This window comes from Euleptes europaea, chromosome 10 (genome assembly GCF_029931775.1).
Source record: "Euleptes europaea isolate rEulEur1 chromosome 10, rEulEur1.hap1, whole genome shotgun sequence".
Taxonomy (NCBI): Eukaryota; Metazoa; Chordata; class Lepidosauria; order Squamata; family Sphaerodactylidae; genus Euleptes; species Euleptes europaea.
The window spans coordinates 52,146,646-52,275,516 of record NC_079321.1 but is presented as its reverse complement, the minus strand read 5'-3'; the positions used below and the strand labels follow the sequence as shown (position 1 = coordinate 52,275,516).

The window sequence follows — 128,871 nt, the reverse complement described above, 5'->3', positions numbered from 1 at the left end:
ATGAAAACAAGCCCATCACAGTGGGTGTGGGCAACTCCCAAGTGGTGATGAAGCAAGAATCCCTTGGTAGTATTATACATCTCTAACATAAACAATTTCGGAATGAACTAGCCACTCTACCCCTATTGAGCCAAACCATTTATTTATTGGATTGCACATTGTTGTCATCTGAGCATTATTGAAACATGCTAGGGATATGCAGTCAGTAAGGTTGTGAGCTGCCTGGAAGGGGGTGGGGGGACAGCCCATTTCCCTTTACTAGTGGATGAATGGGATGTTATTCATTAAGTGATGCTATTTACCTCCATGTCATGAAAAGCTTCAGCTGCTCATTTCCATACATTCATTCTCTGCTAAAGGGACAGCTGATTTTTCTCCAGGTCTGTTAGCAACTCTACTGCAAAAGCTTACGCCACAATCACTGTGATAGTTCTTAAAGTGCTTAAGGGCTGCTTGTCCCATGAAGTAACTTCTACAACTGGCTTTCATACTTTTGAGGTTAAGGCTCATAGTTTCCAAAGGAAAGTTTGTGACTTTGAAGTAGCCGTCCTAAATAACTCTCATGTTAAGCACTAAGCACTGGTTGTGTGGCATAGCTGTGAAAGCACTGAGTCCTTCCCTATGGATTCATGGGCATATATATTCAGGGTCAGCCCTGGCATAAGCAAATGCTATATTTCATAGCAGGGTCGTTTGGGTTTTTTTTTTTTTTTTTTTACTCCCACCTCTCCCCTTTGAATCTCCCAACAGAACTGGGCTTAAAATAGCTGCAGCATCTCAATCGAACCACTTCAACAATAACCTGTTACGCCACCGCTTGAATGCTCCTGTGCTTTCCCGGAGACAGGACATTCTGGTTTTGTGGGCAGATGTCAAAGTCACAACTGAGACATTAAGTAACAAGTAGGACAAAGCTACATATGTCTCTGTATGTGGGAATTATATAGACTATTCATTTCTTAATCCCACATGTTTCTGTTTAATATGCCATCCCATCACAATTAACATTTTCTTCTTTGTTGTGTTTCACAATCCCTTTCCTGATAATTGAAAAATAGGCAGATTCTTGGGGGAAAGAATGATAATACATCCCCAGTGAGGATGAGTGTCTCAATTGCTGTTATTTACAGGAATGATGACATAATGATGGAAGATGCTGGAATGGAACCTCAGCATAGATGATATCCTCCTCCCCATCAAGTCACAGCTGATTTATTGCGACCTTGTAGGGTTTTCAAGTCAAGAGGTGGTTTGGAGGTGGTTTGCTATTGCCTGCCTCAACATCATGACCCTGGTATTCCTTGGAGGTATCCCATCCAAATATTAGCCAGGATCAGGGCTGAGAGTGTATGACTGGCCCAAGGTCACCCAACTAGCTTCCATGGTGTGAGTGGGTATTTGAACCTGGGTTTCCCAGGTCCTAGTCCTTAATCACTACACCACACTGGCTCTCAGTGGGCACTATAAAAGTAGTGGTTGAAGTATAGGACTAGGACTGGGGAGATCACTAGGTGATCATGGGCCAGTCACTCTCTTCCTAACCTACCTGACAGGGTTGTTGTATGAATAAAATGGAGGAAGGAAGGGCTATGTGTATCAACTCAAGCTCCTAGGGTTTTAGACAAAATAATATAATCACAATTGAAATACATGAGAAAAAGGAACATTAGGGAATAGTAAATATTGAATACATATTTTAAAATAGCGAATTAAAATTACAATTAAAATAGCCACAGAATCAGTAGATATTTAACTAGGCACTGAATTAATGGCAGAAGCTCAGTTTTTTAGTGCAGCCAAGATATATTTGGCAACTGCCAGAGAGAAGTGATTTTCATTTCCCGACAGAAAATGAAGTACCGTAAGTGAAAGTAATCCAAACAGCTGGGAAAAGTTACAAGAAGGGGCATTATTAGAGAACCTCTTAAAATGCCATAGAATTTGAATGTGAAGAAAAAGGGTGTCAGGGTATCAGGCTCCTTGAGATCATGATAACAAATCCTTGACCATGTGGCATGTTAGAAAATCTTAAAAAAAAAAAAAAAAGTTCAGCAATAGCCAATGTATTGAAATGGGCTGGGGAGAAGAGATGGCAATAAGAGGGAACCATAAGAGAATATGGATATTTATTGCCAACAAACCGTCTGGAAGGAGTAAAACCCAGGGATGATGGAGAGCAAATTCATTTGGCAGATAGATAGATAGATAATTTATTTGCGGCACTTAGCCAGTCAAAACATGATAAAACGAAAAGCATGGACTAATAGATTCTTACAATCAAAGAATTACAGTCCGAGTCATAAAACATTTTAAAAACATTTAAAAAAGGAATTACAGCTGGGACACATCTGTCAATTGCGCTGTTCTAAGGCGCCGAATTTTCATTGCTGCTAAACAAAATTTCGCTACCTGAAGAGTGGTTGAAGGATTACCCCCTTGTAGGAGCATCTCAAACCTTTCACCTGCCCTGTCAGGTCTCAATCTCGATAAGAGGGGCTCAATAAACTTTGAACGGGGTAATGTATAGAAATTGCAGTTCAGGAGGGCATGCTCAACAGTTTCTAAGTCCCCTGATTTGCAGGGGCAGAATCTCTCTTCCCAGGGTGTCTTCTTATATTTCCCCTCAAGCAAAGCAGATGGTAAGGCTGCACATCTGGCCAGGGTAAAGGCCCTTCTATAATTATTTATCTCTAAATAGTGGAGAGAGCCTGCTGGTGCTAGGATGTATTTAGTATGGAGGGGTGCAGTGAATAGAGGCGCCCTTGCTAGATCTGTTTGTCTCTCGATGTCTTTGATCCTTTGGGATATAATTAACTTAGCTTGTTCCCACTCTAACTGAAGTAAAGCTAGGGGTGTAAAACCCAAGTTGTTTAATTTGACATCTATGGCTGTCACCCATCTGGATCTAAAGGAGTCACATAGGATCAGTGGGAGAAGACCATTAGGGTTGAAGTTAATTTTCAGCCAGAGAGAGATCGAGGACAGGACAATCCTTGCCTCCACCTTCATCATGCCAGTTTCTAAACGTATCAGAGCATTTGGAACACATCTTGGTAATTGCAGGGCAGCTCTAAGGAACTTAGATTGCACAAGTTCAATGGGAGTAAGACTAGAGGGTGAAGAGTCGAGTTGTGTTCCATATAGCATTTGGGTTTTCGCCTGATAAAGTTTGAGAGCTGCTGGAATGTAATGTGCCCCTTTGGTCCGGAGGAAATTGATTATCAAACCGGCTGACCTTTCCCCCAAATTGGCTACATGAGTATTATGGGCCAACTTGGATCCAGATGCCTGGATTGTCGTTCCGAGATATTTATATTGGGTGACCTGTTCCAGCCTGTGGCCATTAATGCCCCACCTCCTATATTTAGGACGTCTACCAAAGGCCATGACTTTTGTTTTATCGTAGTTGATCATCAGGCGTTCTTTCTCGCAAAACGTTGCCACTCTCATAAGCGCCCTCCTGAGACCCACTGGGGTTCTTGAAAGAATTACCGCATCATCGGCGTAGAGCAGTATATGAATATGCCTGTCCGCCAGTTTAGGAGGATGCAAATCTGGTGCTTTCAATATGTTAACTAGATTATTTATATAGTAGGCAAAAAGCTGGGGGGCGAGAAGACAGCCCTGCCTAACATTTCTATAGGTGTTTATGGGGGCAGTAACATGTCCTCCTCTATTACACCTGACTCTCAGTGCTGTATGTTTGTGCCAGGCTCTCAGCAACATCAGGAGCCTTTTGTCTATGTTTGTGACTTTAAGCTTTGTCCCAAAGTAAAGGTCTGGAGATCGAATTGAATGCTGCCCTGAAATCAATGAATGCCGCATATAAGAAGGAATTTCCCTTATTAGAGTATTTCTCTGCAAGATGTTGAAGGACAAGGCAGTGCTCTACTGTAGCTCTCCCTTCCCTAAAGCCTACCTGTTCTGTTGCCAAAATATCCTCTTGGGTGAGCCAGAGAGTTAATTTGTCCAGCAAGTGTCTTGAATATAATTTGCTAACAACGCTCAGGAGACTAATAGGCCTATAGTTGGATGGGTCCTCCCTACTACCTTTTTTATAGAATGGGATAACTATTGCCAGCCCCCAATCTTTAGGGACTCTTCCAGTAGAGTCTATAAATGTAAACAGGGCTGCTAGAAAGGGGGCCCACCAATCTATATTCTCCTTAAGCAGCTCAGGGGGGATACCATCATATTCAGGGGCTTTGCCCTGTTTTAGTTGGCATTTGGCATCTGATAAAGGATGACTCCAGCCTAATAGTTCAAGCTGATTTTTTAATCAGAGTACAAGCTCTATCCAAGCCTAGCTCTGACAAGCCAGAGGGGGGAAACCCTAGTCCTGCAATTTTAAAATCCAGAAATGGGCACCATGGACGTACAAAGGAATCAGAGTGTGACCGAAGCAAGACGGGAGGGCAGGATTGAGAAAATTGTAAGAATAGTCTGAACTTTACGGCAGCAAACCAAGCAGAGTTGGCAAGCTGTTTCATGCCAGCTTCAAAGGCTCAGAGGTTTTGAAACCACGGAGTGCCAAACAGTGCACGAAGGAAAGATGATTGGATGGTTTCCGTGCTGGAACCAAAAGCTTGGATCCATATAGGGACCCCATATAGGAGTTGGGCTGTGATTTTTGTGTGAAACACCTGTCAAGCTGAAGGGATATGTTGGCCACCACTGGTAAAGAAGAATTTTTGGATAGCTGCCGTATTGGCATTTGTACTTCCTAAGGTATGATGGGAATGGGGAGTCCATCAGGAGAGGCATGAAGTAATAAGCCTCAATAATTAATCAAATAAACCTGCTCAAGATGATGTTCATCTAAGGAATGATTTATGTTGTCTAGATTAGGAAAAGGCCATTATTTTGGATTTATGGTAATTAATGTGGAGAAATTCAGCTGCACAGTAAAGTGAAAAGATTTTCAGGGCTTGCTGCATGCCCACTGCTGAGAAGGAAAGTAAAACAGCATCATCAGCATAAAGAAGAATAAGGACTGGATGACCTGCCAGTTTAGGAACATGTATGTCATTTGCATTAAGTTTCCGGGGAAGGTCATACAAATTGAGATTAAAAATTTGCAGAGCCAACACACTGTCCTGACTAGGGCTGTTGAATTAAAAAAAATTCGGTATAGTTCGGATTCGGCTGAATTCGGCCCGTTTAGATTCGGCATATGCCGAAGTCCAAACTCCCCCGCTTCGGGTCCGTGCAATTCGGCGGGAATTCAAAGTTCGGGAAAAAAATTCGGCCGAATAAAGCCATTAAAAACACAACCGCACCTTTCAGCGGCTCTGGGGGGGCATTTTTTGGGGTAGAGGTCCCAAACTTTGAGCGGAGCTTCAAAGGACGCTTCTTGAAAGACCCCCCAAGTTTTGTAAAGATTGGGTCAGGGGGGGCTGAGATATGGGCCCCGAAAGAGGTCCCCCCCACCCTTACTGTTCATGTCTGAGCAGAGCTTTCCGCCCACGCACAAAGCTCCCAGCCCCGACAAACAGCTGATACATTTGCAAAGCATTGCAACACAACTGCAAGCAACATGACAGCAAAAGCAACACAACCTTGTAAGCAACACCTTTGCAACTGTGCAAAGCAACACCTGACACCTGGGAGTTTGCAAACCATGGAAAGAGACAGAGGCAGCTAGCTATGCATAATGAGCAGGGGTGGAATTTCCCCTTTTGCATCGGACTCCAAATGCATTCATTAAGTCACCATTTGAAAACAAGTTTTGAGCAAGCATCCAAATAGACCTAACCGCTCTTATGAATGAGGGAAAACCTGAAGACACACAACTGAAACCCCCCCTCAAACCAGGGAGAGAGAGACTCGAGGGGGAACACATCCCCAGGCAGAACCGGCAAAAGCCCCCTTTGGCTTCCCACCCACCCACAGAAACTGCTCCCTCCCCACACACACACAGACTCTGCTTCCCCCCCCCCACACACACACAGGAGAAAAATTATAGATTAAAGCCCCCAAAGGGGTCTTACTGTGGCTGTCTTCTGTTCCATCAGGAGGGGCTGGGGAGGACTTGTAATCCAAGACGATTCCAATTAGGCACGGGACGTTTTGCTCTGGAGATGCACAGGATCAGCTGATCCATTCATCCCAATAGGGAAAAGGGGAAAGGGGAAAGCCCATATCTCGGGACCCCCTGACCCAGTGTTTACAAAACTTGGGTGGTTTCTTAAGAAGCCTTGTCTGAAGCTCCTCTCAAAGTTTGGGATCTGCACCCCCAAAAATGCGCCCCCTGCAGCCACGGAAAGAGAAAAGGGGGGAGCCGATATTTCTGCCCCCACTGAACCCATCTTTACAAAACTTGGGTGGTATCTTAAGAAGGATTGTCTGAAGTTATGCTGAAAGCTTGGGGCTGTATCCCCAAAAAAGCGCCCCCTGCAGCCACGGAAATGGAAAAGGGGGGAGGGAAAAGGGGTGGAGCCCATATCTCGAGACCCCCTGACCCAATGTTTACAAAACTTGGGGGGTATCTTAAAAAGGCTCATCTGAAGCTCCACTGAAAGTTTGGGGTCTGTACCCCCAAAAATGCGCCCCCTGCAGCCATGGAAAGAAAAAAGGGGGGAGCCCATATCTCGGGACCCCCTGACCCAATGTTTACAAAACTTGGGTGGTCTCTTAAGAAGGCTTGTCTGAATCTCTGCTGAAAGTTTTGTGTCTGTACCCCAAAAAATACGCCCCCTGCAACCACAGAAAGGAGTGAATGTGCACAAGCACCCCCCCCACACACACACAAGGATTTCCCTCTCTCTCTCTCTCCCCGGCTGGGCCGCACATCAGCTGATTCCTCCAGTACTCAATCCTGACTGATTGGCCAGAAGAAGACCCAGCTTGGCCACCGGTTGGCCGGGGGAGGAGAATGCTGCTTACTGACAGTTATGTTGCTTACTGACGGCCGAATTTGCCGGATTTATTCGTGAACTCCTGAACTCGCTGAATTCGGGGGCCCTCCCGGTTGCCCTCCATTTTTGAGTTCGGTTCGTCCCGAACTAAAAACCACCGAATCAGGGGAAATTCGGCTGTTTTTCAGTTCTGGCTGAACCGAATCGACAGCCCTAGTCCTGATGTACTCCTCAGGTAGTTTCAACTGGACTGGTTAAATAACCCTGGTGGTTATATTGCACTCATGATCATTTTAACTCATATGTGAAGTGGTCTTTGAAGTAGGGAACACTGTAAACTTAAGAAGAACACCAAATTGTAGTGATTTCCTAGTTCAGGAGGCTTCTGGAACATGTATATATGTTATATGATGAGAATTCACAGGGTTCAGTGAATTGTTCAGGTATAACACATTCTTTAAAGTTCTCTGGTAATGTGAAAATCTGGGAAGAACTTCAAAACAAAGAAATCTGGGAAGAACTTCAGAACAAAGAATGTGAAGAATTTTGTAGTATAGACCTTAATCTTAATATATTCTTTTCTGAGGTGTGGATACCATGTACAGTACCTTTGTTCACAAAGGTAGAAATTTATGTTCATATCCATTCTAGCTAATGTGTTGATGCCTCCATAAGCATCTCATAAAGGTGGAGGGAGACGCTACATTTTTGGAACCTCCTGTAGATAAAAGGACTTACTATGACACAAAGAGATTCAGGGAGAGAAGAAAATAAGTTTTCACAGCACAAAGGTCTAGTAATGCCATTCCTTCTGCATTTTTTCACTGTGTTGTTTTATCAATTTATCTAGAAAATGTACCGTTTCGTCATCCAACTTCTTAAAAAAAAAGTAGAATCTGCTGACCAATACATATGCAATTATTAAGATACGGACTAAACATACATAAATGCACATTTATGTATTTTTTTTATTTAAATTTTTATATTTTCAAACATACAAAAAAATATTACAAACAAAAATATGACAATATAGAAAGCCAGATAATAAGAATGTTCTACATAAAAAGTAAAAAAAACTCTGAAATACATTTGTTACATTCTTATTACATTTATTCTACCCATTTTTTCCCACCACTCTCCACCAGTGTGCCCTTGATCCCTCCCACCACCGTGTTGAACTTCCGGAGAAGTGTCTAAACAGTTTATTCAGTACATTATTTTAACAATAATCTAAGTTATCAAAAAATTGAATCTACAACTCGTTGACTATATTTGTAAAATTCATTTTTGCCAGCTTGTCCCAGTATGCAAAGGCTTTTGACCACATAGTTTTAAATTCTTCCACATCCTTCCCATGAAGGGAGTCTGTTAATTTAGCCATCCGCATATATAACCATAATTTTTCTCTCCAGTCCTTAATTAGAGGTCTATTTGCTAGCTTCCAGGATTTTGCAATAATAATCCTTGCTGCTGCAAAACTATATTGACATATAACTCTATCATTCCTATTCATATTATCTTTAGGATTTCGTAATAAACAAAAAACTGGGTTCATATTTATTTTGATATTAATTAAATTATTTGTCTCCCTTACTACCTTTCTCGAAAACTTTTTGATTTTTTTACAAACCCACCAGGCATGCATAAAAGTTCCTTTTTCCATTCCACATTTCCAATATAAATCAGAGTTCCTCCCTTTAAATTTACTAACCATCACTGGTGTAATATACCATCTATAAAACATCTTATATAAATTTTCTCTTATTTCATTAGTAATTGTAAATTTAAATTCTGTTTTCCATAATCTTTCCCAAACCACAAGATTAATATTATACCCCAAATCTCTCATCCATCTTAATAATCGCATATGTATTAGTCAGGCTCTTGCATGGCAGATTCCACATTTTGTTTGAAGAAGTTGGATGACGAAACGGTACATTTTCTAGAAGGCCATCGGATTGAGATTGCCTTGCAAAGTGGCAAGTGTGACCTAAGACACATTAAGGGTGGAACCCTCGAGTTGTTTTGGACTTTGAATTGTTCCAATATATGGGATATTGTGGGATCACTTGTCAATTGATTTTGTTGTTCATGTAGATATTTGTAGCGTAGACATTGTTGATAACATAGATCATTTTATATGTGATTTTTGGCTTCCTATGCTGATTTTGGTGACTGTGTTAATTTAGCATAGAGGCATTCTTTTTTGCATTAATGGCATACACGGATGGCATGTTGAGGACCTCTGCTTTATTAGAAAGTCGCACTACCTGCACCCCTGTGATTCCTCAGCCAAGACAGTGACATTCCTCCTGTGGATCTAATACTAGTGGCGGTGCTTGTGTGTGTATGCATGCACAGTCTAGGCTCCGATCCCAGCGCTACCACTGCTGCCGCCAGGACCATCATCTCAGTAAATCTCCCATATAGCAAGGCACCATAGGCATTAGTGTTGGGAGTAGGGTTGCCAGGTCCCTCGTCGCCACCAGTGGGAGGTTTTTGGGGTGGAGCCTGAGGAGGGTGGGGTTTGGGGAGGGACTTCAATGTCATAAAGTCCAGTTGTCAAAGTGGCCATTTTCTTCAGGTGAACTGATCTGTATCGGCTGGAAATCAGGTGTAATAGCAGGAGATTACCAGCCACCACCTGGAGGTTGGCAACCCTAGTTGGGAGCGTCAGAGAACTTTCGCTGTTCCCCAGGCTTCCTCAGTGTTCCAGTTCTGCTTTTGCACAGTCTGTTTTTAATCACATTTGTATCCCACCTTTCATTTGAGTAACTCCAATCGGCATATATGGTTCTCCTCATATAGGCCATATATGCAAGGGCATTTACTTCACATATGTGGACTGCTTCGAGGCTTCTTTTGCATTATTCATGATTTTACCGACATTCAGACGTGTCTTCGCTCTGGCCTCATTCTTCCCCTCGCAGTTCTAGGATCCTGTTTTAGGATGAATTTAAATAATGCTTCGAGGCAAGAGCAACGCAAATCCCCCCTATTTCCATGCATAGCTCTTAACTTCGGGTTTCTCCCCCCACGCTCATTCTGGCTTCTCCCACCCACGTGTCTGTCCCTCCCATCCAACCCCTTCCATCAAAGTAAAGCACGAAAGAGGGAGTTAAACCTTCATGAAATGTGCAGGAAGACACTGAAGAAGGCTGCAAAGATTGGAAGGCAGCTCCCAGAAGACTGCCAAAGAAAGGTGGGGAGGAATACCCAGCAAAAGCACACAGTCCCTTTAAGAGCTGACCCACCGCCTCCAAGTAAAGTGCAACAAGGCTCCGTTTTCAGGGGGAGGGTCTCAGTAGCTCCGTGATTCACTGGGGATGCCTAATTAATCACAAGGTACTCCTGGAATTGGGGGGGGGGGAGGGAGAATCCCTCATGCATATGATGCTTAAGAATTTGGAGCAGAAAACTGCAGCAAACCAAACACAAATTTTCCCTGCCTAAATGACCATACTGTTTTATCATCATAAGATCCCTGTAAGGTAGACTGAGCTAAACAATAGTAATTAGCTGTTTCTCAAACTTGTAAAACAAGCCATATAGCTGTCCAGCACAGCCCATACTTTTTTCAGAGTTGAAATGCAGTCTCTTATAAACCATATTCTTTGTTTTGATCATTCAGATCTGTACAAGAAAGCCATTAAGATATAGTCATATAAATGAATTAAGCCAAAATGAATTAAGCCAATTTGATAAATTTGTTAAATTGTATAACATTTAGAAAAATAATTCTTTGTTAAAAATTAGCAACATTATCACCTCTTTTGTAATAGCTGTTACCAGGACCACTTTGCATACTGTACAAAGGCAGGCAAATAATTATCCTCTTTAGTTTAAGACTGCAACCCTAAACAGATTTTCTAGGGATTAACAGTGCCAGCCTAAAAGCACTTCGTTTAGGATTGTATTATAAATACATTAAAGAATATTTACTTTGCAACAAATTGTTGCAGCAAAAAGGTCAAACACTATTCAAGCTTACTTTTAGGCATCTCACAAAAATAGAAAAGATGTGTTGATAACACATGGGATAAATTGTGCAGGATTCTCTTTGTATAATTTAATGCTGCTCTCTGCTGGTACAGAGCTTCAACTTCAGCTTTTCCTGATGGTTTCATAACTGTCATTTCGCCTGTTTTATTTTTAGGCAACAAATTTCTTGATAAAGTCCTAGCATGTATTCATTTACTTAAAATTTCAGGGGAAACAATGGAAAGAGGATATATTTTTTAAAACACAGTAATCTTCAGAGTAACTGATGCAGTAAAAACATCACACCACACAAACAGGGATAGATGCCGATAGATATTTCTGCCTGTGTATACGTGCATGCAACACAACCAGGCTTTAGGAGGAATGGTAAACCTATGCACAGAGCATGAATACCATGCAAGGCATGAAGAGGGAGGCTTGAGAATGATCTGGAAGGAGTACGCAGTTCTCCAACCCTCTGACATTCCAACTACTCCTACATGCGCATGCGCCCATCTGCACCTGCCAGCCAGGAAAGAAGAAAAAATTCCCCATCCACAACACAAATGCATATGCACGTTACATCCCACTTGTCCCAAAGGAATAGGAAGATACACCACAAACCATAATTAGTTTGTTTTCATGAGGCCAGTGCTTTTTGTTGTTGTCGTTGTTGTTAAAAAGAAAAAAGCCTCCAAGACACACATATAAGGTTGTACAAATTTCCACCATTTCTCCCCTCCCACTGCAGATCCCAACTAGGCTGTTCCTGAGGGTCCTCTCTCTCTTTCTCTGGCTAAATGGAACAGGCCAGCATGCAAGGATCAGGACATGGGAGAGACCCCCCCCCCCAAACAAGAGATGCCAATAGTCAGTACTAGTGAGTACACTGTCACAAAAAAGCCCTGCATGAGACATTTGTGAGAGAATCGTAAGACAAACCAGCCATGCATAACCAACCCGTGATAGATGACAACATAAGTGTTTTGTTGAAGCTGTAGTTGAGAAGCTGGATTCCTAACTCCATATTAAGTTGTTGGTTAATGAGCTAGAGTGCTACACGTTGTCATTTTTCCTGTTGTGGTAAACACCTTAATCATTAAACCAGCATGCTGTTCAATGCAAAGATACCATTTGGAGAAAAAGACAGTACTACCGAATAAGTCACTTACTCCTTTCTCTTTGCTGCAGATTCTTTCGGGGCAATCAGCAGAGCCTCTTCCCCCTCGAACTGCAAACAACTCCATTTATAGGCAAGAGAATACTGTAAGCTGTTAACATTAGCCAGACATAATTTTTGGATTTGGGCCCTACAGTAACAGCACGGTACAGTTACTGGAATCTACCTTGTTAGTTAACTAGTTATGTACTAATTTAAAATATGTCTCCCACCTTTCCAAAATGCCCAAGGTGGCTACAAACTATAGCTTGATCATACAGTTTTATATGGAAGTCCAGTTCAGTTTCCCTCCATTTAGAACAGTGATGCTCAGGGGCTCAGGGGCTACATGTAGCTCTTCAACATGCCACCTGTGTCTTCTGAGCAATGTTCTCTGGTGTGGCACCTGTCCCATGTTCCAGGAAAGTGAGCAAGGCCATAACCCAGTAGGTGTTGTTCTCAGGTGGTTCCCACCTTGAAATAGCCATGACCGCAGGAACAGGAGGATTGGTAAGCTGTGGGGACATGGAGAAAGGCCATGTAGAGAGGAGACCATGTAGAGAGGAGAGACAACAACACCATACCGTGGCCAGTTTGGTCTCCTCCTGAACTCTCATCCTGGCAGCTGTCAGGAGGAGACCAAACTGGCCACAGTGTGGTGGTGGTGTCTCTGCTCTCTATATGGTCTCTCCTTTATCCATGTCCCCACTTATTCTTCAACAGGCACTTTGGCAATCTTATTGCTTCCACTGGAATGAAGGGGTTGTACAACCTAGTTCTATGACTACTCAGAAGCACTTCTTGCTAAATTCAATGGGAATACTATGGATGATGGAAGGTCGCAGTAGAAATAAAAAGCATGATCCAAAGTGAAGCATGTTTAAGAAATGTGATTCTGCTTGGCTGGATTGTGTCCTTAGAGAGGCTGTCAAAACAGGCTTAAGATTGTGGGAATATTCCAAATCCATTCCTTGAATCTTACAACAGATAGACAGAGAAGTCTTAGACTCTACTACTTACAGGGGTGTTAAAAAAGGACCACAATAGCACCACTCTCTCTTCCATGGAGGACCATGGAAAGGAGTGCAGCCCTTGAAGGGCTGTGACCTGGATTCCGATGTTGGTGAGGCAGTGGTCCAAAAGATCATAATCAACTGTGTTGAAGGCTGCTGAAAGGTCCAGTAAAATCAAAATCTTGACCCGCCTCGATCCAGCTGTTGGTGAAGATCGTCTGTGAGGGTGACCAGAACTGTCTCTGTCCCATGACCAGCCAGAATGGACACTGGTCCAGGAGACATGTGGTAAGCCTCACAGCCCTCAGGATCCTGTCAACATCAGCCTGGGAGAGCCGACTGAAGTGGTCCAGAGTTGGACCTGAAGACATGCAAGGGGCTTCTAGTTCATTAACCGTATCAATTTTAGCAGGGAGGTCATGGCGGAGTGACAAGATTTTATCCGCAAAATAGCTCACAAAAGCCTCACAGCTGATAACCGAATTGGAATTTGGCAATCCCTCCGATAGGAACGTCAATGACCTAATTATTCTAAACAATTGTGTCAGGTGAGAGCTAATGGAGCAATGGAGGCTGCATAACAGTTTTGCTTCGTAGCCTTCATTGCCACCTCATAGGCTTTCATAAGTGTCCTATAGGATGTTCTTGCAGCTTCATCACGAGTTCATGGCCAAACCTGCTCTAGCTACAACTATATCTTGTTTTGACTACTGGAGTTTGACTCAGCTTGAAGGTGGACAACAAGGAAATTAAAATTGTTCAAGACTTTCTATTCCTTGGCTCCATCATCAACCAAAAGGGAGGCTGCAACCAAGAAATCAGAAGGAGATTGAGACTGGGAAGGGCAGCCATGAAGGATCTAGAAAAGATTCTTAAGTGTAAGGATGTGTCACTGGCAACCAAGATCAAGTTAATTCATGCATAGTATTTCCTATTATTATGTATGGGTGTGAAAGCTGGACAGTGAATAAAACTAACAGGAAGAAAGTTGATTCCTTTGAAGTATGGTGTTGGAAGAGAGTGTTACAGATACCGTGGACCGCCAAAAAACAAACAAATAAGAGGTTCTAGCTGAAATCAAGCCTGAACTGTCCTTAGAAGCTAAAATGACTAAACTGAGGCTATTGTACTTTGGTCACATTATAAGAAGTCAAGAGTCACTGGAAAAGACAATAATACTAGAGAAAGTTGAAGGCAGCAGGAAAAAAGAAAGACCCAACATGAGATGGATTGACTCTATAAAGGAAGCCACGGCCCTCAGTTTGCAAGACCTGAGCAAGGCTGTTAACGATAGCATGTTTTGAAGGACATTAATTCATAGGGTGTCATGGCCCAGGCTTCAACAGGCGAAACATCATCAGAGGAAGAGCCTGAGCAGGGAGAAATAACGGGCATTGCACCTCAGACAGCTGAGAATGCAGGGCAGGGCGAAGGACAACAGGTAGGAGTAAAAACCAGCCCTGCTGAGGAGTTGGAAGTAAACACAGAATCACCTCCTTCGGCACAACCAGATGCAGCTATAACTCCACAGAAGCAGGACCCACCCAGCTCACCTGAAGCCATTCAACAACAGCACAGGCAAAAAGGAAGAATGGAGTTGCAAAGTAAAAGGAGAAGTGCGCGCCTACAGGCACTAAGGAGACGGATCCAAGACTGTGAGTTGTCTGAGGATGAGAACGAAGGCAAACAGAAACAGCTTAAAACCAGGCTTGGAACAGACAGACGTTGCGAAAGCAATTGTTGCAAAAGGATCTCTGACTTTTGTTGCTGACGCTCCTAGACTTTGATAAACGGACTTCTGACCCTTGGACCGGACTTTTGACTTCCCCTCTGCACGCCGACTTTATTCTGGTTTGCAGCTCCTGGCGGGACTCCCCCGGATTCCTGCATTCCTGAGATAACAGCCTGCTCTCAAGACCAGTAGCCGGCAGTAACCCGAGACGACCTGGCCTAGCACATAGGGTTGCCATGAGTCGGAAGCGCCTTCATAGCACTTAGCGCGCGCGCGCACACACACACACACACACACACACAAATGTATCTTGTTTTTAATATTTTCAAAGCAAAATGTTTGGTTGCTATGAAATCAGAGAGGGTTTACCCCTCCCTAAACATTCAACCATAGCAGCACTACACTTTCACAAACTGAATTTGTTAGATTCGAACTCTTTATTCCACATTTTTACTCAAATGTGGCAATCTGCCTGTTTTTTTGGAAATAGACTGAATGGTTGTTAAGCATGTAAGCACTTTTGTGTCCACAAGATGGTGATATATATCCTCTTACTGAACAAATGGGTTTTTTTGTGCATGCATACATGCATGCTTGCGTGTGCGTCAGGCAGAAAAATATTATTCCTCCTCTCTTATTCATTGCTGCCACTGAAATTTATTAATTTTCCTTTGTTTGGATTGTGGCTTTTAATGTCGACAAGGGAAAACCTGTGAAGTCATTGGAAGCTAATTAATCTCCATTCAATTAGCAAATGAATAAGCTGCTTGAGGACACAGGTTTTACAGTTTTCCTTCAACCAATCATTTGTTTTTTACAGCTGCGGGGTTTTGTTTGTTTGCTTTGCAGTTGATTCATACAAGTGTTGCAGAACTTGAGTCTCATGATTTGCAAGCAGCTAAGAGCTTAATAATCAACAGTGTTGTCAGTAAGTGGCTGATAGTATTGATAAGCTAACAAATAAAGATTGCACCATCAAATATCAGGGAGGAAGACATAAGCAAAGCCAAAAATACGGGTGATAAAAAATTTCCTAAGGCATTCCCAGTTTTGTACAATGTGTGTTATAAACCCCCCCAACACAGGTTGAAAACTTCTCTGCTGTTTTAGATAGAGAATGTACATGTGTTTGATCTTGAAAATTCCTGGGGGGAAGTTTGTGTGTGTGTTTTTTTAATTTGGTGGGGGGTTTACAGCTTACTTGGGGGAGAGGACATTTCATAGTAAATTTTTAGTGTACCTTTTTGGACTTCATGTCAGCTTCTTTGGTGCTAATGAGCTAGATGTCTTTTGTGTGACTTTCATCTAAGGCAAACATCATTATTGGGGGAACACTGTATTATCTTCTGGAGTGTGGAGAGTCGGGTGATCTTACCTACCTCACTCTAGATCGGATGTGCCCTAAAATATATTGAAATGTTGAGAAAAACACAGCATTCTTACTATCCTTATTGTGTAACAGTTAACCAGTATTGAATGGTATGGAGTTCTGATAAGAAGGTGATTAAAGTGTTACCTCCCATCTACAGTTTCAAGCTCCCCCCATCTGTAAAAAATTTAAATTACATTCAATCCAATCCAACATTATTTCAGTTGATATTGCCTTAATATTACTGATAAATAATGTTTCATCATTGTTTGTGCGTATTATGTACCATCAAGTCACTTCCAAGTTGTTGACTCAATGAATTAGTGGCCTCCAAAATGTCCTATTGTTAACAGCCTTGCTCAGATTTTGCAAACGGAAGGCTGTGGCTTCTGTATTGAGTCAATGCATCTTACCGTTTTAGCATTAGATAATATCAATTTTATTTTGTTTGATTTAAGAAGAGTACACAATTGGAAAAGGGACAGAAAGATTCGGCATCATTTGGCGCAGCAACACTAACTTCTTAAAGCAACAAATCAAAGGCAAGCACAAATATGCAATTGTCAGGAGTTTCACATTCAAAATGTTCCTTCTGGTGTACCTTCATAAAAATCCTTAGCCTTTAGTGCACTCATACCAGTAGGGGGAACTCCTGGGCCTACAGAAGAGTGATGAGATTCATGCTGCAACCTGACCTGCCTTATCTGGGAACATGCAACACATGATATATATCTGGATTATGAGTCAGCAGATGATAAAGTCAGATATTTATGATACCTCCATTTACCACCCTCGACAGATCAGTGCTAAATATCATATCACTTGATTGAAAAGTCAATTGCAGTAGATTAGTTTGAGCAAGTTACCTCTCGGTGTAACATTTAGGTTGTGAGCGTAGCTTGCGTAAATGAATGATTTACAGTAGGATTAAGGAATTGTGCTTCCTTCACATTGTCTCCAGCGTCAAAAGCATCTTCACATGTCTAACTGAGCCTGTGACTGCTGCAGTTTTTAGTTGATTTTTGACTATGCTGCTCACAGGGCTGAGCCATTTGCGGGAAAGCTGTGCACCACATGCGGAGTCCAGTGCAGATGGCTTTTTTCAAGAAGTCACAGCTACAGTATTTGGAGAGTCTGTTAATGTATGTAAAACACTGATTCAAGCTCATCTCGATGGACAGAGTGGCAAATGGTGTTTTGTTTTTGTATAACAATGCAACTGTGCCAGCATGGATGGAAGCCAGCATGAAGGGGCTACAAGGCAAAACTCTGATGGGATCAAATGCCATAAACCAGCCCTTACACTCTCAACTATGTTTCAGAATGGACTAACTATCATGCTAAGTAAACTGTAGACTAGAGAGTACAGTGTTTTTGATATGTGGCTATTCACAAACCACATGGTTATGCAGCAAACGGTGTGGTACAAGCACATTTTAACCACATGGAAGGCTGAGGTCTTGGAGGTCTTGAGCACACGGTGCCCCCCACTTTAGATAGGTCCAGCTGACACTCTGATTCAGTGAAGAGAGTAGGAGGTATACTGACCCATCATTACTCCTGGAGAAACAAGCCAATGCTATCAGCTTCACCTAGCCTAGTAGTTACACCCCTTACCTTGACCTGGCTGATCTGGCCATGTGGATCCATGCAATGATTACTTCAAGGCTAGACTACTGTGATGCACTCTACATTGGTCTTCCCTTGAAGTCAACTCAGAAACTCCAATTGGTACAGAATGTGGCAGTCCAGTTATTAGCAGCTGCCTGGCAGAACTTGCACATCACACCCATCCTGCAGTCACTCCACTGGACTCAATTCCAGTTACTGGTTATCATCTCATGGCCTATGACCCACATACCTGCTGGACAACCTCTCCTACTATGGATCCAAGAAACAAATGATGGGGTCAAAAACAACGTAATATGTATTTGGTCATTTTAAAATGATGTTAAACTGTAGGCTTGGATCCTGACTAGCGTTTCCTCAGGTGCAAGGACTTGGGCTCCCAGGAGTACCATTTTCCTTCTTTGGCCATCCAAAATGTTCCCCAAAATTAATTTTGTTTATTTACTTCGTTTATATCCCACTATCCTCCCTAATAAGGACCCAGTGTCGCTTACATCATTCTCCTCTCTTCCATTTTATATTTACAATAACCTTGTGGTGTGGGTTAGGCTAAGAATATGTGGCTGACCCAAGGTCATCAAGCAAGCTTCCATGATTGAGTGGGGATCTGAACCAGAATCATAGAATCATAGAGTTGGAAGGGACCACCAGGATCATCAAGTCCAACCCCCTGCACAATGCAGGAAATTCACAACTACCTCCCCCACACACCCCCAGTGACCAGAAGATGGCCTAGGTGCCCTCCCTGTCATCATCTGCCTAAGGTCACATAATCAGCATTGCTGACAGATGGCCATCTAACCTCTTCTTAAAAACCTCCATGGAAGGAGGACTTACCACCTCCCAAGGAAGCCTGTCCCACTGAGGAACCGCTCTAAATGTTAGAAAATTCTTCCTAATGTCTAGAGGGAAACTCTTTGGATTTAATTTCAACCCATTCGTTCTGGTCCGACCTTCTTGGGTAACAGAAAACAACTCGGCACCATCCTCTATATCACAGCCCCTCAAGTACTTGAACATGGCTATCATATCCCCTCTCAGTCTTCTCCTCTTCAGGCTAAACATTCTGAGCTCCTTCAACCTTTCCTCATAGGACTTGGTCTCCAGACCCCTCACCATCTTTGATTCTCTTAGAGAATCAACACTCTAATCACTACACCACACTCTTCCTGGGGTGGTCCCTGAGGGGACTTCTCAGGCTGCTGTAGAAGGGAGGAAGGCAAGAAAATTGCACTCCCATGAGTACCTTGCACCTGCAGAAATGCTAGTCAGGATCCAACCTCTTTTCCGTACACAAACAGGTTAGCACTTTTGATTGGTATACAAGTATGAGTCAGAGCAATATAGAAAAATAGAAGCAAGTAGTGACCTTTGGGTCAAATAATACAAAAGTATTTGCCTTTCATATAGCTTCAAATTTTATTGCCATTTCCCAAAAGGTTTAAACAAACAATCCAGTTTAACAATATTTTCCTCAATAATCCTACCCCCCCTTTATCTGAGCAAGTTTTGATTCCATATACTTTACAAATACTTGAAGATATTTCATTTTGTTCTTGTAAGAAATGCAATTAAGTAATATTCATTCTGCAAATCCATAATTTGTTTATTAAAATATTTTCTCCACAAAAGACCCTCAAAGCAACCAACAGTCATAACATCAACACAATAAGCAGCAATTAAATAACAAAACATCAACAATTCAACAACCCAACAAGAAGCATCAGTATCACAGAAACATTATTGACATATGTATATTATGCCAATAAAGGTTTTTTAATTTGAATTTGGACATATGTAAGTGTTGCCAAGTTGCAACTTAGTTACAGTGACCCCATCAAAGGGCTCTCAAGACCACTGAGAAGCAAAGGCCCTTTTTGCCATCCTCTCCAGAGCCTTACTTGGTGGTCTCCCATACAAGTACCAACCCACTTAGCTTCTGAGATCTGACAAGATCGGGCGATACCATGCCACCTTCCCTTCTGATAAGAACATTAGCAGCAAAAATCACAAAAACACACAGTATAAGAACATAAGAAAGGCCCTGCTGGATCAGACCAAGGCCTATCAAGTCCAGCAGTCTGTTCACACAGTGGCCAACCAGGTGCCTCTAGGAAGCCCACAAACAAGACAACTGCAGCAGCACCATCCTGCCTGTGTTCCACAGCACCTAAGTTAATAGGCATGCTCCTCTGATAGTAGAGAGAATAGGTATGCAGCATGACTAGTATCCATTCTAACTAATAGCCATGCCCCTTTCCTTCATGAATATGTCCTCTCCCCTGTTAAAGCCCTCCAAGCTGGCAGCCATCACCCCATCCTCGGGCAGGGAGTTCCACAATTTAACTATGTGTTGTGTGAAAAAAATACTTCCTTTTATCTGTTTTGAATCTCTCACCCCCCTGCTTCAGCAGATGACCCTGCGTTCTAGTATTATGGGAGAGGGAGAAAAAGTATGTATTTTAATCAACTTTAACTGACATACTGGGTACTGGTAGATAGAGATTTGGCCTGCCACTGTCATCCAAACTTTGGTGATTTTCAAAATAGATCACTGCAGTGCTCTCTACCTGGCCTTGAAGGAGGCCCAGAAACTTTAGTTAATATAAAATGTCAGTTCTGATTACTTAACAGGTTCAAGCCAGCATACTTATACTTCACCAGTGTATTTATGGGTTCAATTCAAGGTGCTAGTTTAAATCTCTAAGTAGCCTCAGTCTTAAGTGGCTCCGCAAGTGTTTCCTTCTATACAAATCTTCCCAATGGAGAGCCAGCATGGTGTAGTGGTTAAGAGTGGTGGTTTGGAGTGGTGGACTCTAATCTGGAGAACCGGGTTTGATTCCCCACTCCTCTATATGGTGAACCAGGTTGGTTTCCCCACTCCTACACGTGAAGCCAGCTGGGTGACCTTGGGCTAGTCACAGCTCTCTTAGAGCTGTCTCAGCCCAACCTACCTCTCAGGGGAGGGGAAGGGAAGGGAAGGTGATTGTAACCCAGTTTGATTCTTTCTGGGCAGCCCATTCCCAAGCCTTTGGCGGCTGGGGATGGCATGGCCAAGGCGCTGCCGTGGCACCTCCAAAGCTGTTCCCTGGCTGCCAAAATGATTTAAAAAGCCTTTCGGAGGCTTTTTTAATTTTTTAAATAGGGCATTTTGCCCCATTGAGAACAGTGAGGCTGCGCCAGCAAAAAGCTGGCGCAGCAACACTGTTCTTCCCATTGGCTACCTGGGGCAAAAGGGGATAGGAAGCTGTCTAGTGGCAGCTCCACCCTCCTGCACTCCCCAGGAACACCCCCTGGGTGTCAGCGAGGGCATGCAATTGAACCCTGGATAGCGAGGTGACTTTCTTTTCACCTCTCCTTCCCGTGAGAAGGAAGGAAGGGGCAACGGCCAAAGGCTCGAGAAATCTCCATTTCAAAGTGACTTCCTGACTGTAATCCTGCTCTGATCTTAAGGTGTGAATTCTCTCTCTTGGTGTTGGGGAACCTCTAATGTTTTGCATTTCAAAGCTTTTGTAAACATTTCTAGCTTGTGTACTCTATAAGAATGCCCTCCAAATGATTTTGCGCCATTGTAACGTTGTGTTTCATAGATTACTGTACCCTTCCTTTCAAATAAATTCTACTTTAACTCTCTGCTAACGTCTGGAGTAAAGTTGATGATTCCTGAGAGGCAACGGAGTCCTAGAATCTGACACTGGGACACCAGCGTGGGGCTTTACATCAGTGGGACACTGGCGGAAGGCCCAGCCACTTTCCCTGGGTGGCGCTGCCACAGCAGCACCAGGAGACCGGCGGCTGGGTCCCCACTCTGGCAACCGTGCCAACCTAGATGGCATAAGTGGCACGGCCATTGCTGGCCATGCCACTTATGCTGGCGCAGCCCTTTCCTGGCCTCCAAAAGACTTTTGTCCTTTCCAGTCAGGAATAGTATGTAAGTAGTAGAGAAAGTTAGCATATACAAACCAACTCTTCTTCAGATTTACCAAGAAGAGTTGGTAAATATTTTGTGTTCCATATTTCATGGAGCAAGACTGACTTCCCTAAGAAGTAGGGTCTTTTCTGTAGTGCTCCTGGAGTTATATAATACCTTTCCCCTTGGGAAATAAATGTTGTTTCTTTGGTTATCCTCCTGAAGGCCGCTAAAAATGTTCTTTTTCGATCTGTGTTGGTGATTAGAATTTCCAAACGTCGTTGCTGTGCCTTCTGCTGATTCATTTGTTGCTTTCTGATGTTTTAAAGGTGTTGGTCTTGTTTTGATGAAAGATGAAGTGGTTTCAGAAGCAAAATGGCCATGAAACTTTTTTTTAGCTCATGGGGAAGAATTTTAAATGTGGAGAAAAAATTGGATGATTCCTGCAGTTCCTGTTTGTGCATTCAATGGTTTCTAATTTTATGGGAGCTCCTTCATTCTTATAATTATTTCGGGGGGGGGGGGACCAGATCCCTAATAGCACAGCAATCAACTTGATTGGGGGAGCTCTGTGAATACATTATAGCAGGGATGTCAAACATAAGGCCCGAGGGCCGGATCCGGCCCCTTGAGAGCTCTTAACCGGCCCACGAACCAGCTGAGGCAGCCACCCACCCCCAACTCTTGATCTGGGCTGGCAAGGCATGGCCTGGCCCAACCAAGTGACTTTTATGTCATATCCGGCCCTTGTAACAATTGAGTTCGACACCCCTGCATTAGAGCATGTATGGGGCTCTGGACCAAGGCTCAAACATTTCGTATCATTAGGTACTTTTACATCCTACATCTCAGAGAGTTTGCTACTTGCTGTATACGAACAACCTGAAAACTATCTGTCAGCAAATAGCTGGCACCTACTTGGAACAAAATGCTATCATGTTCATTGGGGTGTCTAGGACAGGTATATGTCATTATGTGCAGGTAAAATGTCATGTCTTCCTCACTGCTGAAAAAGTACTGCATTTGATTAAATAACTCCTACTGCACAGAAATGGATAACTGTTGTTCAAATATCTGTAACAAGGATGAAGGCGTTTTTTCTTCTTCTCACCAGACTGCTAGATTTCAGCTCTCACCTCATAACTATAAATAATAGCTCTGGGGTTAGTTTTGTTGCAGACAGAGATGGGGACAGACAGGAATGAGGAAAATCTTTTATTTTGTTCTCTTTTCTTGTGTCACTGGCAAACTACCGCTCTGTTGTGGTCAGTGGTAGGATGTGCAGAATAGTGTTTGAGATTCCATAATGGCCTGTTTTGTATTTGAAGCAGACGAGTATCATGTGTGGTTCAAGGGGCTATGAGGTTGGTAATGCAAAACTGCAAAATGTGTGGAACAATGGGAAAAATGATTTTTTCCTTCCATAATTAACAAAAGGCAAAAACTAACAACAGACCTACCCACCCTCAATGATTTTTAAAATGTATGCTCATAGAGATATAAAGATGATATCTTTAGGGGTAAAGGTCAAACTGGGTGTGTCTTTCTCTCAAAAAGAACCATTAAATAAATTTTTAACTGAAGTAAACTTTAGCTGCTTTAAATGTTAATGTTTGTGTGGGGAATATAATACCACTGTGGCTTTTTCTCAGTGTATTTGCAGAGAAGGATGAACAATAAAAAAGGTTCCTATTATAAAAAGAAGTTGGCCAGTTCCTCAGGATATTTTTTAACCATTTTTTTTACCATATGTCTCATTTTATTTAAGGAACCTGGTAATAAGTCCTTTTTTTAAAAAAGTGGTGTGTTAGTCTTCTGACTCCATGGCCCCAGTTTCAATCTTCTAGGAGGTACAAAGAAAAGTCCCAAACCCAACGATTCTCATTCTATTTAGTCATAGTTTATTGTTTTAAAAAATGCAATAATGTTATGAATTATTCTGTCCTACTACATAAGATAGTCCTGACTTTATGGTTTGATTAACTATGGAAACTTTGAGTGCAATCCTGAAGAGGAGGGTAGATCCGTGGCGGCCGGGAGCAGTGAAGCTGTGGTGCCTCCTCTCAGAAGCTTCCCGGCTGCTGCGGATAGGGCTGTTGAAAAAAAAAAATTCGGTATTCGGCCCGTCTGGATTCGGGATATGCCGAAGTCTGAACTCCCCCGCCTCGGGTCCATGCAATTCAGCACAAATTCAAAGTTCGGGAAAAAAATTCGGCCGAATAAAGCCATTACAAACACAACCGCGCCTTTCCGTGGCTCCAGGGGGGGCATTTTTGGGGGTAGAGGTCCCAAACTTTCAGCGGAACTTCAAGACCAACCAAGTTTTGTAAAGATTGGGTCAGGGGGGGGGGCTGAGATTTGGGCCCTGAAAGGGGTCCTCCCACACTTAATGTGCATCTCTGAGCAGAGCTTGCCACCCACGCACAAAGCTCCCAGCCCCGACAAACAGCTGATGAGAGCAAGGGCAGGGCAGGTGCGAAGAAGTTTGCAAAGCAACACAACTGCAAAGCAACTCTGCAAAGCAACACAACTGCAAAGCAACACCTTTGCAAACAGGCAAAGGGCAGGGCAGGTGCTAAGAAGTTTGCAAAGCAACACAACTGCAAAGCAACACTGCAAAGAAACACAACTGCAAACATGCAAAGGGCAGGGCAGGTGCTAAGAAGTTTGCAAAGCCACACAACTGCAAAGCAACACTGCAAAGCAACACAACTACAAAGCAACACCTTTGCAAACATGCAAAGCAACACCTGACACCTGGGAGTTTGCAAACCATGGAAAGGGACAGAGGCAGCTAGCTATGCATAACGAGCAGGAGGGGTGGAATTTCCCCTTTTGCATGGGACTCGGGACCAGGCAAATGCATTCTTTAAGTCACCATTTGAAAACCAGTTTTGAGCAAGCATCAAAATAGACCTAACCGTCGTATGAATGAGGGAAAACCTGAGGACACACAACTGAAGCCCCCCCTCAAACCAGGGAGAGAGAGACTCAAGGGGGCACACACAACTCAGGAAGAACAGGTGAAAGCCCCCTTTGGCTTTCCCCCCAACCCACAGAAACTGCTCCCTCCCCACACACACACACAGGAGAAAAATTATAGATTAAAGCCCCCAAAGAGGTCTTACTGTGGCTGTCTTCTGTTCCATCAGGAGGGGCTGGGAGGAGGACTGGGTAATCCAATATGATTCTATTTAAGCACGGGAGGTTTGCCTTGGATTTGCCGCTCTGGAGATGCATACAAGATCGGGTGATCCATTCATCCCAATAGGGAAAAGGGGAAAGCCTATATCTCGGGACCCCCTGACCCAATGTTTACAAAACTTGGGGGGTCTCTTAAGAAGGCTTGTCTGAAGCTATGCTGAATGTTTGGGGGCTGCACCCCCAAAAATGCACCCCCTGCAGCCACGGAAAGAGAAAAGGGGGAGCCCATATTTCTGCCCCCACTGAACCCATCTTTACAAAACTTGGGGGTTTCTTAAGAAGGCTCGTCTGAAGCTATGCTGAAAGTTTGGGGGCTGCACCCCCAAAAAACGCCCCCTGCAGCCACGGAAATGGAAAAGGGGGGAGGGAAAAGGGGTGGAGCCCATATCTCGGGACCCCCTGACCCAATGTTTACAAAACTTGGGGGGGGGGTCTCTTAAGAAGGCTCATCTGAAGCTCCGCTGAAAGTTTGGGGTCTCTACCCCCAAAAATGCACCCCCTGCAGCCACGGAAAGGAGCGAATGTGCACAAGCACCCCCCCACGAGGATTTCTCTCACTCTCTCTCTCTCCCCGGCCGGGCCGCGCAGCAGTTGATTCCTCCAGTACTCAATCCTGACTGATTGGCCAGAAGACCACCCAGCTTGGCCACCGATTGGCCGGGGGAGGTGAATGCTGCTTACTGACGGTTATGCTGCTTACTGACGCCCCGAATTTGCCAAATTTATTCGCGAACTCGCTGAATTCGGCTCCCCCGGTTTCCTGCCATTTTTGAGTTCGGTTCGTCCCGAACTAAAAACTGCCGAATCAGGGGAAATTCGGCTGTTTTCCAGTTTGGGCTGAACCGAATCGACAGCCCTAGCTGCGGACACAAAAAACCCTTAAAAAAATAAAATTCCAGGAAAAGGGGGGAAAGGCCCCATTGAACAAAGCGAGGTTGCGCCACCAAAATAGATGGTGCAGCCCCACCGCCGCTCAAGGGGGCATTCCTGTGGCAAAAGGGCTATAATGTCAGAGATTCTACCCTGCAAAATAGTCATTTTCTCCAGGAGTACTGTAGTCTGGAAATCAGTTGTAATACTGGGAGACCACCAGGCCCCACCTGGAGATGTGCAACCCTATGAGTAGTGTGTGTGGGAAGAAGTGGAATGGATGCAAAGAGCAGCTGAATCAGGCCTTAACACTGGATTCCAGTTCAGTACTGTTTTTAAAAAAATGCTCTTCTTGCATCTAATCAGTGACATGGCTACACTGAAGAATGTTCCAGTTTTCCAGCTTTGTCCAATAGTTTGTAAATTCCACTTTCTTCTTCCCATATAGGCCCACAGAACACTAACGACCTGTACAAACTTCTCATTCTTGCCCCTCTATCCAGAAGACCAGAAAATACTAATAGAAATCTGGCCATAGTTCACTTTATTTTTGTATTTTATTTTTTTGCTGTCAAGTCACAGCTGACTTATGGCAATCTTGTAGGGTTTTCAAGGCAAGAGACATTGGGAGCTGGTTAAGCGTTGCCTGCCTTCACGTCATGACCCTGGTATTCCTTGGAGTCTCCCACCCAAATACTAGCCAGGGTCAGGGAGTTCCCATTACAGACTCAATGTCAGACTCTGATACTTTGTTGCATCTCAGGAATTATCCACTTTACTCCAGACGTTTGCAGAGTTTTAAAAGGCTTTATTCCCAAAAATAATGCATACAGAAGTCTAAAGGAACTTAAGGTTAGCATGAGACAATACATGTGGAAGTCCGTTTTATAGGGTGCACACACTAGAATGTTTACACGTAAACGCTTTGAAATGCAAAACATCAGAGATCACTCCACAGATAGAGTGGATTCTGGTGAATTCACACCTTGAGATCAGAGTAGAATTTACAACAGGGAAGTTATTTTGAAATGGGGATCCAAGGGGGGCCTCTAAGGTATCGCACCTCTCTCCCAAGCTGAAGAGACTTTCCCATGGGAAGAAAAGGTGGGGGCTATTCAGGGCTCGACTGCATGCCCTCGCTGACACTCAAGTATTTAAAACTTCTCACACAGAGACAAATCTGGAGGACTTTAACATATAGGAATATGCTAACCACTTTTCAGTTTAGGACCTCAATGAAGAATGCTGACCCATGTTACAACATAGTTTATCAGTATAGACAAAGATATATAATTATGACAAACATAATTGGTCCTTTCTCATTTAACCCAGATTGACGCTTCATTACCCAACTATCTGTTCCCCTGAAGAATATTGACCAAAGTGCATAATATTATATTGTATGGAAAACCATAATTGTATTTTACTCTGGAAAATGCCCCATACCTCTTTAATTAATAAATAAAGTCAATAATTATTTAATTAATAATTAATAAATAAAGTCAAATATAAGCATATTTCTTCTAGGGCATTCAGGTATTAATAAATGAAAATCTGAATGGAAATCTCAGTTAACCACATGGGATCATGAACATTTTTGTATAATGGGATTTCCACCTTATATTTTTAAAAATTCTAGTTTATGCTGAAATGACACCTGTAGAAAAGCTCTAGTCTCTAGATACCTTTAGTCTCAAACTTGAATGTCTACAGTAGAGTTGTGCATAACAATAAACTCAAACTGAAAATAAACCTGAAATTAGCCGTTTTGGTAAATTTTGGGATTTGGGTTGACCGAATTCCAAAACCTGGGGATAAAGCCAAAGCCGAATAGATATTTGACTTTTCGGATTCGGCTATTTGCCTTTGCTCAAAGGCATAGCTCTGTGCTTTCTCCCCCCCCTTTTTTTACTGGTTTTGTTAGGGCCCCATAGCTGGGGCCCTTTTGAGGTGGGGATCGTGCAATTGGAGCCAACTTGGTCTAATCAACTTTCCAGTATATCACCCAACAGAAGACTAGTCTGCAAGCAGAAGAGTCATTAAAAGACAGGGCTCATCTAGTCCCATCTGGAGGAATATACCCTCCAAATAAAAAGAGCAAGCTTCAACAGCTGCTGACACCACCAGGCTTCCGAAGGAGATTTCTTCATCCACGTGGATGAGCAATCTCCTTCAGACAACCCCTGTGGTTGAGACTTTGGCTGGCTCCGATCTCACCCCCCGAAAACCTGCTCTGAAACTGAACGTCGCCCCGAGTAGAGGCTTCGTTTCCCCGCACGGTGACCATCTCTTAGAATCTGATTTTTCTTGACCACAATAAAGGACTGCTCACAGGATATCATTTGCCACCAAAAGGAATGTTTTCTGTGCCTTATTTCTCTTGCATTTAAGCCCTTTCCCTCTGTTTGGAAGCTCATTTGCATGGACATCATGCAAAGTGACCCAGAAATGAAGGCAGACCCCAGGCTTTGAGGCGCCAGCCTGGAATCACCTCTTTCCACCAGTCCTGGGCAATGCTGAACTTTTGAACCTCATGGACAGCTCAGCTCGCAAATGCCTGGGGGATGGGGGCAACCTCTTTGCGGGCCCATAAAACTGGACCCCTGTCCCAAAGTTCACCAAACTTTAATGACTGTTGAAGGCTGGTCCCTTGCAGCCATACAGCAAATTTGGGGACTCTACCTCCAAAAATGCTCCCCCAGGAGCTTTGAAAAAAATCCCCATTGACTATAATGGGCTGAGTGCTAACCAAAATGCCCGGTTATGAATTATTATATGGGGGAATTAGCATTCAGTAACCGGCACTAGACATAACTTAAGCAGGATGCAACCTTTGTCTATCAGAATCCATACCATGACCAGAAAATGAGGCAGAAGCAATGGAATTAAGTTTAAAAGAATTTTACTCAAATTATATGTTTGCGCACGCATACAAAATTACACATACACATCACACAGTCAGAGCTTAAGAAATAAAGGTGGTAGCATGGAGACGTCCGCCAATGTGGCAGGTTCCTTGAGGGGGGGTGATACTGCACCTGATCCTGGAGCGGACTTCCGAGGTTCTGTGTGGCTAAAGGAGGGGGAAGGGGGTAGGGGGGCTCCCCGTGGCTTAACCAGCGAGGCTGGAGAGCTGGGTGGTCTGGCATTGCTGCCCAGACTGACAGAGTAACAGCAAGTATGCAAGGGGAAGACCTAAGATAGCGTATGGACTAAGGAGACCCCAGTTATACTCTCTCAGGGGGTGGGGGTTGATTGGATTACCCAGGTGGTTCCCTGTGTGAGCAAAGGAGATAATGACCCTAATGGTCAGCTGCCAGGGTGGGGCATGGGGTGATTTAGCAATGACTATTGACAAGGCACATTCCAGGAGAAGCGGGAGAGGTCGTTGACAGGATTATCGGGGAGGCAGACAAAGGAATGCAGAAGTCATCCATCTGCTTCATTCAGGCTCTGGAGGTGTGATTGCTGTTATCGGGAGGATTCTCCGAAGGGGTCGTTAATTAAATGGAAAGGGGTGAGGCGCGCTGTCTACATGCCGGCTTGCTTTTTATTACATGGCAGCGATGGAGTCTTCCTCTGGCCCAGGAAAATGAATTCTCTCTTGCTGTGTTAGAAAGGTTTCCCTACCCGAGGTTTCCCCATGACTACTGCTTAAATGCGGTGCCTTTCCCAATGGCGTGTGGGTTGGGCACTGAGTCCAAGGTGGCTGCAGCACGTGTCCTGGTGTGGTTGCCAGGCTCCAGGCGGGAGAAAGCAAGCCTTCTCATAACATGAGTTTTTCAGGAAACCCAAAAATAAGTCGAATACCCATATTTACTGGTATGGGTATTTGGCTTATTTTGGGTTTACAAAAAAAATCAGGTCAAAAAAACCCAAGCCTGAAATTTGCCAAAAAAGCCCCCCCTTTTTTTTACAACTCTAGACTATAGATTGAAATCTTTCAACTATTTTTGTTTTAATGTAAGATTGCTGGCTGACTACATCTTTCTCCCCCCCCCCAGGAACCAAGAGTTGGTTATTTTGTGGAAAATATAGCAAATATTTCCCATCCATGTGTTGTCAAGATGAGAAGAAATGTCGATTCAGTTCTTCTAATAAGTCATTCCCAACTGGTTCATACTAATGACAAGAAAATGGTTTTTAAACACTTTCATATAGGATGGTTATAATTATGTGTCTGTGAACTGATGGATCCCAAATTTTGAGTAACTTTTTTGTATGTGTTTTTAAAATAATATACTTTTGAAGTGGTTAAATCAGAGGAAAGCAACATATTCAGTCCACCAAGACTTTTCCTTTTGGCCTCCAAGTGATGATTCAACCACAGGCTAATGTTTGCGAGGGGATAGCTTTTTGAGGGAAAGGCCTTGAACACATGAACACATGAAGTTGCTTCATACTGAATCAGACCCTTGGTCCATCACAGTCAGCATTGTCTACTCAGACTAGCAGCAGCTCTCCAGGGTCTCAGGTAGAGGTCTTTCACATCACCTACTTGCCTAGTCTCTTTAACTGGAGATGCCCAGGAATGAACCTGGGACCTTCTGCATGCCAAGCCTTGGTGAGTTGGATATACCCTGTAGGCCTTACATTATCTACTCATGCTGATCTGGCACATATATTTCTCTTGCTAAAGTAATTTCTGTTTTATCAACCCACCTACCTACATTGTGTATGCATAGGTGTGTATATTTTGCATGCAATGCTGAAATTTCTGGAGAAATGTCACAATATATTCCAACTGTTTTATAATTGTTGCTGAATTAGGCTCCTGCTTCTTTCTCCATATCAGCCCTCCTTTTCCTATCTATCAGATCATTTCACATAGGAACACCCTGCTGAGAATATTTTCCATCTGAGAAATGGAGGGGGGAGGGGAGGTGGAATCTGTTACCCAGACTTACCTTGTACTCAGCTCTAGAAAGAAATGCAAAGACATTTGCTATGCTTTACAGATATGGTTTATATGAGATGGTTACTTTTTATTGCAGTATATATAATACTGATATTTGGCATTTTATGCTCTATTGTATTATATTATTTGTTTATAATGGTTGGATCCAAAAGTGCTCTGCCACTCATGAAGGAATATCCCATTCATTGGAGGACTTTTTCTCTTTTCATATGTCTTTTGTTAGTGGACGATTTTATTTATGAATGGGGTGAACCCTTCCATGAACAGACAACTCTACCATGAACTTCAGGTGTATCCCTGAGTGGTACCTGTGAATCCAACATAATTCTGTCCTGCTAATGGCAGAGCCTTCCTCTGATACAACAAGCCTTGGCTTTGTCCTAGGAACCCTTCACCAGCAGAGGGCTCCTTGTTTTGAGGAAGGATCCACTACAGAAGAACAGAATTTTCATGAAGCTACTTTATGCTGAATCAAACCATTGGTACATCACGATCAGTATTGTCTGCTCAGACTGGCAGCAGCCTTCCAGGGTCTCATGTGGAGGTCTTTCACATCACCTGCTACCTGATCCTTTTAACTGGAGATGCTGGGGATTGAACCTAGGTCCTTCTGTGTGCAAAACAAAGACCCTTCTACTGAGCTACAGCCCCTCTCCAATCATAGATTATGACTCAATATTTATGTTTCATAAGCCACACATTAAGAAAGCAGCATATAAATTAATAAATCAAATCACATCAATCACTGACATTCTTTAAATGGTTCCTCTGTTTTCCTAATTAAGGAAAGGTATAACTTTGCTTAGAATGGCATTGTTAGAGTACTTCATATTACATGAATACAGGTTGAGAAGTAAATCTACCCATATTTTAGCATGAGCAAGATCTGTTATAGATCAACCAGCAACCTATATCCTTTTTTAAAAAAAAAACACACCCTCAACCCCCCCCTTAAAGTGTCAATAACAGCACAGAAGCTCCATCTCAGTCATTGAAACTGAGAAGAGATCAACAGGTTAAATCCCCTTTCCCCCTTTCCAAATGTGTCACTGATCAGAATCAGAGATTTGGACACACGTACCTTCATCACATCTGTTTGCACTAGATGAGATATCAGGAGATCCATGAAATGAATGACCTCTCCCTCCCCCTCCTTTTTTGTAATAGTGTAAATTGCAGCTACAGAGCCCTTGACTGGGTTCAGTGCTGGAACTCATGAAACTGCCTTACACTGAATCAGACCATGGGTCTATCAAAGTCAGCATTGTCTCTCAGACTAGCAGCAGCTCTCCAGGGTCTCTTTCACATCACCTACTGCCTGGCCCTTTTAACTGGAGATGTCAGGGATTGAACCTGGGACCTTCTGCAAGCCAAGCAGATGCTCTTCCACTGAGCCACAGCCAGGGCCGGATTTAGGTTTGATGAGGCCCTAAGCTATTGAAGGTAATGGGGCTCTTTATATGTCCAGCTGTCCTTTGTCAACAACAAATTGTCACTGTTTTTTGTTGTTGAATATATGCTATAAAATCATTTATGGACCTAGTAGGTATCTAAAGCCATTTGCACACAACCCAAAACACTGTTGGTGTATGTAGGTTTTATTTTATTTGTTTTTTATCTTATATTTTGGAAATTTACATCCAGTTTTTTTTCCTTTAAATTTTTTTTGGGGGCCCAAGAGAGCGGGGCCCTAAGCTATAGCTTGTTTAGCTTATACGTAAATCCGGCACTGGCCACAGCGTCTCCACACAGGTGGGGGTTAACCCTTTCACACCCTGTCATTTCCCCTGTTCAGTTTCTTTTTTTCTGGAGCAGCTGTTGCTCTGCAGGAGAAAAACATACAGGAGGGTATCCATATGCTTATCAGTATCTCCCCCCGCCCCAGAATCTAGCAGCTCCCAGTGTATAGTCATGTATACATGATTTGTATAGGAGCCCCATGGCACAGAATGGTAAGCTGCAGTACTGCAGTCCATGCTCTACTCATGACCTGAGTTCGATCCCGACAGAAGTTGGCTTCATGTAGCTGGCTCAAGGTTGACTCAGCCTTCCATCCTTCCAAGGTCAGTAAAATTAGAACACAGCTTGCCTAGTAAAATTAGTACACAGTCTGCCTAGTAAACATCAGGATGTGACGTCACCCCGGGAGTTCTTCTGCAGCTGGCTGGGAGGCTGGATGGGGGGCAATCTCAGCAGGTGGGGCAGCAGCCTCGCCAGGCCACTCACTCTAAGCCACTATGTGCCCCTGACTCGCCAGCCGCCACACCCCAAAGCTTGCAGGTGACAGCGAGGTTGTGGGGCATGGGGGGGGGGGATTTGCATCGGGCTCGTCTGTGTGTAGCTGATTACATATGTAGCTAGGGATTCCAACCTCCAGGTGAAACCTGGGGATCCCCTGGAAATATAGCTCATCTGCCAACTACAAAGATCAGTTCCCCTGGAGAAAATGGATGTTGTGGAGGGTGGACTCTTTGGCATTGTACCTCACTGAGGTCCCTGTCCTCCCCAGGCTCCATCCCCAAATCTCCAGAGGTTTTCCAACCTGGATCTGGCAACCCTGCCCCAGCTCATCTCCCAGCAGTGGCCAGGAGGGACCTGGCAACCCTATGTAGCCCTTCAGTGCATATAAGTTTCTCCAAAAGGGCAAATAGCTATTTAAGATCAGGAAATGCATGGGGGCTTAAGTCCCTCTCCTCGTATGCTGTGATTTGAATGTTAATTGTGGTCCCATGTACCTGGGAATTCAGTTTGGGGCATGGAAAATGTTAGCACTTGTCTGGTTGACATCTAGGAAGACCCGTGAGGGGCACACAGTGACTATGTATTCTATACTTAAGCTGTCAAGAACATATCTCCACCTTCTCTGTCCCCTCCATCCTCCTGGCTATTCTGAGGAAACAGAAACTTATACACAGCACAAGCATAGTGCTGTGGCTAACATTGTATAATGGCCAGAAAAACAACTAGCCCCATCAGTTTGGTTCCAAAAGCTAGGAAAAAATTATTCAGATTAGCTACCCTTCTGATATTTGAAGAAGAAGAGTTGGTTTTTATATGCCAACTTTCTCTACCACTTAAAGAAGAATCAGCCCGGCTTACAATCACCTTCCCTTCCCCTCCCCACAAGAGACACCCTGTGAGGTAGGTGGGGCTGAGAGGGCTCTAAGAGAGCTGTGACTAGCCCAGTGTCACCCAGCTGGCTTCATGTGGAGGAATGGGGAAACAAATCTAGTTCACCAGATTAGCACTCGCCATTCATGTGGAGGAGTGGCGAATCAAACCTCCGGATCACCAAACCACTGCTCTTAACCACTGCACCACTCTGGCTCCTTGTTAGCTAACAGGGCATGCTCAGTTTTGTTGTTTTAGTTACTTTCTGAATGCACACCCATACTATACACACACAGCCACAGCAGCTGCATGCATTTCTATGTGGATCAGGGACCATCAGATGCAGATGTGTTGTGAATGGTTCACTGTACCTACTCATGCATAGCCCGAAAACGATGTTTGGGAATAAGCATCAGATTTACAAGTATTATTAACACGCTGGTGGTCAAATTCCTTCATGTATCTTTGAATGTTGAATGGAAATGTGATCCTATTTTTAAAATTAAGCTTCTGGGGATTTAAAAAAAATTATGATACCAAACCAAAAGCAATAACTGCTTCACAAATATGACTGCCAGGAAATATGGCCAAGTATGTATTTAAATCATCCCAGACAAATGTCTTTCAAATGTTTTAATTCCCACTCCTCATCATTTTAGTCAAGTGTTCCCCAGAGGCTCGGGAATACATTTTCAGTCGGCTTCAGTCACACCTTCTCTTCGTGAGATATTTTACAGCAACCATCTATGTCAGGGACTGCAGGGGAATAATCAAAGCCAGTAGTACTGAAGAATAACTCTTTTGATTTATGCATGTTGAATAACTGAAACCTATTGATAATGCCCTAAATTAAAATTTTAAGGTTCTTGAAATAGTCTTAGAAGGGCTCTTCAATAAAACCAGATAAGCATATCACTCATACTACATTCGTATATGCCTTCTTTGCAATTCTCAGAGTCCATGGAGGCTGTTTTATATCAGTTTTAAACTTCTTTTTATCTCTATTTGCTGACATTTTAACGCCCTATGAAATGCTAGATAAATCTGTGCTTGCAGAAGACTGGCAGCCTCAACAGGAAGTTCAGTCTACGGCATCTGCCCACCATCCTGCTGCGCAGATGCTAATTACCTTAACATGCAAATTTGCCAGAAAGACGTTATTAAAGTATTTCCAAGGGCATGACCGATTTCCTTCCATAGCAATGTTGAAAACTATCTGACAAACCTCTAGCTTTGAATGCATCTGGCTTATCTTTGAGCTATGCTCAACCAAAAAAGTGTTCCAAGTTATGAACCAAGCTTTGTTCGTTTGAAGCATCTGTAACATTCATGCAACTAAGGACTGCTTCACACATGATTAAATTCACACATTGATCTCCCTTTTGTGTCTAAAACTGCATGACCTTGTGTGTACATCATCATGTTGGATGAATACTCATACCACATGTACTGGCTGCCAATAGGGACTTCCTTCTGTATCTTCCTTCAGACGTTTGATGATATGCCTACACAGTTTATTACTATGGCATGTATCTAATCTTACGCTAGAGGAAGTTCCTCCAGCCTAAGGATCTTTCCTCCAATTTTTGGTTCTTCAGTTGGAGGAAGACTCTTTAGAAGGAAGGTTTCAAACCTTGCTCAGTAGAAGAGTAAGACACATGCCATTGAATGAAATACTCATGTAGGAAATTTGTCATGTGTGAACTGGAGTGTTAATCAAGAGTGGGACTAGGGCTGTTGAAAATTTTTTTTGGTATAGTTCGGATTCGACTGAATTCGGCCCGTCTGGATTCAGGATATGCCGAAGTCCGAACTCCCCCACTTCGAGTCCGTGCAATTCGGCGCGAATTCAAAGTTCGGAGAAAAAATTTGGCCGAATAAAGCCATTTAAAACACAACCACGCCTTTACGCGGCTCCAGGGGGAGCATTTTTGGGGGTAGAGGTCCCAAACTTTCAGCGGAGCTTCAAAGGACCCTTCTTGCAAGACCCCCCAAGTTTTGTAAAGATTGGGTCAGGGGGGGCTGAGATATGGGCCCCGAAAGGGGTCCTCCCATCCTTAATGTGCATCTCTGAGCAGAGCTTGCCGCCCAGGCACAAAGCTCCCAGCCCCGACAAACAGCTGAGAGCAAGGGCGGGGCATGTGCTAAGAAGTTTCCAAAGCAACACAACTGAAAAGCTACACTGCAAAGAAACACAACTGCAAAGCAACACCCACAACTGCAAAGCAACACCTTTGCAAACATGCAAAGCAACACCTGACACCTGGGAGTTTGCAAACCATGGAAAGGGACAGAGGCAGCTAGCTATGCATAATGAGCAGGAGGGGGTGGAATTTCCCCTTTTGCATCGGACCCGGGACCAGGCAAATGCATTCTTTAAGTAACCATTTGAAAACCAGTTTTGAGCAAGCATCAAAATAGACCTAACCGATCTTATGAATGAGAGAAAAACTGAGGACACACTACTGAAGCCCCCCCTCAAACCAGGGAGTGAGAGACTCAAGGGGGCACACACACCCCAGGCAGAACAGGCGAAAGCTCCCTTTGGCTTCCCCCCACCCACAGAAACTGCTTCCCCCCACACACACACAGGAGAAAAATTATAGATTAAAGCCCCCAAAGGGGTCTTACTGTGTCTGTCTTCTGTTCCATCAGGAGGGGCTGGGAGGACTGGGTAATCCAATATGATTCCATTTAAGCACGGAATGTTTTGCCGCTCTGGAGATGCATACAAGATCGGGTGATCCATTCATCCCAATAGGGAAAAGGGGAAAGCCCATATCTCGGGACCCCCTGACCCAATGTTTACAAAACTTGGGGGGTCTCTTACGAAGGCTCGTCTGAAGCTATGCTGAATGTTTGGGGGCTGCACCCCCCAAAATGCACCCCCTGCAGCCACAGAAAGAGAAAAGGGGGGAGCCCATATTTCTGCCCCCACTGAACCCATCTTTACAAAACTTGGGGGGGGGGTTTCTTAATAAGGCTCGTCTGAAGCTCCACTGAAAGTTTGGGTGCTGCACCCCCAAAAAAGCGCCCCCTGCAGCCACGGAAATGGAAAAGGGGGGAGGGAAATGGGTGGAGCCCATATCTCGGGACCCCCTGACCCAATGTTTACAAAACTTGGGGGGTCTCTTAAGAAGGCTCGTCTGAAGCTCCACTGAAAGTTTGGGGTCTCTACCCCCAAAAATGCGCCCCCTGCAGCCACGGAAAGGAGCAAATGTGCACAAGCACCCCCCCATGAGGATTTCTCTCACTCTCTCTCTCTCCCCGGCCCGTCCGTGCAGCAGCTGATTCCTCCAGTACTCAGTCCTGACTGATTGGCCAGAAGAAGACCCAGCTTGGCCACCGATTGGCCGGGGGAGGAGAATGCTGCTTACTGACGGTTATGCTGCTTACTGACGCCCCGAATTTGCTGAATTTATTCGTGAACTCCCGAACTCGCTGAATTCGGCTACCCCGGTTTCGTCCCGAACTAAAAACTGCCGAATCAGGGGAAATTCGGCTGTTTTTCAGTTCGGGCCGAACCGAATCGATAGCCCTAAGTGGGACTAATTCAGAAATCTAACATGATGGTATATTTATTATTGTATTTATTTATTTACTTTATTTATGTCTCACCTTTCTCCCCAGTGGGGACCCAAAGTGGCTTACATCATTCTCCTCTCCTCTGTTTTATCCTCACAAAACCCCTGTGAGGTAGGTTAGGCTGAGAGCAAGTGATTGGCTCAAGGTCACCCAGCAAGCTTCCATGGCAGAGTGCGGATTTGAACCTGGTTTCCCAGATCCTAGTCCAACACTTTTAACCACTAAGCCATGCTGGCTGTGCTGTAAAACTGGTATTACTGGATTATGGATATTAATTACTAACATCCTTAAAACTTTCCTTTTTAAAAGTACTGATGAGGATGGCTGAGACCAGAAAAATAAATAAATACAACACAGAAAATAAAACCAATAAGTTTTCCTTTCGTGAAATCCAATATTGTTTCACCAACTTGTATATTTATTGGTTACATGAATGTTGATATATTTTACTAGACAATTTACTCAGCCAAAAGAAAAGAAGGGATATAAGTATTTTAATTAAATTGAATGAACACATGGCAGAGAAAGTTGCAAAAATAAGGAAGTCATAATAAAGGGTAATTGTAACTTGCTTACTCTCCTCCCGTTTTTTATCATGCCAGAGTATAATTGGAATTATTTATGACAAATTTTTCCTCATAAATCCTTGCTTCTGCCATGTTTCATCTCAGGAATCTTTAATTGAATCTCGCAGGTATTCAGAAAAAAAGTCTGATTTCCCCAATAATCTTGAAAGAGGGAGGTCATCTTCCCCCAAATCCAGCAGAATGAGAGTTGTGCATGGGTGCTGCTTTGATGTTGCCATGGAAACTTGACAACATTAAAGCAATGGGCAGCTGCAGGAATCTACCTGCTACTGAGAAAACTGCATTGTTCAAACATTACTGTGCATTGATAATTACTGTGGCCATCCCTAACAGGAACCCAAAATGGACCCAAAATATGTCAGTGTACAGCATTCTCTTGAGCCTACCAAACTCTGCCCTCCAAAATAAAACTCTAAATCATCCTGTCTCTTTCAGTCCGGCTTTTGCTCACAATCTATAACCATAGGTCTGAACAGTATCAATATGGTTGCAACCTCCAGGTACTAGCTGGAGATCTCCCACTATTACAACTGATCTCCAGCCGATAGAGATTGGTTCACCTGGAGAAAATGGCCGCTTTGGCAATTGGACTCTATGGCATTGAAGTCCATCCCCTCCCCAAACCCTGCCCTCCTCAGGCTCTGCCCCAAAAACCTCCTGCTGGTGGCAAAGAGGGACCTGACAACCCTAAGTATCACTTCAGTAGATCCAATTAGGGAAAAAAATTTATCAGAGAACCACCTCTTCTTTTCCCTAATCAAACCACAAATTCTCATCCAAAAGTCATGATCCCTTTCTTGAGGAGATCACATTAGTAACTGGTGGGTATATGAGGGGGATCAAAGATAGTAACAGACTCTTTGGAAGTATACAGACCTCCTTCTGTTATATTTTTGAGGGGAGATGTGTGTCCTCTCAACTCTTATTTTATGGTACCCTATTGACCTACAGATAATTCTCATTTTAAGATTATGGAAACCAATTGTGATGGGTTTCTGGGGGCTAGCTACCACTCCATAGGAATATTCCCTCCCATCACAATACAATTTCCTACCTACTGCACTGCTCCAATGTTCCCAACAGGAAATTAAAAGAGAAAACCAAGTTCAAGGGGATAGGATCTGGGCCTGAGTAGAGCCCTCTGGACTAGTAAGTGAAGTAAATCTGACAGGCATGAGATAGTTTGGTTCTTAAAGTGAACAAGAATAAAGTTTATTTTACAAAAATAAAAACTGCATATACAGAATAAATAAAAACAAGACGAAGATCATACAGTCTTTAACAGGATGTGAGATAACAGAAGAACCGGTTAGATATCTTGGAATACACATCACTGGGAAACAATATGGTTGACAATACAGCAAGATTTAAAAAGATGGACAAAACTCAATTCATCGTGGATGGGGAGAATCGCAGTCATCAAAAATGGATGAATTTGCAGACTGACCAGTTTGATAAAAGAGAAGACGACTGAAGACTTTAAAAAAAATGGGAATGCTATTTTGAATATGTTAAACAGAAAAGATAGATTGTTAGAGATAAAGATTAGTTTATAAAATTTACTATATAGGATAGAAGGAATTTCTTTTTTAAAACGTAGACTATAAGGATAATGTATAGGATATTTGAAATGAAATGAAATATTTGGGCAGTACATGACTTAGGAAATTGCTGCCAGGCATTCTGCTGAAACAAAAGTATATTCCAGATCTAGCAAAACCCTGCTGGCCTATTGTAACACCTCTGTATACACAGTTCCCTCAACAAGAAAACTTAAACAATGATTTGATAGCCACTCAAATGTTTAATTCAAATTCTTGTCAGACTTACCCTTCTCAAACAAAAAAACAACAACAATATTTAAAAATAGATTTTATGCTCGAGCACCTTCTTGCTATCATCATGATGCCAGTGATATGGCATCACTTCCAGGTATTCACCGGAAGTGATGTCGTGCCACCAGTGTGGAGCCATTTTTAACAAGAATAGTCCAGAATGTCACCTTTTTGGCCCTTACTGCCTGTGACAGTATGTAGATACCCACTTTTAAATCACAAAGTATTTTTATTTTGGTTCCCTGGTAGAGTTGGTGAGGGAAAGATATTTTATCCCCGTGAGGGAGCTGTAGGAGGTGTATGGGGGGGACAGATTTCTGAGGAGGAGTACTCTGTGGGGAGAATGGAGCAGCCTGAGGAGGAGCCTAAAGCAGAACTGCAGCCTCTGGAGATTTACAGCAGCCCCAAGAGCCCCAAGGGCAAACCCCCCCACAGACAGTCAGCGGAGCCACAGAAGAGACTGAATGCGAGAGACTTTCAGAAGGGCTCAGAGAGAAGGAGCAAAAGACTCTATGGCCTCTGCTGTTTCAGCTTTCAGTTGTGTGGCCCAAGTTCGAGTTTTTATATACATACGTCCTACTTTAATGGCTTATCCCTTCTTGTTGAATAGACCCTCTTTGTATTTTAACTTCTATTTGTGAAAGGTAAATTGTGATTAGAGATCTGGGAAAATGCTTTGAAATTATATTTCCCTTTCTTTAGCTTACTGGTAAATCTCCCCTGGTTAGGAGCAGCGGAAGCCAGCGGGCTGGGGTACTGCCCTCTTCTCTTTTTCACTCTCCATTTCATTAACCAACCTAGTCCCCTAATTACTTCCTTTGGCTAAGGTTGGTGGGAGAAACTGGGCTTCCAAAGATAAATGTTGCATCTGCATTACAGATGTTGCTGATTGCTGCATGAATAATGCAGGCAACTGTCATCAGATGTGGAGAGTTAGCGCACTGTGTATATAATCCATCAAAACTTTGTTCGTATCAAGAGCCAGCCAGGCATTATTTATTAACCCTTGCCATGGAGAACCATTTTACAACAGCAAATTTACCAGTGAAGTTACTGTTTTCTTGTTAAGATAATTTGTCTGCATACAGTGTACAATGCCTAGCATAAAGCTCTTCTGCTATCAGTGATAACCGGTTTTCGCTGCAACCATCCATGTTGCATCCCACAATGTCCGTGAGGGCCAGAGAAAAATTGAAGGTAGGCTGTAGGTAGTGGACAGCAAAGAGAAGGGGGAGAGATCAATTTTGTGGACTCCTTCATAGCTCATAGAATCCAACTCAGTTTCAACAGACTTATAGGGCTCAAAATATTGTCGAAGGCTTTCACGGTCAGAGTTCATTGGTTCTTGTAGGTTATCCGGGCTGTGTGACCATGGTCTTGGCAGCTGCTGGCGAAACGTCAGGAAAGAAAATACCAAGACCACGGTCACACAGCCCGGATAACCTACAAGAACCAATGAACTCTGACCGTGAAAGCCTTCGACAATATTTTGGAGAGGGGAGGGACTTCCTCCCCTCTCCAATTGCCAAAGTCCAATTGTCAAAACAGCCATTTTCTCCAGGTGAGAGAACGTTAAAATCCACCAAAAAGGAGAATGTAAAAATTCTTCAGTACAGGAAGGCAAAGAGATGCCTTCCCAACCGGGAGGGACTTGGGGGCGGATTTCCCATTTCTCGATTTCCCATTTCTTCCAGCTCTGTGCCTTGAATATCTCTGAAGGAGGAAGCACCTCTGAAGGTAGGCCGCGCACCATTGGGGCCTGGCTCCTTTCCCCCATTGGCTGCAATGGGGGGAGTGGTGGAGCAGCTCGTTCTTGGCCCAGGAAGTTGTCGCCTGGGGTGGCTCTGCACTATGATGTTGTGTGGCCTCAAGTGCCCTCTCTGCTTACTCTTTCAGTGCCCAGGGTCACCTGCAGCTGCTCTGATCCAAGCTTACCATGGGGACAGGGTGGCAACTGTGGGCTCGAAGCCCGACACCACCTCCTCGCTTTATCAGGTAGGCCGAGGAGGCGGGGCTGGGCTGCTCGCTAGCAAATATGGGACGTCAGGAGAGCAGAAGGGAAGCTGCCCCGTTCTCCCACCCCCGCTAGTTTTTCTGGCATTTTCTCCCGGTGAACTGATCTCTATCGGCTGGAGATCAGTTGTAGTAGTGGGAGATCTCCAGCTACCACCTGGAGGTTGGTAACCCTATTAGTCACCATGACCTGGCATTTCCCAGATGATCCAAAAGCAAAGCCAATGGGAGCAAAAGATCAATGCTCAGTTAGTCCACATACTTTGTGAGTTCGGCAAAGCTGAATATAATATGTAATCAGGACAAGTATAAAAGATCTAGACTCTCATTCAACCCATAGAGGGCCAAAGATCTCAATCTAAGAATCCACTCTGCCTTCCTTCTCATTAATAGCTTGTCATTGTGGCCTGGTACTGTATGGATAGGCCAAAAGATGTCTGTGATAGTTTGATTATGTTCAATAAAATATGAAACCAAAGGTGCTCCTTTTTCCAAGAGAGATGGTGCTTTTATGCTCACAAATATGTGAGCATTATTGCATGGGCATCAATAGCATATATGACTACTGTAGAGTTACAATTTGTAAAGTTCCTTAGTTCATACTGTTTTCCATCAGTAGGACTGATGCATACTTTGATATTGCATGTAAATTTACAGTATGAACAATTTCCAGATTTAAAATGACCCTTGGGCGGATTTGTACCTGGTAAAAGTTGTTGCACATTGTTCACTACAGGGCAGGCATAAACAATGAGCCTGTTGGAAGGGGAGGCCTCCTGCAAAAGGGACAGACCAAACCGTTGTCAAATACAGCGTGCTTTGTTCCCGTGAAAAACCAAAACTACATCAAGATTGACAGGGATAAATCGCAGCCATGAAAAAAACACTTAAATCGTGGGTTTTTTTAGTCCGTGGCAAAACAGAAGCAAAATCTACCGTGAAAAATGCCCCTACAGAAGTATAACTATGGTCTAATCTTTGAAATTAGAAGTTATTTTAAAATAAATGATAGGTTTAGGTTTATGTTCACAACCTGAGATACTAATATATAGGGCTGTTGATTCGGTTCGGCCCAAACTGAAAATCAGCCGAATTTCCCCTGATTCGGTGGTTTTTAGTTCGGGACGAACCGAACTCAAAAATGTAGGGCAACCAGGGGGGCCGAATTCAGCGAGTTCGGGAGTTCACGGATAAATCCGGCCAATTCGGGGCCGTCAGTAAGCAGCATAACCGTCAGTAAGCAGCATTCTCCTCCCCCGGCCAATCGGTGGCCAAGCTGGGTCTTCTTCTGGCCAATCAGTCAGGATTGAGTACTGGAGGAATCAGCTGATGTGTGGCCCGGCTGGGGAGAGAGAGAGAGAGAGGGAAATCCTCCTGTGTGTGTGTGTGGGGGGGTGCTTGTGCACATTCGCTCCTTTCTGTGGCTGCAGGGGGCGTATTTTTTGGGTTACAGACCCCAGACTTTCAGCAGAGATTCAGACAAGCCTTCTTAAGAGACCACCCAATTTTTGTAAACATTGGGTCAGGGGGTCCCGAGATATGGGCTCCCCCTTTTTTCTTTCCATGGCTGCAGGGGGCGCATTTTTGGGGGTACAGACTCCAAACTTTCAGTGGAGCTTCAGATGAGCCTTCTTAAGATACCCCCCAAGTTTTGTAAACATTGGGTCAGGGGGTCTCGAGATATGGGCTCCACCCCTTTTCCCTCCCCCTTTTCCATTTACGTGGCTGCAGGGGGCGCTTTTTTGGGGATACAGCCCCCAAACTTTCAGCATAGCTTCAGACAATCCTTCTTAAGATACCACCCAAGTTTTGTAAAGATGGGTTCAGTGGGGGCAGAAATATTGGCTCCCCCTTTTCTCTTTCCGTGGCTGCAGGGGGCACATTTTTGGGGGTGCAGATCCCAAACTTTGAGCAGAGCTTCAGACAAGCCTTCTTAAGAGACCACCCAAGTTTTGTAAATATTGGGTCAGGGGGTCCCGAGATATGGGCTTTCCCCTTTCCCCTTTTCCCTATTGGGATGAATGGATCAACTGATCCTGTGCATCTCCAGAGCAAAACGTTCCGTGCCTAATTGGAATCGTCTTGGATTACAAGTCCTCCCCAGCCCCTCCTGATGGAACAGAAGACAGCCACAGTAAGACCCCTTTGGGGGCTTTAATCTATAATTTTTCTCCTGTGTGTGTGTGTGGGGGGGAAGCAGAGTCTGTGTGTGTGTGGGGAGGGAGCAGTTTATGTGGGCTGGGGGGGAAGCCAAAGGGGGCTTTTGCCGGTTCTGCCTGGGGGTGTGTTCCCCCTCGAGTCTCGCTCTCCCTGGTTTGAGGGGGGGTTTCAGTTGTGTGTCTTCAGGTTTTCCCTCATTCATAAGAGCGGTTAGGTCTATTTGGATGCTTGCTCAAAACTGGTTTTCAAATGGTGACTTAAAGAATGCATTTGGAGTCCCATGCAAAAGGGGAAATTCCACCCCTCGTGCTCATTATGCATAGCTAGCTGCCTCTGTCCCTTTCCATGGTTTGCAAACTCCCAGGTGTCAGGTGTTGCTTTGCACAGTTGCAAAGATGTTGCTTACAAGGTTGTGTTGTTTTGCAGTCATGTTGCAATGCTTTGCAAACCTCTCAGCTGTTTGTCGGGACTGGGAGCTTTGTGCGTGGGCGGCAAGCTCTGCTCAGACATGCACATTAAGGGTGGGGGACCCCTTTCGGGGCCCATATCTCAGCCCCCCCTGACCCAATCTTTACAAAACTTTGGGGGTCTTTCAAGAAACGTCCTTTGAAGTTCCGCTGAAAGTTTGGGACCTCTACCCCCAAAAATGCCCCCCCCCAGAGCTGCGGAAAGGCGCGGTTGTGTTTTTAATGGCTTTATTCGGCCGAATTTGTTTCCCAAACTTTGAATTTGCGCCGAATTGCACGGACCCGAAGTGGGGGAGTTCGGACTTCAGCATATGCCGAATCTAAACGGGCTGAATTCAGCCGAATCCGAACTATACCGAATTTTTTTTAATTCAACAGCCCTACTAATATATTCCAATTACAGTAGAAAAGAGCAAGAGTCCAGTAGCACCTTAAAGACTAACAAAATTCCTGGCAGGGTAGGAGCTTTTTTGAGCTACAGCTCACATTTAATGCTCTTAGAGAGACCATTATAGAGTATCACTATGGGAAAAATTTTTTAAAAGAAAACTTTCCCTCAAATGGTCTGAGCATGCTCAATAGTATACCATGGAAACTTGAAGGCAGTTCAGTTGGGGGGGGGGGATGAAACAAGAGATGAGGAGAAATAGGTCAATGTAAGTCCTAACACTTTTAGGGCCTATGGGGGAGATTAGAGTCAAGGGCTGGGCAATATGGGGCATTGATCCCCCAACCCTATTTACCACACCAATCTAGGCTGCCACATACTTGTATGTATGTATTTTTTAAAATGACTTCAAGCTGTTTGTTATTTTCCTATTTATTTTCTTGATTAAGATGGTACTCAAAATGACATACATCTCATCCAGGCATTGACCAAATCCAAATCCAGCAAGACTGGATTTGCCTTCAGACCATAAACTAAGAAAACTGGAGAGAATATGGTGAAGGACAGGGTATTGCCATTCCTGATGCTTTCCCCAGTGCTTGCTGGGGAAGATACCTATTCTCTCCAGTATCAGAGGAGCATGCCTATTATATTAGGTGCTGTGAAACCCAGGCAGGATGGTGCTGCTGCGGTCGTCTTGTTTGTGGCTTCCTAGAGGCACCTGGTTGGCCACTGTGCGAACAGACTGCTGGTGTGGACTTGATAGGCCTTGGTCTGATCCAGCATGGCTATTCTTATGTTCTTATGTTAAGAGGCCAGGGTGCCTTAAATTTCATGCGAATTTTATGAGCCTGCACTTGACACATATTATATTTTTCCATACATGTGTAAAACCAGTCCTTGTGATCCTTACGCCTTTGTTATAGGAGGAAGATGAGAAAGGGTATACACATATCAATGTGTTTGCATGTACTCAAGAGCAATTATTACTTTGTATACAAGAAAAGGGAAAGTCAAGTGTTTTTATTCCTGAACGACATGTACTAGATTGCCAGCCAGCAATAACATGAACACTCCCAATATGAGATACGCTCACTTCATCATTACTTTATTTTGCCCTTTATTTTTCCTTTCACGCCTTTTGCAACTCCGCTTCAAATAATCACATAGCCAAAATAAAAGGGTTGGTATTATGGGCGATATCCCACATAAAAACAGGTGTGAGGCATGAAGAACATCTTTGTATTGGGGGGTGGAACAGTTAATTTTTTTAAAATGTTACCATAAAGCACAACAAAGAAGAGCCAACCATATGCACCTCCAGTGATGATGTGCAGAAGAGGTTCGATGTGAGCAATTAAGTAAATAGTTTCCAAAACAAAACAAAAAAAGATGCAAGAGAATCTACCTTGTAGCAAGAGATCTTATGTATAATACAATATATTCTCTTTCCACTTATTGTACACCCATGTTTAGATGTGTTGGTGTTGTTTATGTGTTGACAACCTGCATCCACAAGTCATTAAAAGAGCATGAGCACAACTGCCACATCTTTGAAAATGGAGAAGCAATTTCCAAAGATTAAAACCATATGATGGAAACAAATATGTGCTTAAGAAAACATTTGGAGACTGTTAGTTTTGAGAGCACTTTTTTACTTGAACCGAGTACATAAAGTTCCAATGTTCTAAACCCATCTGAGCAAAATAAGGATACCATATTTTGCTTTCCACTGCCAGGATCTCATCTTCATCTGATACAGAATTGACAAGGATTGTACCTTAATGGGCTGGAAAATAAATGATTTCATGCAGGCGTAGGCAGTTTAAGGCCTATAAACCTTGGCTCACCAACACTTCCCCTCAGCTCATATGGTTTTTCATTGGCGCCATGTGATGAGCCATGGTCATTTCAAAAGAAACTGGAAAGAGATTTGCCAGCGTGGGTGTGGTCTGTGGTCCTTAAATTGCCAGTCCCTGATCTCATGGATTATTAAAACAATTCTGGCCGAATTTAATGATAAGGAGCAATACACAGAGAGAAAGACTCTGGCAGAGCTATCCACAAGGGGGGGGAGCAGAATGTCTTTGGAGGTGGTGTGACCCCTGTACTGGCATTAGTGCCACTTACACTGGCTACGTGGGTACTAACACCAGCACAGGGCCACTTATGCCAGTGTTGGGGAGCCATGCAGCAACGTTTCTTCGGTGCAAGGGCTCGCCCCTTCGCCAAAGGGGGCATTCCTGGGGGTGAAGGTGACTTTATTCAGCAGCCTGAGCCCTTTCGCCCCGGGAACACCCTCTTTTGCCAGCCTGACCTTGCGCCTGCAAAACTGGTGGCGTAGCCCCATTAAACTCCGTGGAGCAGTTTCACAGGATTGAGGGGATTTTCTTGATCGGTTTGCTCACCACAGCGATCCCTGTATTAGAACCTCTGTGTTTCTGTATAAAGAAACTGCAGAACACATGCTTTCTTTGTTATGGAGTGGCCTGCCTGCCGAAGTCAGGAAGGCACAACTGAATAATTCAAGAGGGTTTTTCTGCACAGGTAATAGGGTTTCACTGTACAAAATGTTTCACAAAACTTGGATAGATGATTAGGGACTGTAGTCTAAACTGTGAATAGCTTATTGTAAGTAGGATCCTATTATGTAATATTCACACAGTGTAATGTGTGACATTAATACTTATGCTATGCTTCAGGTCTATCTTTTAGATTTCTGGTTGGTTCCAGACTTCTACAATCTTAATTCACTGTTTGTTGAATGTGCCATTTTATTGATTGTGTTGACTCACTTTGTATAATCTGCCTGTGAGAAAGGAAGACAATAAATAATGCAAATAAAATAAATAAAATAAAACTTCAAATAGCTCTTGTCAATCTTTTTGTAGGTTATTAATATCAGCTGCAGTTTACATAATCATTTTCTGAAGATGTATGCTAAAACATGAGCAATATTTAGAAATCTGGTAGAGGTGAGGATAACAGAGCGTACATTGCCAGCTTTTAAAAGTCTGACTTGGAAGCTTTTTGAATATAGTTTAATTGTGATTTGCTTATATATAGTTGAAGAGAGCATGAAGTTAAATTTTCAGTTCTTCAAGATGATGTTGATCTGAGGGAGAAATAAGGAAAACATTTGCAACAGTTACTACCAGAATGAATAAAGCTGATTAAAATGGTCCCTACTAATAGGATTACCAACTTCTCGTTGGGAAATTCCTGGAGATTTGGGGATGACGCCTGTGGAGGGTAGAGCTTGGGGAGGAGAGTGATTTCAGTGTGGTATAATACCATGAAGCTCACCCTCCAAAGCTGCCATTTTCTCCAGGGGAACTGACCTCTATAGTCTAAAGAGCAGTTGTAATTCTGGGAGGTCTCCAGTCCCCACTTGGAGCTTTGGCAACCTTACCTACTATACCCAATTCTTCCTGTACATCAGAAAAGCTATTTTCATGCGTTTGTAGGATAAAGATATTCTGTGGTGAAATATGGGGCAAACCAGACTCAAACACATATAATAACCACATAGGTTATATGCCCCTGGTTCAAATCAGTAGGAATGCAGGGGTTCCCCCCCAACACACACACACACACACACACACACACACACACATCCCCACAGCATCATTGTGCATTCATGTACCTCCCAGGATTTCCTAGCTTTTCTCCAATCTTTCTCAAACCTGTTTTCTGCAAAGTTTTGGGAAACATTACAGCCTAACTGGCTGCTGATTGGATGGGAAATTTAGGGTTTTCCTTCCCAAAGAGCTGCCATTTCCCCCAACCCTACAGTGTCAAGTTCCTCGCTCCACCCCCCAGGCAACTTTTTTTGTTTTATTTTAAATGACAATTTCACGTTGTTATATTGATAAACAGTTTCACCAATAAATGTAACAGGTCCTGTGAATTCCCAGCTTTCATTTTTTCTAACAGTAAATCTCTACCTTCTTCCATTGCAGAAATATAAGGGAAAGGCATATCTCCGCAATGGAAGAGACTAGACACTTTTTAAAAAGAAGCTGGGAAATCATATAACTTGTTATAATGGTATATCAATATAACATCATAACTGTTTTAAAAATAAAAAACAAAAAAGCCCCTTTGGCTAGGGAAGGGGGGATAGTCACTGCTGGGGGAACGGGGCAGGGAAACTGTTAGCCGAATTGCTCTTTAAATGGGGAAATTAGCTTGAGCAATTGGAAACTACAATATTTATAAAGCGGGAGCAACCTTTGTATACCAGAGCCGGTATTCTGTGACCTTTAAAATGACGACAGAGACAAGGGAATACAAATTAAAAGAGTTTATGTTTTCAAGCATTCAGTGGTGCAACACAAACATACAGAGATTCTAAGAATTCAAAAGAGAGTAGAGTAGAGACAGATGCCAATGTAGCAAAAGATAGTTGGTGGGGCAATACTACACCTTATCTTGCAGAGGAGTTGTCCAAGTTCCAGTAGGCTAAGACAGTAGAAAATATAATGAAGGCGAGGACAAGGGGTTCCCGTGGGCTCGGCCAGCGAGGCGGGAGGGAGCGTGGTCAGGCTGCGCACAACCTTAACCAATAGAGTAATGGCAAATATGCCAGAAAAGACCCAAGGTAACATTATGGCAGTGGGCTACCCCAGATATATTGTTTTTCTGGGGGCGGGCTGATTGGATTACCCCTCCGAGGTTCCCAGGTGACAAAAAGGTGACAAAGGACTTAATGCCCGGCTACCGGGGTGTGGAGATTGGAATTTGGAAATCTATTCTAATTCCAGTGGCTTGTGCAACCCGGGAGGAACCGGGAGATCTTTGCTGATGGGCTTAACGATCCTAAAACAAAAGGCGCTATCATAATAATGTCCAGAGATCGCGATCTTGCATAGCTGGCAGAATGAGTCATCGTTATCTTAATGTCTCTGAATGGCTTAGCTTAAGCCATTCGATGTTGCAATGGAGTGGGAAATGGAGATGCAGGCTATGTGCTTGTGCGCTTTCGCTGACATGGCTTCTGCTGGAACAGAGATGACCAGGAACATGGCATCTCTCAGGCTCTCTGGAGGTTGCTCTGGCCTTGGTCTCTCAGCTGCTGGCTGCTCAGAACACACAGGAGCGGTCTTGTCAGTTTCACTGACGTGCGTGCTAGCCTTCCCTGTAGCGTTAAGGGCAGGCGCATGGCTGGAACAGGGCGCAAACGTAGACTGTTTGCGGGTGCCATAACCAGCCCGGGAGATTGGCACTCATGGGCTTATAAAACTGTGGGGAAAACTGCCATGTGGAAGCCCTGTTGTCACTGTGCTGTATTGGCAGCTACACCAGCAATGGGGATAGGGTTGCCAGGCTGAACCTGGCAACCAATTGGAGTATTGGGGGCAGGGACATAGTGGGTGAACATTGTTGCCAGTGTGATGATGTCACTTCCAGGGAAAACACAGAAATGACAGTGGGTAGCTCTAGGAATTGCTGGAAACTGTACGGTAAAACATTCTGGTTTTTCCATAGAAGTGACATCATCAAGCTGGTGATGGTGCGGGGCATGTTTCATTTTTCCTCTGCCAATGCTTTGAGTGGTGGCAGGCAACGGGAACTTGGCACAGGGAATCCCCCGCCCCAACCAGGGGGCTTGGCAGCCCTAAATGGGGAAACCACACAAGCCTGTCCCAGTGTGGAAACCACCATGGTTTTTCTGCACAGACATAATTAGATTTCTCCAGAACTGAATCTTAATATTTCAGCTAATGAGTTCATCCAGAGAGTCCCAATTAAAAGAAGTACATTTGGTGTGGAAGAATTCTAGGGCAATCCTAAAAGCTCCTTTTCTGGGAGTAAGCCGCAGTGAATAGACCTACTTCAGGATTACTGTATGAATGTATTTCTTCCAATTTCTTTTTAATTTATATAATAAATCTGTTCTTGATTATTTTTGAGCTGTTTTTATTGGATGTGGGACTTTGTTCCCTCTGTTTTGTAGATTCAGGGTACACAGTATAGGGTCATCACGGCTTTGCCCAGGTTTCGTCTTGCCCCATTCTTGATCAATGGCTGCCTAATATTTGTGGAGCTCTTCCACAGTTCGGACTCTAGGGATACCGTAGAATAGGAATATAACATGTAATAAAGCCAATGCACCATGTCTTGGCCCACATAGTCAATACAATTATTTAATTTCTATGGCTGCATTAAGAAAAAAACAAAACAATAACAGTTACAGAAAATGGGAAGGGAAGAACAAAGAGGTATGAGACAATTAAACAAGAACACAGTGAACTTTGTTACGAGGGAGTTTCTCAAGCTACGGGTCAGTGCCTTAAAGGAGGTTGCCAGAACGTGCAAAAGAGTTGGAAGCACCAAACATTTGTTCACACTAAATCGTTTCATGTGGTTACACAATGTCATCTGGATTTTTTTTGTGGCATGAGGAAGATGCACAAGGGAAATAACCCATTTTAAAATAATAGTGGTGTGATCACTCATGACCTTGGGAAAATCAACAGGCAACACTGAAAGGGATACTGAAGGCTGGGAAAATATGTGCATATAAACCTAGGTGTCATCTATTGCTGTAATTCCTCTTAGTACCAGACATATTTTTGCTGTCATGCAGGAAAGAAAATTATGCTAGTGACATTTTTTCTTGGCCTAATGTAATACGAAGTCAGACAAAGCCATACTACAGCCTACCCTGAAACCACTAAGGATCTCTGTAGCAGCAGTAGGCAACCTTTTTTTCCGAGTACCCAAAAATACATCTGCAAAAATGTAATGTGGTGCTGGTGATGGGGAGACTAAGGTTACTCTTGGTCAAACACACAGGGAGTAAGCAGAGCAGCTGAGCTTTAGCCCACTAGAACCTCAGGACTGTCTCATATATAGTATATAGTCTGAAATTCATGTCTTTGTCTTTTTTGTTGATCAGGTGTGATTTTTGTTTACCAAAATGTTCAAGTCATAAAACAGGAGTCAGCATCTTGTAGCCTGTTACAATCCTAAACCAAAGAGGATTATGGGTACATTTTGTAAGCTCGGGCTCGGGACTTATCCTGGGCCTGGTTTGCTGGCCTGCATGGAGGAGGAGGGTCGAGAGGAGGCTCGGTGCGTTCCGGCTTCTGCCAGGCAATGGTGGCATGGCGAAGCAGCAGTGCCCTTTTTGCAGGCTTTCATGCCTGCCCGCTTCCCCTGTCCTTTTCCTGCCTGGCCAGCTCCCTCATTCAAATTAACCAACCAGGAGCATCCTGGGATGCTGGCCAGGGGCGGGTCTTACCCAGGAGACCTCAGCTTAGCAGTTTTTGGTTTGGTCCGCCGGCAGAGTATTTAAACAAGGATGCCTCAACATCCCAGCCACAGCTTGCCTCTTGGCTTTGCCCCACCCTCCCTCCTTGTAATATATTGTTTTGCAGTTTCTGTCATGTTTGCTATCTTGCTTTAGTCGCAACTTGTTGGTGGTGTTTGCGAGGGGCCAGATCCATTTGGGGGGCAAGTCAGCCTGCGTGCCCCCTTTTCTCCACCCTGAGGATCCCGTTAAGGGATCTAGGGGGTGGCTTTGCAGGGGACATGCCCAGCTTGGGGGCTGTCAGGGCAGCCTCTTTCCAAGTGGCTCAAGCCCAGGTGGAATAACACATACTGTCATCCCATGCTACTTCCCAGCAGGCGGGCTAGGAGTAGGAGGTTGTCCATCGGTCAGCAGGCGGATCGGCCAATGCCATGGATCCAGCCCCTATGCTAAGCCGAGGCCCTGTTCAGTTGTAACCAATAAAGTGGTGGCCGTTTTACTCCAAACCTGTGTACTGGTTTTACTTGCTTTGGGGGTGGGTTCACTGTTCTGCTCCTGCTGCCCTCTTCTCCCATTTAGTGTTGGATGGGCAAAAGAACCAGCCGGTAGACCACATGGGCCCACTAGTCCCTTATGCTCTCTCTCTCTCTCTCTCTCTCTCTCCCTTTTTGCCATCAAGTCACAGCTGATTTGTGGTGACCCCATAGGGTTTTCAAGGCAAGAGACGTACAGAAGTGGTTTGCCATTGCCGGCCTCGGCGTCACGCCCCTGGTATTCCTTGGAGATCTCCCATGCAAATACTTGCCAGGGTTGAGGCTGAGAGTGTGTGGCTGGCCCAAGATCACCCAGCAAATTTTTCATGGCAGAGTGGGGATTTGAACCTGGGTTTCCCAGATCCTAGTCCAACGCTTTAACCACTACGCCATGCTGGCTCTCTTTAAAATCCTCTTAACTTCTTGATGATGGTACTAAAGACAGGGTATGAACACTGGTTTCTTCCAGGAACAGAAGCTTGAACAACTGGTGAGCTGTTTTAATTGTCATTAAAAGCAGTGGCATTTCTAAGTACTAAAGGCACATAGGAAAGGAAGGGAGAACCAGCACTGCTCCAGGGTGACACCAGGTCGCAGGCAAATGCAGCTGAAGCTCTCCAGCCCTGTTGTAATGACTCACAAGGGAGCAAACACCCAATTAGCTAGGCTGTTGGGCTTGAGACATTGCTGAGAGGCTAAAGGGATTCTGGGACAGACTAACGGATTCTGTTCTTGTCCAAACAAAACGAACACAGGCAACACATCTGCTGATCATTAAAGAGCCCTCAGTGTGGCTGAAAGACTTAATCATCTTCTTTAAAAATTGTATGAACAAATTGCCCTTGGCTTTTACTTTTCCTTCATGTGCGGGAATAACAATGAACTTAGCTCTAGCCAAGCTCCAGCACAGCCAATATTTCATTGAGGAAGGTAGAACTGGCCTTCAGTGCCTTTCTAATCAAAGGTGTATTTACTATCTCACGCAGCCCAGACAGCAGAGCAACCTGGCAAAGGGAAAGGGAGAGATTTGTAGTCACGTGTAATCTCCCAATTTAATAACACGCTACAAAATAACTGAAGCCTAAAGTTTCCCCGCTAGATAACTAGACATTCCATCGAGTTATATGGAATTACTATGTATGGGGGTGGGGCGGGAATATGGGAATTCAGTGAGGAAGATAATTCCCCATTCCTTTGGAGAACTGCTGAATCTACTCAATTGCGAGAAACAGCAGAAATGCAACACAGCCTGGCAAGTAGGGTTGCCAACCTCCAGGTACTAGCTGGAGATCTCCTGCTGTTAGAACTGATCTCCAGCTGATAGAGATCAGTTCACCTGGAAGAAGTGGCCACCTTGGCAATTGGATTCTATGACATCGAAGTCCCTCCCCTCCCCCAACCCCGCCCTCCTCAGGCTCCACCCCAAAAACCTCCCGCCAGTGGCGAAGAGGGACCTGGCAACCCTACTGGCAAGCCCTCATTGGAACTTGATTTTGTAAGGCCAAACTACACGTTGTGTTAAAGATCCATTATGCAGAAGGTCCCCAAAAGTGTCTTTTAGCCTTAAAAAGCTGTTATGTGTGTTTTTTGGGGTGGGGGCAGGGCACTGTGTTGGGGAAAGGGAAATAGAACTCCTTGCCTAATGCAAAAATGTACTGAGAGTACTCAAGCAGGAAAAGGGAGGGCACTTAAGAACCTCTGGAGTTCTTCAAAAAGCTTATCAAAGCTTGAGAGCAAGTTTTAACAAATGAATTGGGCCTAAGGTTGAAGTACAGATGCCACATATTTGCAGTGTGTGTAAGGGAGACTGCAGTTTATGATCTTTCCTTCTCATCTGTTGGGTATCTGCATCAAATCTGTGCAGGAAAACTGTATTTAAAACTGTATATAAAAATAACCAAAAAATTGTTCTTGGCAATAGCCAGATACATTGCATTGTATCTGGCACAGCAGTAGGATATCCAACTGAGGGCAGGAAAGGGAGGGGAGTCTTCTGTAGAAGCCAGGGCAGAATACCTCCATGCACAGTGAAGGTGAAAGAACGTGCTGTAGTGTTATGCCCACTGAAGTGATACGCTTTCCCTGCATAATATAGAAAGTCCAAGACCACTACAACTCTGGCTGGCTCTTTGACTAACTGCTCCAGTGCACAGTCACTTATGATATCTAGGAAACTCATATCTATATCATGACTTGAGCACATGTTTACCCAGTCAATGTGAAGGTAGTTGAAGTCATCCAGTATTACAACAGCATCTTTTTAAATCCCCTTTCTTAAATATATAAATGGTAGCAACAATCAAAATGGAGTAAGGTATGTTTTTAAAGCACATTCCTGAGATGCGCCGGCGGCCACTCCCAAAGGCCTTTGGAGACCAGCGAAGCCTTACACTGGCGCAAGGGCCCACAGCGCTGGCGTCTGGGTGGCACATGCTGGCGTTTGTGGCCCCAGTGCCGGCGTGCAGGGCCGGTCACCAGTTGCTGGCCTCTGCCACAGCAGCACCAGACCTGAATGCCACTGGAGCCTGCTGCCGGCGTCTAGCCGCCGGCAAAGGCTGTGGTGGCGTCCCGGGAGGTGTTCTGTTAGGCAGCCTCCTGAGCAATTATGGCTCAGGAACGCCCCCTTCTTTGCCTGAGATGCACCACCTATGAGGGTTGCACTGATTTTTTGCGCCGGGTGGAGGCAGCGCCGCTGCGTTGCCTCCTAAGCCCGGTGCAGGCATTCCGGTCAGGAATGCACGGTTAATCTTTAAGGTGCCACAAGATGTCTTTTATTTTATTAAAAGTGTTTTAACAGTGTGATCCTAAGCAGAATTACACCCTTCTCAGAATTACACCCTTCTAAGCCCGTTTACTTAAATGGATTTAGAAGTGTGTAAATGAGCTTAGAATGGCACTGCATATGGCATGTGTGAAATCAGTGTTTGGGGAGGAAAGCAGATATATGTGGGACTGGGAAAGCATTCCATTGCTGGCTTTGCACAATATAGGGACAGCAAAGCCAGCAAGATGTTGTAAAATAGTGCTTAATCATTATAAAATATTGCTGTATAGTAATTATGTACAAGAAAAGCATAGATTGGAGAGTAAATGTCTGAAGTCTGCATAACAAATTGGTGCACAGTCATGTAATTATTGTGCTAAAGACAGTTTGCCAGAAAAGTCAAAACAACATCAATTTGTGGTTCCAAAAGTATACTTATGAGTGAAAGGCAGCTGAATGCTAATTATTTACCTCTTAACACTCTTTAACTTGTATGCCATATAATCAAGAATGGAAAAGATCACTGAAGGGTATTGTAGGCATTTACAGAAAAGACTGCTTCCAGAATTGCAGACCTATAATGGAAATTTCAGATGACCAGGCTATCAAATGCCAGCTGTGATCATCATTTGAAAATTACAGCAATGTCTACCAATAGCCAGCTGGCTTTTCTACTTCCATCATCGGGGGAGGGGGATGAGGTAGTAAAATACAGTATATTGAAAGGTTTCTAAGGAAGTGCTAAATAAAGTGTTGTTTATCAAAAGGAAATGAAATACAGGATCACAGATAAAATCCATTGAATTGGGCTTAACGTCTTTCTCGAAAGATTTATTTGGAGATTAAAGTTTTGTCTTTTTTGCTTGGGAACTGGATGAAGGCATCGCTTCAAGAACCTCTTTTAAAAATGCCACGGATTATTCACATACAGCTCTGGAGTTTTGTCAAAACGACTCTGAAAATGTAGTTAATAAAACTCCATGGGTTTAGAATCTCAAACAGGACCTATGAATAGTGAATTCCTGCTCCGAAGGTGTTTCATATTTTCTGGAAGAAAAAGGGTGCAAACTGAAGCCCTAATGCTGAAGCACCTGCAAAATAGAGGATGAAAACTGTGACAAAAAATTCCTCATGGTGCTTTTCAGCAGCAAGCAATAATTCCATTCCTGGAGGATGTCAACCACCTTCAAGCAATTAGAGATCCTATTCACATTTTAATGTGCTTATAAAAGTCTCCTGTTCATACAAACATCTTTGGTGGGTTGCCTTTTTGGATCCCTGGACTCAGTACACCTACAGTGGCGGAATAGTTATTAGTCATATGAACTTTGAGGTGCCTCATTCAGAACTGCTGGGTATCAGATGTACTATTTTCTTCATGGAAGCATCAGCTACAGTTACCAGTGGACCTGGTAAACCCCACCTGGTTTTCTCCCATGTTTTTACAGTATTTTGATTGGTAGAAATCAGTAATGGAGGCTTTTCACAATATTAAACCCGCCAATGTCTGCAGATCAAGCTCCTCTTCAAGGCCCTGTGGGGAAAAAGTCTGTTTAGATTGAAAAATTAGTTCAAAAATTGATTGTGTTAATCTATCTTCATTCTACTAGGAAAGTCTGTTTGATTACTCTTCTCCTGGTTTCCCCCCCTAAGAAACTCTAATATGATTTTGTTACCTTCACAGTGTAATCGTAAACATATATACTTAACAGTCAATCCCATGGAGTTCAATGGGATTTACTCCCTAATAGAGTGTTTAGGATTGCAGCTACAGGTTTTTTTAAAAAAACAATCAGTGCATGCTGAAATGTATGCCTAAGGTATATGGCCCTTTCCATTCCGCTTTGCAATGATATTTTCTGAAATATGACAAAAATAAAGTATCAGATATAATATACTTTCCAAAAAGTGGACGAGTATCAGTGATCAAGTCAAAGTCCAAGTTTTAGTAGAACCTTAGGAAGTGCTATTTCCAATAGTAAAATGGCTGGCTCCCATGCCAATCATGAAAGCAACAAAACCAAGCCACCCACAGACAAGGTTGGAGTCTCTACCTATTTGATAATTCCTCAGGTATGGAGAAGAATACAGCTTTGTAAATTAACAAGCAGGAAAAGAAAAGAAAAACCTCAGAGGGATAACTTGATGAGAACTCTAAGAGCATGAAACATTAAGAGCAGCTGAAAGTCAGTCAAAGAAAAAAAGGGGGGAGTGAAAATTAGCCTGCACAATGCCCCTTGAGCTTTTAGCAGTCCTTGAGATGGGGGGAGATTTCCAAATTGTTATCTTGTGATTCTTCATGGGCTTATAACAGTGTCACCCTAAGCAAAGTTGCTTCAATGGACTTAGCAGGATGCGACTTTATTTAGGAGAGTACTGAAAGTGTTATAATTTTGAAATATTTGTAGTTCTTGAATTTTTTCCCCTTTGAATCTTTATACCACTGACCTTCATTTTCTATTTAGTACTTTCTAACTGCTGTCAAACGTAAGACCTAACCTCCATGCCATCTTCAACTCTGCTTACTCCTGAAGATCCCCCAGTCAGTTGTCCAAGCAGTGTGTCCTATATCACTCACCACTTCATGCTGCACCACAAAACAGTCAGAAGCTGGCAGGAAAAGCCAGTGCGAGTGGATTCCCAAACATACTACCACTGAGATTTGTGTGCAACAACCATCACAGAACAACACCAGTAAAAAAACTTGCAGTGCATCCCAGACATTGGCATTTTTATACCAACTTGTGTTTACAACAAAATTTGAGTCTGCTGCACCTTTTTTTAACAATCTTTTTATTCGTTTTCAAAAGAAATGAACAAGAATTGCTAAATATATACCTGTATATATGCATTCAATACATAAAATAATAACATAAAAAAAGACAGGGCTGGGGAATGGGAAAAATCCAACCTGTTACACAACTAGTCTTAATATTTAGGTCTATATTTATAGCTATATTTATAACTATACCAGTTCAGAGCTTTCTCGCCTGCTGCACTGAGTTTAGAGTAAACTCTTAAAATTATTAGATAGTCTAGGCCAGTATATGTTTGGCATGTGCCTTGACTTGTGAAATGAATATGCCTTGTATGTTAACAGTAACTCATTCTCATTTTTATATATTTGCTAGCAATTAGAATGTTTTTTTAATCTTTCTTTTAGAGAGTTGTCACAATAAACTTATAGAAGGGCTTCCATTTTTCTTGATGATGTTCTTGCGTTTTGTCTGTCAAATAGTCTGTCAGTTTCACCATTGTTATATAATCCAATGATTTTTCTAGCCAAGTTTGCACATCTGGTATGGTTTCCGTCTTCCAGGTAAATGCTAGTGTTGTCCTTGCTGCAGTTATTAGATATGATAGTCATTTTTAATAGTGTCAGGGACTTTGTTTAGAAGGAATAATTTTGGGTCAAAATCAATATGTCGTTCGAGAATTATCTCAATATATTTGTGCACTTCTTTCCAAAATTTTTGAATCCTTTCGCAAGTCCACCAACAATGATAGAAGGTGCCCCTAGATTTATGGCACTTCCAGCATAATCTGGAAGATGATTTGTTCATATTCTGAATATCGCTTGGGGTTATGTACCACCTATGGAACATTTTAAGCTAGCTCTCTTGGATGCTTTGGCAGAGAGTAAATTTCAGACCTTTTTGGCACAGGTAGTCCAAATCTTTTAGAAGTATGTTTTCGCTGAGGTTCTCCATCCATTTAATTTGACATGTTTTTACCTGCTCTGTTTCGGTGTCATATGTCAGTAATGGTTTGTGAATTTTACCTAGGAGATGGTCTCTAGATTTGTTTATCAGCTTTTCAAAGTTGGTCTCTTCCTTTAGTTTTCCTCTTATTATACAGTCCTCCTTTAGTCTTGATATTACCTGGTGATAAGTAAACCAGCTCAAATTAGGGGTACTTTCCTGCATTTCTTGCAAAGTTTTGATTTTACCCTGGTCGTTCATTAGGTCTGAGTATTTGATATTTCCAAATCTCGATCTTTCGATTTTACTTCCATAAGTGTTAAAGGGAGCCATCAATAGTGAGGGAGTGGGACTTATTCTTTGTTTATTTTTTTGCCAAATATTAATCAAACTTTCACCAATCGGATGCGGGTAGACATGCTTGAGATGTTTACCTTTGTTTTTCCCCCAGTGTAGATAATGAGGCCCACACTGCAATATGGCTACTTCTACTTTTATCATTGGATGTACTATCCAATCCATTATCCAGACTAAACCTGCCGCCTGGTAATAGAGTTTTAAGTTTTGCATTGTCAAGCCCCCTCTTTTTTTTTCATCTTCCATGATTTTAAATTTGATGCGAGGCTTCCCCCCATCCCCCGCAAATGAATTTGTTAATTTTCTGTTGCCAGTTATTTATTATCTTGTCATTTATTCTTATCGGAACTGATTGAAATAGAAAGTTCAACCGGGAAAGCACGTTCATCTTTATGGTAGCAACCAAGAGTTTTTTAGTTTGACCTATCTTAGCAAATTCTTTTCTATTTTGTCCCAAACTGCTCCATAGTTAAGTTTGAATATGTCAGTGCTCTTTTTTGGGATATTAATTCCCAAATATTGAATTGGGTCATTAGTAATTGTGCATCCTGTCTTCTCAGCAATTTCAGACTCTTCTTCCGCTGATACGTTTTTTTTAATTTGTTTTTACTTTGTTAAGTTAGTATCCCAACATCCGACCATAACATTGTATATCTTCCATAAGTTTTTCAATTCCTTTTTGCGGTTCTGCGATGGTTAGGAGGATATCATCGGCATAACCTCTTATTTTGTATTCCTCCTCCTCCACTGTTAAGCCTTTTATTGCCGAGTTTAATCTAATTCTGTTCGCTAATATTTCTAGTGTTAGATTGAAAAGTATTGGGGACAATGGGCATCCTTGCCTGGTGCCTTTCTCGATGTTTATGCCTTCTGTCAGTCTGCCGTTTATGATCAGTTTGGCATGTTGCTTTGAGTCCGCTGCACCTTTATCAACAAAAATGTCCAGGGTATAAGCATAGAATCATAGAGTTGGAAGGGACCACCAGGGTCATCTAGTCCAACCCCCTGAACAATGCAGGAAATTAACAACTACCTCCCCCCAAAATCCCCAGTGACCCCTACTACATGCCCAGAAAATGGCCACGATGCCTTCCCTCTCATCATTTGTCTAAGGTTATAGAATCAGCATTGCTGACAGTTGGCCATCTAACCTCTTCTTAAAGACCTCCAGGGAAGAAGAGCTTACCACTTCCTGAGGAAGCCTGTTCCACTGAGGAACCATTCTAACTGTTAGAAATTTCTTTCTAATGTCTAGACGGAAACTCTTTTGATGTAATTTCAATCCGTTGTTTCTGGTACGACCTTCTGGGGCAACAGAAAACTACTCAGCACCATCCTCTATATGACAGCCCTTCAAGTACTTGAAGATGGTTATCATATCCCCTCTCAGTCTTCTCCTCTTCAGGCTAAATATACCCAGCTCCTTCAACCTTTCTCATAGGACTTGGTCTCCAGACCCCTCACCATCTTTGTTGCCCTCCTCTGGACACGTTCCAGCTTGTCTACATCTTTCTTAAATTGCGGTGCCCAAAACTGAACACAGTATTCTAGGTGAGGTCTAACCAGAGCAGAGTAAAGTGATACCAGCTTTTGTGAGTCAAAGCTCACTTCATCAGACATGTCCAGTTTTTAACCTGGAAAATTGTACTGGTTTTTAAGGTTCTATCAGACTCATATTTTGTTCTACTATCACACTAACATGACTACCCATCTGAAATTATATTTACAAGTCACATATTCTCTTTGTTGGTGCAAATTGCATACAGGCACAAAGTGGCAGAGAAATGTGCAAGAGGGACAGTGACAAGGATGATTATGTGGCCCTCTTTCCCCCCAAAAAAACTTACGGATGTGAACATATTCTGTATAAATGACACCAGCTGGGTCAACTTAACTTGTGTTAGTTACTGACACCTTTTAGAAGTGTGTGCAAAAGGAAGTTTGCCATTGTGAAGATTTGTTGAGAGATCTTAAGTTTACTCAAATGCCAAAGAGTCTTGTGACATCTTGAATCAATTAATTTTGGCAAAAGCTTTCATGAGCCAGAATGTTTGAAGAACATGCATGAAGATTAAGTTTACTGACAGTATCTTGACATTACCACCTACCATGGTATCTATAACCAGGGGGTGGAAATAGATATTGTTATCCAATATCATGACCTCTGGGACAACACAATCATTGGCTGATGAACTCATTAGTTGGCAACTTTTAGAGGTGAGAAAATATCCTGCTTCCAGTTCATCCCCCCTCTTTTCTGTTTAAAGAGCATCACAACAATAACTGGCATCCATACAAAACCCTGAACCATTTGATGCAGTTGCCAAAACTGGGTTGTCCGTGGATGTGGAATAAAAAGAGCCCACACCAGAGCTGGGATCATCAAAGGGCCAACTTTATTTTTATTGCTCAAGAGGGATCTGCAGCACACACAGGCCAAAACCTCCAGAGCTAATTGCAGTGTGGGCAATTGTTGGGATGCAGAAGAGTCAGGCATCTCCTTTTTTGTGCATCCCAGGTCTTAGGGCGAGGCCACCCTGGCTCAGAGCTCTGAGCCATCATGTGGGGCACAGCTCATGTTCCTTCTTGCCAAGCATTCTTTAGTTCTTGAGGGAAGTGTGCCATGTCCAGTCCCCCAACCTGTGAGGTCTATAGGTGAAGGATAATGGCACCCCTCAAGGGGTTCATGTCCCAGGGCACTGCAAAGTACTGAAGCCCCAGGCTTCTGGTTTGAGGGTTACCCCTTCATCTTCCAAACTGATGCCTCAGGGTGCTCACCTGAGCATACCACATATCATTAAAGCCATATTTTTCCACACTGCTCCTGCCATGGGGTAGGAGGGATCAGCTTGCTGCTTGGTCCACCCCACAGCCTGACTTGCCTCTGACGGCTGCCACGAGGCCCCGCTGTAGATCCCCCAAGAAGATGTCATAGCCCTCATCTGTACAGGTGCAAAAGGCAATATCTGATTCCTGGGGGTGCAACATGTGTGCCACTTATGGCAGCAACCCCACACTGCACCTCACCATTCATTTTAGCCCATGCCCTTTCCAGGCACCCCAGGTCCATTGCATCCCTCCAGCCATGCAGCTTGAGCATATCTGAACACACAAGGTGGCCACGCCAGGCCCAAATCCAGCATGTCTGCTCAGCAGCCCATCCACCCCATGCTTCTGGCAAGTGCATCTGCCGTGATCTCCACTTTGTGCATCCACACCATGCCTTTGTACATCCCTCAACTTATAGGCGAGGCCACCCTGGGTCCGAGCCCTGAGCCATCATGTGGGTATGGCTCATGCTCTTCCTTGCCAAGCCTTCTTTAGTCCTCGAGGGAGGTATGCCACATCCAATCCCCCAATCCGCGAGGTCTATAGATCAAGGATAGTGAACCCTCAAAGGGTTCCTGTCCCAGGTCACTGCAAGACACCGAGGCCCCAGTCTTCTGGTCTGAGGGTTACCCCTTCATCTTCCCAAACGAGTTGTACTGTGTACCATTGGATGCCAGCAGCCAACCAACAGGGAGTCCTGCTAGGACCCATGCCAGAGGCCAGAATGGCCACCAAATGTGTCATCCACCCACATCTCTCTCCATGGTTTAGGCCCAGGCACACACACCTGTGGTGGATTCCCATGTAGCCAAACCTGAAATGATAAATGCTTTCTTAATTGGACATCCATGGGTCGGGAATTCTTGCCTGGTTCCCCTGGAAATGAGTTGATGATTGCAGAATGACCTTAGTGACTGCTGCTTGCCACCAGCAGGTGAGTCCCATTCAGCTCCCTGGTAGACTGAAGGGTAAATGATCATATCATGCAACAAAACTCCACTTAGAATTAAGATTGACATGTGGATCAATAGCTTCTCCTGACCTGCACCTCAAAGATCTTGTTCAGTGATCAAGGGAAACAAGGAAAAAATGACAACCTATCATCCTCTTTCCATGCCTCGGCTTACTGAGAAGATGTAATTGGCCCAGGCTAGCATTACCTTAAATTACAATAACTTAAAGTTCAGCTAACTTTAGTCCCCTGGGTCCGCTGGACAGCTTCCCCAGAGTCCCATATAGCCTGAGCTCCTCCAACTGCTGTCAGAACCAATGACATAATCATGAGCTATGGGTTTTCTCTATTTAGGTTGCCACCTCTGGGCTCAAAATCATGTGGAGATTAGAACGGGATGCCAAGGAGAGTCCCCTTGTGCTTGTAGAGAGATCTCCTCTGTGTGTCCATAAGATTGCCAACTAGGGAGGGGAAGGGCCTGGGCAAGGTATAATGTCATGAAGTCTGTCCTCCGAAGCAGCCATTTTCTCCAGGAGGAGTGGAATAAATGTTTTAAATAAAGAAGTATCAATAAAGAAGTGATAGTCTGGAGACCAGTCGTAACTCCAGGAGGTCTCCAGCCCCCATCTGGAGGCTGGCATCCCTAACTCTATTCAGAGCCCATTGCTGAGAGCGTATCACAATGAACTGAGAAGAGTCGAAACAATCTCCAGCATGCACCTGATTGTCTAGCATCCTCCTGCAGTGAGATAGCAATTCGAAAGCATTCACTGGTAGAAAGACGAACAGGTATCAATCAACTGGAGCCCCAACCCCATAAAGCCCACTGAGCCATCATCTTTCTTCCCACTCTGCTGCAAGAAGGAATAATGTTGATATCTAAGAAAGTCAAGATGGGAAGGAAGTCTCTGGGTCCATTCCATGCTTGACTCCTTGCTTTGGGCTGGTTCTGTCAACAAGGAGCTGTCCTGCCAGCCTGAGGCAGGCTCCTATATGCCCTTTGCTTGAGCCGCCTATCTTTTTGCATCAGGCCCTAGGTGTGACAGCTGAATGGCTCTCCATTCCCGCCACCAGCGGCCAAACCACGCCCCTCCTCTCGCTTCCTTGAAGGTGAGGATGGGGCATCCGAGGGAGTAAACTTGAGACTGGATTATAAAGCAGCCACTTTGGGGGGGTTTGGAACAGGCGGATACGGTTTGTGCTAACAATTTATCAGACAAAATCATCAAAGAGAATTGGTGCAAAGATACAGTGGTGCACATTCACAGCTAAAGAAACATATTTGCCAGGAAAAAGTACAGGGGAAAAAAAGACTTTTCAACAGGAATCTGTACTTGCCCCTCTTACAGTCGTTTGATCCTCAGCAATCTACCAGTGATAATGTTCAATTCTATGCCATGAAAATCTTCACCTGCTGTTTCTGTTTCTGAAACCTTAGAAACAGAAATCTCAGAAACAGATCAAAGTGATAAAGCGGATATTATTGGACTAGGACTTCCCTTATGATTGTACAGAGATCCCCTCTGTGTGTCCATAAGATTGCCAACTTTAAACTTGACCCTCTAGCAGTCCCTTTAATATCAGTTTGATCTGCAAAAATGAGCAAGTGGTGTTATTTGGCTCCTTGCCATAAAAAGCTTCAGTCGCCATTTCCTACATATTTAATCTCAGTTAAAAGAACAGGGCTAGTTGTCTACCTTACATGTCCTTGGACCCATTTTGCGATGTTTTTTTTTTAATCCTCATGCTGGAGCCAGGTTCAGAATTTAATATATAGATTATACAGATTTTATAATCTGATATATCACTAGCAACTTCATGGGACTCTATAGAAGGTAGGGTTGCCAGGTCCCTCTTTGCCACTGGTGGGAGGTTTTGGGGGTGGAGCCATAGAGTCCAATTGCCAAAGCAGCCATTTTCTCCAGACAAACTGATCTCTATCGGCTGGAGATCAGTTGTAATAGCAGGAGATCTCCAGCTACTACCTGGAGGTTGAGAAAAGCAGTACAGGAACATAGCTGTTAACAATGCCAAATATATTGTAGCTATATCTTTCACAGTATGTGGTATGAAGTCCACCGATAACATATATATTCATACGATGAAAGGATGTGCAATTTTACATTATAGTGAAATATCCTAACAGGTAAGTCTCCATAAATTCCTCTATCAGGTAAGGGGTGGAACAAAGTTCATTGAAAAGATGTTTTTCTCAATATAACTGTTGCAAGATGATCTATCAAGGAGAATACGATTGTTTCGGGGCAAAAAGCCCAATTCTTCCTCAGTTCTTCAAAAATTATATATCACCATCCATGTTATCTGGTTTCAAACTAATAACCTTTTCCAAAGTAAAATGCATATCACTTCCCTCAGAGGGGTAAGATGCTGAATTCCTTCCACTCTAGGTAAGGACCTGAGTCTTACCCGTTAGGATATTTCACTATAATGTAAAATTGCACATCCTTTCATTGTATGAATATATGTTATCGGTGGACTTCATACCACATACTGTGAAAGATATAGCTACAATATATTTGGCATTATTAACAGCTATGTTCCTGTACTGATTTTCTCATCTTCCTGATACGTGTATAGAGGTGCCTATTTTTTCCTTCACTACCTGGAGGTTGGCAACCCTAATAGAAGGGCAAATGTTACTTAGGAAATTCTCCTCTGTCTTATTTTTAGTTTATTTAAGCAGTATTTCTCATTCCATCACGCACCAGAATGAGCAGAGTCGCTAACAGTGAACTGAGTTCTTCAAGTATTTCGTCTTGTCATGTTCTGACTTGTATTTGGTGATGGTATTTCCTTATGTCCTCTGTACTTTTTGAGGATCTATGGTCTTCATGCCTCATTTCCTCCACTATTAATGGAGAAACTCAGTTTGTTTTAAATACATAAAATGCCTCATAACTCAGGTCTCCTCTGTTAAACAACAAACTGTACCTAGGTAGTCAGGCTGAGCATTTGTATGGAATCCTAATCACTTTAGTACATTCCCTTATTTGTGTTTTGGAGTTTTTCTTTTAAAGAGTTTCTGTAGTCTGGTTTTCATGACATTACTTCCCATAGGAATCAAGGAAAAAGCAGAGGTGAAAGAGGAAGAAGCTGAGGGCCTGTGAGGGCCGTGAGAAATTCATGTATGGAACAGACTACAAAACGTTATCACATTACTTTGAACAGCCCATTGTGGCTTCAACATTGGGTTGCCAGGTCCCTCTTCGCAACCAGTTGGGGCAGAGCCTGAGGAGGGCAGGGTTTGGGGAAGGGAGGGCCTTCAATGCTATAGGGTCTAATTGCCAAAGCAGCTATTTTCTCCAGGCAAACTGATCTCTATCGGCTGGAGATCAGTTGTAATAGCAGGAGATCTCCAGCTACTACCTGGAGGTTGGCAACCCTAATAGAAGGGCAAATGTTACTTAGGAAATTCTCCTCTGTCTTATTTTTAGTTTATTTAAGCAGCATTTCTAATTCCATCACGCACCAGAATGAGCAGAGTCGCTAACAGTGATCTGAGTTCTTCAAGTATTTAGTCTTGTCATGTTCTGACTTGTATTTGGTGATGGTATTTCATTATGTCCTCTGTAGTTCTTGAGGATCTATGGTCTTCATGTCTCATTTCCTCCACTATTAATGGAGAAACTCAGTTTTTTTTAAATCCGTAAAATGCCTCATAACTCAGGACTCCTCCTCAGGAGGGCAGGGTTTGGGGAAGGGAGGGCCTTCAAAGCCATAGAGTCTAATTGCCAAAGCAGCCATTTTCTCCAGGTGAACTGATCGCTATCGGCTGGAGAGCAGTTGAAATAGCAGGAGATCTCCAGCTAATACCTGGAGGTTAGCAAAGTAAATCCAACACAGAAGGGCATACAATGACAAAAAATTAACAATATTAAAAAAAATTTTTTTTAACGATATAAAAAAAAAAACTAGGCCTGGAGATCTCCCAGAATTACAGTTGATCTGCAGACTACAGAGATCAATTCTCCAGCAGAAAATAACTGCTTTGGATGATGGGCTCTATGGTATTATATCCCACTGAGATCCCTCCACTCCCCATACCCTGCTCTCCCCAGGCTCCGTCTCACAAATCTCCAGGAATAACCCAATCCAAAGTTGGCAACCTTAAGGGTTTGACATGCCCTTCTTATGCACCTGGACAACGGATTTACTTGGGAGCAAATAAGGGAAGTACTGCTATTGGCCAGATTTGGTGCAGAATAAAGATCCGTGATGTTTTGAGACAAAAATGCAGGATCTGGTTGCCCACTGGTAGAATTTGCATTCCACTGTGATTGATGCAACTTTAGGATCTGAGACCCCATTGGTGTGGGGTCAGGATCCAGGCTATCATAGCACAGTTCAAACTTTCCATTGTAGAGGGGTGCCAGGAAAGAATACAAGGGTGGTATAACAGGAACCAGGATGTGTGTCCAGTTGCAGATGGACACATGTCCTGGTTAGAATGGGTGGTATGCATGACTCAAATCTGCTCACAATGGTCAGGAGACGAGCTGATGACCCTTCCTGGGTTTCGATTAAATTACCAGGGAAATTTGTGCTGTGAAGTAGATTTTGAGAGCTTTGTTTATTATATTACAAACCTGGGTCCTGGGTATGGGGAATTTTGGAGGGCCACACAAAAGATCCTTGATCAATGTTCTCCTAGATTATTCAGGCAGGCAGTCTCTTGAAAACACCTGGAGAAATAAGTGCCATCCATGCTGAGCAGTTGTGTCTCTTGCAAAACAGTTAATTCTAACACACCCGTTCACTGGTATTTCTCTTCTAAAAGTTTAATAATACAACTTTACGTTTTAATTTAGGAAGATGTCATCTAAAATGCCATAGGGTAAGTCTGAAACACTAACAGTGCATTCCTGAAAGAAATGCCTGCACGGGGCTTAGGAGGCAACCAAGCGGCGTTGCCTCCTAAGGAGGTTTCAGCACCGCCAAAACCTCTACCCGGCGCAAAAAAACCGTGCAACCCTCATAGAAAAAAACTGGCGTATCTCAAGAAAATAAAAAGGGGTGTTCCCGAGCCGGACTAGCGTCACCCCCCCAGCCGGCGCTGGAATGCCATGGGAACACCTCCCGGGGCGCCATCACATCTCCCAGCTCGCTGCCGCAGCCTGTGCCAGCGGCCAGAGGCCAGCAGGAGCCTACTGCAGCATCTGACCCAGCGCTGCCGCAGCAGCGGCTGGGGACTGGCGCCTGGGCCTGCACGCCAGCACTGGGGCCACTCATGCAGGGGTGCGCCTTCTGGGTGCCCGTGGTGTGGGCCCCTGCACCGGCGGAGGCCTCCTAAGGCCTTTCGGCCCAAATTTCTGGAATGGGCTGTTAGAAATGTTCAAACTAGATATGTTAAAGCTACAGAAATATGTCTCTAGTAATCATCTGGCATTAAAAAAATGCAGTTAGAATCTCATTAAATCTAAATTGAAAGCTTACTTGGGAAGCAATTTAAAAATAGATATTGAAACCCAAGAATTCACACTCTTCCTTATTTGTTCTCATTACAATGCACACCTAAGAATTTGATAATTTTTTCCAGGTGTTTGAAAATAAAATAATACTGGTTTACATTTGTAGCCAGTTTCAGATTTTAAAGTAAACAAGGTTCTTGAATTAAAGGACAAGGCTTGTCCATGATATATCCCATCTGGGAAAGTTTAATTTTAAACACATCATTAAAAAGCAGCCAGTTTAATGTTTTTTAAAAAATTTCCTACCATGGCAAAACATTTGGAGGAAATTTCCTTTTAGTTAGAAACACTAGGAGAAATCTTTTTCAACACTCTAGATCAGTGACAGCCACAATGGGGTGAAAACACAGATGTAGTAAGTAAGAATTACTTTTCATAAAGACAAAAAAAAATCAAGAGTAAAAGCAAAAAAAGCTAAGAGAACAAGCATGTTTGGGTATGCCGAGGAAAAATACATGTGGGTAATCAAGGCATAATGCTGGGCTTAGCGTAGGTGAAAACCGTAGGCAGATCAATCTCACACATGATCATTTTTCTACACAGATATTATTTCAATGTACCTCCCTAGCTGTAACTTTCACAGCAGCTTGATCTACAGACTTTGGCAGCATTCAGATGTAACCTTTAACCACACTTAAGGATAACTATTTGCAATCCAGGCTTCTTTCTGTTTTCCCTTTTGCCCCCACCTTCTCACACTCACAGTTAAACACTAGCACCGGTTACCTTTGAAGTACCAATTCAGGTGCATAGGTTAACTGGAGTTGGTCTTCACCCTGCTAACTCGGATCCTAAACCAGGTTTTAATACAGCCTTAGAATCCTCGTTAGGGGGAAGGACCAACTCCCGTTCTTGGATTTGTATGTCACAGCTAGATTCGAGTCTAGTAGCACCATAGAGACCAAGATTTTAGGGGGTGGGAGTTTCCAAAGTCAAAGCTCCCTTTGTCAAAGTAGGAATGGAGATCCTTGAGTCCTCATAGCCCAGTTTGAAGGTGAGAGGAATGTTGCAAAGAAAGGAGTCAGGTTGCGGAGGAACAAAGCAAAGAGTAATTCGTTTGATTAGAGCAGGGGACAAATGCTTTAGGGGCATAAAATTATTATTGGTAGTGAGATAAGAACCTTTTTTTTAAAAAGAGATTTTTATTTCAATCTCGATAGAAATACAAACAAGAACAGAGAATCAAAATGAAAAATGTACATAGGAAAATAAAAAATGTATACACATAAAAGAAATAGAGAAATAGGATCTGAGTGACCATATAAAGTTTTGTTAATATTACAGTCATTTTCCTCAATAATACTATACTAGCATCTTAATAATAGGTACTCTTAATTTTGCTTACTCATTAATTCTCTATAATGTTAGTACTTTTACCGTTACATAATAAAACTAGCCATTACTAAATATTGAACTGATTTAAACATTATTACTAACTTGTTTTTAAAATTAATTTCTATTGTTTACTTCTCTAATCTAAGCTGATATCAAACCATATACAAATTTTTGTTAACACAACATTTTATGAAACATATGAATAATACAATTTCCAGTTCTTTTGAAACTCTTAACTGGATCTGTTATTCATTTGGTTAGTCAATTTTGCCATCACTGCATATTCTGCTAGTTTATCCTTTCATTCATCTCCATCTGGACAGTCTTCCATCTTCCACTTTGTGGCCAGCACCATTCTTGCTGCCGTAGTCATATATCTGAAAAGCTCTTCTGAAGATTTCCCAATAGCAGTTGGTACTATTGAGTGTGAGATCAGAATCCTACGTCCCTATTCAGCCCTGGAGGGAGGGGTCCACTGTTCTGAGTTTGTGAATGAACTCAAGTTCAGCAATCTCATGTTGTAATCTCCCTTTGAAGCTTCATGTTGGTCTCTAAGGTGCTACTGGACTTGAATCCAGCTGTTCTACTGCAAATCAACATGGCTACCCTCTGAAGCTATGTTGCAACTAACTGCAGTTAGTGTTTAACCAACCACACTTCTCCATATGAGAAGGGGGTCAAGGAGGGAGCCATATGCTGGAGCTTGACAACAAGATGGGATTATTCACATTTCCCCTAAATCATAGTCATACCTATGGTTTCAGCCAGAAAAATGGGAACGAGAAGGCTGAGCTGCCTCCACACTCCTAATATTGCACCAGCACAAAATCAGGGCCCTGCACAGCTTTCAGTTTTCTGGGATGGGAGATCATAGCCCATCTACTTTGACCCTTAGAGACATTTCTCACTTCACACTTATACTTGGGTTTGAATATCTAAATACATGTAAATCTCTTGAAAAGTGTGAAGTGTGCATTTATGTAAAATTCAGTTCATTTTACTTTAAAACATGAGGAAGTAGGAACCTGAACCTTTCTTGGGCACCATTTCTATGTTTTAGAGGAATACACCCCCACATTTTACAGTTCACACTAGTCAATAAGTCTTGTACTGATAGCACTGCAAATGTTTTTATAAGGTATGAAGAAGATAAAAAACAATTGCAATAAAATGCCCTTAAAATACTGCAGGTTTTAGGGCAGGTTGTTTTGTTGTTGTTGTTGTAGCAGTTTTGCAACCTGGAATTCAACGAGATAGACTTTTCTGAATCTTGTTTCCCTCCAAAACAGTAACTGCAGACTATTCTGCCTGAAGGCTGACCCTGTGTGTAGCCTGCCTTCCTAACCAAAAAGTGTGTGTGTATAATTAGCACTAGTTTTCTTAGAATGAACATAATTGATACCTAGTATGCCACTTAAGGTCAGTGCAGGTAGTCCTGGACTTCCAAGCACCTTGGAAGTTCCTGAAGCAGCATCTCAATCCCCACATAGTTGGAGACTGTGCCAGTATTTACTTGCATTCTCATTTCGGAAGTGCGCCTTCCAAGACATCACAGTCCTACTAAATTCTAGTCTCCAAACGGAAGAGGAAAACACCTTTTATATTTCTCTTTTTGACTGCAGTTATAATTTCTGAATGAACTGATATGTATTCTTATGTTCCATTTAGTTTCCAAGTTTGCGGACAGAGAATTAGTTCATTTTGAGTCTCCTAAATCACCATGTGAACCACTAAATCTGATTATGCACGTGCTGTTTGCCTCCTGTTATCACCTCTGATCCAATAGCTTTTTTTCTGGAGGTTGGAAACCCTAACACACAGGGATGCATGCCACCACACTGACAGCCCCCTCAGCAACCTAACCTTAGGCCACAGAGTAACACATTCTAGTTAGAATATGTTCAAAATGTGAATTGGCTGAGATCATGGGATTCTCAATATCAATATGTGGCAGAGCATTCAGAAGACAACTGCAATGCAAAAACTGGCAACAGGACAGCCTCATAGCATGGCTGTCCTGCTGAAATAGTCATACAAATCAGCTTTGAATAGCTCTAGATCAAGTGATTGCTTATTTGAGTCTTAACAAGGGTCTACTCTCAGCCCACTGACTCTGGTGTATATAGAGGCACAGTGTGCGGGGCTGCAAGCCTGGGCATCAGAAGGAGCACTGAGACTGTAGCGTTATGGGCAATATGAAACACACAAGTGGTAGCACAGAATCGCACAGCCCAGAGAGGGGCGAAACCACCTCTTTGTTGCCGGAGATAGTTAGCCTGAAAGATGATAAAAGTGGAGACTTGTGTTTGATTTTGTACCTATTCTGTAAGAAAGTGCAGAGGTTGACTTTCAGGCACCTGTGAACCATATGTCCGAAACAGACCACGCAGCGAGCTTTGGAGCAAGCGTTCTCAAATTTCTTTCTTTTTTTAAAAAGTCACACAGGAACCAGAGCTGCTTTTGCAGATGCATCACAAAACAATATACTGTAGTGGGAATTTCAAAGAGCTTGCAAGCTCAGGCTTATTTATGTAGGAGTAAGAACTGTTGAAGCAAATCAATGGGGCTTAATTTATAGGGACTATAATTAAGAATCATAGGCTCGCCATGAGTCGGAAGCGACTTGACGGCACTTAACACACACACATACACACACACAATTAAGAATGAGCTATCTAGTTTTAATCCTGGTTGGTCCTGCTAAACGCTAGTCTTCAGTAGCTTAAGGGGCCTACCTGAATGAACACTCAAACATTGATATTCTAAAGTGTTTTATGGTCTTTTATATTTTTACTATTTTAAATATTTTTATAACACTGTTAAGGTATTGTCCTAAATGTAAACCTATGCTTGGTTACTCAATGTAAAAATAATTTTATTAAGATCAAATTAAGGACGTGGCATTTTAAATACTGTAATATGCTGAACGAACGGAATCACCTGATGGCATCCTGGAACATCTTAGAAGTTTTCCACCTGCATGACTGCAAAGGAGATGATTAAGTTTGCTTGCAGTGTAGCTCTCACCATCACCTTTCTGACCCTTTGACATCGTACAGCTAATAGCGCATTAAAAATGTAATAGTGTTCATCATGCAGACAGCCAGAGATTGTTGCCATCTAGTATTTTCTGGGCCAGCTGCTACTGCTGTTTCTTTCTTTCTTCTCTTCCTTGTCAGGAAAAGGAGAGACACTGTTTTCAGAGCACAAAATGTGGAGCACTTGACCAGTAGTTAAGTCACAAAGAAACCTAATTTCTTACAGATGGTTGTAGCCGCCACAAACCAAAGAGTCATCTCATATAAACAAAAATAATCTATTTTGCATGTGTACACATTTTGCCAACTTACACATGAGGGTTTTTTTTGTCCCAGTTTGGATACTATTGGGAAGTGGGTCACCCCTCTGGCTTAGGGTTGCCAACCTCCTGCTAGTACAACTGATCTCCAGCCGGTAGAGATCAGTTCATCTGGAGAAAATGGCCACTTTGGCAATTGGACTCTATGGCATTGAAGTCCCTCCCCAAACTCCGCCCTCCTCAAGCTCTGACAACCCTACTCTGGCTTTACCACAGTGTTATGATGTTTCCATGTATTGCCTGGGTTTTCCGCATCTAAAATCTGCATTGGCACCCATGTAAACAGGAAAGGGAAAGTCTTGGTCTTCCCGGTCCAGCCCATATCTGCACCATGTTCCCATGGGGCTTCCTGATGGCAGATTTCCCTCTATTTTCCTTGCCCCCAGTCTCCTGGCGGTGGCTGTCTCCCTGTCCCCCCCCCCCCCCCACACACACACAAACACTGGGGATTTTTCAGGGTTTTTGAAACTGGCGATTGAATATTATTGTATTGTTACAATGTTATAACAATGTGTGAAGCAGATTCTCTGAATTCCCAGCTTTTTAAAAAAGTAAGTCTATAGACTCTTTCCATTGTGTATATATAAGTGGGAAAGCACATATTGTAAATGAAAGGGGAAACAATTTACTTTTTTAATAATGAAAGCTGGGAATTCAGGGTACCTGACTGACAAATTGTAACAACATTATAACAATATTCAGTCGCTGATTTAAAAAGTCCTCTGGTGGCAGAGGGGAGGAAATAGCCACTGCAGGACAGGGAAAATGGCTGCCATGTGGGCAGGAACAGAAAAATCCTAACTTTCTCACCCACACAGCAGCCATCCAAGCTTTGCTGAGATTGTTCCCAAAACTTTGCAGCAAAACAGCTTTGAGTAAGATCAAATAAAAGCTGGAGAAATCCCAGAAGGTGCATGAATGTGTCATGATGCTATGGAAAACCAGGAAAAAATCCACAGAACATGGTGCCAACAACTGATGTGGAAATAGTACAGACATCTCAAATGTAGTATATTGGCCTTCCCAGTTTGCCATACTAGGAAGTGTTGGAATTCAGCCTCTTAGCAACAGCAGCTTCACTTTCCAGCCCCAGTTCAATTTGGATCTTGCTAGCAGTCAGTCCGTGGACTGCCAAAAAAACAAACCAGTGGGTTATAGATCAAATCAAGCCTGAACTGACCCTAAAAGCTAAAATGACTAAACTGAGGCTATCGTATTTTGGTCACGTCATGAGACGACAAGAGTCACTGGAAAAGACAGTCATGCTAGGAAAAGTTGAGGGCAGCAGGAAAAGAGGAAGACCCAACAAGAGGTGGATTGACTCAATAAAGAAAGCCACAGCCTTCAATTTGCAAGATCTGAGCAAGGTTGTCAAAGTTAGGACATTTTGGAGGACTTTCATTCATAGGGTCGCCATGAGTCGGAAGCAACTTGACGGCACTTAACACACACACACACACACACACACAGCAGTCAGTTCAGTTCAGTTCAAGGTATCCTTTTGACAGGACTGGTGTCAGCATACCCAAGGTCGGGCAACTTCCAGGGCCTAGGGCTACCATTGAGCCTTTGCCCGTACTTCCCCTACCTGCTGACTAGCAAGTACTCTGTCACCCATGCTCCCAGTTGCATGTACTGCCCAGCATTGCTGAGGAAGGGCATATGGATGGTGCATATGGTTGCCATCCAAACACTGGCACCTGATGGAAGATTGGCGGGGGAGGGACTTACCGGACTGACATCATGCCAACACTGCAATGTCACTTGCAGTTTCAATCAGAAATGATGTCATTACATTGGTAGGATGCTAGGATTCACCAAGAACTCTATGGTTAGCCATAGAGTGTTGGGTGATTCCTGGTGTTCTACTGATGTGATGTGGTTCATGCCTGAAGTGGCATTGCAGCATTGGCAAGACACTGATTCATCCACTGTCCCCCCCTGCAGCCCTGTTGAATGGTGTTGAGAAATGGGGGGGGGACACTGCAGGCGTTCCCCCACCTGCACCATGGAAATGACAACCCTAGCTGGTGCACTGCAGCATAGGGCTGTCGATTTGGTTCGGCCCGAACCGAAAAACAGCCGAATTTCCCCTGATTCAGCGGTTTTTAGTTTGGGACGAACCAAACTCAAAAATGGCGGGAAACCGGGGAGCCGAATTCAGCGAGTTCGGGAGTTCACGAATAAATCCGGCAAATTCAGGGCCGTCAGTAAGTAGCATTCTCCTCCCCCGGCCAATTGGTGGCCAAGCTGGGTCTTCTTCTGGCCAATCAGTCAGGATTGAGTACTGGAGGAATCAGCTGCTGCGCGGCCGGGCCGGGGAGAGAGAGCGAGAGAGAGAGAGAGAGAGAGAGAGAAATCCTCGTGTGTGTGTGGGGGGGTGCTTGTGCACATTTGCTCCTTTCTGTGGCTGCAGGGGGTGCATTTTGGGGGGTACAGACCCCAAACTTTTAGTGGAGCTTCAGACAAGTCTTCTTAAGAGACCCCGAAGTTTTGTAAACATTGGGTCAGGTATGGGCTCCCCCCTTTTCTCTTTCCATGGCTGCAGGGGGTGCATTTTTTGGGGTACAGACCCCAAACTTTCAGCGGAGCTTTAGACGAGCCTTGTTAAGAGACCCCCCAAGTTTTGTAGACTTTGGGTCAGGGGGTCCCGAGATATGGACCCCACCCCTTTTCCCTCCCCCCTTTTCCATTTTCGTGGCTGCAGGGGGCGCTTTTTTGGGGGTGCAGCCCCCAAACCTTCAGGATATCTCCAGACGAGCCTTCTTAAGAGACCCCCCAAGTTTTGTAAAGATGGGTTCAGTGGGGGCAGAAAAATCGGCTCCCCCTTTTCTCTTTCCGTGGCTGCAGGGGATGCATTTTTGGGGATACAGACCCCAAACTTTCAGCAGAGCTTCAGACAAGCCTTCTTAAGAGACCCCCCACGTTTTGTAAACATTGGGTCAGGGGACCCCGAGATATGGGCTTTCCCCTTTTCCCTTTCCCCTATTGGGATGAATGGATCACCCGATCCTGTATGCATCTCCAGAGCAAAACGTCCCGTGCTTAAATGGAATCGTCTTGGATTACCCAATCCTCCTCCCAGCCCCTCTTGATGGAACAGAAGACAGCCACAGTAAGACTTCTTTGGGGGCTTTAATCTATACTTTTTCTCCTGTGTGTGTGTGTGGGGGGGGAAAGCAGAGTCTGTGTGTGGGGGGGGGAGGGAGCAGTTTCTGTGGGTGGGGGGGAAGCCAAAGGGGGCTTTCGCCCGTTTTGCCTGGGGGTGTGTGCCCCCTCGAGTCTCTCTCTCCCTGGTTTGAGGGGGGGGCTTCAGTTGTATGTCCTCAGGTTTTCCCTCATTCATACGACGGTTAGGTCTATTTTGATGCTTGCTAAAACTGGTTTTCAAATGGTGACCCAAAGAATGCATTTGTCTGGTCCCGAGTCCCATGCAAAAGGGGAAATTCCACCCCCTCCTGCTCATTACGCATAGCTAGCTGCCTCTGTCCCTTTCCATGGTTTGCAAACTCCCAGGTGTCAGGTGTTGCTTTGCATGTTTGCAAAGGTGTTGCTTTGCAATTGTGTTGCTTTGCAGTGTTGCTTTGCAGTTGTGTTGCTTTGCAAACTTCTTTGCACCTGCCCTGCCCTTGCTCTCATCAGCTGATTGTCGGGGCTGGGAGCTTTGTGCTGGGCAGCAAGCTCTGCTCAGAGATGCACATTAAGGGTGGGGGGACCCCTTTAGGGGCCCATATCTCAGCCCCCCTGACCCAATCTTTACAAAACTTGGGGGGTCTGGCAAGAAGGGTCCTTTGAAGCTCCACTGAAAGTTTGGGACCTCTACCCCCAAAATGCCCCCCCCAGAGCTGCGGAAAGGTGCGGTTGTGTTTTTAATGGCTTTATTCGGCTGAATTTTTTTCCCGAACTTTGAATTCCCGCCGAATTGCACAGACCTGAAGTGGGGGAGTTCGGACTTTGGCATATCTCGAATCTAAACGGGCCGAATTCAGCCGAATCCGAACTATACCGAATTTTTTTAATTCAACAGCCCTACTGCAGCAGTGCTCCTGGCAGCCGTGGTGGTGTCACCCAGCTACATGCACCATCCAGGGCTTTTGGGAAAAGGGCATAGAGGCAGTGTGGGCTTAGGGTTACCATTTCCATGGTGGGGCATGGTGTTCTCCCAGAGTTATAAATGGTCTCCAGACTACAGCAGTCAGTTACTCTGGAGGTGGGGTTGTCCAGCGAAGACTGGCAACTGGCGGGAGGCCTCAGGGTGGGGACATGGGGAGTGGGTGTGACAGTGACATTGCCAACATCACTACATCAGTTCCAGATGCTACCTGGAAGTAGGGTTGCCAGGTCCCTCTTCGCTACCGGCAGGAGGTTTTTGGGGCAGAGCCTGAGGAGGGCAGGCAGGGTTTGGGGAAGAGAGGGACTTCAATGCCATAGAGTCCATTTGCCAAAGAGGCCATTTGCTCCAGGTATTGGCTGGAGATCAATTCTAATAGCAGGAGATCTCCAACTAGTACCTGGAGGATGACAACTCTACCTGGAAGTGACATAGGGTAGCCCTAGGAAAGTTTTTACTGTTACTGTCCCATCCAACCTACATCAGAATCCAACCTGGAGGTAACTGTTCCCCCACCACTATGCTGACTTCTCCCAGCAGGTTCCACCCCTTACTTTCCAGCTCTCCCCCCTTGTATTTCAGGGTTGAATCTAGGAGTCTTTCCTACCATCAGTCCTCTCAAGATTTTTCTCCTTTCTGTACTTTGATTGCTTTTACTCAGATATGTTTAGAACATTTTTAAAAATCTGGTCATTTAATAGCTATGTACCGATACAGAAATGCACAGAGCCAGTTCTACAACCCATCCTTTGATTTCTGTGAGCTATAGATTTTCTGCATCTTGAGTGTAAGAAGTGAATGAACGAGTGGCAGCTGTCTGTCCTGCTGGTAAATATGAGCTGCCTTCTTCTTTTTCATTGGCTTCTGATTTGGAAGGCTTATTCATAAGCAGTAATGCGAGAGTCTTCAGGGGATGGTTCATTCATTTCAATCTCTCTTCACCATTTTCTACAAGGAAGATGCCACTGCACTGAAAAAGCTATCTGGTGTCAGCACGCCTTCTCAATTATTCAGAGGCTATTTAGAGGCTAAACAAAAATTCCTCTCCTGATAAATTATTAATTGCAGAGTGGTTTTAGGGCTAAAAGGACAATGTCATTAGGTATGCATTATAAAGCTCAACAGATCAGCTTCAACAAGGGTGCATTGAAACAAATCTGCCTTGGGTTTGATGTTTTTCAAAGAAACTTTCTTGATGCTTGAGGACAATTTTTCTGAACTGTCTATATCCATTAGGAATCAAGGACAATGGTTGGGAAATGTGGATGTTCCAACCACAAGGAATGGTTGATGTTACAATGGGTAGTAATCCTGACTACCTGAGTAAGTGCACAATCCTGTCTGCATTTATCTAAAAGCAGTAGGATTTATCTGGCTAAATATATGCATAGGATTGGTCTGCATAGTGCTGTTGAAACCACTGGTTTAAAATTGTCCAGGCCAGGTTGAACAGATCTTCCATGAACTGAGCTGCAGTGGCTGTTTCAGCTTAGTTCACTGGGGCATTCTTACTATGGGATAAATCCCCCAGCTCATCATAAGGATTTGATGATTTTTGTTCTGCTGCCACAAACCTGTGAAGACTGGTTTTATGGTAAGACGCAATTCAAGAATGACTCATGACAACATAAAAGGTTTCATATTTATTTGGTCCATCAACGTTCTGCCCTTTCTTTCAAATGTTTTATTCTCACAATAACCCCATGAAGGCAGGTTCAGCTGAGAAACAGCACGGGATACTCAGTGGGTTACAGGGTGGAGCATTTCAGGCAGGCTCTCTCCTCTGGTGGGATGTTTTTAAAGTGGCGAAGCAAAGATTGCACGTGCGGCCGCGCCAACGCGATAGTGTCACTTCCAGTTTACACCCGGAAGTGCCGCATCGCAAGGGGCCTTTTACCACTCAAACTGGGAGTTTCAGTGGTAAAAGGCCCCTTGCGATGTGGCGCTTCCAGGTGTAAACAGGAAGTGACACGTCACGGCGGGCAGGCGCATGTGTATGCATTGCCCACTGACCCTCAGCTGGTCAGTGGACAGCCAGGTGGAGGTTTGCTTGCCACCATCTGGCACTTGGCTACCCTACCAATATTAAATTTTTGGGACATTGGGCTGCATCTACATGCTATACATGCTATAGCAACAGCAGCAAGCAGGGTGGGAATGGGCAAAAACAGGGTCTGCACACACCTGTTCTCACTCCATCATCTGCTGAAGCTGGAGAGTGAGAGACTCAAAACAGACAAAAGGAAATATTTCTTCACACAAAGCAGAATTAAATTGTGGAACTCTCTGCCCCAGGATGTGGTGATGACTGCCTACTTGGCTGCCACATCCTCACGAGTAGTACATTGCTCTAGACATCAGGAGAGGATTCAAAGGATCACAAAAAACCCTTACACCATGCAGCACTTAAAGCTCGGCTTCGAAAGTTAGTCAGACTGTCCCTTGTGTCACCCAACATGCCACCTCCCAAATTAAGGTTTACTTAGGAAGAAGGCTCAAATGTAGTACAAGTAGCTCTGGCTAGTGTTGGGGGAGACTCCTAGTGATGTCTGAAAATGAAGTGCCTGCATGTGCCTAAGAATCATGGAGGAGAGGGTTATTCATGGCTACTAGTAAAAATGGATACTAGTCATGATGCAATACCTATTTTTTCCAGGATCAGAAGAGCATGCCTATTGTACTAGGTGCTGTGGAACATAGGCAGGATAATGCTGCTGCAGTCGTCTTGTTTGGGGGCTTCCTAGAGGCACCTGGTTGGCCACTGGGTGAACAGACTGCTGGACTTGATGGACCTTGGTCTGATCCAGCAGGGCCTTTCTTATGTTCTTATGTAATGTTGAGACTGAAAAATTAAGGAATGTGACTTAATAACATTAGTGCCCACATCAGCACATTTCTTTTTCCTCCATTCCCCAGAAGTGTTCTGGAATACAATTATTCTTGCTCCATAGAGCAAGAAGCTGAAGGACTGGGACTGTATGCAGTTGCCTGTAAGTGTTGCATCTGTTCGTTGGCATGTTTCTAGCTCTACCCATCCTGTCCCATATCTCATTTGTACATTAAATAATTAATGACTATGGGGCCATGAAAGTCTTTCCTTTGCAGAGGGCATCCCCTCCATGTAATGCTGTTGATTAACCACAAACCCAGTGGAAACCATTCAATGAGTTCTTCTGTCTTTGTATACATATTCTTCAGGTCTCGATGCATACTGGCATGTGGAGCAATGTATTCTTATGGCACCGGAAGAACATGATGAGCAATGTATTCTTATGGCACCGGTGAGAGATTCAAAACAGATAAAAGGAAGTAGTTTTTCACACAACGCATAGTTAAATTGTGGAACTCCTTGCCCCAGGATGTGGTGATGGCTGCCTGCTTGGAGGGCTTTAAGAGGGGAGTGGACATATTCATGGAGGAGAGGGGTATTCATGGCTATTAGTTGGAATGGATACTAGTCATGCTGCATACCTATTCTCTCTAGTATCAGAGGAGCATGCCTATTATCTTAGGTGCTGTGGAACACAGGCAGGATGGTGCTGCTGCAGTGGTCTTGTTTGGGGGCTTCCTAGAGGCACCTGGTTGGCCACTGTGTGAACAGACTGCTGGACTTGATGGGCCTTGGTCTGATCCAGCAGGGCCTTTCTTATGTTCTTATGTTCTTAATGGATTACAGTCCGACTCTAAGGGAGAATACACATATTGTTAGTGATTGCACTCTGTAACCATTCGCTTCCTTGCTTTTCTTATCCACATGGAAAAATTCAGGAGGTGAATGATACTATAGTTCAGTAACTGGCAACAGGTGCATCCGGTCTAACAAAAAACAGTAACAGGCTCCCTGTTTTGAAGTAAATACTCCGTTGGGCGATTTTTACTCAGGTGACTGACTTGGATAGTAATGGTTTACCCTCGTGAATCTGGACTTTCATTTTTATGCCTAAGAAACACGTGCAGAACAATTCAGGGATTGGGACTTTTTTAAAAAAAAAGTTAAACATTAACGATTTGGCACAAATTTCAGAATTTTGTGGGTGTGTGAAAATAAGTTTTAATCTCCTCTTCCTGGTTACCAACATTTATCGGCAAGGACAGAGGGTCAAGAGGAAGCACATTGTGCCTCAGCCCAGACTTTAATGAGAACCCCCTCCGCAAGCACTTTTAAAATTATATTTTAATTGTTGCTTTTTTTAGTTTTATATTGATCTGAGCTGATTTGGGAGCCAATTTTTCTGAAAGCATGCTAAAATTGACATAAATAAATGGGAAAACAGTCAGCTCATGATCATTAGTTTACCCATCAACCATTTCAATATTTCATGTGTCATGTTTTTCTCTCTTGGATTACCATCTTGAAAACCTGGTTTAGATACCCGAGGCCCACTTCTTCTGCATTCTCTGTTAACAACACCTTCCCCATTTCCTTCCTCATCTCCATTCTTCTGGTTTGTATGTCAAACTCTTTGTTTTTCACTGTCTTGCACATAAACACAGACCATCACCACTTCCCATTTAATGTCCCTCTTTCCATGAAATTATGTGAAATCTAGCCTTAAAATTTCAGACTTTTTCCCTGACTTTGTTTGATAGGGTAGAGACAGTACCGGAAGATTCAGGTCCATATCCTTAGCTGTATGTTTGAGTTGGACAAAGTTCCTTCTAACACTTCCACTGTTGAAAAATCCTTTGGGTTTTTCTTTTGATTGCTTCAGGCTTCTTACCATAAGTGTTTGTTTTTGGGTCAAGGGGAAAATTGGTGGTCTTGACCCTCTGGTGCAAAATGGAAAGGAGCCATTGGACTGTTGCTGTGACAGTCCCACCCATGAGATCTTTTTAGTTAAGGTGTCCCTCAGGGCAACTTGTCTTAGCCTTGGTAAGAGCTGTGGTGATTCCAGCACCAAGGGAGTACTGCTATCTTTTTCTTGATATTGCCATGTTGGAACCGGAAGGTTCTCATCCATTGTTTTCAAAAGTTGTTTGACTCTTGTATCTTGCAAAGCCAAAGGACTCTGGTTGACAATTCTGTTTTCAGTCGCTGACCTTGGTGTTTGCCTACTCATACATGACGTCGAGGACCTTTGAACCGGGTCGCTGATGGAATATGCCGGGTTATTTCCCACAGTAGAAGTTGGTTCCTCAGATAAATATACTTTTCTGGCTTCTGCAACGTCTTTAACATTTTCCACATTTTCCTGAGGGTCCAACAAGGTGCGATTTAGTGGTTCACATGGTGATTTAGGAGGCTCAAAATGAACTAATTCTCTGTCCGCAAACTTGGAAACTAAATGGAACATAAGAATACATATCAATTCATTCAGAAATTATAACTGCAGTCAAAAACAGAAATATAAAAGGTGTTTTCCACTTCCTTTTGGAGACTAGAATTTAGTAGGACTGTGTGATGTCTTGGAAGGCGGACTTCCGAAATGAGAATGCAAGTAAATACTGGCACAGTCTACAACTATGTGGGGATTGAGATGCTGCTTCAGGAACTTCCAAGGTGCTTGTCCAGGACTACCTGCACTGACCTTAAGTGGCATACTAGGTATCAATTATGTTCATTCTAAGAAAACTAGTGCTAATTATACACACACACTTTTTGGTTAGGAAGGCAGGCTACACACAGGGTCAGCCTTCAGGCAGAATAGTCTGCAGTTACTGTTTCGGAGGGAAACAAGATTCAGTAAAGTCCATCTCGTTGAATTCCAGGTTGCAAAACTGCTACAATAACAACAAAACAACCTGCCCTAAAACCTACAGTATTTTAAGGGCATTTTATTGCAATTGTTTTACATCTTCTTCATACCTTATAAATACATTTGCAGTGCTATCAGTACAAGACTTATTGACTAGTGTGAACTGTAAAATGTGGGGTGTATCCCTTTAAAACATAGAAATGTTGCCCAAGAAAGGTTCAGGTTCCTACTTCCTCATCTTTTAAAGTAAAATGAACTGAATTTTACATAAATGCAAACTTCACACTTTTCAAGAGATTTAGATATTCAAACCCAAGTATAAGTGTGAAGTGAGAAATGTCTCTAAGGGTCAAAGTAGATGGGCTATGATCTCCCATCCCAGAAAACTGAAAGCTGTGCAGGGCCCTGATTTTGTGCTGGTGCTATATTAGGAGTGTGGAGGCAGCTCAGCCTTCTCGTTCCCATTTTTCTGGCTGAAACCTGGGAGCTGGCTTTCTTATCAGTCTTCTGAAGAAGCAATGATGAATACATGTCTTCTGACCATCTTTTTACTTTCAAAGGCCGTAACAGTGCAGAGAGCCTGGTTACAATTAGCAAAACTGTGCTAGGATGATGAATGACCCCAGAGAGGAATCGTAGTAAGGTCTATGCAATGGGTAGGGTTGCCAGGTCCCTCTTCGCCAGGGGCGGGAGGTTTTGGGGGTGGAGCCTGAGGAGGGCGGGGTTTGGGGAGGGGAGGGACTTCAATGCCATAGAGTCCAATTGGCAAAGTGGCCATTTTCTCCAGAGGAACTGATCTCTATCGGCTGGAGATCAGTTGTAATAGCAGGAGATCTCCAGATAGTACCTGAAGTTTGGCAACTCTAGCAATGGATATTGTCGAAGGCTTTCACGGTCAGAGTTCATCGGTTCTTGTAGGCTATCCGGGCTGTGTGACCGTGGCCTTGGTATTTTCTTTCCTGACGTTTTGCCAGCCGCTGTGGCAGGCATCTTCAGAGGAGTAACACTGAAGGACACTGAGAGACAGTCCTTCAGTGTTACTCCTCTGAAGATTCCTGCCACAGCGGCTGGCGAAACGTCAGGAAAGAAAATACCAAGACCACGGTCACACAGCCCGGATAGCCTACAAGAACCGATCTAGCAATGGAGTGTACACTCAGGAAACTGTTTTTAGGATTGTACTGCCCAATCATGAACCTCCCAGCGTCTCACCAGTTCTGCGCTTAATTCACTCACATATATGTTAATTGTAGTAGCTGATAATACCTCCCATTTACATCATTTACCTATGTTTTTCAATCATTGTTGAGGGCATGATTGAGTAACAAATGTAATGTGGGAATAAATGCTGAGCCTATTTTGTCCTTGCTTTTCATCACAGTCCCATTCCCTTCAAGTATCATAAATGTATAACATTCTGTGATTAGCAAGGCAATATGTTTTACCTTCAGGTAAGATTTCTTGGTTTTCCAAGGTAATGGCAATTTCATCTTCCTGGATTGTATAAGGCGTTTCTGTGTTCAGCACAGAAGGAAATGTTTTACTGTCATAAGTTTTCAGATTTTCTGCAGCAACTTCTTCTACCTTTTGAGAAACTGGAATATCAGCGTTTTGACTTAGGTTTCCAAGTGATTTACCATCAAGCTTTTTAGGTGCACTTTCCTTCTGCAAACACACACAGGTGATATAACCATAAACGAAAAGGAAGATCAGATGACAAATTAAATGTTGGAAGTTTTGGTAGCTGACTTTAGTCCTGCAAATATTGGCACTGTGATTGCAGAGTATGGGACTGAATATTCATATTTTTGCAATTAATAATCTATATGCAATAAAGCGAGTGGTATAAAAACTGGAGTTGTTATATGAAACTCCTGTTCCCAAGTGTACTCTGCACATACTGTTATTTCCACGTAATTATACCTCTATTTTTTATTTAAAGTATTTCAAAATGTAAACAAATCACAAAGGCTAGTCATAAAAATAGAAGAATTTATTTTCTGTCTCAGGCCAAGATCCATCTAGTCTAGCAATATAGTTTTCAACAGCAGCCAGTGAGATGCTTCTGAGAAACTCGTTACATTTAGCTATCATGGCTAATAGCCATTGACAGGCAGAGAGAAATTCTTATAATATCCCTTACCTATGCAGGAGCCTTACAAAATTTCACCATGAGCCACCTTTTTGGGGTAAGAATTAATACACATCTAGTATTTAAAATGTGCCAAAATGTGGTTGTGGCATATACATAGCATTGTGGGATGCAAGTGCTCCAATTAATGTCACTTTCTTTGGGCATGGGGCACCAACAAGAAAAAATCAGTTTGGACTCTCATTAAAAGCAGTGAAATCAGATACAGTGCTGACTAATTTAAAATGCATTATTTTAAGCTGGCTTGTGCCTGAGGAGATTCCATTGCTTTCAGGGGAATCAAAATGCCATTGTAATCAGAATGACACCCTTCAAAGTCCAAAGGGCTTAGAAGGGTGTAACTCTGTTTAGGTTAGCACTGTTAAAGGTGTAATCCACATTCCCCTGAAAGTTTTGGAAGGCTGGCTTTAAAGTATCTTCCACTGCCTTTTTAAGAAGTTTATCACAGCATCAAAGAGGAACATCTGAAAAATACAGACTAATGGAGAATATTTTCTAATGGCATGTCTAGACTACATGCTTACTTTGGTTTTATACCATTTTAAACTCTCATGACTAGGGCTGTGCACCATCCCCCCCCCCCCCAGTATTTTGTAGGTTCGGGATGATTAAACCTGGAAACTTTCAAAAAGCCAAAAAAGCCGAATATAAATGATTTGACTTTTCTGAATAATTGAATTTTTTCAGGTTTGATAAAACCTGAAAAATATGTGGGGGTCATCTGTTGTCTCCGATCTTGGGGTGGCAGGGGATGCCGATCTAAGTGCTGGGCTCTAACCCAGTGCTTAGATCTGCATCCACTATAGCCTCCAATCTCACAGGGGATGTGGATCTAAGCAGATCCCCGCTGCCTGCAGTCTCTGAAGTCCAGAGTCTGCAGGTGGTAGGGATCTGGCTCAACCAGCCAGTAAGAAAGGGGGGAGAGGGAGGGGAGGCAGGGGACAAAAATGGTGGTGGGGCCAAAGTGGCCCCAAATTATGCCAAACAATTCACTTTTTTCAACTCCCTTTTATTGCCGCCATTTTTTTTAAACCATAGAGAAACCACCGAAAAATACCAAAAAGGGTTTGTTTTCCAGTTCGGATTTACCGAATGCACACCCCTACTCATGGCTTCCCAAAAAATACCCTGGAACTTTTATGAGTATACTGTGTATTATCCATGCTAGTCCTCCTCATAGAAATACAGCCTGATATGTCCTAACAGTTAACTCTACTTTGAGCTCTGAAGCCAATGAGATGCAGCAGAACTAACCTTTGATGGCCATTTTTTAAAAAAAGCAAAGATATTCCTTGTTGGGCAAGCCCAATTAAACGTTTCTTCAAAATAAAAGCAATGTATAGGCTATATGGCTCTCCCAATGCTTAAACGTATTTTAAATTGCAACCAAACAGTTGCAAAAAAAACCCAAAAAACCCTACACATTATTTTTAAGGAATTTCTGTAAGGAGCACTCAGTTGGTTTAAATCTTTTAAAGCCCTCTTAAAACCATATACTACATTAATGGGGAATATGAGATGACATTAGAAATTTAGCCAAATGCAATCAAAGTGTCTCTCAGGATTTACATACATTTACATATGGTTAAGAAAACAAATTTTCATCTTGGAGTTTGCAAACTGTCACCTTATTTACAGTGCATCAGCAAGCTTGCTGTGGTTCATTTTATAACCAGGCCTCTTAAGAGCTAATTGGTTAAGCACCTGGGCAGGAAGCTCTTTGGCAGGAACACTATTTCTGCAAGGCTTAACTATAAAGTTTTGGATGGCAAATTGTAATCATTAGGCTCTTTTTCTACAACAGAACACATAAAATGCATATAGACTGCTTGAAGAATTCACAGTGCATAAAAGTACAGACCATGTTTTATGTTTCACCAGTAATTTACAGCTTGAATCTGACCACAGAGCAGGGAGCCCTATTGGTCACCTGTAGTCATTTAAAAGCCAAATTTTCAGTATGCTTCCATATGAAACCAAATCGCTATCATACCGAAAAGTATCTTTTGTGACCAGCTGTTTGAAGTCAGAATTTTAGAAAGTGAGACATTACACTTGAATAAATTGAACTTTTAGGGTCATTCCAGATAAGTGTTTTATTGGACAAACAAAGTACAGTTAAATCTTAGTTGATGTGAGGGAATGAGATGTCTTCTTCCTTTCTCCATGTCTATTGAGGGAAATAATATTTTACACTCTGTTCAAATAGCAATATCTTAGCACTTGAAAAATGTGAAATATCCACCCCCCATTGCACATCTACTACTGTGTGGTGCCATGTATAATGTGTGGTTATGCAAATACCAGGGCCATCTACAAGGGTGTGCACAAAAAATTCTGAATCAGATTGTTGAATATCAGAAATAAAGGAAGTTTTATCAGGAAATAAATCCATTATTCATTTCTGTTGGTTTCAATAGTGAACGCATTGTCTGGGTATAACTCCACCCAACCAACTGGGATGCTGAACCCCTCACCCAAAGGATCCTCCCTTCTAAATTTCATGTAGATAAGAGAAAGAGTAGCCGTTTTATAGGCAACTATATGGAGTTATTCCAGTCTTAGATTGAAATAAATCTGAATAGGATGGCACTATCAACATTAGTTACAGAGAAAGCCTAGGCAATGTGAATTGGGGTGCATGTGAGCATTTCTCTCCTTTCTGGGGATATTCAAGAAGGGCATGGGGGATCTGTTTTAAACAGAAGCAGCTGAGAAAAGCTACATTCCCATCTCCTTACTTCTACCATCAGAGCCAGGCTGGGAGAAAAATACTGAAAACATTGGAGGGTTTTTTCATTCATTCATTTATTTAGAACATTTTAATGCCGCCTCTATAGGAACCTATCTGAGATGGCTAACAAAGTAAAAATGATAAAAACAAAACATTATATATTAATTAAAATCCAGCATTTAAAAAGCTGTTTTCCCACTTGGAAACAGTGCTGGGTGGGAGAATATCCCATGTGAAGGGAAATAACCCCCCCCACCACCACCATGTTGTTTCCATGTGGGAACATGGCTTGGGGCGGAGGCAGGAGCCATTCCTCTTCCACAGCAGTTTACTGAGACTGTTTGGGCTCTCCTATATTTTAAAAAAGCTATCCCTTACAGCTGCTGCGTGGCTATGAGGAACCTTTGTTGGGTCCAGTGTACCCAGACCTAACTCAATAAAGTCTGAATGTGTAGTTTTGTTTGTTTTATTTATTATACCACATTTATATCCCACCTTTCTGCCCTCAGTATTACTTGTGAGTCGCCGGCCCCACACACTTAAAATATCTTATAGCCTCAATGGGGCCCCTTTTTCATTTCTTTTTCTGAAGTTCACAACCAGGATGATGGATGTTTTCAGCTAAAACATCACCTTAAACTTATATCTAACCCTTAACTGTATGAAAGCTCACTAGAACAAAATTGTGAGAACATTCTACATGCTGGAAGTAAACATTTGGCAACTTGGTTGTGCTGATTTAGAGATCCGTATATATAAATTGTCTCATAACTTGATCACATACATTTACATTGCAATCCTGAGCGGCGTTATGCCTTTCTAATTCCACTGAAGTGAATGAGTTTAAGAGGGTGTATCTATGTTTAGGATTGCATTGCAATGGTTTTTAGCTGCATTCATGAAGATATTAGGGGGTTCCAAAGTCATTTGAGGAGAGGCTGTTAGGGTTGTGCATATCCATATACCCGAACTGAAAATAAACCTGAAATTCTGTTTTTCCGGGTTTTGGCTATTTGCCTTTGCTCAGATGCACAGCTCTGTGCTTTCTCCCATTTTTCTAACTTTGACTGGTTTTGTTGGGGCCACCTTTTGGGTAGGGGTTGTGTAATCAGCGTCAACTTGGTCTGACCAAACTTTCCATCACCATTCAGTGGAGTGATCTGGATAAAGATAGTCTGGAGGCAGAAGGGTCATTTAAAGGACAGGGCTCACCCAGTCCTGTCCGGAGGGATATACCCTCCAACTAAAAAGCACCAGCTTCAACAACTGCTGAATAGGCTTCATTCTGAAGAAGACTGCTCACCCGCATGAATGAGCAATCTCCTTCACAAGAGATGCCTTGGTCATGACTTCAGCTGGCTCCGATATCACCCCCCAAAAAACCTGCTCTCAAACTGAAGGTCGCCCCGAGTAGAGGCTTAGTTTCCCCCACACCATGACCATCTCTTGAAATCAGATTCTTGATGGCCATAATAAAGGACTGTTCACAAGATGTCATTTGCCACCAAAATAAATGCTTTCCATGCCTTATTTTTCTTGCATTTAAGCCGTTTTCGTTAGTTTGGAAGCTAATTTGCATGGCGGCCCAGATATGAAGGGAACCCCCAGAGTTTGAGTCGCCAGCCTGCCAATTGGCTCTTCCCACCAGTCCTTGGCAACATTGAATTCTGAACCAGAGAACCAATTGGACAGCTCGGCTCGCAAATGCCTGGAGGATGGGGGTGACCCCATTGTGGGCCCATAAAATTGGACCCACTGTCCCAATGTTCACCAAACTTTGGTGTCCATCTAAGAGTGTCTCTTGCAGTTATGCTGCAAATTTGGTGACTCTATCTCCAAAAATGCCCCCACAAGAGCTTCATAAAATTCTCCATAGACTAAAATGGACCTGAATTATTTTGGGAAACCCAGAAATAAAGCCAAAACATCCCTTTACTGGTATGGATATTCAGTTTATTCCAGGTTTACTGAAAAATTGGGCCCAACAAACCTGAAATTTACCCCTTTATTTATTTATTTATTTATTTTGCACAACCCTACCCAGAAATAAAGCTGAAATACCCCTTTACAGGTATCAGTATTCGGCTTATTCCGGGTTTACCAAAAAAAGCAGGCCTAATAAACCTGAACCCAATATTTATCAATTTGTTTTTGCACGACCCTAGAGGCTGTGGCTCAGTGGTAGAGCATCTGCTTGGCATGCAGAAGGTCCTTGGTTCAATCCCTGGCATCTCCAGCTAAAAGGACCAGGCAGTAGGTGATGTGAAAGACCTCTGCCTGAGACCCCAGAGAGCCACTGCCAGTCTGAGTAGACAATACTGACCTTGATGGATTAATGGTCTGTTTCAGTATAAGGCAGCTTCATGTACTTCTACTCATATAAGAGGGAGGGCTTCCATCGTTTCTGCAGATTTCTCACTTGTGCTGCTGTCCTTGCACTTTCCACCATGCTATTCTACATGATTCCTCTGCTAATAATTCCTAGCATGTATGTGTTATGTGCTGTTAAGCAGCTTCTGACCTATGGTGACCCTATGAATTAATGACCTCCAAATCACCCTATCATTAACAGCCTTGCTCATGTCTTGGGAACTGAAGGCTGTGGCCTCCTTTATTGAGATAGCCCATCTCATGTTGGGTATTTCTCTTTTTCTACTGCTTTCAACTTTTCCTAGGATTATGGTATTTTCCAATAAGTCTTGTCTTCTCATGATGTGACCAAAGTACAATGGCCTCAGTTTAGTAATTTTAGCTTCTAGGGTTTGATTTGATATAGAACACACGTCTAAAGAGAGAAGCAGCAAAAATGTCTTCAGATCTTGCATTCATTGAGTAGTGAAATTGTGTGTGCTTGCTCTCATTATCAGAAGTTGTTATAAGAGTAGGCTGTATATATAACTCAGATAAACAAAAGACCAGGGGAAAAATAAATTTGCCTGTCTTGATTCTAAAAGCCAAAATTATGAAGTATCGATGACAATATAAAGAAGTTAACCTTGGATTGATGGAAGAAAATTCCTAAGGGAATTTTTAAGAGTTAATATCAAAAGAATCTACAGAGGAGAGAACTTTTGGCTTTTTATGCACAAATGGAATTTTAAACAGTCATGATTTTAAAACGTTTTAGTCTTCACTAAGCACTTGTTAGGGGACCACAGAGAATAAATCAGCAGTACCCACAATATGGACAAGATGAGGATAATATATTTCAGTCTTAAACTTCTAAAATTCTGTTTTATATATCTGATACAAATGCAAGTCAATGGATACCTACGTTGTTCTGTATTGTTCCCACTGGAGTTTTAAGATGTGCCTTGTTTAAATTCATATTGCATTTTATTTTACAACCCAGAGAGGGACCCAATGAAAGTATATGGGTTTCTCTTTTCCAGATAAGAAAATAAATCACCAAGGATGTTTTTAAACATTTGATTTATTTTTAGAAGGACATATAATTTCTAGCCAAGAATGGATGAAATCCAATCTAGAAGAAAATGTATGACTTTGGTAGGAGAATTTTCTAAAAAGGCTTCTTAGCTTATTTAACACTTTCAGTTATTCATTCAATAGCACTTTACTGAAAAATCACATATTTATTTGGGCATCTCTAAAATATCAAGGGGTTGATGGTACCTCAGACCACAAAATATACAGAGTATGAAACAGAGCTCAAATGAACTCTAACCCTAACGCTATTGCCAAAATTCAAAGAAAATATAATGCCTGATCTTCTAAAATCTATTCCAAAAAGTATTGTGGGAGCAATACTGATCTCTACTAGGGGCGCTGATAAAATTGTTGTAATTTCAGATTCAGGTTGTGTGTGTGTATGGTTTTTTTTTTTTTTTTTTTTTTACTGTGATTGGTTTTTTTCAGGTATACCTGTTTGGGATTCAAATCTGTTTGTGGTTCTGGAGCCTGGGATCATTATTTTCCATGGGAATGTATATGAGGGTCAGAAGCAGCTGTTTTATAAAGATATTGGCACTTTGGTTCTTGTAGGTTATCCGGGCTGTGTAACCGTGGTCTTGGAATTTTCTTTCCTGATGTTTTGCCAGCAGCTGTGGCAGGCATCTTCAGAGTAGTAACACTGAAGGACAGTGTCTCTCAGTGTCAAGTGTGTAGGAAGAGTCAGAGAGGGGTTGGACTCTTCCTACACACTTGACACTGAGAGACACTGTCCTTCAGTGTTACTACTCTGAGGATGCCTGCCACAGCTGCTGGTGAAACGTCAGGAAAGAAAATTCCAAGACCACGGTTACACAGCCCGGATAACCTACAAGAACCAATGAACTCTGACCGTGAAAGCCTTCGACAATATATTGGCACTTATTTGCACAGATCACAGCCCTCCCTCTAATCTAAAGACCTCCTAATTTTCAAGCAGATTGACCAAAATGATTCAGTTTTACAGACCCCCAAAGTAAGGGATTCTCTGCACAGCTACTCTTCTGTCTACCGATTTCTAAAATAGTGGTCAAGGAGCAGCCTAGCCCGTGAGCTCTGGCTGACCATGGCATTAAAAAAAACACTGTCTGCATTTTCCTACTCTTACAGTGACTGATTGACTAAACCTAACATCAAATATCTCTATCAGCGCCCCCCCCCCACTAAATTTAACAACCCAAAAGATAATCCCATATATAAGAAAAGTTGGTTTTGGTCAAGTATTTCCAGCCCTATTTACATTTTAAAGGTTAGATTTTCAATTCCTATCTGCTTAACTGAAATCATTTATGACTAAGTTGTCAGCCCATTAAGTAGTACTGGTTACATTAGATAGATAGATAGATAGATAGATAGATAGATAGATAGATAGATAGACAGACAGACAGACAGACAGACAGACAGACAGACAGACAGACAGACAGACAGACAGACAGACAGACGTGATTTGGCTTTAAGAACGTTCTGCTATAATCCAATCGTCCATGTTAAAAAATAAGGTGTACAAATATTTTTAACTAAAATGACTAAACTGAGGCTGTTTTACTTTGGTCACTTCGTGAGAAGACAAAAGTCACTGAAAAAGACAATAATGCTAGGAAAAGCTGAAGGCATAGGAAAAGAGGAAGACCCAACATGAGGTGCATGGACTCAGTAAAGGAAGCCATGGCCAAGTTCAGGTTGCAAGACCTGAGCAAGGTTCAGGCTGTTACTGATATGATGATTTGGAGGTCATGAATTCCTAGGATCGCCATAAATCAGAAGCAACTTAACAGCATATAACACACATAAATAATATGAAGTACACATCTTGAACTTCCATGTAGAAGACAAGAAGGACAATATTTTATAACATTTCATTTCCTATTGTAAGATTCCCCCCCCCCAATATATTTTTTTTCCCTACATTGAGAAAATCTTTGTGGTGTAGCATGGGGGAGTCCATTTAGTGACTGGCAAACACAGTCTAGATAATCTGAAGCAAAGTTTTATTTACCGAGCAGAATACCTCGTTTGGCAACCATCGCAATTTATACTTACACTACAGTTTCCTTTTAAATTTGAATTTATGTGAAAACATGTTCAAATCTCACTTGGGAAAGAGCTGAAGTCAATTGCTTACTATAATACCTCTTAACTACAGGTATTATTGTGTTTCCTGAGAATGCTCATGCATGTTACTTATGTGACACGGCTTTTCAGTACTGGCATAATTACTGTTATATATTATACACAGTATAATGTCTAAATCTACTCATGCAACTTCAGAGAACATATGCACCCAAGCCATGTGGAAACCAATGAAGAGAACCCTAGAAAGCCAGGAGTTTCCTCCAGTCCCTGGAATAAAGACTCAAGACACAATAAATGGTTTGAACTATGGACCACAACTCTATTAATTCATGTCTCACCTTCATTGTCCTGTGTTCCTTTTGATATGTAATAAATTTCTTCAGCAGTAAGTAATACACAGCCATTACAGAAGAGGGCTTGTTATTTATCAACACATTTACAACATCTGAATGGCTGAACTCCATTGTTTCTGTCATGTAACTCAAAACAACAGGATTCAGGTCAGCAGGGCAAAGTCTGAAAAAAGACAATGTGTTTATACTAATGCTATTACTATATGTAGCTTGTCACCACTTTACTCCTTATGCACATTTGGAAGATCAAGTCTGGTGGTTGTATATGAAGTGATTTCCTCTCTCTTTTGAGTGGTGGAATCTTCTATGCAATCAGTGGGGGTTCCACCAGAAGAAGAGAGTCTCCACCCTAAGGAGTCTCAGAGTGACTTACAATCACATTCCCTTCCCCTTCCCACAACAGGCACCTTGTGAGGTAGATGGGACTGAGAGAGCTCTGAGTTCTTTTAACCTTTTCAGTATTAAAAGGTTTTTGGTCAGGAACTGTCTAATTTTTGTATCACACTAGAGAATATGTAAGGTATCTCTATAACATACTCAATGTATGTCTTAAATCATTTTTAAATCAATTTAAAAGAAATATTTTGCAATTATTATCCTTCATGTAAATTTATTTGAATTTATATTATTGTGGTTTTTAATTTTTATTAGATCTCCTGACAAAACATGTAGCCAGATTTTTTAAAATGTAAGTACTATAATTAACTATAACAATATAGGTACATATTTTCATATGTGGTGAAACTGCAAAACACACACTTGCCCTTTTTTTGGAAGTTGATATATAATCAAATTAACAACATTCTGAAATCAGATCAAACATGTGACCCAAAGGTGGCTTTGTTAAATTTATTTACCAAGGCGAGTAAGAAATTGGGAAATAAATCTCAAATAAAATTATTCTTATTAGCAGTAAGATCTTTCATATCTTAACACAGATAATCTACAACAAGAATGGCAACTGATATATGGTGTGAGTGTTTGTGGAATATAGCTTTGCTGGAAAAACTAACTCATGAATTTGATTTAGGAAAAAATTAAGTGAGTGTGGATGTCTTTTATGGTCTTTAGAATCTATTTATATCCTTTGCAATCTACATTTGACAAACCTTTAACACTAGGAACTTATAGAAAAAATGTGATTTAATAAGTAATGCAAATATAGTTGACAAAGCTGCAAAAATATCTTGATAAAACTGTAAGTCAATGGGTTGGATCCAGTTCAGATTTTCCATTTGTGCTAGACTACTTGAGCAATTGGAAATGCAAGGGGGAAAAGTTGTAGAAACCTCTTGTACTAAGTTATTGTATCCCCTCTTCTGTTTATACTTGCATAAGATCTGTGCACTATTATACATAGGAAAAGAATTGCTAGTTGTTGCACAAGATTTTGTACAAGCAGAGCTGCACTATGTTTCTCCTTGCCATTTGAGGGATCCAAGCCAAATTGTCTAATAATAATTGAAAGCATTTAATTTTGTTATTTTCTTCTTTTTTATTATTTTATTTGCATTTTTTGTTTTTCTCTGTTTGTTACTGTGTTGATTAATAATAAAAATAGAAGTAATTAAATTGACTTGAAACTTAGGAACCATTATTCTCAAGATGAAAAACAGTGGAGATAAAGTTTGAAACAGATTACCTGTTTTTATATGTCAGTGAATTCAGTGGTTTCCTGATATTACCATCATTCAGCCACTTGTCCTTCATTGCCTCTTTAACTGCAGGTCTTTTAGCTGGATCAGGTTCAAGGAAGGAGTATATGAAATGAACAGCTTCTGTGCACAAATGCCAACAAAATGTTGTTAGCAAATGTAATTAATTAAATTCCCGTTCTTGACAGTCAGGGTACATTCCTCTAGAATACTTACATAATATCCATTAGCTCACTTAATATTATTTCAAGGATGTAATAAACTGAAACCATACCAAATGAGTGGGCTACACCCAGGGATGCTATAGCAGGAGATCTCTGCTGGCAACTCCCACTTTATGCTGTCACTCTGTTGGCCCGCAGGAGAAAAATTAATGAAAAAAAATCATTTAGTGCGATGGCATGATGCCACTTCTGGGGGAAAAACCAGAACTGGTGTCATGTTGTTCTAGGGATAGCCAGAGACTCTATGATTTTACCATGGAGTGTCTGGTGATTCCTTGAGAAGCATGACATAACTTCCAGGTTCCCCCCTCCCCCAGAAATGACATAACTCTCTCATGGTGATGGCATCCCGCCCCATGTCCCTGCCCCCTGACTCTCACCAGGTGTCGACCATCAGCTGGCAACCGTATCACACATCCATGTTTAGCCAGGAAGACGCTAAACTGTTTTTACTGTTTTTACTCCACAATATCACCAGGATCAAAGTATTTGTAGATCAGGATAAGAATGTCTGAAGAATGTTTTAGTATACTTTTACTTGGCCTGGCCTTATTTATATCTTTTAGGTTTTTGAGTCTTAAGCCTTTTTTGGTATATGGATCTTTATTCTTGGGGAAAAAACCACACATGTTCAAAACTGACACTGGTATAAGTATAATCATGAATCATGGGGAGATTTTGTAGCCCATCCAACTGGCCTAAGTTCCTCCAGAGCTTAACCCAAGAGCCCTGTGAACTGGTTTTGAAATCTAGCCAAGTGAGTGTTGGAAGTGAAGGACTTTGCTCTGTCTCTTAACCTCAGACTCCAGAGGGGGACAAGACTACTGAGTCAGAGAGATAGAGGGGACAAGACACTGGGTCATCCTTTCTCTACTGCTCTGAACTATCCCTTTGATATGTAGATTGCTACTCTTAGGGAAACTTCCTTCCTTCCTGCTTCTTCCTCACCTCCGCACACACACTGGCACTTTTGTCCATCTTGCCACCATGAGGGAAGGATGCATGTCCTGGATCTCCCTCCATCCTAGTTAGTTAGAATAGATAGGCAACTATACTTTATCCTATCCAGGAATGTATTTCCTACAATAAATGCAGTATATTAGTTAAATAGACAAAAGGCTCCTAGCAATTTGGTTCCTGGCACACACAGAGGTTTGGATGAGCTTCTCTGCGCACAATAGCCTTTGTGCACTCTGCTAACTTAACAAGGATTTGGGCATAATGAAGCCCTCATAATCCACCAGTGAGATACTTAGGACAGCCAGTGCTCAGGCCCCTAAGTGTCCTTTGAAGACAGAAGAAAATAGGGGTGCAAAGCATCAGCCCCTGCGACTGGCAGGCAGTATAACATTTCTAGGCTAGCCAAGCCTGGAACACATCTGAGTGAGTCTGGCCTTTTGCCCTGACCCGGTCAACAGAGCATCACCTCCTGCCTGCTGCACTTCAGGCTCCTGCTCGAGTCCCCAGCTCTAGTTCTAGTTCCAGAAACTGACCTCAATGGCTCTGTGCTGGGAAAGTGCCCCCCCCCGGTCTGTCTTTGAATACATCCCCTCATGGCCCTTGCCCAGCACTGGCAGCTGTAGAGTTGCTGGGTGACAGCACTCACCATCTCTGTGTTACTCAGTTTGACCTGGGCTGTAAGGGAATACGATAGGTATAGGAGAGCAGTGACGCAGAGCTACCTTGGCACATCAGTGCACTGCTTTTGCTAGAAATGGGTGACCTAACGGTATGTTTAGCTAGGCAGTCTGAGTTTTCTGTGAATTTAAGCCAACCCAGAACAACTATGCCAGCAGTTTCCAGTAAAAACTGAGCTGAGGGGAGGCTTTGCATAAACGGCGCCCAGTTCTCTTGCCACGTCACGGAGCAACTGCCTCACATTTCCGAAGGTGTATCTGAAAAATCCCAGCAGTATGCTCACAATAATGATGTGATGATTTTTTAAAAAAAAATAAAACTAGCTTAATGGGTTCATCCAACTGAACTTCCAAATGGACTCAGAAAAGCACATGATAGCTTTCTCACTATATAATGGCTACGCTTCTCTGCTTGATGCTGTGCTTGTGTATCCAGTCTGTGACTCAGCTTTATGCTGTGACCAGATTGAACCAATGTCTAAAGACAAAGCACAGTTTCATAATGTGGCTGGTACATAAATTATTCTTTGGGCCTGCAAAAAAGGCTCCAAATCATTCACAATCCAATTCCTTCAAAGGGCATGACTGGGTAAAGGTCAGGCCTCACATTTTCTTGCTGAGAGCCACTATTTATAATTAAGGGAAGAACTACCAATAACTAGGGTTGCCAGGTCCCTCTTTGTGACCGGTGGGAGGTTTGGGGGGCAGAGCCTGAGGAGAGCGGGGTTTGGGGGAGGGGAGGGACTTCGATGCCATAGAGTCCAATTGCCAAAGCAGCCATTTTCTTCAGGTGGACTAATCTCTATCGACTGGAACTGATCTCTGTTGGCAACCCTACCAACAACTGATGCTGTGTATAGTTTGAGAACTGGTTCTGGGACACAAAATTGAGCATACAAAGCATCTCTTGCTATTTACCCAGAACTGTCTGCAGCAGAGAATGCCTGTGGTGTAAACAACTGTTAACAGACATCTAATTTAAAGTCCCTGTACAATGGCAAACACAATAGTTATAAAATCATCCAGTTTTTTAAAGTGTAGCAACAAGAGTTTTTCTCTATATATATTTAATTGTAAGATCAAACTGAGTGTGATTTTATACTCTGTCTGTTTAACAGCCCATTCCTGAAAATTGGGCCGAAACTTCTTAAGAGGCGGCGTGACCTCACCACCAGCGTAAGTGCATGTAATCACGTGTTTAAATGCAGTTACGCTGGCGTTGAGGCCAGTCCCGCCGGCAGTAGAACGCCGCGGGCCCGCACCTCCCCCCTCCGCCTGCCCAGCTCCTCTGTGGCGCAGGCTATGGTTTAGAGAGGCTGGTTTAGCGCAGGGGGGCATTCCGGGGGAGGAGCCGCCAGGTCGGTGGCTTCCTATCCTGTTTCGGCCCTTGCCGCTGTTCCCTATGGAGCGAAAGGCCCCGGTAAAACAAAAAAAAGCCACGAAGCGGCTTTTGTTTTGTTTTGTTTTGCGGCATGCGCAATTTGGCTTAGGAAGAGGCGCCACTGCACCTCTTCCCTGCCGACTCTGCATGCCGCATTTTCAGGAATGGGCTGAAACAGTCTTTCCAGGCAGACTCTAGCTTTTTCCAAGTGCAGATTTCTTTGCTTTGCAGTGGGAGTCTGTGAAAGAGCATCTGCTTTGCATGCAGAAAGTCCCAGCCACAGATCCTACCACCTCCAGTTAAAAGGATCAGGTGGCAGGTGATATGAAAGATCTCTACCTGATTCCCCGGAGAGCCACTACCAATCCGAGTAGACAAGATGGACTATCTGCAGTGTTCCCAATATGCATGGTTGCCATGTTGTATGAACCTGGGTGGCATGTATGTTTTGTATGCACATAACAATTTGCTATGTGAGAACCGAACCCTGTGAAATGTAGTGGTCAATTTGAACGTAGTCAAGCTACATGCATATGCAAAACAAACATGTCACTTTAAAGACTATGTGGTGACTACACATATCTGGACATAACATCTGAAAAGGGCTTGTTTCATGTGTCATGGGGATTATACAAAGCTACTGAAGCAATAAACAACCAAACCGTGGCAATATTAACTAGCAGGGGCATAAAAAGAGTCAATTCATCAGTTTCAAACAATTAAAAAGATACACTGGCAATTACAATTTCAGAAAAATTTAAAAACAATTGTGGTAGGCATGTGCTTGAGCACTGGCAGGGATGTGCATGCAGCTCTTCACGGGGAGGAAACAAAAAGGATAGTGGAAAAGAAATTCAACACTGGCAGGTGATTAAAAACGGAGGGGCAAGGGATCATTTTGCAGTGACGTTATGGGCAGTATCCAAATAAATGTGCATGTCACTACCATCATTTCTATCCACTGTAAAGCATAAAGTAATAGTTCTACTTGTTGAACGAAATACTGCCATTTTCCAGCAGCCGCCAACGGTCATCTGAATGCTTGGAAACTCTGATTCCATTTGCCATGGGAGTGTTTGCAGCGGCAGGGTCATCCAGTAGCATTGGTGATGACACCCAGGGGTTTCTTGCAGCAAACAGAAGTCATTATTTAAAAAAAAAAAAAAAAAGTCTGAAAGCATGGACAATTGGTTTCTGTTGTGAAAAGACACCGCTACTATCCCATGATAATGGTTATCAGAAAAAGTGAGAAAGTTATAGTGCTGAATTTTCTATGGACATGAAACTTCATTGGTACAATCCAGCCAACATTCAGCACATTTAAGTCCTGTTGATTTCTGTGAAAGAGGTACCTAATCTTTCCCAATGAAATGTTTATTATTAGGGGTTATCCCACTCTTCTCCTAATGAGCTCAAGGAGGGGGGGAATATATCATTCTCCAGTTCTCCATGTTAGAACAACCCTGTGAGGTAGGTTAAACTAATGGAGAATGATTGGTCTAGAATCACACAGCGAGCTCCATAGCACAGTAGATATATGAACCTGGGTGTCTCTGATCTCAGATTAGCAGCCAACTACTACACCACATCGGCTCTCAAGAGGGCTTTAAAGCGCTGAACTTTGGCTGGATTATACACCATGGATACAATGTAACACCTGGAATAGGTTACCTGCGGAAATATCAGGTGGCATGGGATTAATTTCACCATTAACCATCTTCAGATGAAGTTGTTTGATGTTGAATGGTTCCACAGTGAAGGGCAGCGTGCCAGTTAACATGGCAAACATGCTAACTCCTCTGTCAGGAAAAACAGATGATATGTTATGGCTCTGAATACAGTACAGTACAGTGGTCTCATACCATGATCATGATGAAAATCACAAACATCCATCAAACTGATAGCTATTTCCTACAGCGGGCAATCATTAATACTATGTATAAGCTATAATATCCACCCTTTAGAGACAAAATGGGTTTGCTCCTCATTCACCATAAAAGGAGAGAAATATGCTAAGTCAAAAACACAATAATGAATTCACACAATCGTAGATGGGTGTGGATGTTACCCACTGTGAGTGGATTGGTAATTATACCCAACTAGATATTATACCTAGGGGACTGGAAGTGATGGTCCCACAGCAGTTTTAAACTGGCCTCTCTTTGTAACAACTCCCTCATCGCCACCTTTCTGTTATCTGCAGTGTGGAGGATAAATACAGCTATCTAATGGATATTATACTTAAGGGAATGAGATTGAAGAATCAGCTACAGTACAGTTATGATTGATGTTGAGAGATTATGCCACCCACTCTTCAGAAAACCGCTGAATTCTCTGGTCAGCGTCTTGTAATATGAAAAGAAGATCAAGGAAAACTCTCTGAACTGCACTTTTCTATAAAGTAGCAAGCCTGCACACAATTTTACAAATGGCAAGATTTTTATTAAAAGGCAAGCCATCTACACCGTATTATTTACCTCTCTATAGAAGACTACAAAAATAACCTTTCTAACTTCCCGCATGCTGCAGTGGGCCCCAACAACAACACTCTGAACTCGGTCAGCCATATTGTCAGTCTCTCATATCACATAGTCCGCATGGCAGAACTTGTTCTTTCATGAACTTCTGCCCTATCAAATCTGTACAGAATATAGTTCTGTGGTGATCTGGAGGCCTATTTCAACTGTATGCATCTGCAGGAGTTCTTCCACTTCACTACTGGACAGTGTACAGATGGACAGACATCATTTTCTCAACGTACCAGTCAACAAACCACTGTCCAACAGCCATCATCATTTCCTCATGTCACCAATGAATAGTGCATGAACCATCAATTTCAAGCCACCCAATTATACAGAAATAAGGACTCTACATGGATCCCCCTCTACATGCTCCACTCCCATTGATCACAATGCTCCCCCTAAATAATCCTGACATCTTTATCAAGGAAGGTGACAAAGGAGGAGGAGTCATCATGGAGAAGTTGGACTGTATACAGGAGGTTTAGAGACAACTCTCCAATACCACATTTTACACAAAAAAACCTATCCTCAGACCCCACAAATGAATGCCTGAAACAGCTAAACAGGATTATGATTGGTTCTTGTAGGTTATCCGGGCTGTGTAACCGTGGTCTTGGAATTTTCTTTCCTGACGTTTCGCCAGCAACTGTGGCAGGCATCTTCAGAGTAGTAACACTGAAGGACAGTGTTACTACTCTGAAGATGCCTGCCACAGTTGCTGGCGAAACGTCAGGAAAGAAAATTCCAAGACCACGGTTACACAGCCCGGATAACCTACAAGAACCAATGAACTCTGACCGTGAAAGCCTTCGACAGGATTATGATTACCCATACATCTACAGGAACAGATATCTATGGACACATCCCAGGAACCTTGTGTAGACTAGACAGTTTCTATCTGCTCCCCAAAATACACAAGCCTGGCAACCTGTGTGTGTTAAGTGCCATCAAGTCGCTTTCGACTCATGGCGACCCTATGAATCAAAGTCCTCCAAATTGTCCTATCTTTGACAGCCTTTCTCAGATCTTGCAAATTGATGGCTGTGGCTTCCTTTATTGAGTCAACCCATCTCTTGTTGGGTCTTCCTCTTTTCCTGCTGCCCTCAACTTTTCCTAGCACGACTGTCTGTTTCAGTCTTGCCTTCTCATAATGTGACTAAAATACGATAGCCTCAGTTTAGTCATTTTAGCTTCTAGGGTCAGTTCAGGCTTGATTTGATCTATAACCCCCTGATTTTTTTTTGGCAGTCCATGGTGTCCATAACACTCTCCTCCAACACCTGGCAACCTAGGATATCCCATTTCAGTGGGCACTGGCACTATCACTATAGGGATGTCAACAGCACCCCCCAGTTATTTATGTGACACCACTGACTTCCTGAGGAAAGTACAATCCATTGAAAGTCTCCCAAGAAATATAATTTTGGCTACTATAGATACTAAATCTCTATATACATCAAAAATTCCCCAGAAAGATGGACCAGAAACATTCATTAAAGACATTTCTTCACTGGACAAATGGGAAGCACCCTTGTTTCGAAGTTATAATATATTGTGACATAGTCTTTGGTGGCACATATCCCTGACTCATGTCTCCCCAACCTTTTGAGCATTTAGATTTACTTTTCAAGTTGTTGGGTTTGTTTGTTTTCAGCTATGGAGGCTCTATGTTTTTCTACTCTAGAAATCCTACAGTACACATCTAGACATGTTGTTCTTCAAAAGGATAGTATTTTTTTATAGCAGTGCCCATGTTATCTCTGGGACCTTTTATTTCCTTAATTCCCCTCCCCTCACACACAATTTTAAACACTTTTGCTTCATTTACATGGCTCCTTGCTGTTCTACGGCTGTGTGGGAATACACATCAGAATAGACTTATTTGTAAATGGTGAATACCGCACAGCTGTTAGATATGCTCAAACACCTGCTGGTTCAGTCCATTTGCCAGTTGTGAACCAGGAGCCAATTTTTCATTGAATAGTTTGGCTGTGCATGAACAGTTTAGACCTTTTTGTTTGGTTACTTTTCCTGTATTCAACAGTACAGTATATTTGGCAGTGTTCCACACATACACATTCTCAGCCCAATGGGTATCCTACTTTCCCCCTTTCCCACAGACCTGTTGTCATTGCATGCCACTTGGCCAGCCAGCCATAGAAATAAACAGTGAGCAAACCAATTTGTCAGCCTGCAAACCAAATAAGCACTATATATAAAAAGTCTTACTGTTTGGTATTAGTTTAAATCTGAATTACTGATTTTATTTCATGCATGTGCAATTTTGTATAACCTTGTGGGAGGCATAGTTCCCCTATATACATGAACACATGATGCTGCCTTACATTGAATCAGACCTGTGGTTTATCAGGTCAGTACTGTCTACTTAGACTGGCAGTGGCTCTCCAGAGTACTATTGCACTATTACTATTGTATTACTGACATTGAAAATGACCATTGTGGGAATGTTATGTTCTTAGAGATGCTTTTGTGGCATATTCAAGGATGGTGCATAAAATCCTAAAAGTACTGCCCTAGGGTAACAGGCTTGCATTTTCATTAAAGTACAAAAAGCCTCAGTTCAGTGAGTATAAGCTATGTGAAGATTCAATCTTCCATACATGGAGCGAATGTGGACATAGATCCAGAGACACATTCACATTGTAGTACTTATACGGTCTTATTGAACTGTATGGGTTTGCAGATAGAGTTGTGCATCCCTTTCCAGCAATGCTAATTATATGCGATGTTAATTGCATGCTGAGAGACAGAGTGGTGTAGTGGGTGCTGGGTGACCTTGGGCCAGTCACACTCTCTCAGCCTTGACTCTGGCAAGTATTTGGATGGGAGACCTCCAAGGAATACCAGGGGCATGATGAGGAGGCAGGCAATGGCAAGCCACCTCTGAACATCTCTTGCCTTGAAAACCCAATTATGTTGCCATAAGTCAGCTGTGACTTGACAGCAAAAAAAAAAAAAAAAAAAAAATGCTACTGGAACTGAATGTGGCCAAGAGTTTTCCTACCCTAATATCATATTTTGTTAGCAAATTAATCAGGATAAAAGATAATGTTGTTGTGATTTTCATAGGGAATCTGAAGCATAATTTTTGCTCTTTAGATCTTAAGATGCTGTGGAAACATGTAATGTGGTTAGCTTTCATCCACCAGCCAAAATACCCATTTTATTCCAAGAATGCCACCAGTTTTAGAGGGATGGAAGAACTGTTGCAGGTTACAGCCAATACATTTTTAAGCTTGGCATTTCATCAGTTCCCAGCCACAATTAAATGTTAAACATATCTGTCATTCATTATTATGGCTTGTATGTTATTTTTCATACACATTCTAAGGTTAGAGTTCTCTCCTGCCCCAGAATTTCCATGCTTTGAGAATTCCACATACCATGAAGGTGATGAAAAGATCTATTGATTGTCATAAAGCCACCACTCCCACAGATCACCAGCAGCAAATGATTTAATGTATATGGTTAAAATTTATTTGATGCTATGTTGATGCTAGAAAGCTGTTATTTTTATGCTCAGTGAAGAATTCAAGAAACCTGCTTGTTCAGCTCTGAGGTACTCTAATTTTTGTACAGTATATCTTCTTGCAAAACATTATACTTCTTTCTGAGAGCTTGTGGGAAAATATAATATTTAAGGACAGAAAAGGCTGGCTGCAGAAGAAGTTGAGGAGAGCCTACTAGCTTGATTGCAGCGAATGACTGTCATATGGGGTGACTTTGTTTTCTCTTCCTTATCACAAATCTTTAAGCCTGGGTATGGTCAGAGGTGTGAGTCATTGGTGTGAACTGAAGGCCAAGAGCCACATAACTCTTTGCCCTTGACCCTTAGCATAGGGTTGCCAGGTCCCTCTTCGCCACCAGAAGGAGGTATTTGGGGCGGAGCCTGAGGAGGGCAGGGTTTGGGGAGGGGAGGGAATTCAATGCCATAGAGTCCAATTGCCAAAGCGGCCATTTCCTCCAGGGGAACTGATCTCTATTGGCTGGAGATCAGTTGTAATAGTGGGAGATCTCCAGCTAGTACCTGGAGGTTATGGCAAATAAGTAATCAGCCTGCTGTAATGTTAGTTACAAACTTAAAAACACAGCAGGATAAGACAACAAAACACATAAATCATACATGCAAAGAGTGCTATATTCTATGTGCAGTAGTCAAATACAGTGAATAAATATATACATTGATGTTAGCTGAACAAATAGAACTATATACAAAAGTTAAACGTTCTTTTTTAGAACCAGTGTCTTTGGAGTCATTGTCCATAAGTAATCCTTTCGAGGTTGCCACATTTGGCTGCCTTGTTGTTGAAGTGCATCACGGAATTGTATCCTGTTGATTGCACTGACAATATGAAGTTGGGGTCATACAAATTTCACAGTCCAAGGTATATAACAGGGGTCCGGATTAACGCCTAGTTTTGACCCGAGGTCTTCATCAGAATATGTTCAAGGCAGTTAATATGTCTGCTCTTGTGGTAGAGGGAACTCAAAGTTCATCTCTTTTGTCTTGCTATTATCTCTGATCAAATTAGTTCTGGCCCAATATATTTTGAAGACAGCATGAAAGAAGCAAGTGTGGACATCCCATCGTTGGACAAGTAGTGTTTCAATAACCTGGAAAATCTTTTTGACCAGGGGCAAAAGCAGAAAAAAAATGTGTATTCAAACTCTTTCACATTTTCAGCTCTTTGGAAAAAAACTGAGGTGTTTCTAGCCTTTCTGTCCCTGGTTCTTAAATACAGGAATTCTTTAATCAAAGATTTTATGTTGAAATTGTTGTTCCTCTTGTTTCATTTTCAGTCCCTCTGATGCATTGGCAAAGAAAGACTCTGTATTGTACAGTACTGTGGCAGTGGTCCATGGATCAGGATACTCAAGTGGGAATGCTCTACAATCTCCTGGGTTGTAAACAGCTATAGAGATGCCACTTCTGTTGTTTTTTAAAAGGACCTGCTGCTGGGATCCAGAGAACCTTGTATCCATGCTGAAACGATTTCGCATTTCTCTTCTAACAGTTTCTCTTTGCATTGTATTCAAGGTCACTCTGGAAGGTCCTCAGGTTTTCAGGAGCACCTTTCAGATGGTGGAGCTACAAGAAGAGGGGCAAGCTGAGAAGCGGAGAAAGCTTCCTATATGGTTCCTTAGGTCTGAGTCACATCATCAAATCTCTCTTCAGACATGGACGTGCAAGGTGGCTTTCAGCAGTTTCCAAATGTTAAATGAGAATGAAAGTAATTTATCTCAAAGGTTTATTGAACGGAGGAACAGTATAAATATAAGAAAGAATAATGCACCTTAATGCTGTAGGAGCTATTTATTGTCTACTTACATAGACCAGACATCCACCTTTGGTCCATATTTTTTATGAGCCAGGAGTTCTGGGGCTGCATAGGCTGGACTACCACATTGTGTGTTTAACAGTTCTTGAGAAAGGCCGTCAAATTTCATTATGTTGCTTAGTCCAAAATCTGGGGTGGGGGGGAGAGAATAAAAATCAAGCATTTGCATTTCTATGTAGGACTTCCTTATTTGTACAATTTGGATAAAGGGGACTAGAAGCATACCACTACTATACAGTTAGCTGCAGAAAACAACTTTCTAAACAGAACTGTTGTCAAGAATATATGCACACGGGGGTATAATTTTGAACGTGCTGTGTATCTGGTTCACATATAAGGTTGCCAGGTCTCAGGTTTTGGGGCTCATTCTCAGGGCCTCATGGTCATTTTTAATAGGGTTGCCAACTCTAGGTTGGGAAAGTACTTGAAATCTGGGGGGTGGAGCCTGGGGAGAGGAGGGACCTCAGTGGGGTATAATGCTGTAGAGTCCACCCTCCAAAGCAGCCATTTTTTCCCCGGGAACTGATCTTTGTAGACTGGAGATCAGTTGTAATTCTGGGAGATCTCCAGGTCCCACCTATCAATAATCTATGAATTGTTCTCTGCTCTCAAAAAGCTTTGGGGTTTTACCCATCAGGTAAACTTTCCCGTGATCACTTAATAACAGCTTTTATTGAAACACAGTTAAAAAGCCACTCCGAAATTCTAACTTAACAGCACCCCCCCCCCCCCGCCGCCCATCTTCAGGGAAGTCATCATTTTACTTGGGGCCACTAGGATTCAGGAGAAGGCTTTGAAAACATGACACCAGAGTAACTGCCACTTTAATGCCTGCCCAAATTTTGGAGGCCAGAACAATAGCTTGGAGGTGCTAACCATCTAGCTCCTTTTGCAAAGGGCCTTCTCAGATCATAACAGTGACGGCACTTGAAAAATGAGCCTATGTCAGCATTTCACTGTTCGAAGGATATTGGGGGTGGGGAAGAGGGGCAGTAATGTGTTATAAAAATCAGTCTTTTTTGTAAAGTGTACACATGAAAAAGAGGAGAAGGAAGCAAAGAATAAGCAGAATGGGATTTTAAAAAAAGGAAATTAAGCGGTTGGTTTCATTTTCCCAGCATGTCCAACATTTGTGAAACATAAAGGCTAACATAACACATATGGAGTTTCTATAAATGTACACAGGGTTTGTCTGAAAAGTTTTTATTAATAAAAACATATTTTCTTGGCTTTGAGCCTAGTCCCCGCAATTAAATCAAACATGTAGAAAAGTGAATGGTAGAAAATCATCCTGGGAATAAGAGGAGATGAGTAACAAAAGTCAGGAAGTGTTGAAAGGGTGTCATTCATGGTGTGAAAGCCATAGCGGGGTCTTTGGCTGCCCCTTTATGGCGCACAGCAATGATGTCATTACTTGATATACTCTCAAACTGGAATTAGGATTAATATTTCAATTTCCAAGAGGAAATCCATGAAATTAATCGGTTTACCTGGGATCGTTTCTAGAGTATATTGGGGGGGGGGGAGTTCTCCTTCCTTTATTTTGATTTTCCCCATGTAAAACAAAACACACATTTATCACATGCTTCATGAAAACAGCAAAATAATGCATGGGCATAATAACTGAAGATTGAACCCATGACACACAGTGTTGTGTAGTGGTTAAGAGTGTGGGACTAGTATCTGGAAAGCCCCGTTTCGAATCCCCACTTGTGCCATGGAAGCTGACTGGGTGAACTTGGGCCTGCCATACTCTCTCAGCCTAACGTACCTCACAAAGTTGTTGTTTGGATAAAATGTAGATGAGGAGAATGATGTAAGCCACTTTGGGTCCCCATTGGGGAGAAAGGCAGGGTATACATGAAATAAATAAATACATATATAAATACATCCCAGCTACTTACACTATAGCTATTTATTTGGCCATTGGTTACCATATGCAGTTATCGTCAAACAATAAACTATAGGCTGACCAATTCCCCCACCCCAATTTTATAGCAGTTTACATATGGCATACACCTACCAACAATTTTGATGTTATTGTTTTCATCTAGAAGAAAATTTTCAATCTTCAGATCTCTAAACAAACCAAGACAGAAAGTCACCATAAAGATAGATTTGTCTTGAAAACCAAAGGTTTGCACTGCAGTTCTTAGTTACAGCTTTTTGGAATCTGTCATAATGAGCATTATTAGAAGCAAATAAATAAGAAAATAAATTAGTTTTGAAATAATAAAATATGACAGATGTTGACAAGTTGTGATGTGCCATAGTCTATCTTCCTTGTATGGTGGCCCAAAGGGTCACATTCAGCTTCCCGATTTACTGCTCACGCAAAGGTGGACTACATAAAACCAGGAGAAAAAAACACAGGCAAATGGTACTGTGGGTAAGGGAGACATTTTACAGCTTGAAACAGAAAGTCCAAATGGACCTCCTCCCCAGCAGTAAAGATATTGTCATAAACTAAACCACTGACAATGTGCCAGGCTTTAATGGAACTAGGGTTTCCAGCTCCGGGTTGGGAAATACTTGGAGATTTTTGGGGTGGAGCCTGAGGAGGATGGGGTTTCTCCAGGTGAACTGATCTCTATCACCTGGAGATCAGTTGTAATTGCAGGAGATCTCCAGCTAGTACCTGGAGGTTGTATGGAAAAATAATACCAAGCTCGAAAATTTTTCTATGAAAGCTTATATTCTTAATAGTGAATAAATGCAATAGTGCTAAACAACATGAAAGTGACAAAAATGAAACTTAAAGCTATATACAACATATAAAATACAACAGGACAAGATGACACAAAGTAGCTGTACGAGACACTACAAAATTCTACAAGGCAGCAATGCTTGCAAGGTAAGTATAAATTATAAAACTATCATAGCCAATGTCCGTGATTTTCGTTTTCCTTTTGCTTTCACTTCAGGTTGAACAAGCGTGTAAGAACAAGAAGAAGGACGGAACGCGGTCCGGATGTCCCAAACGTTTTCACTGCCTACCAGGGCAGCTTCATCAGCTGTTCGTTCACGCAAAGAGACAAAGCTCCTAAAAACAATAATAAACATTCTATTTCCCAAAACGTGTGTCTCATTCCAAAAGTAACAATAATAACATTTAGCTATGAAAATAAGACAAGATAACATACCTAAAGGTGGAAAAATCATTATTTAAAGTTCCATCTTACTCTGCGCCAGCAAGGCTGTTCCACTGTCAAATGCTTGGATCTATGCTGACAGGTGTAGATAATTTATGTGGTTTAGTTGGAAAGTCAAGCTGATTTGGTTGATTAATAGTCAACAGCTGTTTAATTCTTAAAGAGCAGATTCAAAGAATTATAAAAAATTATAAAAAAGGATTATAAAGAAGGATTATAAAAAACAGGATAAATCTATTTCATTATTTAAGTCAAATGGAAAATAAGATTTGAAAAGGTAGATAAAGCGCATTTCTTGCCTAAGTAAGATTTTTGCACATTATCAAGATCAAAAGAATTACCCCTGTACACCCATATTACAAAAAAAGTAAATCATTTTCACTATGTTTGTTGTTAATAAAATGGGAAGTTAATGGTGCGTCAAGAACTTTCGCCCTAATTCTTGATTTATGTTCCCTTATGCCCAATTTTACTGGTCTAAGCGTGCTACCCACATAAAGTTTTGAGCATTTGCATGTGATGCCATAAACGATCTGGCTCATGGAGCAGTTGGAAAAATGATTAAGCTTGAACCTAAAATTAGACGTAGTGGAACTGAATTCCTTCAGAGGAAGACTTAAAGAGCAAAAAGAACAGGAACCGCATGGGAAACGCCATCTGACCAGAGGGGGTAGTTATTTAGGAGAAAATTCAGAATGAATGAGTTTGTCCCTTAAAGAGACATTTCTCTTTAAACCAAAAACCGGAGGTTCAGAGCATCCAGCTAGGCTAGATAGAACATGCCAATGTTTATTGATGATACGTTGGATCGATCTTGAATGACGGCTAAATGTAAGAGAGCCAAAAATTCTATTGTGCTCTCTATCGGCATTGTTAGTCTGTAGCATTGAACTATGGTCTTTAAGATCTGCCTTGCGCTTGGCTTGATGTATAACTTCTATGGGATATCCCCTGTTGGTAAGATCCATTTGGAGACCATTCGCTGCTTGTTCATAATCTTGAGCATGGGTAGAGTTTCTTTTCAAGCGTATAAGCTGGCTAAAAGGAATATTATTTTTTAAATGAAAAGGATGGCAAGAATCATATCTTAAGCCAGCGTTCCTAGCCATTGGTTTTTTATATGGTTTAAATGCCAAGGTTCTATTGCTGTCAACAAAAAGTTCAAGATCTAAGAAGTGAATGCTCTCGGCATTAGAAGTCCCAGTAAAACTTAAATTAACGTCACAAGTGTTGAGCCATTTTGTAAAGTTGAGAAAGGATTCATTAGACTTAAATAAAAATAAAAGATCATCCACGAACCGTTGATACAAAAGAATGTCATCAAGAAATTGATTGTTAGCCAAAATAAATTGTTTTTCAAATGCTACCATATATAGATTGGCTATCGCTGGGGCGCACAAAGCACCAATTGCGACTCCTTTGGTCTGAACAAAAAAATCAGAGCCATATCTAAATATGTTATTTTCTAGCACTATATCAGTGATGTCAAGCAAAAAATGAGTCGGGGGGAACGGCAAGGTCGCTTATCAAGATGGTCAGCTATAATATTACGTGCAGAGTCTAATGGCACATTCGTGTATAGGGCTGTCACGTCCAAGGTTGCTAGGATAGCATTCTCTGGAACTCAAAATCCTTCTGCTTGTTTGATGAGATCCCTAGAATCTAAAAAAAAAGAAGGAGTATCCTTCACAAAGGGCTGTAGGTTGAAATCAAGCAACTGGGAAAGAGGTTCAGTTAGACTTCCTCAAGAGGAAATGATGGGACATCCAGGGGGACTAGTTGGATTCTTATGCAACTTAGGAAGGGTATAGAAAAGAGGTGTTTTTGGAAAAGGGAAAATTAAGAAATTGGCTAGGTTGTCATCTATATAAACCAAGGATTGATCTTCAGCCACAACAGTTCTTATAATTTTAGAGATTTTCTTAACAGGATTACCAGAAATTGGTTCTTGTAGGTTATCCGGGCTGTGTAACCGTGGTCTTGGAATTTTCTTTCCTGACGTTTCGCCAGCAACTGTGGCAGGCATCTTCAGAGTAGTAACACTGAAGGACAGTGTCTCTCAGTGTCAAGGGTGTAGGAAGAGTAATATATAGTTAGAAAGGGGTTGGGTTTGAGCTGAGTATTGTCCTGCAAAAGTATTGTCCTGTAAGTATCAAGATAATGTGCTAATGAGGGTATGGTATGTTAATATGGAACCATTGTATCCTGAAGTGATCTGTTAATGTGTGTAATCCAAAACTAATCTGTATGGCTATTGTTGAATGTTGTCTTTGTCTGGAGGTTTTTCAGGGCAGGAAGCCAAGCCTTATTCATTCTTAAACTCTCCTCTTTTCTGTTAAAGTTGTGCTGATGTTTATGAATTTCAATGGCTTCTCTGTGCAATCTGACAAAATAGTTGGTAGAATTGTCCAGTCTTTCAGTGTCTTGGAATAAGACCCTGTGTCCTGTTTGTGTCAGTCCATGTTCAGCCACTGCTGATTTCTCAGGTTGGCCAAGTCTGCAGTATCTTTCATGTTCTTTTATCCTTGTTTGTATGCTGCGTTTTGTGGTCCCGATGTAAACTTCTCCACAGCTGCAAGGTATACGATATACTCCTGCAGAGGTGAGGGGGTCTCTTTTGTCTTTTGCTGATCGTAGCATTTGTTGTATTTTCTTGGTGGGTTTAAACACTGTTTGTAGGTTATGTTTTTTCAAAAGTTTCTCCATCCTATCAGTGACTCCTTTAATAAATGGCAAGAATACCTTTCCTATGGGAGACTGTTTTTCTTGAGTTTTCTGATTTTTGTTTGGTTCAATGGCCCTTCTGATTTCATTCTTGGAGTAGCCGTTTGCTAGCAGTGCGTGATTTAGATGGTTAGTTTCTTCCTTGAGAAACTGTGGTTCACAGATCCGTCTTGCACGGTCCATTAATGTTTTGATTATTCCTCTTTTCTCTTTTATAAAAAAGGGGGGTCAGATAGTTGTCTGAGGTTCTCTGCGTTGTAAAAAGAGAAATCCTTTACAGCTATGGCTCCGCCTTTGTCCGCTTGCCGGATCATGATCGAACTGTCACTGGAAAGAGCTTCAATAATTTTCTGTTGTTCTGGCAAGATATTAGGCTGAGTCTTCCATCTTTGGTTCTCTAGCTTCTCTATGTCCCTAGTAACAAGATATTGAAAACTGCTAATCAGGTGATTAGATGTATTTGGAATAAATGTAGATTTCCGTCTAAAGGGGAGTCGGTCTACTCTGGTGGAGGGAGATTGATCGTTAAAAAAGTCTCGCAGCTTAATATTCCTAAATAATTTAAAGAGATCAACTTTGGTCTGAAAGGAAGAATAGAGTGGAGTTGGTACGAAACCTAACCCTAGATTCAACATGTCAATTTCAGAAGGGGTCAATACCCTAGAAGATAAATTTACGACTACCGTTTGTTTTTCGGGTGACCTCGGGATCGAGCAACATGGGGAAATTTTGAGCTCGTCCCTTGGAGTGAAGTTGGTAGCCCCTAGCTGAGGAGTTAGATCTATTGGAATCAAAGGAACTGAAGCTGTCATGGTCTGATAGTGACTCTTCGTTATATGCAGGTCTCCAGTTACGTTTATAATTGGTAGAAGAGTCAGTATATTCCCAGTGATAGACTCGTTTTCTTTCGTAATCTTCCTTGTCCCTATGGAATTTTCTTAGCTTAAAGGACTTAATGTTTGTGGCATAAGCTTTAAGGTCAGACTCCAATTTCTCGATTTGATTTTTATAATCAAGATCAGATAAGTCTTTCTTTAAATCTGCATTCACCTTATCTATGTCTTGGGCAACCAAAGCAATCTCATGCGAAGCTTGATCTATAATTAATAACATTAGATCCATTGAGCATTTGTTTAAAATTGCTGCCCATTTGTCTATGAAGGCAGCATTCTCAGAAAACAAAGCAGGGGCTTTTTGCAAGCGAAGCCCTCTTGGTATTATCATGGCTTTAGCGTAGTCAGTTAATGAAGAGCCATGGAGCTCATAACATATTTTCTTTTTGCTTAAGTTGAGAAGCTTGTTAAAGTCAGGTACATTACTTGTCTCAGCGTCATGCAGAGAATTCATAGTTTTTAATATTCTATCTCTTTCAGCATTTGAAAATGAAAACATGGGTATTTTTTGAGCCATCGTGCAAAAGTAATAGCTAAACCAAAAAATGCACAGGTATTAAATAGACAAGCTGTATGGAAAAATAATACCAAGCTCAAAAAATTTTCTATGAAAGCTTATATTCTTAATAGTGAATAAGTGCAATAGTGCTAAACAACATGGAAGTGACAAAAATGAAACTTAAAGCTATGTACAACATATAAAATACAACAGGACAAGATGACACAAAGTAGCTGTACGAGACGCTGCAAAATCAGCTTGACTTTCCAACTAAACCACATAAATTATCTACACCTGTCAGCATAGATCCAAGCATTTGACAGTGGAACAGCCTTGCTGGCGCAGAGTAAGATGGAACTTTAAATAATGATTTTTCCACCTTTAGGTATGTTATCTTGTCTTATTTTCATAGCTAAATGTTATTATTGTTACTTTTGGAATGAGACACACGTTTTGGGAAATAGAATGTTTATTATTGTTTTTAGGAGCTTTGTCTCTTTGCGTGAACGAACAGCTGATGAAGCTGCCCTGGTAGGCAGTGAAAACGTTTGGGACATCCAGACCGCGTTCCGTCCTTCTTCTTGTTCTTACATGCTTGTTCAACCTGAAGTGAAAGCAAAAGGAAAACGAAAATCACGGACGTTGGCTATGATAGTTTTGTAATTTATACTTACCTTGCAAGCATTGCTTGTAGAATTTTGAGAGTTGTTCAATCTTTGACTCATTTTTAATATTAGCCTTATTGATTAGCTTCATTGTACCACAGGAAAAAATTGTTCCCATGAATTTCCTTTTGAAGATTCTTTGGACTTTTTGAAAAGCAGTGGTAAGCAGTCTTATTTTTGAAATTGCATTCATGTTGTTACAAATGTATTCTCAACACTCTTAAGTTGTCACTGTAGCCATTTTGATAAGCCTTATTATTATTATGATTATCATTATTTCTAGAAGCCATTATTATTGGTCTCTTTAAACATCGTTGTGGTCACCAAGCTGAGGAAGGATTGGATTCCGAAACGCGTACTTGTGATAGACCCACCTTGGACCTTTCTTCGTCTCTTTGTGATTTTTCATGGACTATAATTCTTGAGTATACATGAGCCTTTGTTAAGGCCACAGAAATAATTCTTGAATTTATGTTGTTCATGTTTTGTTGTTAAAAGCAATCTGTATATATACATTTTTTGTTATTTCAGACCCAGTGAGGTTTCTGTGTGGCTTTCAACACAGTGTTTATGAATATATGTTGTGTTTTGGATTTTCCAAAAAATATAATTATTATATTCTATAATATTGTTTTCTTTTCCAGTTAGAATATTTCACATTATATTATCTTTGAAGCCATGTGCTGCCATCTATTATAGTTTCTACTATTTCCAGCATAGGTATTTTCTTCTTCCAGTACCTGGAGGTTGGCAACCCTAAATAGAACCCCTCCCTGCCTGGAAGATTTATCTCAATCCAGTGGTAGGACTATTATTGCCACACATTTAGGAAAAGATTTCACTGAATCAACTACCCAAATATATACATTGGGCAAACATTTTATAATTCTCACTGATTTCAATATGTCATGCACACATCGTTCAAAAAGAGGACTGGATTTTTTTTAATGCTTTATGTGGCATTTTATTGTATTCCTTCTACTTTAAAGAGAAATAATATTTTGTACCTGTGGACAATCCCATGACGATGCAAGTGTTCAACTGCAGACATGATCTGCCTGGTATATTTCTTCACTTCTCTCTCTTCCAGTTTCTTTTTCTCACATATTCTGTCCATGAGGTCTCCCCCGAAACACAGTTCCATCACCATGTAATAGGAGTTCTCTGTCTCCAAGGTTTCATATAGCTGAACAATATTAGGATGTTTAATCATCTGATGTATCCGGGGCTCCCTCTTCATATTTTTTAAAACATAGGAATCCTGCTTGGCTTTTTTCTTGTCAATAACTTTAATGGCTACCTAAATCACAGAAATGTTATAAATATATCTTTTATGGTTTGGGCATCACCCACTTCAATTTTGCAGCACAGACCTCTTTTCAAAATGTCCAGTGGGTGGAGAAACATTTCATCAACTTTTGCAAGGATGGCACCAGGATAGTATTTTTTCTTCCACTAGCCAGTAAAGCATAATTGCCAATAAAGCATAATTGCCAGTAAAGCCTAATTGCCAATACAGGTGGCATTATAAACTCTTTGATCTCCTTTAATATATAATACTATGTTTTTAACTTAGTTCAGTATTACACAGTTTGTCCTGGCAAAATACTCTTTAAACAGAACACAGTGGAATATCTGCTCATCTGGACATTAGCTAAATTCCCCCTCAAATTCTTGTTTCTTTATGTCTTTTAATGCAGACTTTCCAATGGAAAATGGTCAGTGAATCCATTAATGCATTGCCAAAGAGGAATATTAAAAACTCCTTAAAATGCTTTGTGTAATTATATCATAATTGAATTAGCATAATTAGAATCGGGGTGTGAGTAAAACAGGTTAGGAGAATCCCAGTTATTATGTACAGTACACATACACTGTATACAGCAAAATCAACAACATTTTCAGAGGACTCCTGTGTATTTCAGAACACTTTAGGAGACAAATGAATGACTATTGTACCTTCTTTTGCTTGACTACTGTTATTTTAGCTAAATGCCAATTCAACACCCTCAATATTTAGAATTGTAGAAGAAAAGAGATTCTGAATTACCTCTGCACGTGTTGCAATAAGAACCATGACCATTTTACTTACTCTGTTATAACCACTCTCAATTTACCTTCTCCCCTGTGGGGATATGTAACCCCTCCATCACTTTAGCAAAGGAGCCCTTGTTGATCATTCTGCCCACAAGGTAGTTGCCAACTTGTTTTGTATGGGGGAAGCTCTTCCTAGACTCTTGGGTCATCTTGCTGAAACAAGCAGGTAGCTGTACATCCTTATCGTTTTTCTCCCCGCCTGGCAATAGACTTTCATGGTTTGCCATATCTGTGGCTCCGCCATCTGGAGCTGCTCTAATTGCGGCAGGCATCCTTGAGGGGGGTCAGATTGGGTGGCGCCTCCAGCCTCCAGGCAAGTGTTACTTCTGGACATGCCAGTTAGAATGGTTGCAAGATTCTAAGTCTCCCCATCCCAAGGCAGAAGTGCCAAGCCATTGGCTGTGCCGTGTTCAACCATCCTGCCCCGGAGACTACCTTTTCATCACCGTTCTCTGTCTCCAGGCATGCAGATTTGCTCAAGCAGAACCAGCCTGGAGATTATTAACTTAACCTGATACATGATGTCAATTAATGACAGCTCCAATGTCACATAATCTCATGGAACAGACCACTCCCACTGACAGAATCCAATGTTAGCACCAAAGACGCTGTTCGTCAGCAGCTAACACCAATAAGCTAAATTAGACTGGCTCTGTTTTCCTGCATTTCAGAGGCAACAGTGCAGCTGTTCATTTGCAAAGTCATCAGAACAAAGTGTTTATTTAAGACAAAGTAGTGGTGACATGTTCAGAACAGAGAGATTAGCTTAACACTAGTTTCCACCTGTCTTCTGACCTCACATGCCCTGGAGTTTTCCAGAGGAAGACAAATTCACCTTGCACTGGCTGAGTGGCCTATACTCTTGTTGGCCTTCCTTGGTATTCTGTTCAAAGTGAGAATATCAACTGTAATTCAAGGCAGTCTCCACACCCCGCCTGGAGGATGAGAACCTTGTTCATTTTTTTTTTTTGCGTTTTATTGAAATATGCAGAACACTACAGAATATGTCAAAGTACATAAAGCATACAAAAACACAATATACAAAAAGAAGAAAGTGAAGACAAAAAAAGAAAAAGTGAGACACTCAGCCCATTCCTGCGCTGAGGTGTGCGGGGACGGCTTAGGAAGAGGCGCAGCGGCACCTCTTCCTAAGCCGTTTCCACGATGCCGTTAAACAAAAAAAAAAAAGCCGTTTCGTGGCTTTTTTTTTTTTGTTTAACTGGGTCTTTTCGCCCCATTGAAAACAGCGAGGTTGTACCTGCTAAATAGCAGGCGCAGCAACGCTGTTCCAGCCGCCGGCGCAAGTGGCCGAAATGGGATAGGGAGCCACCTAACCGGCAGCTCCTCCTCTCGCCCCGCCCCTGGAACGCCCCCCTGTGCCAGCATGGCCTCTCCACAATGTTGTCGGTGCCACAGAGAGGCCGCGCCCGTGGAGGAGTGAGGCGCAGTCCTGCGCGATCGGCTGCCGCCGGGACTGGCCTTGCTGCCTCCTATAGACTTTCGGCCTCATTCTCAGGAATGGGCTGACAAAACATTAAGTTCATAACATAGATCTTTCCCCTTCTTCTCATACCTCATCAGTTTTCTGCTTTTCTGCTAAGAAAAACAAGGTGGAGGATGTGCAATGGTATCAGATAATGCAAAGGATAAGAAGTATAGTGCAAAGCAAAAACACCATATTTTTAGGACATTTTCTTTTTAAAAATAGTAAAAAGCTTCTTTAAATATATAACAACCTTAAAACATGACAGCCAACTACACAAACTATTGCTGTGGTTGGGGAAGAGCCCAGCCTAGCACCTTGAAAAACCTTGCCCTGCAAAGTTCGCCAAATATTTTAAAAGGCTTTTTTGTTTGGAAGAGGAGTGACTTCAAAAGCAACAAATATAAAAAAAACTATGCCAAAAGCAGCAATATTCAGCATTAGGCAGTATATTAAATAGTGAATACAGGCCAATCCATGGTGAAAAGCTGCAGGAGTCCAAAGGCAATTGCTGTAATGATTTTTTAAAGGGAGAAGTATATTACAAAATTAGATTGGCTTAACAGAGATTCCTCTGTTCATGGAATTCTGGGAATTGTAGTTCTATGAAGGCATTTACAGATACTTTTTTAAAAATAAAGGCTACAGAAAACAACAAATCCCAAGATTCTTTGGGGAAAGCGTGGCAGGTTGTGTCCAAACAGACATAAATTGAGCCACTGTGATGTGCTCTCTGTGTTTTGCTCAAAAATATAATCATCTTCCAGAATCAAGCTCAAGGAAAACTAGATCTGTATGTCTGTTGTTGTTTTGTAAAAATAACATATCTTTTATTTTCTTGCTCATTGTGACGGTTTGATCCGTGTGATCTCATGTAAAACTTCATGAGATCTTGAAAAATTATACCTGCACTTTATGTGTTTAGTACCAAACTAGAAATTGCACCACAGGCTTGAAATGATCCTTGCTCAGAAACTGTGAATATAGACAGTCTGAACTTTCCGTGATCTGATTTAAAATATGTAACAGGCGACAGTGAAAAGTCATTACAGTGTGTCTCCATTGTGAGGAATGGTTTTCTTATTGTGCATTCTTTACAGGATATGAGTGGTGCACCCCTACCCAAAAATAACCTAAACAAGCTGATATTCTTCTGGACATTTTTACTTTAAAACAAGATTGTTTGCTGGGTGAATTAGAGGCTGTGCTTAAGATTTGTGGCACTTCATTTGAGAGTTCTTTTGTGCCACTATTCTCTGGATTTTCTCCTTGGTATCCACACAACATGCATGGATTTAATTAAACTGGTTTAAAAATTAGTTAACACGCAAAGTGTTCCGTGGCAGTATGAGGGGAAATTTTACTTTGCAGTGTTGGCCATGAGGGAAAGGGCAAAAACGCATGGTCACTTTAGCCTCCTTTATTCCCTGTTTCAGCCAGGATTCAGCCAGGATCGAACACACGTTTGGCAATACACATGCGTTCGATCCTGGCTGAATCCTGGCTGAAACAGGGAATAAAGGAGGCTAAAGCGACCATGTGTTTTCACCCAAAGTCTTCTGAGGTTTAACTGCAGTTTGCTTTTTAGCTTCCATTCCCTTGCTGGTTTACAGTTCTGTGGACAGAATCCTGGACAATCTGTCTGTACAAACCTGTTTTTGCCTGCTCTTGAATTTTCCATCCTCTCTGGATCAATAAATGCAGTAACACATCAATACCAGATAGTAAATATGCATCTGCAAAAGAGGGCAAATCCCTGTAGGTTTCTGCCTTGGCACAAAAAGTGTTTGATCTGCAGGTGATGTCATGGCTGGTGGGTGATACATTACCCTCTTCAGAGATTATTGGTTCAATAATGCACAGCCTGAACTTTAAATTTAACGTGAGACTGATATTTTTGTTCTTTGATTGGACAACCAGATTTCCAATGTAATATAAAGATTAGATAATATGTTCTTATTTTTTCTTCATTGTTTAGTTACTGGGGGGGAGGGTAGCTGCCGTGCTTTTGTCAGCTGAAGGAACTTAGCTAAATCATTTCTGTGTGTGAGAATTTGCAAACTGTTCAACATCAAACATGCTTCATTAGATTAAAATAACTGTATTTCGGGTCACAAAAAGAGCCATCAACTCCACTGCTGCGTGTATGTACGTACCGATGTCTGCACCACAGCCCATGGGTTGGAAAAATAGTTTTTGTGTGTTATTCTTTAATTGTTTGTTCTAAATTGGATCCCAAGGTGAAAATACAACTTACTTTGGGTGGGAAGTATGTTTAATTTTTTCTTCCAAACTTCAGACCTTCAAAACGGAAGGATATTGGAATATGCATGCTGTCTCTGCCTCCCAACATCCACAAATTGAAGTGAACAGCTCCATCCAGACTTCCTGATAAATTCACAGCAGTTGGGAGCTGGGATATTCCCCAAGGACTTTCAACTTTCCCAGGCATGGAAGTCAAATGCATCCACTTTCTCAAAGGTTGTTTATGCATGGGAGTTTTACCTGAGGTTAGTTGCTCACTAGACCCGCACTTTCCTGTCTATGCACCAGCAATCCCCAAGCTCAAATCAGGTAGTACTTGAATCCCCACCTTTTGAAATGCTGCTTCGTAATTGGCTGTAGTGAGAGAAAAGTTCCCTCCCCCCCAAATCCAATTGCCGAATAAAAAAGCATTTTAAGAACATTAAAAAAAATAAAAATGGAGCAATCTGAAAAGAAGGGGGGGATCCAAGCCTCAGTTTTAAAAAGCCTTTCTTCTGTTCAGAAAGAGCTCCGAGGAAGCAGGAAGTATTTGAATCCCTGCCTCTGGATATGCTGCTTTGTAATTGGTTGCGATTGAAACTAAGCTTGCATGTCCCACACCTTGCCTTATGCACAGAGATTTCACCTGGGCTGAGCTCAGGGGAGAAGGAAGAATCGGGTTAACAGAGACACGGGAAGGTCCAGGATTTGTGAGGGCTGGCAGCTACTGTAGGTCATCTCTAATGGAGGGAAAACTCGTGCATAACTCCAAGGAACAACCATGACATACCAGGGTGTGTGTGTGTGAACATGAGTTAAAGTACCCATGCATAAATGACCAAAGTGAATCTTTTAAAAACAGAGTTATGGGTAAAATCTCCATAACCAGTTGTCTATCTCTGTGGCTATATTGCAATGGTTCAATGACTAAGGCACAAACTTTTACAAAACTCTTTAAGGACTACAAAGATCAGCGACAGGCAAAAGCTCTTGGCAGTGAAGAAAATTCATCTGAAAGTCCTGCTCAGTGAATGGAAAAGGCATTAAAAGGTTGCCAGCCCTAGTTTTCTTGACCAAAAGAAGGTTTAAAAAACGCCAACAAGAAAACATTTTGATATTTCTTAGTAGCTTTATTTGAAAGGAGGAGGCTACATTGTATAATGGCGTTCGGTTTTTATCAGACTTCATGAAATTGAGGAGCACATATACATGTGTAAACAGAAATCCCCAAGCCAAGACGGTGATTTGCTTTATAAATCAGATAATTAAGGATGTGGCTGAGGGAGGCTCGGTATTTACCAATGCCTTTTATTTACTATTTAATAGCTAAATGTGTTATGCTGTATAAATCTTGAAACAGCTTGATTGTAAAACATGTTCTCTAAAGTCAATGGGCCTTCCCTACTGAGCCCTAAAACTCGTGAAAAATGGGCAGTATCAATAAACACCAACCTTTGTACCAATAAATATGTTCCCCTCATTACTTAGTGAGCCCAGAGGCATACAGGTATTAAAGGCCCCATTCTACCTTATATAGCAATTACATGTGTAGAGGGGGAAGAAATGCAGTTTAGAGAAATGCTCTGTTGAATTTCCGTCTTTCTTTTCCAGGGCCAAGTGGGACAGGGGAGAAGTCATAAGTGTTCCCTTCAGAAAGAGTTTTGTCTCCATTGCATAGATATATTTACCAGACAAACAGGAATCTGATTATTGTTCCCTTTCTGTACCATTCCTGCTCCTCTTATCCCTTTTCACAATTTTTTTTGCATACAGTTCACCAAAACAGTTTTATGTGTAAACTTCACAATACCTTAGGGTTTGACAGTACAGTGGTCAAGTAGAATATTGCACCTTCCAGTGGGATGCTTGCAGCTTTTGGATTGGTCTCACTTTCTCATGGAATATGCTAATAACATGTCATAGACAACCTACATTTTTGACAATTCTTTTATAATGTTAACAATTCTTGCTCCATAAATTTATAGAATAAAGCCTGCAGAATTTTTGCTCTGGGAAAATAGGTTTCCCAGTAGACTCAGAATGCATAGGCTGACATCTGTCTGCCATTTTTCTGGATTTTTCCTGCTTCACAAATTATATGTGCATGTGTTACGCAAATGACTGTACAGTTTTACGTAAGCTCCGTATGTCATAACCCAGTTGTGAGATGCGTGTCAGCAGACATCTCATTAGAAATCTGAAGGCAACTTCAGTCTCTAGCAACCTCTACTAGTCTTACAAGAATTAGACATCCATCATGCCTCCACAGAAAGACCCCATCTTGGCCTCACCTTTATGCCACTTGGACCAAACCCAAATATCATGTGAAAACAAATTAAATAACTTCCATCTTTCCTGGCTATATAACCCCAAGGGAATAAGAGTTCCTGGAATGTTGTCCTCCCAGTCCCCCCTCTCCAACAGCCCTGGGGACTAGCATGGGCTACCCATACCACTAGTTCCCTGTAGTCAGAGAGAGAGAAAAGGTCTGCAGCTGTTTCCCCAAAACTCTTCTCATACACATTGGTTTGTACTACAATGGAAGCACAGAAAGTATGGATGATCCCATATACACATTTTGTAGGCTATATATTCTTTCCTTGCTGCCATAAGAGAAATGCCACAATGCCTCTCCCAGCAAGACAGTCATATACATTTTGAGAAAGATTGCTTTTCCCTTTTAATAAATGAAAGCACCATTTTTATACCACCAGGTTTTAAATATTGGCCCAGCTCAGCTGTATGTGTGAGCAGCAATGTTCTTCTCTGTGTGTATACAGTTCTTACCCCCAAGCCAGCACATGCACAAAGTCAAGAGATCAGCAACAGTACCAAAAATTTGTTTGGAAAGGGTGGACAGGAAAGGGTGGAGTTTCCCATCCTTGGCTTCAGCTGTTTTCCTTCAGGTAGAACACACTGAACGTTAAAAAATAACTGAACGTTAAAAACTGAACGTTTTAACTGAACGTTAAAAAAAAGGCTCAGTAACTGGATACATGTAATGCTTGAGATTATGTGATTAAAACAGGTAGCGGATTTTCCAGTTATTTGCCCAATATCACAGAAAAGTAGAACAGCAAAAACATGTTACTCTTCTCTTTTCCACCAGGAGGGAATGTTTCCCTGCTCAAGCTTCACCTTTGACCTTTTTATTTCCATCATAGGTTTTATTAATCTCTTTTCCGTATGGTCCACATGGGTGCCTGCCACCACCAGACAAGGAGTGAGCTTTGCGCTTTTTGATGAATAGAACAGCCATGTCGCGTTATTCCCTGCCAATGGTTTTCACAACAAATATTTTATTGGGAGTTTTATATGGATTATTGTTTCAAATAGGCAGAGCCAAAGCTCTCCTTACATTCATGTGAGGCCGCTCTATGGAAATTACTGATAATTCGCCATTGTAAGTTAAGGAATTGGCTGACTGACATATGATGCCCATGTTTGGCATACACATACTGGGTTTTTCAGTCAAGCACCTTGAGAAATTATTTTGGGGAATCACCTCATTTTTTGGATTGTAGAACAAAAGGGTATATATTATCATTCTGCATATAGAATTGAAGTGTTTGTAATTATTATGTGGTTCATAAAACGATATACATTCATAAAGCTTAATTGTGCTCCATTTCAAAAACAAGAACTAAAAAAGAAAAAGGGGGTGGGGAAAGCAAATCTTCTTTCTTGCATTTTTGTTTTTCAACAGCCGCATTATTTTCAGAACTATGGCCAGGAAAATTATTTCTGTCTATGCTGTTTTAAACTTTGGCTTATGCTTTTTCCCTCTTTGGTTCTAGTGTATGGATATATGGTGAGTTGCCTACCTAATTGGCCACGAGAGGAGATTAAATTAAATAAAATCACAATCCACAGGGGGGCTGTAAATATGGCTTTTTAATTTGAAAATTTTTGTGGGTTACAGTGTAATTCAAGCTTTTCAAGCTTTATTAGTGCATAGCTGTTCATACAGCTTGCAAAGCTCAAGTCTCAGTGAGTTGGATACACTGGCCACCGTTCACACCAAAGATGATCCCCATCAGCTGCAAAACACCCTTTGTGCCATAACAAAAACCTTACTGTTAATTACACATGTGTTGGTACAATGCAGCGAAGGCACTAGTAAGCTAAACTCTGTAGTTGACCCTGGGGAGGCAAGTAAGTGAAAGGTAACGACAATCCGCAACAATCGCTGCAGCAGTACGTGTGATGAAGATGTTGCAAAGAGACTCTGAGAAATGCCATCGATTTCACATGTTCTATGCAATTAAAGCAAAATAGCCAGCTTGGGGGTGACTAATTGCCATGGAAGGAGAAGGAAGCAAGAGCTCTCGTTTCTGTGAAGCTGTTAATGGAGAACTTATGGAGAGAAAGTCCGAGGTCCCTCGTCCAAATTGGAATGTGATGGAAATCTGTTGGAAGGTGATGACAGAAATGAAGTAAAACAGTTGTTTCCTGATCCGTGTGCCAGATGTGTCACATACTGTGATAAATAAGATCTGCATCTTACACTCCAGAAACTGGGGAATATTACGAGCGTTTATTACAGCAAGGTACCCAAAAAAATAAAATGTACTTGAAATGTGCTGTTTCTTCTGGCATCAAGTGGTGTACAATTATTGCTCAATGCTTGGAGCTGCTAATTCTTTTGTTTAGCTTCAAACCAACAAAGTCTATTAAAAGCTTACATTCAATTTATTGTTAAGGTATTTATTAACTGATTATGAAAAGACATTAAAGCGTTCATAATTAAACTCTTAAATTGGTCCTTAAGCTGATTATTTGCTCTGTTCCTTTCTCCTCTCCTAGATTGCCGTCCACGCAATAAAATGCCTTTGTTGTTAAATGAGGGAATCGGTGGCCACTGGTATAATATTTGTCACCATGCCTTCAGGCTGATATCTCCAGCCACATTCTAGTTAAGGACAAAATCTCTGGATTTAAACCAGGTTCCTCTACTATTGAAGTGGCAGGATAGCCACTAAATTAAATCCCAATTTATTTATTTATTTATTTACTAAAGGCATATTTTAGTTATAATAATGAAGTTAGTTATTTACATGGCTTATTTAAACACTACCTTTGAAATTCAAAGAAATATCTAAGGCAGCACACAAACCGGGTTTGATTCCCCACTCCTCCACATGAGTGTCGGACTCTAATCTGGTGAACCGGGATGGTTTCCCCACTCCTACACATGAAGCCAGCTGAGTGACCTTGGGACAATCACAGGTCTCTTAGAGCTCTCTCAGTCTTACCTACCTCACAGGTAGGGTTGCCAAGTCCCTCTTCACCACCAGCAGGAGGTTTTGGGGCGGAGCCTGAGGAGGACACAGTTTGAGGAGGGGAGGGACTTCAGGGCCATAGAGTCCAATTGCTAAAGTGGCCATTTTCTACAAGTGAACTAATCTCTATCAGCTGGAGATCAGTTGAAATAGCAGGAGATCTCCAGCTAGTAACTGGAGGTTGGCAACCCTATTCACAGGGTGTCTGTTGTGGGGAAGGGAAGGTGATTGTGGTAGAGAGAGAAAGTGGTAGAGAAAGTCGGCATATAAAAACCAACTCCTTCTTCTTCTTCTTCTTCTTCTTCTTCTTCTTCTTCTTCTTCTTCTTCTTCTTCGGCACTAATGCTGCCATAGGGGCAATCATCCTGGCTTTGGGGAGTCACATGGTAGCTGGAGCCACTGGCACAAGTGAGTTTAGTGCGGTGGTTAAGAGCGGTGGACTCTAATGTGGAGAACCGAGTTTGATTCCCCACTCCTCCACATTAAGTCAGCTGGGTGACCTTGGGCTAGTCACAGTTCTCTTAGAGCTCTCTCAGCCTCACCAACCTCACAAAGTGTCTGTTGTGGGGAGAGGAAGGGAAGGAGATTGTAAGCCAGTTTGATTCTCCTTTTAAAAAAAGGTAGATAAATCGGCATATAAAAACCAACTCTTCTTCTTCTTAGTTTCTTAGTTAAGAAAAATGGGACCATGTGAACACTTCCTTTCTGGCAGAGATTTGAGATCTTCAAATTAGTATAGTCAGGCATTTTCAAAAGTAATTTGTTGAGAGAAACAACAGGGAATAAGCCAAGAACAATTTAACCAGAAATGTATTACTGGAAATCTCTAAGAACAAACTACCAGCTCCTCAGTGTCCTTTCAGAACAGCACCCATTTTGAAACAAAATGAAGGTGCGGGATCTTTCAGAACAAGTGATTAGCAAGATGGGAATAAGATTATATATATAACTGATCTAAAAAAGATATTAACCAGTTCAAAGGCCTTGGTTTTTAACCTTCCTCCAATTTGGAAAAAAAAACACGCTGGCGTTTCTACAAAAACACTGCAATTTTCAGGTTTTTGAAAGAAATAATCTTGTGCCAAGTAATGCAGTCTAGGGCTGTCAATTCGGTTCGGCCCGAACTGAAAATCAGCCGAATTTCCCTTGATTCGGCGGTTTTTAGTTCGGGAGGAACCGAACTCAAAACTGGCGGGCAACCGGGGGGGCCGAATTCAGCGAGTTCGGGAGTTCGCGAATAAATTCGGCCAATTCGGGGCCGTCAGTAAGCAGCATAACCTTCAGTAAGCAGCATTCTCCTCCCCCGGCCAATCGGTGGCCAAGCTGGGTCTTCTTCTGGCCAATCAGTCAGGATTGAGTACTGGAGGAATCAGCTGATGTGCGGCCGGCCGGGGAAAGAGAGAGAGAGAGGGAAATCCTCATGTGTGTGTGAGGGGGTGCTTGTGCACATTCGCTCCTTTCTGTGGCTGCAGGGGGCGCATCAAAATAACCTAACTGATCTTATGAATGAGGAAAAACCTGAAGAATAAAAATGAAGCCCCCCCTCAAACCAGGGAGAGAGAGACTGGAGGGGGAACACACACCCCAGGCAGAACCGGCAAAAGCCCCCTTTGGCTTCCCCTCCCCACAGAAACTGCTCCCTCCCCACACACACACACAGACTCTGCTTTCCCCCACACACACACACAGAAAAGAAAAATTATAGATTAAAGCCCCCAAAGGGGTCTTACTGTGGCTGTCTTCTGTTCCAGCAGGAGGGGCTGGGAGGCTGGGTAATCCAATATGATTCCATTTGGGGAGTTTCGGTTACTTTTATACCCTGATATCAGAATGTTTTGTTCCTTCTGGACCGTGAAGGAAAAGTTTAGATTTAATTGAACAGTTTGGATTTAAGTGCCAGGTGGTAGATCCTCCCATGCATTCTATTATAGTTCTAATTGCTGAGACTTCTTTAGAACCTTAAATGGGGAGGAGGCTGATATGATTGCCTTCCAGGAGACCCCTTTCCACACAATGGGACTGCTTCTCTATTGACATGTGAGAAGCGCCTTTGGGCAGCTGGAATTTTACTGGAACCCTGTCTACATCTATGCATGCTTTTACAATCCTGGAGACAACCAAAATCAGTATTACTTTTGCATCTTGTTGGAGGTTCTTATATTGGGGGTCTACTCTCTGGACATTAGGGGTGGGGAAGGAAAATGTGCATTGGTCCTGAAGGTTGAGTACAGATGTGGATACCCAACTTGTGGGCTTCTCAGAAGAAAATGGCTGGCCTCTGTTAGAAATGAGACATTGGACTAGGAGGGTACCTACAGTATTGACTCAAACGCAGTATCCTTTTCACAGGCCTACCATAAAAAGAAGGGGGGGTAATCTTACATTATGCATACAGGTTCACAGTTATGGCCAATACTAATATCATGCAAAAGACATGTCCAAATTTGTTTGGATACATCCAATCTTTTTGACAAATTATTAGCTCCTTGATCACAACCTGCAAGCAGGATACAGGCTGAATCAGCAGGTAACTGAGCATCCCTGATTCACACATTCATGTGCATTATTTAATGCCCAAGCTAGCCTGATCTTGTCAGATCTCAGAAGCTAAGCAGGGTCAGCCCTGGTTAGTATTTGGATGGGAGACCACCAAGGAATACCAGGGTTGCTGTGCAGAGGAAGGCACTGGCAAACCACCTCTGTTAGTCTCTTGCCATGAAAACCTCCAAAAGGGGTCACCATAAGTCGGCTGCAACTTGACCGTGCTTTGCACACACACACACACACACACACACACACACACACATTTGTTTTTTATATTTGGTGAATGGTAGCTGAATGTGTTCACTGCCTCAATGCAAAAGCATTGTGTTGAAGTAGGCATGACAGTTCTGTCTACAGTATTATATCTCAACAGTATTATATCTGTGACTATGCATGTGGCCAGGTATATGATTCCAAAGAACAAATGATTCTAATAATAAACTATTTCTCATTTTTGAAACTTAACAACAAGGCATAAGACCACCCAGTTTATAAAAAAATATGTGCTGTTATGTCCCCCTTTGTCCTCTTAATAGGTGTTACAAGTCAACAAATGAGTGCTTGCAAGGTTATGGCTGA

The 128,871-nt window shown here is 42.4% G+C and overlaps 1 protein-coding gene across 1 annotated transcript; it reads right to left on the bottom strand.

The window, feature by feature from the left end:
- Nucleotides 1–12,356: 12,356 nt before the first annotated feature.
- LOC130483428 (hormonally up-regulated neu tumor-associated kinase homolog A-like) lies at nt 12,357–117,011 on the bottom strand. The gene is made up of 10 exons (XM_056856187.1): nt 116,760–117,011; nt 115,650–115,942; nt 108,733–108,788; nt 106,700–106,838; nt 100,499–100,626; nt 95,573–95,708; nt 93,916–94,093; nt 84,617–84,836; nt 82,626–82,756; nt 12,357–12,512 (listed from the first exon to the last, which is right to left on the bottom strand). The coding sequence occupies exons 1-10, from the start codon at nt 117,009–117,011 to the stop codon at nt 12,357–12,359; spliced, it is 1,689 nt and encodes a 562-aa protein (XP_056712165.1).
- Between the last annotated feature and the right edge of the window lie 11,860 nt (nt 117,012–128,871).

Excerpts from the sequence above, each read along its gene's own strand:
- LOC130483428 (XM_056856187.1), bottom strand. The coding sequence starts at position 117,011 with ATGCCTGCCGCAATTAGAGCAGCTCCAGATGGCGGAGCCACAGATATG. Across the intron at positions 82,757-84,616 it reads CCAAGAAATCTTACCTGAAG|TTTCCAAGTTTGCGGACAGA; the intron begins GTAAAACATATT and ends TGTTCCATTTAG. Across the intron at positions 12,513-82,625 it reads ACGTTGCAGAAGCCAGAAAA|CTTACCAATCCTCCTGTTCC; the intron begins GTATATTTATCT and ends ATGTCCCCACAG.